The sequence below is a fragment of the Elaeis guineensis genome, chromosome 5 (genome assembly GCF_000442705.2).
Source record: "Elaeis guineensis isolate ETL-2024a chromosome 5, EG11, whole genome shotgun sequence".
NCBI lineage: Eukaryota > Viridiplantae > Streptophyta > Magnoliopsida > Arecales > Arecaceae > Elaeis > Elaeis guineensis.
In genome coordinates, this window is record NC_025997.2 from 110,613,208 (window position 1) to 110,737,478 (window position 124,271).

Below are 124,271 nucleotides of genomic sequence, written 5' to 3' on the forward strand. Positions count from 1 at the left end.
TACATACTGATGTATGTGGGCCCATGAGCACAAGTGCTAGAGGTGGATATTTCTACTTCATAACTTTCACGGATGATCTATCCAGATATGAATATGTCTATCTGATAAAACATAAGTCGGATTCATTTGAAATGTTCAAACGATTCTGAAGTGAAGTAGAAAAATAAACTAAAAGAGTATTAAAACTCTTCGATCTGACCGAGGAGGAAAATATTTTTCTAGTGAGTTTCTCACATATCTAGGAGAATGGGATTCTCTCCTAATGGACTCCTCCAGGAATACCACAGCATAATGGTGTGTCTGAAAGAAGAAATCGAACTCTGTTAGACATAGTCCGATCCATGATGGATTTTGCCAGCTTGCCGATATCCTTCTGGGGATATGCTCTCGAATCGACCTGTTATCTGTTAAATAGGGTTTCAAGTAAGTCTGTAATTAAGACTCCATATGAGATATGGACAGGGCGTAAGCCAGCATCTTCACACCTTAGGGTCTGGGGGTGCCCGACCTATGTCAAACGATTAGTCACAGACAAACTTGGACCTAGGTCTGACAAATGCACATTCATAGGATGCCCCAAAGAGATCAAAGAATATTTTTCTACCATGCTGATGAACAAAAAGAGTTCGTCAGTCTTAAGGCAATCTTTTTAGAAAAGGAGTTCCTTGGTGAAGGAATCGTTGCCTCTAAGGTTAAACTTGATGAAGTCCAACAGGTAGAAGGATCGACACCAATAGCTGAACCTGAGTCGGATTTGATTAGATCAAATCCGGAGCCTAATGTACCTATACCATTAAGACGATCTGATAGAGTACCGCATCAGCCAGACAGATACTATGATTTTTGGTTCGAAATGGTGATCCCATCGAACTCGATGAGAACGATGAGGATCTGATCACCTATATGGATGCAATGTAGAGATCTGATTCCAAGAAATGGCTTGAAGCCATGAAATCCGAAATGGAGTCCATGAAGGTCAATGATGCATGAACATTGGTTGACCCACCTGAAGGTGTTAAACCCATTGGGTGTAAATGGGTGTTCAAAAGAAAAAGGAGTGCAGACGGAAAGGTGGTGACCTATAAAGCCCGCTTGGTTGCTAAGGGGTATCGTCAACGTTATGGTATTGACTATGACGAGATATTTTTTCTGTGGCAATGCTCAAATCCATTTGGATATACTTGCAATAGCTGCCCATCTGGATTATGAGATCTGACAAATGGATGTAAAGATAGCTTTCCTGAATGGAGAGCTGACCGAAGAGGTGTATATGATACAACCTGAGGGGTTTACATCCACAGATGAGTCCAAAGTGTGCAAGCTTCAGAGATCCATTTATGAATTAAAGCAAGCTTCTCGGAGTTGGAACATGCATTTTGATAAGGTGATCAAAACGTATGGCTTCGTTAAGAATGGAGAAGAGTCCTGTATCTATAAATGGGCAAATGATCTAGTTGTGGTATTCCTTGTCTTGTACATGGATGATATTTTCTTAATCAAAAATGACATCCCCGCACTACAGGGAATAAAAGTTTGGTTGTCATCGCAGTTCTCCATGAAAGACTTGGGTGAAGCATCCTACATCCTAGGAATGAAGATCTATAGGGATAGATCTAAAAAGATGCTTGGGTTATCCCAGTCCATGTACATAGATACTGTGCTGAAGAGGTTCAGCATGAAGAATTTCAAGAAGGACTATCTACCGATAGGTTATGAAATTTTTCTCTCTAAGAAGGATTGTCCGACACCTCCTGAAGAGAGAGAGCATATGAGTAGAGTCCCATATGCTTCGACCGTGGGATCTATCATGTACGCCATGATATGTATAAGATCAGATGTGGCATACTCAATAGGAGTAGTGAGTAAATACCAATCTGATCCTGGAGAAAATCACTGGAAAGTTGTTAAAGCCATCCTTAAGTATTTGAGAAATACTAAGGACCAATGGTTGGATTATGGCGAGTCAAATTTGAAACTTATGGGGTTTACTGAGTCCATCTTTCAATTTGATCATGATGACAGCAGAAGCGTGTCGGGTTATATCTTTACTCTGAATGGTGGAGCTATCTGCTGGAAGAGTTTCAAGCAGCATACTGTGGCAGACTCTGTTTGTGAAGTAGAGTACATCGTAGCATCGGATGCCGTGAAAGAAGCTGTGTAGCTGAAAAAATTTATCACCGAGCTTGGAGTAGCACCCTCCTTCGATGATCTGATCCTGCTTTATTGTGACAGCACTGGTGCCATAGCTCAGGCGAAGGAACCCAAAGCACACCAGTGGACGAAGCACATTTTGCACTGCTTCTACCTGATCTGGGAGATCGTGGATCGAGGTAACATCGATCTTCAGAGGATCGATGGAAAGGAGAACCTGACCGACTCCTTCACTAAAGCCCTGGCGATAAAGGAGTTCGACAACCACAAGTCGAAGATGGGTATTAGATACTGTGCCGAGTGGCTTTAGGACAAGTGGATTGTTGGAAAATGTGTCTCAAAAACTAATTGTCAGCTTGTTGATGGTTGAGCAATTTTGTATGGTAATTAATTTGTTAATAAATAAAATATATTTGGTATTTTCATCATAAGCTTTCATCTTCTAATGAACTCCGTTGTTATGATGAAATCCTTAGGACTATTTAGATTTGATAAAGAGAGGATTTATCGATTAGTCCTTAAAACTATTCACGACCAAATGATAGGCTGTTAATAAGGATGATAGTTTCTATCGAGCATAGGTTGCTGTAGGCCATATGGGTTGGTTGTCCTCTTAACCAAGGAGTGTGGAGATACTGGTATGGCATACAGATGAGATGTAAGGATACATCATCATCGAACGTTACTAACTTCAGAGTATTCTACTATCGAGAATGTCTCTGATGGGATATAGGTATAAGTGTCCCTTAGATCTGAGATCACCTCAGTGACTTGCAAGCAACTCACTGTGCTTTGGTACTGGACTAACTGAATTTCTAATTCAGTGACGAAAGGCTTCTGGGCATAGTCAAGTACTTACGAAGTCAGAGTGTGATCGAGATGGGATTGATCACTCCAAGAGTTGGAGAAGAATGAGTCACTGTATTACAATTTAGCAAAATCTTGGCCAGGATAATCAATCAAATGGATTTGATATTTTGAAATACAATGTGGACAACCTAATCAGAGTTGACAGTTGAACTCTGAGGTGTCCTATGATCATTTTGGTCAAGGAGATGAATTATATGAAAACTATATCCGTATGGGTTCTAAGGATATTGTTCTACACATTCGACCTATCCGATCGTCGGGTACCATTGCTAGATGATCACTTCGATTGGTACAAAAATTTATTTCTATGCTATCGACTTAGGTTCGGACCTATGAGGTCACACACATTAGAGTTCTGATCCGATCGGATAGTTGATCAATGATTGAGAATCGTTCTAGGGTTAAATGATCGATACGATTGACATTTAACCTAGTGCAAGTATTGCAGGAGGATCGATTAGCAATTCGATTATTAATTGACTTAATTTGATTAAGCCAATGGATTGAGATTAAGTCTAATTGAATATGATTTAATAAGATTTAGTTTGGGCTTGATTGGATCAAGTCCAATTGGTTTATTGGATAAGCCAGGTACAAGAAAAAAATTAGTCCTAGTTCAATTAGGACTTGGGTCAACCTAATTTCTAATTTGATTAAAAAATTAAATCAGATTTAAATCTAATTTAATCTGATTAAATTAAATTTTTAATTGGGTTAAGATCTATTTTAATTGGATTGATCTAATTTTGATTTGATTTGATTTGAGAAATCAAATTAAAACAAGTCATAAAAAAGAATCCTGGTAAGACTAGGATTTCACTTTACGCCACATAAGCCCCCCCACGCCCTCTCTCTTATTCCACGCCAATCTCCTCTTATTTTGTGCAATAAAAGCTCTCTCCCAGATTTTTTCTATGTCCAAAAGATTTTCTCTCTTTTTTCATACATGGAAAGTGGTTGTGAATCAAATCAAAGTAGGAATAAGTTTGGATTTCAAATTCTATGAGATAGAGTTTTAGAAATCCAAAACTCTTTCTTTTTTGCACCGAATTTATTCAGATTTTTTTTAAAATTTTTGTGGCTTTTAGGACACACATTGTGCATCCTTCGCTGATGGTCCATGCATGAAAATAAGGAGGAGGCACCCAAGAGTTGGGCGCCCATTATCTTGCCATGTTTGGATAAGCCTTGACTAGGTATTTGACCTAGACAAGGACTCTATCATATCTCTCTCTATAAAATGAGTTTCTTAATTAAATTTTTGATGAACATAGAGATTTGAGAGACCTTTGGGGCATCCAAAAATTAGAGAGAAAGACCTTTGGGTCATGGAGATATAATAGACACAAGATAGGGTGTCTAGGAGAGAGTAAAGAGAATAAGAAGAGGGTCTTCTTCTAGGGTTATTAGTTTCATCTCTTTCCTTCCTCCATCTTGAGTTTTTCTGAGAGTGTCTCAGATTTAAAACTCCTCCTACTTTTCATCTTTATAAGAGCCCAAATCAAAAAGAAGGAGGCACCTGATCAATCATCAAAGAAGGATCAGCGCAGTACTAGCATACTGTACTGATTTTCTGAAGCAGGACTTCTGGTCGAGATTCGTGGACTCGTGTGGATGACTCCTAGAGACTGGATGCATGTGCGGTTTACAACATCATCTTCAAGCCCGGATCAGTAAGGTTAGAATGTCTAACTTGCAAGATAATATATTTGATCTATTGTTTAATACATACATTAGATGTAGTATAGAAACATGTTGATATGATCAACATGTAGCGCATGCTCTATATATTTTAATTTTTGATTTAATGCTATATAATAATCATATAATAAGATCTTAGATCTAAATATTTTTTAATTTTAAAAAATAAATTTTGATTTATTTTAGTCTTCCGCTGCCTGATCTTGAAAAAGTTTCAAGATCTAACCCTGAAACCCTAGATCTGGTTCCTTCACTATTACCTTGCAAGTTAGACGTTCTAACTTTGCTGATCTGAGCTTGAGGATGATGTTGCAAGCTGCACATACATCCGGCCTCTAGGAGTCATCCACACGAGCCCACGAATCATGATCAGAAGTCTTAGTCCAGGAAATCAGCATAGTATGCTAGTACTGTGCCGATCCTTCTTCGATGGTCGATCAGATGCCTCCTTCTTCTTGATTTGGACTCTTTCAAAGATAAAAAATAGGAGAAAGAGTTTTAGATATGAGATACTCTCAGTAAACTCACAGATGAAGGAAGGAAAGAGGTGAACACAGCAACCCTAGAAGAAGACCCTCTTCTTCTTCTCTTTGCTCTTTTTCAGATATTTAGTTTTGTGTCTATTATATCTCCACACCTTTACACTCTTTCTCCTTGATTTTCACACGCTCCAAAGGTCTCTCAATGCTTTATAATCCACAAAAATTTCAAGAAAAAATTCATATTAAATAAAGAGATATGAAGAATCCTTGTCTAGGTCAAATACTTAGTCAAGGAAAATCCAAACAGGGCAAGACAAGGGGTTCCCAACTCATAGGTGCCCCCTCCTTTTTCTGCCATGGACCACCAGAAAAGAGCACACAATATGTTTCATAAAAGTCACAAAAATTTTAAAAAAAATATGGATAAAATCAGTGCCATAAGGAAAGAGTTTTGGTTTCCTAAAATTCTATCTCATAGAATTTGAAATCCAAACAAATTCCTACTTTGACTTGGTCCACAACCACATTCCATGTAAGAGAAAAAGAGTGAAAAGCTTTGGACATACGTGAAGACCTAGGAGAGAAGGTTTTGTTGTATAAAATAAGAGAGAGTGGGCATGGGGGACTAAGGTGGCGCAAGGTGGAATCCTAGTCTTACTAGGATTCAATCTATGACTTGTTCAAATTTGGTTTCTCAAACCAAATCAAACCAAAACCAAATCAATCCAATTAAAATAGATCTTAACCCAATTAAGAATCTAATTTAATCAGATTAAATTAAATTTAAATCTAATTTAATTTTTTAATCAAATTAGAAATTAGGTTAACCTAAGTCCTAATTGGACTAGGACTAGTTTTTTCTTGCACTTTGCTTATCCAATAAATCAATTGGACTTAATCCAATCAAACTCAAACCAAATCTAATTAAATCATATTCAATTAGACTTAATCTCAATCCATTGCTTAATCAAATTAAGTCAATTAACAATCGAATTGCTAATCGATCCTCCTACAATACTTGCACTAGGTTAAATGTTAATCGTATTGATCGTTTAACCCTAGAACAATTCTTAATCGTTGATCAACCATCCGATCGGATCGTGAACTCTAATATGTGTGACCTCATAGGTTCGAACCTAAGCTAGTAGTACAGAAATAAATTTCTGTACCAATCGAAGTGACCATCTAGCAATGGTACCCGACGGCCGAATAGGTCGAATGTGTTGAACAACATCCTTAGAACCCATGCGGATATAGTTTCCATATAATTCATCTCTTTGACCAAAATGCTCATAGGATACCTCAGAGTTCAACTGTCAATTCTGATTAGGTTGTCCACTTTGTATTTCAAAATATCAAATCCATCTGATGGATTATCTTGATCAAGATTTTGTTAAATTGAAATACAGCGACTCATTCTTCTCCAACTGTTGGAGTGATCAATCCCATCTTGATCACACTCTGACTTCATAAGTACTTGACTATGCCCAAAAGCCTTCCATCACTGAATTAAAAATTCAGCTAGTCTAGTACCAAAACACAGTGAGTTGCTTGCAAGTCACTGAGGCGATCTCAGGTTTAAGGAATACTTATACCTATATCCCATCAGAGATATTCTCAACAGTAGAATACATTGGAGTTGGTCACGTTCAATGATGATGTACCCTTACATCTTACCTATATGCCATACCAATGTCTCCACACTTCTTGGTTAAGAGGACAACCAACTCATATGGCCTACAGCGACCTATGCTCGATAGAAGCTATCGTTCATATTAACAGCCTATCATTTGGTCGTGAACAGTTTTAAGGACTAATCGATAAATCTTCTCTTTATCGAACCTAAATAGTCCTAAGGACTTCATCACAATAACAGAGTTCATTAGAAGATGAAAACTTATGATGAAGATATCAAAAATATATTTTATTTATTAACAATCAATTACAATCAAGATTGCTCAACCGTCAACAGGCTGATGATTGATTTTTGAGACATATTTTTCAACAACTTCCACTTGTCTTAAAGTCACTCGGCACAGTATCTAATACCCATCTTCGATTTGTGATTGTCGAACTCTTTTTTCGTCAGGGCATTAGTGAAGGGGTCGGTCAGGTTTTTCTTTTCATCGATCTTCTGAAGATCGACATAACCTCGATCCACGATCTCTTGGATCAAATAGAAGTGGTGCAAAATATGCTTTATCTGCTGGTGTGCTTTGAGTTTCTTCGCCTGAGCTATGGCATCAGTGCTGTCACAATAGAGCAGGACCAGACCATCGAGGCAGGGTGCAACTCCGAGCTCGATAATGAATTTTCTCAGCCACACAACTTTCTTCGTAGTATCCGATGCTGCGATATACTCTACCTCACAAACAGAGTCTACCACAGTATGCTGTTTGGAACTCTTCCAGCAGATGGCTCCGCCATTCAGAGTAAAGATATAACCCGACATGCTTCTACTATCATCATAGTCAGATTGAAAGTTAGAGTTTGTAAACCACACAAGTTTCAAATCTGACTCGCCATAAACCAACCATTGGTCCTTAGTATTTCTCAAATACTTAAGGATGGCTTTAACCACTTTCTAGTAATTTTTTCTAGGATCACATTGGTATCTACTCACTACTCCTAGTGAGTATGCCACATCTGGTCTTGTATATATCATGACGTATATGATAGATCCCACGATCGAAGCATATATGACTCTATTCATACACTCTCTCTCTTCAGGAGTTGTCGGACAATCCTTCTTAAAGAGAAAAATTTCATGGCCTATTGGTAGGTAGCACTTCTTGAAATTCTGCATGCTAAACCTCTTCAGCACAGTATCTATGTATGTGGACTGGGATAACCCAAGCATCCTTTTAGATCTATCCCTAAAGATCTTTGTCCCTAGGATGTAGGATGCTTCACCCAAGTCCTTTATGGAGAACTACGATGACAACCAAACTTTTATTCCCTGTATTGTGGGGGGATGTCATTTCTAATTAAGAGAATGTCATCCACGTACAAGACAAAGAATACCACAACTGGACCATTTGCCCATTTATAGATGCAGGACTCTTCTCCGTTCTTAATGAAGCCATATATTTTGATCACCTTATCAAAATACGTGTTTCAACTTTGAAAAGTTTGCTTCAATCCATAAATGGATCTCTGAAGCTTGCATACCTTGGACTCATCTGTGGATGTAAACTCCTCAGGTTGTATCATATATACCTCTTCGGTCAGCTCTCCATTCAGAAAAGCTATCTTTACATCCATCTGTCAGATCTCATAATCCAGATGGGCAGCTATTGAAAATATTATCCGAATGGATTTGAGCATTGTCACAGGGGAGAATGTCTCGTTATAGTCAATACCATAATGTTGACGATATCCTTTGGTAACCAGACGGACTTTATAGGTCTCCACCTTTCCGTCTGCACCCCTCTTCCTTTTGAAGACCCATTTACATCCAATGGGTTTAACTTCTTCAGGTGGGTCAACCAATGTCCATACATCGTTGACCTTCATGGACTCTATTTCGAATTTCATGGCTTCAAGTCATTTCTCAGAATCAGGTCTCTGCATTGCATCCATATAGGTGATCGGATCCTCATCATTCTCATCGAGTTCGATGGGATCACCGTCTCAGACTAAGAAACCGTAGTATCTGTCCGGCTGATGCGGTACTCTATCAGATCGTCTTAATGGTGCAGGTACATTAGGCTTCGGATCTGATCTAATCAAATCCGACTCAGGTTCAGCTATTGGTGTCGGTCCTTCTACCTATTGAACTTCATCAAGTTCAACCTTAGAGGCAACGGTTCCTTCACCAAAGAATTTCTTTTCTAAAATGGCTGCCTTAAGGCTGACGAACACCTTTTGTTCATCAGTATGGTAGAAAAAATATTCTTTGATCTCTTTGGGGTACCCTATGAATGTGCATTTATCAGACCTAGGTCCAAGTTTATCTGTAACTAACCGTTTGACATTGGTTGGGCACCTCCAGACCCTAAGATGTGAAATGCTGGCTTACGTCCTGTCCATATCTCATATGGAGTCTTAATTACAGACTTACTTAAAACTTTATTTAACAGATAACAGGTCGATTCGAGTGCATATCCCCAGAAGGATATCGACAAGCAGACAAAATCCATCATGGATCGGATCATGTCTAATAGAGTCCGATTTCTCCTTTCAGACACACCATTATGCTGTGGTATTCTTGGAGGAGTCCATTGGGAGAGAATCCCATTCTCTCCTAGATCTGTGAGAAACTCACCAGAAAGATATTCCCCTCCTCGGTCAGGTCGAAGAGTTTTAATACTCTTCTCAGTTTATTTTTCTACTTCACTTCGGAATCATTTGAACATTTCAAATGAATCTGACTTATGTTCCATCAAATAGACATATCCATATCTGGATAGATCATCCGTGAAAGTGATGAAGTAGAAATATCCACCTCTAGAGCTTGTGCTCATGGGTCTGCATACATCAGTATGTACTAGGCCCAAGAGCTCAATAGATCTCTCATCTTTTTCAGTAAAAATTGATTTGATCATTTTACCAAGAAGATAGGACTCAGGTTGGAAGTGATTTATAATCACTGACTTCGAAGATTCTCTCTTGAGTCAACTTGTTTATCCTATTCTTGTTTATATGACCTAGCCTATAGTGCCATAAGTAGATATCTGATACACTATCTAATCTAGGATGCTTGCCAGTAGAATAGACTACGTTAACAGGTTATGATAACATATACACATCTTTGTTCAAATGTCTACAAAAAATAGTAACACCACTCATAATGATATTACAAACTTATTTCTTTATTGAAATTTCATAATCATTTTTGGCTAGAAAGCCTACAGAAATAATATTTAAAAAAAATTGAGATAGAAATGATAATCATTAAGAACAATGGTATGGGACTCAAATACAAGTTTTTAGATTTCTAATGCTAGAATTGGAACTGATCTTTCATCTCCAACATTCAGAAACCTCTCGTCTTGCTCGAATCTCCTACTGACCTGCAACCTCTGCAATGAATTGCAAATATGGTAAAGGCTACTGATATCCAGTACCTTGTCAGTTATATCACAAATAGAGAAATTACAAGGAGTTATTATATAAATACCTTATCCAGCAACAGCTTGCTTCTTTCTCTACCTGTTCGGATCCAGGGAGGCAATATACTGAGGATAGTTCCTCTTCCAGTGCCCCCACTTCTTGCAAAAGAAGCATTCAGTTTGACTCTTATCGGGCTTGATCTTTCTGGTCTGGCCCTGCACTGATGTCCTAGCCTGAACTTGCACCTTCTTCACTCTCTTCTTCTTGTTCTTCTTCCCTTTCTTAAAGGGTTAAGAACCAGAAGATGAACCTCCTACTAAATTCACCGACTCCTTGTGGAGTTGGTGATCCTTCTCAAAGTTCTGAAGCAACCCTAGTAACCTGTGGTAGTTTACTTCAGGCTTTGTCATTCTATAATGAGTGAGGAATGGGAGATAAGACTTGAGCAGCGAGTTCAGTATTGCATCTTTCCAAAGTTGCTCATGCAAGGAAAAGCCGAGCTTGCTCAAACACTCCATCAGCTCGATCATGTACAATACATGATCAGTGACAGAGGCACCATCCCATATTTTGGCATTGAAGATAGCACAACTAGTCTTGTGCTTCTCCACATCATCGAATGTGCCTAAGGTATCCTCCAACACTTGAAGCATGTCCTTTAGCTGAACCGTCTCAAATCTGCGACTGAACTCATTGCTCATGACAGCCAGCATGATACAGCACGCTGTGGTTCGATCACTGAGCTACTTCTGATAAGTGTCTCTGACTGTTCCACGTGCATTGGCAGCTGGCTCCTCAGGTGCAGGATCCGTTATCACTTATAGGATCCATTCATGCTTCGGGACTATCTTCAACTTTCGATACCAGCTACTAAAGTTGGGTCCCACCAAAATTTTATTGTCCAATAATGATCGAAACGATTGGAAAGTGGCTATATCTGCACAAAGAAAAATCATAACCTAATTAGTAATTGATTCATTAAATCTAAAAATTTAGACTTTAATCAAAAGATTTCTCCTACTATTTTATTCAAATTGGTAGCCTCTACCTCCAATTCGAGAAATTATCCTAATTCCTTAGTGGGTACTAGAATCCACTTATACTGCACACAAGCCCAACTTTGGTTGGCCAACCCATGTACATCTAAAGGTAGGTTCATAACCAATTATTTCTCTAAATAATTTTTAGTAATTTAAATTTTTCCCTAGTCCCTAATCAGTAGGCTTTGGCCTCCACTGAAAAGGTCTGGTTAGGTCCAACCATTAACATGACCATACTTGGCCCATCTAGCCAATGAATAATTAGGCCCAACTTTGGTTGGCTAACCTAACCATCATTTAGAAAGATGCAGTCAAGAAATCATATTATGAATGACAATTCCATCAGCTGATAAGCACCAGACCTTTGGGCCTCTAATGATTATCCAACTGATGGATCCATTATCATCCACTTAATGGGAGGCTATGATCTAGTTATCATCATAACTATTTTATTTTAAAAAATTAATAATTTTAAAAGATTTAATTGATTTAGAAGAGGAGGTCAGATGAACCAGCTTATCATGATCCTCCCACTGGCTTCACCAAGTCAGCTTAAGGGAGATCATTAAAAGGGCTGGTCTAGAAGCACCTAAATCAGTCACACTGATTTACCTAACTGACATGGGTCAGCTCGAATAGTCAAGTGATCCGATCAAAATATAATTTTACCAAGAGGCCAGGTAAGTTCGATCGGTGGGAGGGTCTGCCAAAGCTTGCCTTAGACACCATCAGAAATGGTCAGATAAGCGGGCTGCCAATTAAAAATCACCAGTCTGATTTACCTTAGACACCAACTGATTTAATTAATTTCAATTAGATCAATCAACAGTTCGTGCTAGACCGCTTAGCCAAGAATCAAGTCCATTTGGTTCTTGTTAAAGACATGGACTTGACCAACTACAACTATTGTAATTGATCTAGAGAATCCTTGACCTAATCTAAGACAATAATTGATTAGATTTAGTCAATTCTCTAATTAAGTCCATCTTTAATCTAACCTTAGGTCTAATCCAATTAATGGACCTAATTCTCACTAACCCATTAACCCAATATGTTATGGTTTGTGTCTTAGGTTCTTCAATTTACAATCCTAGAACCTAATCAAACAACTTCTTAATTCTTAATTAAGTTTTGGGCTGAGGGTTGGGGTTCGGCTTTTCGAAAATAATTTTTATATTTATAAAATATTTTTACAACATGGTTCTGCCAATCAAGTTGTATGTTTGATTCATAATCAAAATACAAGTAAAATAAGTATGAAACTACTTTAGATTTAATCTAAACAGGTTCATGTAATTGAAATAATTTCAATTTTAAACTGCATAAATTTTTCAGACAAATATATGATGATTCTTTGAGCGAAAATTATTAACAAAAATTTTTTATTTTAGATTTAAATATTTTTTAAATTTAATAAATTATAAATTTAATCTAAATCACATCTAACAAATTTATGATTAAAGATAGATCTACACGAACTAGGACAACCTTTGCATTGTAAGGGATAAACTTTACAGCAGGATAACCTACAGTTCGTGATTGATCTAAAAATTTTAATTTTAGATTTAACAATCAGATTATAAATTAGATCTAATCTAAAAAATTATCTAAGCATATATTAATAATCATATAATAAACAATCTAGGCTCTGATACCAATTGAAGCAACCAGATTTAGAGTTTCAGGGTTAGATCTTAAAAATTTTAAGATCAGACAGCGGAAGATTAAAATAAATTAAAATTTATCTTATAAAATTAGAGAATCCCTAGATCTAAGATCCTATTACATAATTATTATATGACATTAAATTAAAAATTAAAATATAAAGAGCAAGAACTACATGTTGATCATATCAACATGTTTTTATGCTACATCTAATGTATGTAAAATATAGTAGATCAGATCTATTATCTTGCAAGTTAGACGTTCTAACTTTGCTGACCTGGGCTTGAGAATGATGTTGCAAGCTGTACATATGTCCGACCTCTAGGAGTCATCTACATGAGCCCACAAATCACGATAAGAAGTTCTAGTCCAGAAAATCAGCACAGTATGCTAGTACTGTGCTGATCCTTCTTCGATGGTCGATCAGATACCTCCTTCTTCTTGATTTGGACTTTTCTAAAGATAAAAAATAGGAGAAAGAGTTTTAGATGTGAGACACTCTCAGAAAACTTACAAATGGAGGAAGGAAAGAGGTGAACACAGCAACCCTAGAAGAAGACCCTCTTCTTCTTCTCTTTCCCCTTTTCCAGACACTTAGTTTTGTATCTATTATATCTCCATGCCCCTACACTCTTTCTCTTTGATTTTTACACGCCCCAAAGGTCTCTCAATGCTCTATAATTCACAAAAAATTTCAGGAATAAATTCATCTTAAATAAAGAGATATGAAAAATTCTTATCTAGATCAAATACCTAGTCAAAGAAAATCCAAACAGAACAAGACAAGAGGTGCCCAACTCATGGACGCCCCCTCCTTCTTTTTCTACCATGGATCACCAGCAAAGGGTACAAAATATGTGCCATAAAATCCATAAAAATCTCAAAAAAAATCTGGGTAAAATCAGTGCCATAAGGAAAGAGTTTTGATTTCCTAAAATTCTATCTCATAGAATTTGAAATCCAAACAAATTCCTACTTTGACTTGGTCCACAACCACATTCCATGTAAGAGAGAAAGAGTGAAAGCTTTGGATATGCATGAAGATCTGAGAGAGAAGATTTTATCGCACAAAATAAGAGAGAGTGGGCGTAGGGGCCTAAAGTGGCGCAAGGTGGAATCCTAGTCTTACTAGGATTCAATCTATGACTTGTTCAAATTTGGTTTCTCAAATCAAATCAAATCAAAATCAAATCAACTCAATTATAATAGATCTTAACTTAATTTAAAATTTAATTTAATCAAATTAAATTATATTTAAATCTGATTTAATTTTTTAATCGAATTAAAAATTAGGTTGACCCAAGTCCTAATTGGATTAGGACTAGTTTTTTCTTGCACTTGGCTTATCCAATAAATCAATTGAACTTAATCCAATCAAGTTTAAACTAAATTTAATTAAATAATATTTAATTAGACTTAATCTCAGCCCATTGGCTTAATCAAATTAAGTCAATTAGCAATTGAATTGCTAATCGATCTTTCTGTAACACTTGCACTAGGTTAAATGTCAATCATATTGATCGTTTAACCCTAGAACGATTCTTAATCGTTGATCAACCATCCGACCAGATCATAAACTCTAATGTATGTGACCTCATAGATCCGAACCTAAGTCGGTAGTATAGAAATAAATTTCTGTACCAATCAAAGTGACCATCTAGCAATGGTACCTGACGGCCGGATAGGTCGAATATGTAGAACAACATCTTTAGAATCCATGCGGATATAGTTTTCATATAATTTATTTTTTTGACCAAAATGCTCATAGGACACCTCAGCATTCAATTGTCAACTCTGATCAGATTATCCATATTGTATTTCAAAATATCAAATCCATCTGATGGATTATTCTGATCAAGATTTTGCTAAATTGAAATACAACGACTCATTTTTTTCTAACTCTTGGATTGGTCAATCCCATCTTGATCACACTCTGACTTCGTAAGTACTTGACTGTACCCAAAAGTCTTTCATCTTGAATTAGAAATTCAGTTAGTCCAGTACCAAAGCACAGTGAGTTGCTGGCAAGTCACTGAGGCGATCTCAGGTCTAAGGAACACTTATACCTATATCCCATCAGAGACATTCTTGATAGTAAAATGCTCTGAAGTTGGTCACGTTCAATGACGATGTATCCTTACATCTCACCTGTATGCCATACTAATATCTCCATACTCTTTGATTAAGAGGACAATCAATCTATATGGCCTACAGCGACCTATGCTCGATAGAAGCTGTCGTCCTTATTAACAGCCTATCATTTGGTCATGAATAGTTTTAAGGACTAATCGATAAATTCTCTCTTTATCGAACCTAAATAGTCCTAAGGACTTCATCACAACAACGGAGTTCATTAGAAGATGAAAACTTATGATGAAGATGCCAAAAATATATTTTATTTATTAACAAATCAATTACAATACAAGGTTGCTTAACCATCAACAGGCTGACGATTGACTTTTAGGATATATTTTTCAACAGATTCTTTAACTATATAGATTACGTCACCTTGTGTCTAGCTTGTATATTGATATTTTGCTCTTTGATTTTGTAGCAATGAGATCGACATTGGAGTCAATCAAGTTAGACTTGAAGAAGAGGTTGGATTCGTCTGGAGGAGAATCTGCATAAAAAAAAATAGAAGTCTAGGCTGACGACTTCTACTCCAACTCCTCCAGTCTTGTTAACTCCTCTAGCCCGATCAGCTCCTACTCAGTCAATTGGGACCTTAACCACTATCCCCATAGAGATTGACGATGCACCTCAGGTCATCATCATGCTTCCATTGAGGGCTGCTCTCAGAGTGACTCTAGAGTAGGTTCGAGCTCCAATTTCATGGCCTCTTCGATGAACCCCATCCCATCTCGATTGACATCGCTGCCACTTTCCACACTGATGCTGATCTCATCAACAAGATTTGAAGTAGGGCCCTCTTCACCTAGGATTGAAGAGGACTTCATCATGCTGGCGAAGAAGGTGCAAAGAGGTGACTCCGCTCTTCATGATCATCGGCTCACTCGAGAGCTATTATAAATGTCTCTGCTATTGTCCAATTGGACAAAGAAGAAATCTCATCCTTTGGATGAGGTCTTAAATGACTCGTACAGTGGTCTTCTTAGGGTAAGCTTCTGCCTTTGTCAGTTTTCTTATTCCTTTCACATCTAAGGTTGCTAACTTGTTTTTAATTGCAGCTGGTTTATGACATCACTATCCTTTTGATGGACTCGTCAGGTTCAATTGGATGAAGCAAAAGCTCAAAGGAAAGCTTCATGCTATCGAGGCCTAGATGAAAGCTATTGAGAAGGCTGAAAAGATAGCCAAGGAGGCCGAAAAGATAGTTGAGGAGGAGGCATCCTAAGCAAAATCCGAACTCCTGGTGGCTTAGGACAAGATCGAGACATTTGAAGGCTTCATTGCTGTGGAGCATGGTGTCATTGAGATGCGGTAGCCTAAGATTACCAAGCTCGAGAAAGCACGCCTTGGAGCTTGGGGAGGTAGTGATCAAAGCTACAAAGATAAGGTGAACCTTGTCGAGGCCCAAGTGAAGACTAAGAAGTCAAAAGCTATAGCTGAAGCCAAGTTGAAGGCCATAGATGACTTTAGAGCTTCACCAAATTTTGAGGCCAAGTTCGCAAAGGGGTCCACGATCATATATGTTGGGTTTTGACACCTCAAATTTGACCTACAGCAGCCCAAGAATGAGAAGCCCACAGCGGAGAACAGCACACATGGTCTGGAGGCACGACGTGTAGACCCGCAAGCCCGGCCTACGGGCGCCCAAGCCTGCTGGCACCTATAGCACATAGGCCTGTAGCATGTGCGGCCCAAATGTGTGGCACATACAGACCACCGTGTGGTCCACCATGCGCCTGTGGGAAAAATCGTAGTCCACGCATCATGCATGGGTCACCACAGTCCAGGGGACATTTCTCGCAGCTCACGCGCACACGAATGAGTGCATGACATGCGGTGCATGCGAAGAGGGTTTGATCCATAGCATGCACGGTCTAGTGCGGTCCATAGAGCTCTTTTATGCGATCAGACGGATAGGAAGGCTTGCAGGTGTGATCGAATGGCCATGGGAGCTTGCAGGGATTTTTTGAGTCCCATGAAGATCCTGATTTCAATCTGAACTAGTTTTGGATCCTATAAAAGCAAACCTATGGAATGGAGCATGGCTGAGGATCTGTGAGTGGGTAGGAGTGGCTTGGCATGAGCAGAGAGCTAGCAGCGGCAGAGAGGGTCTTCCTTGGGGTTCTTTGAGAGCTTTGTAAGAGGTTTTTTTTGTGTGCTTCTTGTTGAGAGAGAGATTGATGTATGAGAGTTGAAAGGGTGTGATCTTCTCTTGTATTTATTCTTTCTTTCATAGTGAAGCTTGCATATCCCATAAATTTAAGCCTTGGGCTGATCCACGTATTTGATTATATCTTTCTTTTTATATCTCTTCTTTCTTTCTGTTGCAGTATCAACATTATTACCTAGGTTGGCAATCTTGGATGAGAGATCCATATTTTATACTCATGAGGATCCTTCCAAACAAGTAGTATCAGAGCATGTGGTTGTCCAGATTATGATGATATTGATCGAAGTTGAAGAAGATAGAGAAGACAGTCTCAATTAAGGTGGAGATCAATCGGTATGATGGAAAGAGCAATTTCTCTCTATGATAAGCGAGGGTGAAAGATGTGCTCATCCAGCAAGAGTTGATTAATATCCTTTTATGCGAAGAGAACCATGGAGGAGAAAGATTGAAGGTGACTCTAGATATAGATGGTGAGTACGATTTGCTTATACTTGACGGATGATGTAGTGATCCATATACTTAATGAGACTTCTCCGATGGTGATGTGGATGAAGTGTGAGGAGATGTATATGATAAAGTCACTCACCAACACTCTTTTCCTCTGGAAGCAGTTCTACCAACTGTGGATGAGCGAGGTACAAAGTGTGCAGGAGCATCTCAGTTACTTTCAAAAGATCCTCACTAGTATCCTCAACATTGACGAGAAGATTGAGGAAAAGACCAGGATGTTAGTCTTGTTTTCATCACTTTTCTCTTTTTTTGAGTCTTTGGTGACTGCTCTTCTTGTGGGGAAGAGCATCATTAAGATGGACGAAGTTACTTCTACACTTCTCCAAAATGAGGTTCTCAAATAGAAGAACCAAGCTTCAAGTTCAGGTAGTGACTCATTATGATGGTGACTGGAGATATTGGTGGTAGAAGACAAAGAGGTAGAGGATCACAAGATGGAAGGTCCAGATCCAAATCAAGGGACTACAACAAGATCCGATGTTACAGGTCTTACTCCAAGCCTGGACTAAGAGCTGCCACAATTCAACCTAGAAAGCTTATGTAGTTCAATAAGAGATGCTACTACATTCTCAGTGGAGCCATGAGAAGGGAGATGGAACTTCAATAACAAGCCCCATGAGGATGTTGTATAGATCTTAGCAACTTCCTCAGGTCGATGGCGATCATAGTTCCATAGTCAGTGCGGTGATGATTTCAATACATCCCACACTAAGATAATGTGCCTGCAGGTATGCCCCTTCAGGGCACCGACAACCAGCCAGAGGATACAAGAGAACTCCTTCATGGTATAGTGGATGCCAGTGACCATCATGCCCTCGGTGGAAGACTATAGTGATGACATCATCTTCTCCAGCACTTTCACAAGCATGAAAATTGGAGGGAGTGGGCTCGACTACAAGTGATAGCCCCTTCCATTTATAAAGGACCTGGGTAGGGAAGTGCCCCTTTATCTCCTAGGTTGTGCATGAGGTGTCACAACCCCAATAACTCTAAAGAATACACCATCTAGGAAAGGTGCCCCTTTCAATGAAATACCATTTTGAGACTGCAGCATTAAAGGTCATACAATCTTCCAGAGAGGAAGTTGTGCTAATTGGCAGAGCAATAAATGCTTCTGGAGATTGCCAGACAATGTTAGCTTTAAATTTGTAGGAGGTGAAACCAACAGTTAGAGTAGTGCAAGGCACAACATCCCATGTTATTGGGGGTAGACTGCCTTGGCACGAATTCTAAACCAACATAGGGTGGGTGCTGAAGAGTCATTCGTCCTATGCTATCGAAGGATCAGAATAGAAGATCATGCAAAGAAATGAAATAAAGAAAACTTTTTTTTATTTCCAAAAGAAAGGTGCATTTGCTCAAGGTACAAAAGAAGTGGCCAGGTCATGAATCCTCTTCTTTCTGTCCTTCCGAATCTTTACCATTACTCGGGAGAAGCCAACTGAGAGATGATAGAGTTCAGTGCAAACTCCAATGCTGAGAGGTGGCTACAGAGGATCACCTGCCAGTACTCAAAGCCTCACTTGGAGGAACTTTGCTATTTCTCTATCTCCTCTAGTCCAAGGAACCTATTTGTTATGGCACCTTCGGAGATTGGGGTAGTCTCGATCCCTGATTCTAAAGGCCTCCTTTTAATAATAGCAAGGTTGGAGCTGGGTCGATGATAGGCTTTGTCTTTAGAACCTACCTGACTGATCAGATCTGAGAGTTCTCCAGAAGGCCAACCACCTTTACTTCTAGATGGTCGATCTTCCTCTTGGCATTGATTAGCTCTGCCTTTGTCCCCGCAACTTGGCAAAGGGTGCGAACTCTATTGACTCGAGTGGTAGAGGCTTCAACGCTAGCCATCCGAAGCTCCTCTTTAAGATCGGTGATCTCATGCCAAAGATCGATCTTTCCATGGATGGCCCATTTAGCTTCACAAAGGCGATCACCTTCCTCACCAAGCTCATCCATACCAGCCTAAATTCCTTATCCACAAGAAGCAAGATGAGAAGTTCCAGATGACTAAAAATCCCTCATCTTCAGTTTGCTGAATTTTCATTGAGAAGCTTCCAAGGTGCTCTTCAGTCTCTCATTTTAGATAAAAGAGATATCGAGCTATCTTTGAAGGTTCTCTCAGGCTTTTTTGGTGGTGCTCCACCCCAACTCTGCCAAGGCTCGACCATACTCAATGATCCTGTTGCCCAGCTATGCAACCCAAGAGGGGGGGTGAATTGGGTTTCTAAAAATTTTAGACTTAATTAATTACTTATGATGAATAAGAGAAAGATTTTAATTCAATATTAATTACCTAAAGCAGTATTGCAAGGATATAATAAAGAAATAAGATAAAGCGATAAAGCACACCACAAACACAAGGATTTATAGTGGTTCGGTGCCAACCTTGCACCTACATCCACTCCCCAAGCTCCTACTTGGGAATTTCAATCCACTATACTTGTATTCAACCTGAATACAAAATATCGAAAACTCCGACACTAGCTATCCCAAGCTAGATCACTTATTTTCCGGGTATAAGTAAACCCAAAATACTCCGATTTCAGGTTCGGATCAACCTTTCCTTGTTTTGAAAATCCTCCAAAAACAAGAACAAAAACTCACAAAGAGTTAGAAAATTTTGAACACAGATTAATACAATAACAGCTCCTTTAAATGAACGAATATAACAATAAAAACTTTACTCAAATGAAGAACCCCTTTTTCGGATTTTCTCAAAGTGGATGAACGCTTGAACGAATGCTTGAGAAGAGGTTGATTGTTGATTGAAGATCTCTTGAAAGCTTTGGAAGATCTCTAGATCAAGGTTGAACAATAGGTTTGAAAGATCCTCTCTTTGAAAGCTCTTGAATCTCTTTCACAATCTCTCGTGTAGATTTTGGATCCTCTTTTCTTTTTCTCTCAAATTATCTCGTGGATCCTCTCAATGAATTTTATCTCTCTTTTGATCTGCCGATTGATCTTCTGTTTTCTCTCCAATTTGATCTGCTATTTAATCTACAATTTCTTTCACCATTTCAAGCATTTTATAGCATTAAAAGCAAGAGAAAATAATTTAGGCAGATAAAGAGCCGTTAGAGCAATTTTAGGAAGCATAAAAGACAATTAAAACGGGCAAAAAAAAATAGTCGTTGCGGATGATTTTCATCGCAGGAGTCGACTCATGAGTCGACTCATGCTACAGGAGTCGACTCATGAGTCGACTTCTGTTGCACAGATCAGACAGTCTTGATTTCTAGATTTTTCGGCTCAAATCAGCAGAGGTCGACTCATGAGTCGACTCATGCCTTGTGGGTCGACTCATGAGTCGACTCACAGGTCGTGCCAAGCCAAAAATCCAGCGTGCCATGGGAATTTTTTTTTTTTTTGTGTGCCAATCAGCTCATAGTGCCATGAGTTGACTCATGAGTCGACTCATGCACTTCAAACCTTCATAACTTCAAAAATATAAGTCCAAAAATAATGAAATTTTCATCAATAGTTTACAAATCATTTGTTCTATCAAATGATACTATCAAATCAGGATTTTAGTGAAATTACGATTTTGTCCTTGAAGAGCATAAGGACTTTTTCAATTTAAAATTGTTTGTATCCCTTCAATCTGCTTTGTAATCATCAAAATCAATCTAGGAGCAACAATCTCCCCCTTTTTGATGATGACAAAATATTTGAACAAAAATATTTATGTGAATGCATTAATTTCAAAAGAATACATTATAGGTGTATATGCTTGAAAAGAGTATGATTCTTTTGGCATGTAATATAAATAGTCATATGCAAAAATAATTTGTCCATTTGCTTAAGGGTTTGAAGATATGCTCATTTGATTATGTGATTTTGGTATTAGAGCAGAAAACTTATTTTTATTATCAGATTGAGCTCTATTTTGAAAATTCCATTCTCATTTGATTTTAGTTTTAGCATCAGAGCAAAAAAATACTTATGTGCTTAAAAAAAATTATGTGTGCCAAAGTATGTTTAAAAGTTGATTTTGAGCTTAAGTGTATTAACTCATTTTGAGCTTAAGATATATCAGAGCAAGAGAAAAGAAATAAATTTTGCAATGTATCAGAGCAAGAACAATAATTTTTACAATGTTATCAGAAAAGATTTTACAATGTATCAGAGTAAATGTTATAATATATCAGAGAAAATTTCACACTGTATCAGAGCAAATGTTATAATATATCAGAGAAACTTTCACACTGTATCAGATTAAATTTTATCATGTATCAGAGCAAGTTAAAAGAAATTTTAGGGTGTATCAGAGTAAATCAAATTTCTTAAGATGTATCAAGGTAAATTTCAAAAGATATATCAGAGTAAGTTTGAATTTTGAAATATATCAGAGCATATAAAAAATTACTTATTTGCATTGTACTTATGATTTTGCTTTTGATGGATGGCTTTTTGTTTAATTTCTGTCTGATATCAAATTTCTCAAATTTTTTGCTTAATTTCTCAAAATACCATTTTTATTTAATTTCTCAAATTTTTGTTTAATTTCTTCAAATATTTAATTTCTCAAATTTTTGTTTAATTTCTCCAATTTTTGTTTAATATCTCCAATTTTTGTTTAATATCTCCAATTTTTGTTTAATATCTCCAATTTTGTTTAATATCTCCAATTTTGTTTTGTTTAATTTCTCCTCCTTTTTGATATCATCAAATATGGTTAACTCTTCCTTCTTTTTTTTTAATTTCTCCCCTTTTAGAGTTTATCATAGAAGTTTGCTCCCCCTTAATATAGCAATTATCAACAGCAAACAACAACAAAGAGAAGACAATTTTTTCACAAGAAGAATATATATAACCAAAATATGATCAATATCATTACAAAAGATAGAAATATAAGTGAAAAATGATTCCATTAAAAATATAATTATTTCAATACATAGTTTTTAAAAATAAAATTCAACCAGCTAATTGTCAATACATGGCCCCAAGGTATAGATCCTAGAACAAGACATTAATACCTAGGATCTAGTAAAGATCAAGATAAGTCAATGATCGGAGTCATCAGATATAGGGTGAGGAGATGATGGATCAGAAGTGCGTCCTCTACCCCGTCTGCCTCTGCCACGAGTGGAGGTGCTGGCACGAGCAGGAGAGCGAGATGAACTGGGTGGCTGAGAACGCTGAGAGGCCAAAGACTGAACAGAAAGGGTGAGTCTGATAGAATCAAGTACGTTCAGTGCTATGGAAACAGATTGAAGTAGAGCAGTGAACTGAGTGGTAGCATGCTCACTCGATCCTTGGATTTCTTTCCTCAGCAATTCATATCCACCTTCTAGTGCTCCTCTGAGCCTACCAGCCTCTGCAGTGAGGTCTGTAACCTCAATGGTTGACTCCTGTGGCTTGGGATGGGCCAAAGCAAGGACTTGCCCCTGCAAGTCAAGAACTCTGCCAGTAAGTCTCCAGACTGTGTCCTCAAGCTGCTAGATCCTGATGGACTGATCTGATATCATTTGAAACACAGTGGAGATGTGGGGAGTAATGGTCTGATCAGAAGAGGTGGCTCCAGGTGCAAAAGAAGTACTACCCCACTGACTAGAGAGCAAAGAAGCCACACGCTGTGAAATATGCTCGATCTGATCGTCAGCCAGTCTGAACTCTGAATGAGGTGCTCTACTCTCTGGCTGATACACTGGTGTGGGCATCTTAGTAAACTCTGAAGGGCCAGCCTCAGTATCAGGAATGAACTGGATATGTGGTGATGCTGCCCTGAAGTCATGGACAGGAGATGATGGATCTTCTTCTTCTACTCTGCCTTCAGTTCTGACTTCAGCTCTCTCTTCAGTTCTCTCTTCAGTTCTTTCCTCAACTCTCTCCTCAGATCCCTTGATCCAACCACCATCAGTCTTTGCAAATCCCATTCGGTGCAGGGTGTGTTGGTTGAAAGTGTCCACATGAGAGAGCTTAGTAGCAGCCTCCCCCTCACAACTAACTCCAAACCTCCTGAATACTCTAGTAAGGGCCATACCATAAGGCAAGTGTGCCTTGGATCTATTCAAAGTTTCTCTCATGGCCTCTATCATAAGTGCAGGGAGGTTCAGGGGGGTCTGAGTGATGACATGAAACATGACACATACATCTCTGCTGGAAAGTAAGTCATGTCTACCACTCCTAGGAAAGAAGAGCTTTGTTACTATCTGATGCAGGACCCTCATCTCAATGGACAAAATCTTTGCTTCCAATTTGTTTAAATTTTCTGAATAAGTTTCTCCTAAAATAATTCTGATCCCCTCTTCTTTAATTGGGAGTTCCATATATGAATATCCTTCACTAGGCAACTGAAGTATTTCTCCCAATATCCTAGAATCCAGGCAGATATCAATTCCCTTTACAGTTGAAGTCACTGACCCACTTCCATAAAGTAGGTTTTGGTAGAATTCTCTAACAAGGTCAACATAGGTGACTTCCTTAAGAGAGCAATAGAGTTCCCATCCTTGGTTTTTAATTTTGGTAGCAAAAGTAAATCCTTCTTCCTCAAAGAACCGAAAATCTATATTTTTTCCAGTTTCTACTTTTCTATCGGAAAGAGGATTCTTACTGGGGCTTAGGAGGGATTGAGAGGGACCTTGAGTAGGTACTGAAACTGGAGTGGGAGCAGTTGAAGATTGAGCAGCTTGCCTTTTCTTTCTGACAATTTCTTCAGGCTCACGGATTGATTTTCTTCTTTGGGGAAGTTTCATCTTTGGAGCCATATCCACTATAATAGCAGGCAAGGGGACTTGAATTGAGTGGAGGAGAAATCAAAATCACAAGAGAGTAAAGAAGGATTTTGGTGGAGAAAAGAAGCGGATTTTGGAAGTTCGGTAAAGTGCTAGGGCACGTTCCAACCGCGCCAAGCAAAGCGAGAAAGCACAAAAAAAATCCTTATCAAGGTGGCGATTTTTGGTGGAGAGGAGGAGGGAGAATTGCCTCGAAATTAATCCTTGGATTTGGAGCAAAAAGAGTTGGAGAAGATGGTTTTTGGAAGAAGAACGATGGGAAGATGAGTCATCTCACGAACAGGGTTTCAGTATAAAAACAATGAACCCGTTGAAAGTTGGTGGGATTTACAAGTTTGCCATTGAGTCGACTCATGGGGGTCGACTCATGAAGTTCAGAAAATCAGAAAAAATATGAATAAATTCCAAAAAAATTTGAAATTTTGAGTGAAGGAATTTTGCTCAATGATAAGTTTTTAGAATGATAAATTTGAGCTTTTGGGACCAGGATAGATGTTAAAAATTGAGCTCTAATCAATTCTTTGGAAATTGAGAAATTTTAGGCAAATGGATCTAGAATTCCTAGATTTCTCCTAATTTCACAGAATCTATCCTCACTAAGGGCCTTTGTAAAGATATCAGCTAATTGATTTTCAGTGCAAACATATTCAAGAATTACATTTTTGTTTTAAACATGTTCTCTTATAAAATGATGTCTTATTTCAATATGTTTAGATCTTGAGTGTTGAATTGGATTTTTAGATAGATTTATGGCACTTGTGTTGTCACATCTTATTGGTGTTTCATTAAGTTTGATTTCAAAATCTTTGAGTTGTTGCTTAATCCATAAGATTTGAGCACAACAACTTCCGGCTGCAATGTATTCGGCCTCAGCCGTAGACAGTGCCATCGAATTTTATTTCTTGCTAAACCATGAGATTAGGTTAACTCCAAAAAATTGGCAAGTTCCACTTATGCTTTTTCTATCTAATTTACATCCAGCAAAATCAGCATCTGAATATCCTAATAAATTAATTTGTGAGTCCTTAGAGTACCATAACCCTAGAGTTTGAGTACCATTTAAGTATCTAAGGATTCTTTTAACAGCATTCAAATGAGATTCTTTAGGATTAGTTTGATATCTAGCACATAAGCAAACACTAAACATGATATCAGGCCTACTTGCAGTTAAATATAATAATGAGCCAATCATACCTCTATAGTATTTTAAGTCTACACATTTACCTTCATCATCCTTGTCAAGCTTACATGAGGGACTCATTGGTGTGCCAATTGGTTTGCAGTTCTCCATTCCAAATCTTTTGAGTAGTTCCTTGGTGTACTTGCTTTAGGTGATGGAGATTCCCTCTTTTGATTGTTTGATTTAGAGTCCGAGGAAGAAGGTGAGTTCTCCCATCATGCTCATCTCGAACTCCCCCTGCATAAGCTTAGCAAAGTCTTGACAAAGGGATTCATTAGTAGACCCAAAAATTATGTCATCAACATAAATTTGTATAATTAGCATATCATTTTGATTTCTTTTAATAAATAGGGTTGTATCTATATTACCTCTTGAAAAACCATTATTCATTAGAAATTTGCTTAGCCTTTCATACCATGCTCTAGGTGCTTGTTTTAATCCATATAAAGCTTTATTTAATCTAAAGACATGATTAGGAAAAGCATGATTTTCAAATCCGGGTGGTTGTTCTACATATACTTCTTCAGAGATATATCCATTTAAAAATGCACTTTTAACATCCATTTGAAATAATTTGAATTTCATAAAGCAAGCATATGCAAGTAGAAGTCTAATAGCTTCTAATCTAGCAACAGGTGCAAAGGTTTCATCAAAATCAATTCCTTCTTCTTGATTATATCCCTTAGCAATCAGTCTTGCTTTATTTCTAATTACATTTCCATGCTCATCTAATTTATTTCTAAAGACTCATTTTGTGCCAATTATTGAATAATCTTTAGGTCTTGATACTAAGGTCCAAACATTATTTCTTTCAAATTGATTAAGTTCCTCTTGCATAGCATTAATCCAATTATGATCATTTTCAGCTTCTTCAAAAGTTTTAGGTTCAAGATGAGATACAAAAGCACAATGATTAACTGCATCTCTTAGTGAAGAACGAGTTTTTACCCTATGCATAGGGTCACCAATAATTAACTCCTTAGGGTGGTTGTGAACATACCTCCATTCCTTGGGTAGGTCATTTGTACCTTGAGGTTGTTCTTGAATTTCTTCACCTCTTTCATTTTGTTCGTCTTCTTGATCCTTGTCTTTTGGAGTTGCTGAATCTTTCAGAGTGATCTCCTTCATACCTTCTATTAGTGGATCTGCATCATCAACATCCTCATTCTTCCTTGAAGGAAGATCGTTAGATTCATCAAAAACAACATGTATGGACTCCTTAACTACTAAAGTTCTTTTGTTGAAAACTCTAAATGCTTTACTAGTAGAGGAGTAACCTAGAAAGATTGCTTCATCTGATTTTGCATCAAATTTATCAAGTTTTTCTTTGCCATTATTTAATATAAAACATCGGCAACCAAAAACATGAAAATATGCAATATTTGATTTTCTTCCTTTCCAAAGTTCATAGGGGGTTTTCTTCAAAAATTGTCTAATTAAAGCATGATTTAAAATGTAACATGTTGTGTTAATTGCTTCCGCCCAAAAATATCTTGGAAGGTTGCTTTCACACAACATGGTACGGGCCATTTCTTCTAAGGTTCTGTTTTTCCTTTCAACTACCCCATTTTGTTGGGGTGTCCTAGGAGCAGAGAAGTTATGGCCAATTCCATTTTCATCACAAAAATTTTCAAAATCTTGATTTTCAAATTCAGTTCCATGATCACTTCTAATATTTTGAATTGAAAAACCTTTTTCATTAGAGACTTTTCAATGAAATTTAGTGAAAATATGAAAAGTTTCATTTTTGTGAGCCAAAAAGAAAATCCAAGTAAAACGAGAGTAATCATCTATAATTACAAAGCCATATCATTTTCCTCCTAGACTGGTGGTTCTTGTTGGTCCAAATAAGTCCATATGTAAGAGCTCTAATGGTCTAGAAGTTGAAACAGTATTTTTGGATTTAAATGATACTCTAGTTTGTTTACCTAATTGGCATGCATCACAAATTCTATCCTTTTCAAAATTTAGTTTTGGCAAATCGAGAACTAAATCTTTCTTAATTAATTTTGAAAGAGAATGCATGCTGATATGTGCAAGTCTACGATGCCACAGCCAACTAGTCTCATTGATTTTAGCATTCAAGGATACTAGGCATTGCATGTCTAATTTGGCTAAGTCATTCAAATCTATCATATAAACATTGCCATGGCTATGTCCTATAAATTTAATGCCATCGTTAATAGGACTAGTCACAATGCAAACAGATGATTCAAAAACTACTTTATACCCTTTATCACAGAATTGACTAATGCTAAGTAAGTTATGCTTTAAACCTTTAACTAGTAAAACATTCTCAATGTATTTGGAGGGAGTGATACCAATGTTACCTATCCCGATGATCTTTCCTTTGCCATTATCTCCAAAGGTGACCATCCCTCCATCCTTAGCATCAAGCGTGATGAATTGTGATTCATCATCAGTCATGTGTCTCGAGCATCCGCTGTCAAGATACCATTTCCTGTTTCCTTCTTGGGATGCTAGACACACCTGCAAGCAAAGGTCAAGTTTCTGTCTTAGGTACCCAAGCTTTCTTGGGTCCTTTCAGGTTAGTCAGAATGGTTCCTTTTGGAACCCATATTTTCTTTGTGTTTGCATATTTGTTAATAAGACATGTGTATGATTTATGTCCTATCCTACCACAGTTGAAACAAGTAATATTTATAGACTTGTTACTTGAATAGTTTACATAAATATCCTTCAGAAATTTTTGTTTCTTCAGGGGTTTATAGCCAAGTCCAGCCTTATCATATATAGCTTTCTGATTATCAAGAATCATATTTAGTTTGTTTGAACTTAAGGTGAACTTATCTACTATAGATTTCAGCTTGTTAATTTCATCCTTTAAGTTTTGATTTTCTTGAATCAAGGTGAATTTTTCAATTGACAGGTTTTTAGCTTGTTTCACTAAGGACTGATTTTCCAATTTCAGTTCTTTATTTTTCTTCCCTAGTTTCTTTAATTCATCAATTGAATCATAGAATGCTTCATGCAATTCTTCAAATGTAAATTCACTAGTGGATTCAGAAGTTACCTCATTTTTGTGTGCCATCAGGCACAGGTTGGCTTATTCTGTTGAGGTTTCCTCGTCGGAGCTTGAATCATCACTCGCACTCCAAGTCGCCATCATTGCCTTCTTTTTGAACTTTTTGGGACCTTTCTTCAGTTGTGGACATTCGGATCTGAAATGTCCCGGCTTCTTGCACTCGTAGCATGTAAGGGGTTGATCTTTCTCTTTTTCTTTACTTTGTTCTCCTTTTGTGAATTTCTTTCTCATCCCCTGTTTCCTTTTTCTTAGAAACTTCTTAAATTTTCGGGTGATGAGTGCCATCTCTTCATCCTGTTCTTCATCTTCAGTGTCATTCGTTTCATAATCAGGCGAAGTTGTGGATTTGAGGGTAATGGTTCTTTTATTTTTGACTTCATCCTCTTGATGTTGCTTCATGCTAAGTTCATGAGTCATCAAGGATCCAAGAAGCTCTTCCAGAGGTAGAGTGTTCAAGTCCTTTGCTTCTTGGATGGCAGTCACCTTGGCTTCCCAAGTTCTTGGCAGTGACCTGAGAATCTTCCTTACAAGTTCACTGTTAGTATAAGATTTGCCAAGACTCTTCAAACCATTAATTATATCAGTAAAACGAGTAAACATAGCAGTTATGGACTCATCATGTTCTATTTTGAACAATTCATATTTATGTACAAGCATGTTTATTTTAGATTCTTTTACTTGATTTGTTCCCTCATGGGTTACTTCTAACCTATCCCATATTTCTTTAGCAGATGCACAAGTAGAAATGTGATTGAATTCACTTGCATCTAGTGCACAATAAAGAATATTCATGGCTTTGGCATTTAATTGTGCCAATTTCTTGTCAACCTCATCCCATTCTTTCTCGGGTTTGGTTGACTCCTCACCATTTATAATCTTGGTGGGTGTGTGAGGACCGTTCACTATGATACTCCACATATCATAGTCGAGTGCTTGTATGAAAATCTTCATCCGAGCTTTCCAATAGGTGTAATTAGACCCATTGAAAAGTGGAGGTCGGTTTGTTGATTGCCCCTCGGCTAGAGAAGTACCAACATGGGTTGCCATAGATCTTTGGCTCTTTGATTGTTAGATCAAAAAAGGGCTGGAGCACCGGGCTCTGATACCACTTGTTGCCCAGCTATGCAACCCAAGAGGGGGGGTGAATTGGGTTTCTAAAAATTTTAGACTTAATTAATTACTTATGATGAATAAGAGAAAGATTTTAATTCAATATTAATTACCTAAAGCAGTATTGCAAGGATATAATAAAGAAATAAGATAAAGCGATAAAGCACACCATAAACACAAGGATTTATAGTGGTTCGGTGCCAACCTTGCACCTACATCCACTCCCCAAGCTCCTACTTGGGAATTTCAATCCACTATACTTGTATTCAACCTGAATACAAAACGTCAGAAACTCCGACACTAGCTATCCCAAGCTAGATCACTTATTTTCCGGGTACAAGTAAACCCAAAACACTCCGATTTCAGGTTCGGATCAACCTTTCCTTGTTTTGGAAATCCTCCAAAAATAAGAACAAAAACTCACAAAGAGTTAGAAAATTTTGAACACAGATTAATACAATAACAGCTCCTTTAAATGAGCGAATATAACAATAAAAACTTTACTCAAATGAAGAACCCCTTTTTCGAATTTTCTCAAAGTGGATGAACGCTTGAACGAATGCTTGAGAAGAGGTTGATTGTTGATTGAAGATCTCTTGAAAGCTTTGGAAGATCTCTAGATCAAGGTTAAACAATAGGCTTGAAAGATCCTCTCTTTGAAAGCTCTTGAATCTCTTTCACAATCTCTCGTGTGGATTTTGGATCCTCTTTTCTTTTTCTCTCAAATTATCTCGTGGATCCTCTCAATGAATTTTATCTCTCTTTTGATCTGCCGATTGATCTTCTGTTTTCTCTCCAATTTGATCTGCTATTTAATCTGCAATTTCTTTCACCATTTCAAGCATTTTATAGCATTAAAAGCAAGAGAAAACAATTTAGGCAGATAAAGAGCCGTTAGAGCAATTTTAGGAAGCATAAAAGGCAATTAAAACGGGCAAAAAAAATAGTCGTTGCAGACGATTTCCGTCGCAGGAGTCGACTCATGAGTCGACTCATGCTACAGGAGTCGACTCATGAGTCGACTTCTGTTGCACAGATCAGACAGTCTTGATTTCTGGATTTTTCGGCTCAAATCAGCAGAGGTCGACTCATGAGTCGACTCATGCCTTGTGGGTCGACTCATGAGTCGACTCACAGGTCGTGCCAAGCCAAAAATCCAGCGTGCCATGGGAATTTTTTTTTTTTTTGTGCCAATCAGCTCATAGTGCCATGAGTTGACTCATGAGTCAACTCATGCACTTCAAACCTTCGTAACTTCAAAAATATAAGTCCAAAAATAATGAAATTTTCATCAATAGTTTACAAATTATTTGTTCTATCAAATGATACTATCAAATTAGGATTTTAGTGAAATTATGATTTTGCCCTTGAAGAGCATAAGAACTTTTTCAATTTAAAATTGTTTGTATCCCTCAATCTGCTTTGTAATCATCAAAATCAATCTAGGAGCAACAGATCCTTTTCCAGCACTCAATATGAGATATCTTTTTCTCGACTGTCCTTGCATGATCACGCAATGATACTAGCCTAGCCTCTAGAGCTCGAACGTCGAAGCCCACCTATAAAGTTGGTCGATTAGTCAATAGAAGGTGCACGAGCAAGCATCGAATAAGGAGGAAAAGACTTACCATCAAAGCGCAATGATACAAACTCATGAGCACCTCCTCAATTTTCATACCTAGAAGATACTCTTCATCCCTGGGAAGTATCATCCCTTTGATCATCTCCAAGCTTGTGTATACTCGAAGATCACAATCTTGTCCTCCAAGATCATCCATATAGGAGCGAAGGGATGAGGAGCCTGCTCTGAAGGAGTGGATAAGGAAGGCTCAGCTGGTGGATGAGAAGACATTGCCTCAATTGTGCATGGGGGGGAGCCCGTGATCTTCCCTACAGTCCCAATTGCTGCGATGACTGCTTCTTCCTCGACCCCCTCTTCTTTGACTTTGACTAGATCTACTGCCCTTGCTAGAGTCATTGCCGAGGGTAGACCTTTAGCCCCTACACAAGTCACTCGAGGTGCCCCAAGTGCCACGTCCAAGCCCTTGATGATGGCATCAGACAAAGCCTCGATCTTAATATCTTGGCTTACAGTCCCACCGCATCTAAGGGGGTCACCCTAGGGTTAGACACATCCGACCTCGGCTCGACAAGTTATCCTGCTGCCTTAGCCCAGATATCAACACTAACAGATGAAGCCCCTGATGCATTTAGAAGTGGCTTTGTGTTGACCCTATGATTGATTTTGATGATTTTAAAATTTTGAGTAATTATATTACTAATCATGTGTTCATAAATAAATATAGGATTTTTCAAGTGCTGAAAATAAAAAAATTATCCATGGAAAAAATCTCCTCAAAAGAAGCTAAATCAAGGAAAAGAATAAATCCAAATATCTAAATAAAATACAAATGAGAAGTTTTTGAAATCCTACATGCTGTGAAAGACTATAAAAATCAAGGTGAAAGAAGTCCACAAAAGTTAAAGTTAAAAAGCCACTTATGTAGAAATTTATTTAGAATTTTTTAATTAGCTATCATCCAAGTCGACTCAAATTTCATCTGAATCGACTCAAGCTGAAAAATAGAAGAAAAAAAATTTTGGTATTTCAAAATTTCAGCTGACATATACTCGAATCGACTCGAGTATCATCCAAGTCGACTCAAAAAAAAAAAAGATAAAAAATCTGAGTAGACTCGTAGAAATTCAAATGGATTCACAGAAATTTGAATAGCAGCTCAAGTCGACTCAAATTAATCAAGTAAAAATTATAAAAAAAGATAGAGAGGAGTATTTTCAGGAAGACAGACTTGAAGGTCATTCGAGTCAACTCAAAGATAATTCGACTCGATTCAAGTTCCAACAACTAGTTCTGCAGAATTTTCAGAAGTGTGTAGAATTATTTTTAATAACTAGTTTTTTACTTCAATGGCTAGTTCAAGCCTCCCAATAGCTAAAACTCATTCTCCAGCTAATATCAAGTCTATTAAAAGCTAGAGAATCAATTTGAAAAGTAAGATTAATAGGATTGAAGGGTGAAACATTCATTTTTGTGAGGTTCATTAAATTCCATTGAAAGAGAAGAAAAAAGAAAATCAAGTGCACTATTTTGAAAGCTTTCAAAAAGTGATCTTTTCCAACCTCATCTACATCCTCTCAAGCATCAATTGAAGAGATGTGAAGCTTTAAAAGAGCTATTTCACAGCTACTTCTTCGAGCTTCAAAGAATTCTTTTTTTATGTTATTTTACTTGTGCTGAAAATTATATCTTATATTTTATTTTTTTTACAAATTTATTTGGAAGAAAAAAATTTAGAGATTAGGCCTATCTAATTTTAGAATTGAATTTATTAGATTTTGATTGGTATGCCCATAAAACCAACTAGGTTGATTGTGCATTCGAAAAATAATCGATGTATAGATTATGATTGGTGATCCTGAAAACCTAACTAAGTTTCTTTGTGATTTCGGATAAAACAACCGCACTATAATCAGATTAATTATAGTGAAACTCTCAAGAAGAGTTTGGAGAGTGGATGTAGGTGCGGGATTGCATTGAACCACTATAAAATTTATATATTTGAGTTGTGTTCTCTTATTTTGCATGCCTTATATCATTTTTATTCATGCATAGTTTTACTTATTTCACTGGTACACATTATTTACTCTTCACAAATACTCAAATAAGTTTAAATTGAAGCATATACTTATACTTATTTAGATTGTTAATTTAGTTAACATTTTTCAAACAATCCAATTCGCCCCCCCTCCCTCTTAAGTTGCTATCTTTCTGGACAATAAGTAGTATCAGAGTAGATACTCTAATATTATTTATTAATTCAGTAGTCTTGAGCGAAAAATCATGGCAACCCTGATTGATTTCTCATTTGTAGAAGATTAATCCACATTTAGACTATCATTCTTTAATGGCACGAACTATGCCTATTGAAAAGCATGCATATGTATTTATATTCGAGCACTAGATTATCAACTTTGGAGAGTTATAATCAATGGCTTACACACTCCAATAATTAAAGTAGATAGTGTTAATGTCCCCAAATCCAAAGTAGATTGGGATGTATATGATATAAAAATGATTGAGATAAATGTTAAGGCCATAAATATTTTATATTGTGTACTTGATGCTAATGAATTTAATAGAATATCCACTTGTATCTCGATAAAAAAAATTTAGGATAAATTAAAAATAACTCATAAAGGAATAAGTTAAGTCAAAGAGTCTAAAATTAATTTACTTATTCATAAGCATGAAATGTTTAAAATGGAACGACATGAGTCAATTTTTGATATGTTTATCAGATTTACTAATATAATTAATACTTTAAATAGTCTTAGCAAAATCTATACTAATCATGAACTTATTTTTAAGATTTTGAGGTATTTGTCAAAAGAATAGGAAGCAAAAGTGACAACCATACAAGAAACAAGAGATCTTATTAAGCTGTCAATAGAGGAACTCATTGGTTCACTTATGACTCATAAGTTGAACATAGCCCAAATGGTGGAGGAAGAAGAGATAATTAAAGAAAGAATCATTGCCTTCAAGTCAATGACAAATATAGAAGAAAATGATGAGTCAGAGGAAGATGATGAAGAAAAATAGAGTGAAGATGAAGACGACGACATGATGCTACTTACAAAAAAATTCAAAAAAAATTTCATGAAGAAAGGATTGAAGAAGAAAAAAATCAAGAAAAAATCAAGAAAAAATATCACTTGCTACAAGTATAATAAGAAGGGACACTACAAGTTGGATTGTCTCCTACTCAAGAAAAATCCCAAAAGGAGCAAAAGGAGTATAATGTTAGGCATCTGGAGAGATAGTGACATCTTTAGTTCGGATGAGGAAGAGGATGTAGCCAATTTATGTCTTATAATTATTGATGATGAGGTATATTATAAAATCTCATTCAAATTTATATTTGATGAGTAATTTGAATTTTTTAATGATTTAATGGATGAATATAAAAAGATAGGACTGAAAAATAAAGAACTCAAAAAGTCTAATATATTTTTGGTTGAAAAAAAAAACAAAATATTGATGGAGAAAGAAGAACTTTTGAAGAAAAAGAAAGTATTAGTTGAAGAAAAAAAAATTCTTTTGACATCTAAAAAATCTCTTATGCAAGAAAATAATAATCTTAGAAAGGAGATTGAAATATTAAAGTCTATGCTTGAAAAATTCATAAATGATTCACAAAAGTTTCAATTAATTTTGAATTATAATTAAAAAACTATTTTTGATAAAGCCAGAATTGGTTATAATTCATGAAAAAATAAAAATTTATTAAAAATATGTTTACAAGGGTTTTACCTAAAAATAACTCTATAGTTTATTTCAATGTAATAAAGTAGAACATAAAATTTTTGAATGCAATATTAAAAAAGTTGACCATACTTTGATCAAACAAATTTGGATTCCAAAAGGAACCATGTGCTCTAACTCAATTGAACCCAAGATGGCTTGGATACCAAAATTAAGAAGTAACTTTGTAGGTATACCAAACATCGAAGGGTGTGAAAGAGTTAATTCTTGAAAATGGATGCTTTGGACTTGAAATAGATTGGTGATAATGTTTGATCAAAGCAAAAAAAAATTTTACACCATACCATCATTGTTTGCTGAATTTATTTTGCATTATTGATTGATTTTGATGATTTTTCAGTATTTGCCATAATTTCATTCCTTGACTTAAGTGTTTAATATATTGATCTTTATGGTCTCATAAGTCCTTGTGTCATTTGATTGCTATAAGCATAAGTTTTACCCTAAACTCAGCCATTCTTTTGATCCCTCATATTTTGCTAAATACTTGAAGAATCTAATTAAATTAAGCTAGTTTACATCTAAAAATAGTTGAATGAAAATCTCATTAATCAACCTTTGGCATTTTCATAAGACATGTAACTATTGGAATATGTCAAGAATAGCATGATTCAAAGAACATCGAGATAAAATATTCATTCATAAAAGATTGTACACTTGATGTTAATTGATTTGCATTGCATCCTAACTTGAACCCTCAAGGATTTGAAAATTTTCTAATAGAACCTAATTTTTAGAGCCTTCATCTAGTTTTCTCTTGATTTGATCCTATTTGAATTGGTTGGTTATAAATCCCCAATTGATTTATTCTTAATCTTCTACTTAATTCATTTATTCTAATTTAAATATCATTTTTGATCATTGATTTGATTTGCCTTTGATCTCTATTCTTTTTGAGTTATTTCTTCTTAGATCAAAACTCTTTGAACTACTTTTTGCTTTGAGGAATCGACTCTTGGACCTGGAGAGTTGACTTATAATTTTTAGGAGAAGAAAAAATTCTATGAGGAGCCAACTCCCAGTGTTACCAAAGTCGACCTTTCCTCAGGAGCCAACTCTTAATTTAGCAGAAGTTGACCTATGTGACTAGAATAGGTTTGTTAATTGAAAATGTCTAAGGCTCTGTCATTTTTCTTTTTCGACTTTTTCAAGCCGTAATTCTTTTCAAACTATTCTCGCACTAAATTTGAAATTTTTTCTCACCTTCTCAGCCTAGACCTTCTACTTAGAGATCTATTGACTACTATCTTAGGATGCTAGGGTTCATTTCATAGAGCATTAGTGCCCTTAGCAATCCACTTTTGATAGATATAGCTCTGCATATATTTTAGAAGTATTGATATTTTCTATCTTTGTAATTATCTTTTTGTAATCACTTTTTAACGATGAATGAAATTTGATCCTTTATAAAAAATTCAATATGTTTAATGCTTGTACTTATGTATTTGATTGTGCTTATTTGCTTAATTAAATATCCACTTTATTTATAAAAGTAAGGGAAAGAATTACGAAAACTAAATTTTCAAGCTTTTATTATGAAATATAGGGGGAGAGAAATGCATATTCTTGCCAAGCTTATTTTTTTTTAAATGAATGTACATGATTTGAAAGAAAAAGAGCAAGAATTAAAGAAAATAAATTTTTTGACATTTATTATTAAAAGTAGGGGGAGAAATCAAAATTAAAAGAAGAAATATTTCTTGAACTTAATCTTATTTTGATTGAAAATTTTGGTTGATTTTTGAACTTAAATCCTTGAACAATTGCATCATACTTTTCTTAATTTGAGCATTCATAAGTCTTTGATCATTTAATTTGATTTACATGATTTGACTGCATCATTATTTTTGATGATTAATTGATATCAAACTAAATTTGAAACATATTTTTATATTTTATCGAGCTTGATCATTTTTAAGAAATGAATTTAAAACTTGCTTTTCTTTAATTCTTTAGTGGTATCAAAGTTTCAAGAAAATTATTAATTGGTCTGAATTTCAGTTCAATTAGTATCAAAAAAAAATTTAAAAAAAATATTATTTGATTTAATTTTTAAAATAATTGATATAAAATTGATTATTTTCATAATTGATATCAAGAAGATTCTTTTTAAGAAAATTTTTCTTCTTGATATCAAACAACTCTTTCTTGCCTTGCATTATATTATTTCATCTTTGAAAAAAGAAAAGAATATCTTAGTCATGAATCAGTTTAGCATTGGTATATTCTTAATATGACTTCATTTGAGATAAATTTAAAAAACTGATACATTTTCTAAACTTAATGAATTGATATCTCTTAAAAAAAAGAAAGAGATGTCTTTTAAAAAGGAGAAGAAATCTTATTAAAAAGACATATATATATATATATATATATATATATATATATATCTTAATTTGAAAGTCAAATTCAAGTTAAATTTAAAAAGAAAGAAAATATTATCATTGACCTAATAAGAGAAATTATTTTGTCATATGGATTTATTTAAGCACTCATGTTATTTTTGTTTAATTTATTTTAGAAAAATATTCATTGAGTATTATAATAAAAATTATTATTGATCTTAAAAGTTAAATTATTGATGAACATTCATATTTTGCAAGCTTTCATTATCATCTATAATTTTGAGAATCATCACTTCTATTGTTCTTACTCTGATTGATTATTTTTGAGAAATAAATTTGATAAATATTCTTCTTAAATCCTTTGAAATTAGTATCAAATTGAACTTTTCAAGTAAGTTATCATTTATTTTAAAAACTAGATATAATTAGTATCAGATATCTTACTACTTTTTGTATTTTATTGATCTATCTTTTGATAAAAAGAGAAGAATATTCTATCTTAAATCTGATTTTTCATAGCTATATTTTTTATATAATTTGAGATAAATTAAAGAATTTCATATCTTTTTGGGACTTAATTGAGTGATATTTCTTAAGAAAAGAAAGATCTAAATTTGAACAGAAAATCTCTTCATGATTTATTTTGTATAATTTATTAGTATCAATTCAAAATAATTTATCAAAATAATTTGATCTAAATGTAATTGATTCATTTTTTTATCAAAAAAAACTTAAATAATTGATATCAAATAGATTGTTATTGCATTGTATTCTTTTGCTTCATCTTTGGCAAAAGAAAAGATGCATTAATTGTCTCAAATCTATTTTGTATGAATATATCATTGACATTATACCTTGAGACAAATTCTAAAGTTGATATCTTTATGCTTCAAATTGATTGATGCCTCTTAAGATGAGTAAAAAATGATTTTGATAGATTTACTTAGATACATTCATAATATCATTTCTGAATTTAATTGATTGCTACTTATTATGAAAAGAAAGTGATAAATTTTGAAATATATCTTATGCTTGACTTTAATACTCAAATATCTTTATTTTGAAAAGCTATATCATTCTTGAATTCTTGAAGCTCAAAATAATTTTATCTTTGAATTTAAAAATTAAATTAATATAGCAACTTTATTCAAAAAGGGGGAGATATATATTTTTTTTAACATATATTGATAAAAACTAAGAAGAATTCAATCTCAATTTGCTATCAAATTTCAAAAAGGAGAGTAGTTATGGTATCAAAAGCTAGAAAATCTAAATTTAAATATTGAATGTGTGTATATTTGAACTTGAATTGATTTTGATGATTTTTTTTATCCCTCTTTGCACTTTTTGATGATGTCAAAAAGGAACAGAGTATATTGAGTTGAGTATATGCTTGAATTGAATTGATTCACTATATTTGAGATACCCATTTGTTTGCTTAAGAACATCATATGAAATGAATATATGTTGAATATAATATTGATATTTAAATTTAAGATCAATTTAAGTATTCATGAAGTTGATATTTGCAAGCTTTTACTTTTTAACTTCATGACTATATTTGTAAATCAATTGAAACACATTATGTTTTTACTATGCATATATCTAAAATTTTGTCATCATCAAATGGAGAGAGATTTTTAATTCTATGATTAATTTTGATAATTTTAAAATATTGAGTGATTATGTTACTAATCATGTATTTATAAGTAAATATAGAATTTCTTAAGTACTGAAAATGAAAAAATTATCCATAAAAAAAATTTTCTTAAAAATAGCTGAATCAAGAAAAAGAATGGATCCAAATATCTAAATAAAATATAAATGAGAAGTTTTTGGAAGCTTATATGCTATGAAAGATCATAAAAATCAAGATTAAAGAAGTTCTCAAAAGCTGAAGTCAAAAAGTCACTCATGCAGAAATTTATTCAGAATTTTTTAATTGACTGTCATTCGAGTCGACTCAAATTTTATCCGAATTGACTCAAGCTAAAAATAAAAAAAATTGATATGCCAAAGTTTTAGTCGGTATGTATTCGAGTCGACTCGAGTGTCATCTAAGTCAACTCAAAGAAGAAAGGACAGAAAATCCAAATAGACTCACAAAAATTCAAGTGGACTCATAGAAATTTGAGCAGCAGCTTGAGTTGACTTGAATTATTCGAGTGAAAGTTGCAGAAAAAATAGAGAGGAGTATTTTCAAGAAGATAGACTTGAGCCAAAATTGAATCGGTCGAGTCCAATCCAAGTCGACTCGAGTTCCAATGGCTAGTTCTATAAAATTTTTAGAAGCATACAAAATTATTTCTAATGGCTAGTTTTTCACTCCAACGAGTAGTCTAAGCCTCTCAATGGCCAAAATTCATTCTTAGCCAATATCAAGCCTATTAAAAGCTAAAGAATCAATTTGAAAAGTAAGATTAGTGGGATTGAAGGGTGAAATATTCATTTTGTGAGCTTCATTGAATATCATTAAAAGAGAAGAAAAGAGAGGATGAAGTACACTATTTTGAGAACTTTTAAAGAGTGATCTTCTCCAACCTCATCTATATCCTCTCAAGTATCAATTAAAGAAAAATGAACCTTCAAAAGAGCCATTTCACAGCCATTTTTTTGAGTTTCAAAGAGTTTTTTTTCTGTTTTATTTTACTTATGCTGAAAATTATATCTTGTATTTTGTTTTCTTTATAAGTTTTTTTTAGAAAAAGAAACTTGAGGATTAGATCCGTTCAAACTCAAAATTAGACTTGTTAGATTTTGATTTGTGAGCTTGTAAAACCAACTGAGTTGATTATAAGTCCAGAAAATAATCGGTATATAGGTTGTGTTGGTGATCCCAAAAAATTAACTAGATTTATTTATGATTTCGGATAAAATAAATACACTATAATCGAATTTATTATAGTAAAATTTTTAAGAAGAGCTTAGGGAGTGGACATAGGTGCGGAATTGCACCGAATCATTATAAAATTTATATGTTTGAGTTGTGTTCTCTTACTTTGCATATCTTATATCATTTTTATTCTTACATAGTTTTACTTATTCTGCTGCTATACATTATTTATTCTTCACAAATACTCAAATAAGTTTAAATTGAAGCATATACTTGTTTAGATTATTAATTTAGTTAAAATTTTTCAAACAATCCAATTCATCCCTCTTCTTAGGTTGCTACCTTTCTGGGCAACACTTTGCATCTAAAAGGACTCCCTTGGTCCCCGATAGGCTTGGTCTGACCATCTAGATGGGTTCATTTTCAATCTCTACTCTGATTTGAGATGCATCCCTAACCATGCTTGGAGAAGGCCCGACTAGAGAGATCTCGCAAGAACCTCATGAGCGGCAGAACCTAGCTCTTCCTTTCCTCGACTCAACCCAGCTCTAGGAGTGATGCTACACAACTAGGGCTGGAACTGGGCTCGGGCCGGGACGACTTCGGATCGAACTTTGGGCTTAGCCTGAAGAAATTTAGATCAGGCTTGGGCTTAAATTTAGAGCCCGTTTATATTTCAAACAGGGCTCGGGTATACCTTTGGCCCGACCCGAGCCCGAGCTCAAATGTTAGTCTGAAATTCAGTTCGATAATTTTTCTATGAGGCCTGTACCTAGTTCTTCCTCTCTTAACTCTTAAGTCCATTTAGCTTGTCTACCCAAGCTAAATAAATTGGGTTTTACTATTCCGTCTTCCTGTTCCCTTCTCAACTTTCCTCATTTGATGCCCTAGCTCATGGGGCCATAGTCCGTCACCCGTCGGCCATCTGTTGGCTAGCCATCACCATCTCCATCACCGTCCGTGGTCCATGTTCGTCCGTCAGCCATCACTCGACAAGCCCCTCGCGCTTCTCCCTGGATGCGCAGATACTCTCCTCTCCTCCCACCCACTCTCAAGGCACCAGGGTCCGATTCAAGGCTGCCTTCACCCCTTCTCCCAGAGTCTCTGTGAGGGCATCCTCTCTTAGTAGCACCTTTATCGCTCCTTTCATCGAAGGAGGCATTTTAGGTGACTTCTCCAGTCAGAAGTTGAGGATCCCCTTGCTAAGCCCGTCTCCATCCGGCCGTCGAGGCAAGAGGGGCATCATTACCATGGTAATCTATGCATGATGGCCTTCTGCGTTCTTTTTTTAATTTTTTTTCCCATCCACCATTCTTGTCTTCAAACAATCCCATCACAGAGGAAGCACCGAATCAGGCGGCAGGCTACCTTAGAGGAACTACCATCAAGACCATACTACGAAGGACGACGACAGCGACGACACAATCGGTGCCGCAGTAAGAGCATGCGATGGAGGTGGAGTAGATGAAGGGGCCGGGAAGGATGGGAGCTATTTGCCTTTGATGGTGGATGAAGCGTCGACATCTTTGGCTCCAGTCCATGGAGGAGTCGGAGGTTAGAGGTTAGGATTTTTTTTTCTTTTGTTTTTTCTTTTAAGAGGGGAAAAGAACTGTGAAAAATCGGATTGGACTCAGGCCGACCCGATTGGGCTTGGGCCTTGCTCGGGCTCGAGCTGGGCTCAGGCCTGTATTTTTTCAAAAAAATCAGGCTTAAGCCCAGCCTAAAGCCCAAAAAATTATTTCAGGCCGGGCTCGGGCAGAGGCAGGACTCGGTCCGACCCGACCTATTTCCAGCCCTATGCACAACTGGTCTTTCTCTTCTTCTTTGGTAGGTCCACCAAGGGTTCCTCTATACTAAATCTTATCCCTGCTTCTCAAACAATCAAAGCATGAAGATACACACAAGAAGAAAAAGAGAGAGAGAAAGGAAATCGAAAAGGACTCATTCATTTTGATGGCTTCTTTTGGGTTACAAAAATTCTACCACTAAATTACAAAAAGAAAAAAAAATCATTAGGGGCGTGACTCGGTGTCACCCTCCACATCTCCATCTCCCTCTACATCGATTGAATCGCTACTTGAGGAGGATAGAGTCAAGATAGATACATGGCTAAGGTCAATCCTTGGGAAGTGCGCTCCCAACTTCTTGCACTTATGGAAGCCCATAAAGAAGGCTTCCTGGCATGACCCTAGTAACTCTTGGCAAAATTTGTCATATTATTTGAAGGCCTCCACGCCCTCTACAACAGCTTCTACAAGGTGGTGCTCACTAGCAATAGCTTTCTCTGCCAGTTGAGAATGGATCTCTATTGTTTGGACCCCTCCTCTCTAGCCTGACAATCACTCCTCTCGATCTTCACCAGCTAGTCTCATAGATGCACAACCTTAGCTCCGCTCCCCAAGAGTTGAGCGACCTTTATTTTAAGAGAATCCTTGACTTCTCACAGAATGATCTCTATAGCATTGGCCCAGGACTTCTTGATGGTGAGTTGCTCTCCCGACTATGACATGATGGTATGCAACTCCTTTACTACTTCATCCTGCTCCTCCTCAGCCTCCTGGAGAAGGTGCCAGGATCGGCAAACTTCTTTCTCTAGATGCTGGTGTTAGAAAATAGGTAGGTTGCATGTATATATTTCAAAATAATTTTGAACACAGCAGAAATGATATAGGTTAAACCCTTTTAACCTCTCATGCAATAGATCAGATATGTAATCTATTGGTGCCCAGATCTATGAAATGCATATAATCTGAAAATAAAATATAAATATTTGAGATCAGATCTTAATATCTTGCACGGGTCAAAATACACCATAGCTGATGATCTGTGGATTTGAATGATTTTTTTAGCCGCGCACGTGCCCGACCTCTACAAGTATTCACATAAGGATTTGTTTCAATCAAAAGTAGGTGATCTCCCTAGGGTGCTAGCTCTCTTACAGAGATCTCCTCTTTGATGAATGATATAGCTTCTTCTTCAAATCTCATAGACACTCTGTGGGATGAAGAAAAACAAGAGGAAGAATAAAGAGAAAGAAGGCTTGGCACATGAAAACAATTTTCACTCCACTTTTTTTCTTTTTTTTTCAGGCATCCAATGTTTGGACCCTTTTTATAGGGAGAAAGGGATATTAGGGTTTAGGAAGTGCCACACTTTCTTGCATGCCAAAAAGTGGGGCATGCAATATTTTATTGCCAAAATATGAGGTGTGGCATGAGAAAGAAATCAAATCTAATTTTTTTCTCACACTCATTTTTTTCTCAACGCACAAAGGGATAGGTTGGTGCTGCCAAACTTTCCTAATTTTTGTTGATATATTTCCTTCTTATCCTCTTATTCAATTTGAATCAAATTCAAATTAAGAATTGGATAAGGATATAAGTCATCACAATACCGCCTCCCCATTCTTGCGTCCTCCTCTCTTTCATGCAGAAATAATTAATGCCAAATTCTTTAGCTTGAGTTTTTTTCTCATGGATATTAGGGCATGTGCAAGGAAGAGAGAGTCCCAGTCACTTGGGACTCTGGGTGTTTCAATTTTAGTTCAATCTAAATCTGATTTGGTTGGACCCAAAGAGAGGAGAGAATATAATCTAATTAAGAACCCAATCTCCTCAATTAAATCTTAATCTAATTAGAAATTAAATGAACCTAAATCTTGATCAAATCAAAAATTTATCTCCCTTGTATTCAGGCTTGATCTAATCAAATCCAATCCAAGTCAAACTGAATCCAATTTAATTATTGATCTGAACCTCAATACTCAATCAAATTAATTAATTATAATTTTTGCATAAAATTAATCATCGATCATATTGATAATTATACCTTTCAATGATTCATAATCATTGTCAACCATCTGATCAGATAAAAATCTCTTTTGTTGGTGACCCCATAGGTTTCATTCTATCTGGTAGTGAGATATATTATGATCTCCATCATAATATCATCAAAATTTCTTACGATGGATTGAAATAATTCCAACTCTATCCTTCGAGAGTCATCAATCGTCAAGACGATGCTCGATGAGTTTCACAATCCATCAGTGACACCTAGAAATATATAGTGGTAACTTAGCAGAATGAAAGTAATGAACTTTTAGATATAGTTACCATATGATTCAATTCTTCTATTGTGAGATCTGATTTGATGGAGGTCATGGAGAACTCGTCAAACTCCAACGTCAATCATATGCCAGGTTGGCTCGACTCGAGTTCATTCATGAATCCAGTAAAAATTTCTTTTCAATATTTATACTTACTTTGATCAAAGACTTTCTGAACTCAGTCTCACGAATTACATAGGACTTCTCTTTTCCTATCAAGATTGATAGATTCCATCTAGGTGCATCTTACTCCTAATAGCGAGTCTGAACCCACTATAGTCAACATACATAGTAAGGATCCGAATGCTAGGGACCAAGTGAACATATAGTCAAACTACAGTAATCTCTCTATGAATGGTCAATACACTACAGGTCAAAAGATCACTCACACCACTGTAGGATCGAGAAGACTGCTGATGAGTGAGTAGATATTTAAGTGATTTCTCATGTTGGTCATGTTCAGTGCAAGTTATTCTCTAACAACTACCTACACTCTCATCCTAGTATCCTCATACTTCAGACTCGAGATTCATCTGTTCGAAAGAAAAGTGATCTATGTACTGATCTAATTAGATCGATCACTATTTTCCATGATGATCTTTCGATCGGGAGTATTTAAAAATTGATCACTAATAATGTATATCTCAAATTCTCAACATCTTGAGAATATATAAAATCAACTATTAATTTTTAAGACAAATCATGAACACATAAAATATGATTGAAAATAAAAATATTATTTATTAATAATAAATATTTTATAAGTATAAAGTTATATTCTGAAATTATAAAATATGTTAGCCAATACTTGACTTTTAGGGCACACATCTAACAGCTGGACCTATTGAAGTAAACCCCATATCTTAAGAGCTCTCTGAAGATCACCATCAGATTAGGTCAGAAATAGATGTGCTGCAAACAATTAAAGTCAAAGCCTTACCTTGGAGACCTTGCAAGAGAAATCTCAGAGGCAATCCTTGAAGGATCGTACCAATAGCTTCTCCCTGTCAGTTGAAAATATCAATTCTTCTAATAGCTTCGTGTAAGCCTCAGCAACTGGCACCGAACTACTAGTAGGAGGTTGAGAAGCATTTAGAAGGGTAGGAGTGCTCTCTCTTACGACCTTAAGAGGACCGCACCTAGTAAGAGCTACATCAGCCACAATGACCTCTGCAGCTTCCAAAGGAGAGGCGTCGTGCTTCTTTTTCGACCATTTCTCTTTCTGCTCCACAGCCTTAGTAATGGCAGCCTCGACTGCAATAGCCTTAGGAGAAGATGATCGTATGACCCTCCTCCTCTTCTTCTCCTTCCTTTTCTTCTCTTTGGGGTCAGCATCGATCATCCCCTCCACTCCTCCCCAGAGAATGCCAGACTTGCATACACATAGAAAAGTCATCATATTTTGCTCTACTACTTTAAGGTTAAATGAATGGATGCCTACACTCACCTTTAGGAGGTGGACCTTCGAAGTATAGCTTTCTGAGGAGATCTTTGTGCAAAAGCTCAAAGTATGATGGCACTTTAAGCTAGTTCAACTCTTGAACCATCAACTCTTTTGCCTTGGACAACTCTGATCCAGTAATGTAGATTTCTCCGATGACCTCCACTAGGTCAGAAACACCCACAGATTGAGGAGGATGCAAAAAAGAACTGACTCTTCCACTCATGAATAAAGGAGGGGTCAGAAGAAAAGTTGGTGATGCTTTTACTAGAAGAAACATACCACCAACCTCTGCTCTGATGATGCATCTTTATCTGAAAGAATGCTCCAAACATCCTTGCATGGAGATGTATTCCTTGGAGCAAAAGGAATCAAAAGAACCCAATTATCATCTGTCGGGTATTGGAGATAAGTTGTGCAGGATAGAGCCGATACCACCCAGCAGTTCAGCGAGAACCTTAGGACTAGAAAGTCTCAAATCAGCCCTCAAAGTCTCCTCATAGAAGGCTACCCTATTTCCCTATGAAGAAGTTACCTTGCTGGAGAGGCTGGGAGCTTCAAGGACTATGCTATTGCGGATCCCATTCTCCCTTCGAATCTATCCAAGATCATCTTCCTCTAGGACAGATTTGATAGTGTCCTAACTTTGATGAATCCCACATGCATCCATGGCAGAACCGTCAGATGCCTGAGCAGGAGACCCCTGATCAATGGATTCCTATCATACATGTTTTATCTAAGGGAGAAGCCATGAAGATGAATGAGAAGAGAAGAACCAAGAAGAAGAAATAGGACAAAAGGGATAGACGCACCAGAAATCCTAGACCAAGAAAGGAAGAAGATGATGATGGCTATGACGGTGCTCCTTTACTTAGCATAAGCAACTCTATGTTAGTAAGTGGAAGCCGAGGTGAGTGGCGTGCACTCCTCCTGTGCCATTTATAGCACCACTCGATAGAGGTGGCAATTCAAGTGAGTGGTTCGATTGGCCTACGTATGTTAGTACCCCACTAGATATCGAAATGTTATCTAGATCATCACTATCGAAACATCCACTCATCGCATCAGGAGGCCCACATGTCATGATGTCCTCTCAGAAGATGAGGGTGAATATATGTCTCCCACAAATGTGCACATCTTCGTCCCTTCGAGGTATGACCTAAGCGGCGCATGACATTAAGACTCCTCTCATCTGGCACTCTAATCGAAGCATCGAATCTGAGCCAGCGGTAGTCAAAGAATATGCCTTGGTGCTGCCTCATTCGGGAGATCCTTATTAGGGTCAGTCTCGAAAGAGTCAAAGCACAAAGCCTCAGCACCCATCCTGATCGCCAATGCCATGGCAAATGCAGGAGTTTTCTCTACTTTCTTTATCCGAGCCTAAAAGAATACCTCGACCTCAAAAATGGGGGCCAAGTGATGCACCCTAAGACAGACCATCCATCGTGGTGCCGACAATCCAGTAATAGTCTAACGCATGTCCTCAATAGAGGATAATGGAGTGATTGTCTAACCTATGCCATCTGATATTTTACGATCGTATTAGGGGAGCTTCAGAGCCTTCTATCCGTAAAATGATAAGCTATTTGCTCTACTTCCTCCTCCACTAGGTGAGATCCATGATCTCAACAACCTCAAGATGTGTGTGCCTTTATTTTTTGATAGCCAGAGCACATCTCTAAAGCCAGTACTCTCCGACAGACAGCATACATCTCCGAAGGTGACAGGTATCCACCTTCATCTATAAAATCTTTTCTCCATGACCCTCCAAGTAAGTGAACACCTATCTCGCATGCCTTCTCCCAGAGATAGAATCTATATGCACTGAAATCTGGCTCTTCTGTAGAGCTTTGAGTTCTCCATTCCTCATCTTCTACATGCCATCCTCCATCTTCTATTCTCCATTCTCCATTATTGACCTTCTGCTCTTCATACTCGATACAACCTCTGATCTCCACCTACTGCTCATACCTCTTTTGTTTGTCTCCACAAGAGACTGAGTATCAGAGGATCCACCACTGGAAAAGCTCCTTCAATGTGAGAATTTTTCTATGTTTGATGATTTTGTAGGATCGATCCAAGGGATGGATCGAGGACTTGGCACCAGTGCCTAGCTTTAAAGATCTCGATCGGTTGTCTTGCGATCGTCATCCTTCTCTGACTCCAACTTGATAGCCTAAGCCAGTTTGACTCCCCGATAGCAACATCGATCATTCCTCTTAATTTGATCATTCCTTGTGATCCTTTTTTTTTTATAGTGGTTTGCAGTTGTGAAGTTTATACATCTTTCTCTAATATGTGGTGATTTCTATTTGTAGCTAATTAATAAAGATAAATTGTTCATCTTTATCTAATCCTATTTTACTATCTTATTGTCTAGGTAAGTATTATTCTTCTTATAATAATTTTTCTTTGGTTTATGATTTTTTGAAGTCCTCAATGGTGAGGCAATTTAAGAACTCATAATTGCATTTCTAGTTAGCTAGAGAATCCTATTGATTGCCCTTAGTCACTTTGGTTTCCTTATGTTTATTTTTCTTTTGTGTGGGAGGTCACTTTTTAATTGTTAGTCACTTGGAAATTGAAATTAAGATCAACAAAAGTGATCAAAATAACAAAAAAAAGTGAACAGCTCCACCCCATTGAGAAAAGGGGGAAAAAATAGAACGGAAACTATAAAGATATATGCAGTATTGTCATGTTCTTGCCCCATGATTATCAGCTTAACCTAAACGCACATACATATTTTTTCGAGAAAAATTGCATAGGATGTTTTTACCTGTATGCCGGAATGGTCGCATATATTTATGTATGTGTGTATAAACAACTCTACATCTTAGAGGAAGCCATGAGCTCGAATGTAATTATATGCGTCAAGAAAGGATGATTAAGGACTTCGCAGTCACGTGGAAAAATAAAGGAGCCATCAAAAACAGGGCCAGGACCGGTTGAGTGGACCTCTTCCATTTGGATAGCACGTTTCATGACGGCACACTACCTCTTACCCAACTCTACAACCAATAACTTCACCTCTTTCTTTATCTAATTTGCTACGTCACCTTACTCTTCCCCTAAAATTTTACAAAAATCTTTTAAAATAATCAATATATATATCCATATAAATCAAAAATTTCATCGACGTGGCAGAATTTTATTTCCATGATACCAAAAACATGCTGCTTGGCAAATAATACTGGATTCGAGTACATACCAGATGCACCGTCTACGACCCTCACGACATCCACGCATAATCGACCGTCGTTCTCAAATAGAATCTTCTAGATAAAAATATAACATATAAAAATTATAAACATAAATAAATAAAAAAATGATGATATTATAAATCATAATTTTATTCTATAAATATGGTCAAGACCATATGTGGTAACATTTCAGAACTACCGTAGGCTAAGGGAACATGGATAGAGATTCCTTACTGCTTATGACTTGTGTAACTGGATTTTATTAATGTCCATCACTGAAGCATTTTGTCGTCATTTATGTATTATATGACGAGAAGCAAAGGGAAAAGGAGAGAATACGAGAGAGAGAGAGGGGGGGGGGGGGGTGGGGGGGGAGGGAAAGAGATTAGGAGTGGTGGGTCCAAAATAGCTATCAAGCTCAGCTATATAACGCCAAATACCCCCCTGGTTCCCCTCCACCTCTCCATTTGCATAGATCCTGGTATTCGTTTCTGGGTTTGGTGGTGTGTGTCGTTTGTGGGGAGAGAGGTAGAGAGAGATGTTGGGGGTGTTCAGCGGCGAGGTAGTGGAGGTGCCGGCGGAGCTGGTGGCGGCGGGGAGCAGGACGCCGTCGCCGAAGACGCGGGGGTCGGAGCTCGTGAGCCGATTCATCGGGAGCTCCGTGCCGGCCGTGTCGATCCAGATCGGCGCCGTCGGCCACCTCGCCTACTCCCACGCCAACCAGTCCCCCTTCCGCCCGAGGTGCCTTCCCAATTCCTCCAACCTGTAGTCCTCTTAATTAGTTTCTTTTCTTCTCTCTTTTCTTTTGATTATATATAGCTTCTGGTGTTTTTGATTTCCAACACTCGATCTTAGGGGTGGTGGTGAAAGCTATGTGCATGCCTTTCCGAGACTCCCACATCCTCTCTCTTTGCTATATATTCTACTTACTTTTTTTTTTCTTTTTTCTTTTCGTTTGACATTATTAATTGTTTTTTTATCTAGAATTTTCTTTTTTGATGAAATTTTATCAGTAATTTTTCTATTGTGCGAAGCGTGGAGATTTGGATTACTTGGATCTAGGATGATTTGTCTTGAAGATTATAAAAACCAAAGCTTTTATTTATTTTGCTTTTTTCTTGGATAGCAATGATTTTTCCTCTCTATTCTATATAGATTTTTTTTTTCTTTTTTTCGAATGTAAAATGCTTTCTTCTAAAATGAGGAAGAAGAATGCCAATATGCTGGAAATATATTGATATTTGTATGGTGATTGGGAGGCGTGCCACTGAGCCACCTTCTTTCCTGTGCAACGCGGGTTGGTGCGATACACGGGTGGGTAATTTTATATAATGATGTGTCATTGCTGGGAAAAAAAATGTTATAAATAATAAAATTAAATGTTATAAATAATAAAATTAAGTGTATTAATTCTTTTCTTTTCCTTTTCTAATAATAAAATATTATTTTTTGGGGTTTTTTTTTTGGGGGGTGGTTTAGAAGGGTTTGGAAGCTTGTGAGTGAGAAAACCGCCCACAGTTTAGACTTCAGAAAGAGAGGAAAGCAAGAGAGAGAGAGAAACCAAGCTTTGGAAAATTTTACTTGGAAGCTGATCAGGGGACAAATTGTTCACATGGGACCCATGCCTCTGGAACAAAAACAAAGCGGTCCTCTCGTTCTTATCCACGAGGCAACCCGGGAGAACTGTGACCCTCTGGATGAGGCTGGTCCAGAGATCAAGAGATGGGCAGCACCTGTCTTTGCTTCTGGCCTGGTATTAATTATTACTTGGGACAGCATTTTTTTCGTGCATCCTGTTGGCCCAAGGCTCTGCACCACAATGTTTCCATGGCTGGATTGGTGCCTTGTTAATTTGAACTTTTTTTTTTTTCTGAGAATAGAATGTATCTAATAAATCCTTTCACAAAAAAAAAAAGTATCTAATAAATATATATGAGAATAGCCATTTGAGATAAGGATATTATCAAGTAATGCTTGAAAGGTAGACCATAGCCAGTCCAAGTTAAAGATGCTGACACTAGGAATGGCTTAGGTGTGGCCAGAAAAACTTGGTTTGTTATTGAACATGTGGAAGGGGATGGAAGCAAGTTGAGTGCATCTAAATAATCGAGTCAAATTTAATCGAGTTCATCTATTTTCTTTTTTAAAAAAAAAAATTACTCAAACTGCACACGTAGGATTGCTTAAGAGATCCAATGAGAGTATGGAGGATTGCTTTGAGTTAATTTTTTTACCATTATATATTAATGCTATAATTAAAATATAATGTTTTCCCAGAATGATTAAAACATATTTATATTTATTCATGATTATTTATATATAATAAATAAATCATATTATTAATTATTAATGATTATATATTGCTTAATTATTTAATAATTATAATCATAATTATACTTTTGTAATTTATTAGTTAATCAGTAATTGATTATTACTATTTTAATATTAATAGTTGATTAATAATTAATAATTATATACAAATATCATTTATAATAAATTATAATAAAATAATTAGTTTATTGATTATTTCTATTATGAGCTGAGCTTGACCTAGCCAGGTCTATTTCTAGATGATCGTATGATCAAACGAGTTGAATTCAAGCAAAGTTTCTAGCCAGGCATGAGCTAATGAGGAGTTTGTTCTTTCGATAATCCTAATACTTGCCGACTTTGTGGTGAAAATTAGTTAGACCACCAGATGTTAGATTTTTGCTTACTTTGTGATGGACCAGCCTTACTTAGACCTACCTATATGGAATTTTGGAATCATGACACATAGGGTCCCACAGAGGAATACCTAACTTTTCCTCCAAAGAGATAGATGGCAAGCTCTATTTTTGTGAGAGTGCAGGTCTACCATGTATCTATCTAGGACTACTTTTCCTCCTCTTGGAGGCAACAAGTCCAAAAGTGGAAGCCACGTGGTAGACTCTGGATAAGATTTCTGGCGCACATCAACATCTAGAATTTGAATATATTCTTGATGCAACCCAGCTTTAAGAGATTCACTTAGCCTGGTAGTACATGGAGTTTGTTCATTGCATAGATTCTGAAGTGCAATTCCCAATGATAATCCGCAGACAAAGGGTTTTAGTTATTCAGGGTAAGAAAAAGAAAAGTTCATGTTGCCAAGGTTAGTTGGGTCAGGTTGGTGCAACCAACGTACAATATGTCTTATTCTAATCTACTTTGACTAGTTGCCCAGCATCAAGACACTTGTGCTAATTTAAAGTATATAGATTTCCAGCTCTCTCATGTTGACTAAGAAAATTTTTATGTTCAAACTGTTGGAGATGTTTCTCCAACTTCTTTTAATATGAACAATTCTTCTTATTCTTCTATCATTTTTATCAAATAATTGACAGCCCTCCTACCGTTGGTTGTAACCCCTAAGTTTGAACCTTAAGGATATGTTTTGTTTTCTGTTGATCAAGAGATTCTTTATGTTCAAATGTTAGGAGGTATTTTTCCAAATATTTATCATAAAAAATTTTTGCATGAACAGCCCTTCTATGGGAAATTACTGTGCTCTGATCGATAAGCTATATTGTTTGATGGATTGCAAATGTCCAATACCTGATCCATCCTATGATATAGTTTAATTTTTAGGGGGAAATGAGGGGTGTTCAGATGTGGAAGTTGGATTTGGATGAATCCATTCAATTGCTTAGCTGATTGAAGCATGGTTCTCAAGACTTCAAAATAGTTTTGTACCACCATCCACTTTTAAGCCAAAGTTTGCATTACATCAGATCTTTTCCAAAATATATAAAATCTTCTCTATGTGTGGACTACCAATGGTGAGAATTTGTTGCAGGTCGTTTGCAGCAAAGGATGACATATTCTGCTTGTTTGAAGGAGTCCTGGATAACCTTGGAAGATTAAAGCAGCAGTATGGCCTTTCCAAGACTGCCAACGAGGTGGTGCTTGTCATTGAGGCCTACAAGGCTCTCCGTGACCGGGCTCCATATCCACCCAGCTTCATGCTTGCCCACCTCACAGGCAATTTCGCCTTTGTGCTCTTCGACAAAACCACTTCTTCGATCCTTGTTGCTTCTGTGAGTCATCATCCCCACCCTTGGCACTTATTAACTACTGGGCATGCAGCTCCAGTGGTTAATGATGCTCTTTTATACTTGTAATCTAACAGGATCCAGATGGAAAGGTTCCTTTGTTCTGGGGAATTACTGCAGATGGGTGCGTGGCGTTTGGTGACAATCTGGACCTGCTTAAAGGATCATGTGGCAAGTCTCTCGCACCGTTCCCTCAAGGTAATTGATCTATTGATCGATAACTTTTAGCATTTGTTCGATCATCATATATTTAATTATTATAATGGGGTTGATTCTCCGAGTTGGTATAACAACACAGTGGTCTATGATTCAGTCGAAAATAGAGAAAGATGATTGACTAGAGTTTATACATAATAATATTACCCTTGCATGGTAACTAAGAAGAGTTAAACATGTGGCACAAATAGCTATTCCATTTGGACCACATAGGAAGAAAGTAGAAAGGAAGATTATATAATTTTGTAAAATAATTTTTAGACTCAAACAATCGGTTTGTGCATAGCCATTTCAAAATCGTAAATCAAGAAATGATCTCTAACCTTTTCTTAAGGGAAGAAAAGTTATCTAGACCTCCAATCTTGTCAAAGACTTTGAAACCAATTATTATTAGAAATAACTCTCAACTAAACCTAATTATATAATACTAGAATAGAAACTCAATTTAACTTGACTTGTTTTGGCAAAGTTGAGGGAATGCAACTTCAACTTAACTATAGGGGTTTATTCTGTGTCATGTCAGGCAACTTCTTAACCCGTAGATGTCAGAAACTAGCTACGTAACCTTTCTCACATTCTGGCTTTCATCAACAATCATTCTGGTTGCACTAATTAATCTCTTGTTTCATCCATAATTTATTCTGGTTACACAAGTATCTTATTTCATTTCCCATAACCTTTCCCTCCTGTACGGCCTTACTGGATATTGTTTCACATACAAATCTATGATTTTAAAATGAAAGTTCCAATATCTCTAGGAAAATAAACATTATGTTCATTGTCATTAATCTTCTTAAACATACCCACCTTTTTACTATGTATAGGCTAGTATCTTTAGTTAACTTTTCATTCACAAACACAAAGCCAGCCATGGCACAATCGTTAAACCTCTTGAGTTGCCTTTGCCAATCAATGATTATATATTTTTCAGAGGCCTAATTATATTAGTAATTAATTACTTCATGTGACTCTTTCCATCATTCATGGAATCCATTTAATATCATGATCTTCTCAAAGACTCATGTAACTCAATCTTCTGTAATAAATTATCACATCACTTTTTGCATCTTCTGTCAAGGCAAACCCCACTTATTGTATGGTAGATCCTAGACTTTGTTTTCATAAATAAGCTCACAAAGACTACTGAACTCATAGTCAAGAAATTACAATACTTACTGATCAACAGAAAAATAAGATCTGAATCTATTAGTTTTGTTCCATGTAACTTTCAAAGATCACTTACTAGATGGACTCCAAATTCCTTTCAGATGTGATGGGCAACTTTCTTATAGTTGGTATTAGAATGATATGAGCGTTATATGATGTTACCATACAAGGAATCAATTCAACTTAAGAATATCTAGTATGGAACTATCTCTTTATCTCTGAAATAAATAATCCATACGAACTTCACTATCAGTTACTTTGTGCCTTTGCAATTTGAAATATTTGTTTTTTTCCCTATGACCATGCAAGGCTATTAAAATCTTTCCTTAAACTTATGTAATAATGCTCTTCCTAACATTGGTACGTTTCTACTTTAATAATTTTCTATATAACCCTAAATGAAGTCCAACAAGGTAAACATACAAGGTTCAGAACTACTAGCAAGCAATCCCAACTTGTTTATATTCATGACTCAGTGATTCCACAATTTTAATGCTTATCTTTAACTACTAGAATTCACGAGCCTATTTGTATATGGTCTTAATGCATTTGAGATTGTTATAAGTGTTTTGTCTTTGATGAATTTCTCATATTCTTCCACGTGTTAACTTGCCTTTTACCATTTTGATCTCGAAAGGATTCAACTTGTAACACTATGACGGAGCACTGCAGTTGATCTTGGTCTCTCCTGCTATGTACAGGAGATTACTTGCAACTCCCTTCAATGCTTATTTAACCAATCATGGACCTTCTTGTAAACAAATAGAATAACTTTAATCCCTTTTTGAGTTACTAAAGCATACAACCCATAATATTCATCTTTATATAATTGTTGGCGGTTGGACTGCAGGATGTTTCTATTCAAACACTCTGGGAGGCTTGAAAAGCTTTGAGAACCCAAAGAACAAGGTCACTGCTACTTTAGCAAATGAAGAAGAGATATGTGGTGCCACTTTCACGGTAACTGTTCATTCTCTTCTATGAAAGTCTGAAAGTTTACTGTTTTCCAATATTTTGAGGAAAACATTTTTCTTACATCGATTGTAGATTATGTCAGATTGCTGATACCCTTTTTTCCTTGGTAGAGGATATGAGAACCGCATTACATGAGGACTGCAATAATGCCACGCATACTAAACTAAATAAAATTTCTGCATCAGGCTTTTGTTCTTGAATATCTTGACTGTCTATTGGATTTGGAGGTCAATTAATAGAGATCATTACATTGATACACGGGAATTCTTAATGAGACTAAAAGCTTACAGTGATAGAGCTGAAGATATTTTTTTGGGTAAATGGCAAGCATGAGAATAGCATAATCCAATATCAGGTCTGGATCCAATTGGCAACTGCAAAGGAGAAATGGAAGGAAAAAAAATGTGATGGTTTGATGTCTCCCACACCAAGAACCAGACATGCACTCATAGTGGTGTTAGCAGGGACTGTAGATCTGGCCTTCTTTGAGCTTTTTACTAATTACAGGATGATCTTGATGGACTTTCAATTTAGCAGGAAGCTTTGATGTGCCTCTTGCGATAACTTTAATGGATTATTCATCTCAATCTGCTTTGTAGCCAGTTCCTTACCGGCTATATAATACCTTAAAAAGGATTCTTTCAAAAGAAACATAGACTCTGCCATCTAATTCCATTACTCATACTAAGAAAAATAACTTGTATTATTTTTGAGAAAGGATAAATAACTTGTATTATCGTTCATCTTCCTCACAAAGTATAAAATTTTAATTTCTGCTATTATATATTACAGGTTGAAGGATCTACAGTCCTCACGGCAACCCATTAGAAGCGAGCTGCAAGTTAGTAGTGGGGCAGAGGATAGCATGTTGTTGTGAAGGGATGCAGCAGGCATGAAGTTACCATGTATATAATGTTGGAATGCCATGAGTTTAGCTAGTCCTTTGCTTTGTGCTTGTGTCTAGCGGTTGTTCTTCATATTGAAAAAAATCTTGTTCAGTTCTCTCTATCAATCTGGAATAATCTTGTAGGTATAATCTTCATAAGTGCATTGTAGCCAGACCTAATGTATGTAAATTTTGTTATGTTCAAGAGAATGTTGGAAGCAACTTTTTCGTAGCTATAGAATTTACTTTTAGCATATTATCTTGTTGTCCTTAGCACTTGTTGCACGACCCGAGGCGGAGTTTCTTTAAAAAATGTAAAAAAATAAAATACAATTTCATGGTGGAGTTTCTCTCCATTATTTTTCCAGTGCATATGATGGGAAGGTCTGAAAACAAATTTCTTTTGAATCCAACCATTCCATAGGGATATACGTATGTGTGCAAAGCAAAAGGAATGACTTATTTATAAGTTCCAAAATGTTTTGCATATAAAATATTTGAAAGACTCATGTGAAAACAGTACTTTATTTAAAAAAATGAAAAAAACTATACAAAGTGAAGGGGGTAAACGATAAAGAACATTTGGAAAGAAATAAAGAATTACATAGTTTGGTGTTTTCTATGTGTTTATTAGGCTTATAGACTGTTATATCACATCAGAGAGAATAAAAGTCTTTTCAGATGGGGGCCATCCTAAAATGATTTAGGTATTTATATATGGTTGCCATCTCCAAGTGATCCTTCCAAGCTCCCATCAAAACAGATCAGGAGAAACAGTCATCCAGTTTTCATGCTCCTCTATGATCTGAAAATAGTTTAAATGATATTGGCACCTAGTTTTCTACGTATTTTGATATAAGTAGATGGCAAAGAGTATGAAGTGTTGAACAAGGTGGTTAGCATATAATTAAAGAATCTAACCACCTTGAGTTGGTTATGGATAACTTTGAGAGTATGAAGGTTTAAGGAATCCTAGAGTCATCATTTGTTGAATGGAAGGCCAAGGAAGTTATTTTTTTTTAGTTATTAAAAAAACTTGTTTAGGTTTTTCTTGTATTTATGTGTTATCCATTGCCTAGTGGCCTCTTTCTAAAAATAAAATAAAGTTAATTTAAAAAGAGAAAAGCAGCAGATAGGAATTCTATGGATTTATTTGTAAATCTGAAGATAGAAGGAGACAGCATAAGGATGAACATTGGGCTCAGACGAGCTACGAGCTGCATGACCTAACCCATATATAATTTATTTAGCCTTATTTAAACTAATCCTATATTTAGCTTTAGTGATCCTAAAGTTTAATTGCTTAAGCTTTCTACAATTACTCTAAGACAAATCTTCTTTTCTCTTTTTTGGGAGATAACAAGAAGTAAGGTACTTCCCAGAAGAGATTTTAAGTCTATCACAAATCTTAGTGATTGTAAATCTAAGCCCTCATGCTAGTTGTCACGCCCCAAACCCGGGACATAACACGGCCATGCTACCGAGGGATGGACCCACGATAACACGAAGCCAAAATTCATCTTCTTAAATATAATAACAAGTGTATCTCAAATAAATATAATAATAAAGTTCAATTCAATTATTTAATTAAACCAAAACTGGTTCAGAGCATCTAAATCCAGAGATAAAATAATCCAAATCTTAAAATTCATAATGACTACAATCCATAAACATAAACTGAATTCCTAGAGCAAAATTTCTAAACTTGCTTTGCTGATCTCCAAGCCTGGATTCTCTTTCCTTCGATCCTAGCCTTATTTCTCTGTACATGAAAGAGAAAACAAAAAGAATATGAGCTACACTAGCTCAGTAAGTAGACTTCCGCTTCTTTACCGGATCAAGCATAAGTTTTCTATGATAATGCATCATTTAGCAAATAACAATTATTGCAAAAATAAATATTTCATAGAGCATATAATAAAACAAGTTATAAGCTCATCATGCATGCATAAATCATGTATATTTCACAATTATGAATCGTAAATCATTTTCATCATGTATTCATGTTATGTTTCAAAACATTGCTCACAGATATTCGTGCTAAGGTCACTATTATATCCGTGACAGGACCATGTTTCTTAATCGACAGAGTTCTTAATTCATGTGCCAACTTTATACCCACTGGCAGGGCCATGTTTCGTGTGGATGCTAGCTCCGGATGTTGACCTTCCCGAAGGGATTCATTCATAGCCATCTGAGAGCCTTTGAAATCTTCATATCTTTTTCTTAAAGCATACATATACATAGATGAAAAAAAATAATGAAATTCATGCTTCATAATCATGCTATTTTCATAAGACATATTCATGAAATCAATGCTCATAATAAAACATGCTTTTTCATATCACATATGCTGATCCTTATTTTATAAAAAAAAATTATGATTTCATCAATAGCAATTCTTTGCATAAAAACATGATCATTTAAAAAAATAAATAAGGAGCATAAGATCTACTTACCTCGATCGTCCGAGACCTTTTAATCTTTCTTAAAAGAATCAGACAGTCCTATTTAAAATATTAAATCATTAATAAATTTTATATTTTTTATAAAATTACATAATATAAAGAAATGACCGATTTAATGATCAGTCCAATAAATCTCTCCCTTCGGCTCTAATCCGATTTAAGGTCATAGGTTCTCTAGAAGTGAAGAAGATAGCCTAATAAGGGATTTATAGGATTTCTTGGAGAGAAAAAAAAAAATTTTTAGAGAGAGAAAGTAGAGAGAGAACGAATCCAATTCTAGAGAGAGAAAGACTTTAGAGAGGGATGAGAGAAACTTTCTCTCTTTTTTTTTATTTTTATTTTTATTATTTTATATATTTTTCTTTTCTTTTCTTTTTTCTTCTTTTCTTTTCTTTATTATTATTATTATTATTATTATTATTATTATTATTATTATTTGACTATATATTTTTCTTTTTCTTTTCTTTTTCTTTTTCTTTTCCTTTTTCTTTTCTTTTTCTTTTTCTTTTCCCTCCCGTGGCCTTCTTTGGCCGGAACAGGGGACCTAGAGGTCCCCGTTCCCCACATCGGCCGTTCACGGCCACCCTTTGCCCGACGGTGGCCGGCGGCAAGGGAGGCCTTCCCCCGAGTTCGGAGGGTCTGTATCGGCGGTTGGGGATTACCGTTGGTGCCGGAAAATCGGAGAAAAGAGGAAACGAAAACAGGAGTTTTCTTTTCCAGCAAAATCCGGCGACCCCGTCGCCGGCAATCGTGCCCACAAGCACGGGAAAGAAGGGAGAGAAGAGAGGGAGAGGAGGGAGACCTTACCATAACCTCCGGTGACCCCCCCCTCTCCTCTATTGGTAGACCCTCCAGTCACCGACGATTGCCGGAGATTTTTCTCCGATTTTCTCGTTTGAAGCCGCGGCCCCTCGACCTGTGCTCGCCACGATTTCACGTCGGTGGGGATCACCGGAGGTTGTGGTAAGGTCTCCCTCCTCTCCCTCTCTTCTCTCTCTTCTTTTCCGTGCCTGTGGGCACGATTGCCGGCGACGGGGTCGCCGGATTTTGCTGGAAAAGAAAACTCCTGTTTTTGTTTCCTCTTTTCTCCGATTTTTCGGCACCGACGGTCATCCCCGACCGTCGGTACAGGCCCTCCGAATTTGAGGGAAGGCCTTCCTTGCCGCCGACCACCATCGGGCAAGGGGTGGCCGTGAACGGCTGATGTGGGGAACGGGGACCTCTAGGTCCCCTATTCCGGCCAAAGAAGGCCACAAGAGGGAAAAGAAAAAGAAAAAGAAAAGAAAAAGGAAAAGAAAAAGAAAAAGAAAAGAAAAAGAAAAATATATAGTCAAATAATAATAATTATAATAATAATAATAATAATAACAAAGAAAAGAAAAGAAGAAAAAAAGAAAAGAAAAGAAAAATATATAAAATAATAAGAATAAAAATAAAAAAAAAGAGAGAAAGTTTCTCTCATCCCTCTCTAAAGTCTTTCTCTCTCTAGAATTGAATTCGTTCTCTCTCTACTTTCTCTCTCTACTTTCTCTCTTTAAAAAAAATTCTCTCTCCAAGAAATCCTATGAATCCCTTATTAGGCTATCTTCCTCACTTCTAGAGAACCTATGACCTTAAATCAGGTTAGAGCCGAAGGGAGAGATTTATTGGACTGATCATCAAATCGGTCATTTCTTTATATTATGTAATTTTATAAAAAATATGAAATTTATTAATGATTTAATATTTTAAATAGGACTGTCTGATTCTTTTAAGAAAGATTAAAAGGTCCCGGACGATCGAGGTAAGTAGATCTTATGCTCCTTATTTATTTTTTTAAATGATCATATTTTTATGCAAAGAATTGCTATTGATGAAATCATAATTTTTTTTATAAAATAAGGATTAGCATATGTGATATGAAAAAGTATATTTTATTATGAGCATTGATTTCATGAATATGTCTTATGAAAATAGCATGATTATGAAGCATGGATTTCATTATTTTTTTTTCATCTATGTATATGTTGCTTTAAGAAAAAGATATAAAGATTTCAAAGGCTCTCAGATGGCTATGAATGAATCCCTTCGGGAAGGTCGACATCCGGAGCTAGCATCCACACGAAATATGGCCCTGCCAGTAGGTATAAAGTTGGCACATGAATTAAGAACTCTATCGATTAAGAAACATGGCCCTGTCATGGGTATAATAGTGACCTTAGCACAAATATCTGTGAGCAATGTTTTGAAATATGACATGAATACATGATGAAAATGATTTATGATTCATAATTATGAAATATACATGATTTATGCATGCATGATGAGCTTATAACTTATTTTATTATATGCTCTGTGAAATATTTATTTTTGTAATAATTATTATTTGCTAAATGATGCATTATCATAGAAAACTTATGCTTGATCCGGTAAGGAAGCGGAAGTCTACTTACTGAGCAAGTGTAGCTCATATTCTTTTTGTTTTCTCTTTCATGTACAGAGAAATAAGGCTAGGATCGAAGGAAAGAGAATCCAGGCTTGGAGATCAGCAAAGCAAGTTTAGAAATTTTGCTCTAGGAATTCAGTTTATGGATTGTAGTCATTATGAATTTTAAGACTTGAATTATTTTATCTCTGGATTTAGATACTCTAAACCAGTTTTGATTTAATTAAATAATTGAATTGAACTTTATTATTACATTTATTTGAGATACACCTGTTATTATATTTTAAGAAGATGAATTTTGGCTTCGTGTTATCGTGGGTCCATCCCTCGGTAGCATGGCCGTGTTATGTCCCGGGTTTGGGGCATGACACTAGTAAGCACCGCTAATATAAGAACCGCTACAAACATGGGTGTACTTTAAGATCTCATCCAAAAATTTCTAATCAAGAATGTATCATTTGGATCCTAGTACTACAGATGATATCTACCTAATTCCCTTAGTGCACTAGAATCTTCAATTCAATGTTAGTCCAAATAAAATCCAAATCATCCAGCACCATCTGTTTAGGCATTCAATTTGGTTATAGTCAACTTTGACAATTATTTATAGCTCTTGTCATTAGTAAATGCAAGAAAAGCTAAAGCCAACAAAAATATCAAATGGGTATTATTCTCTTGTAGTGAAATTTATGACTTTCTATTTGGTCTCCATTACATTGCTAATTATCCAACAAACATGCAATGTTTGATTCTAATGGTCTGCCGGGCTGAGCCGTCTTGGGTTCTCCTATTTATTCATTTCCCCCTTTTTTTGATGATTTCGCTTTTAGCACTAATTTTTTTGAAAAAAAAGTGATGCTTGTTGCGGCCAATCGCCTCGTCGCCCGATCGCCGAGGAGCGTGCACCTGCAAAAACGAGAAGTCTGCACTGACCGAAGGCGGCTCCGGCGGGGACCCTCCGACGGTCAAGTCAGAGAGGTGACTGGGCAACAGTGAAATGAAGACAGAGAGCTCGATCGAGAGGGAGAGAGGGGGAGAGAGGAGCGAGCCTGTGGTTTCGAAGTCGAGAAGTGGGAGCGATGGAGCGGATCCCTTGCACTGTTGCCTTCCCCGGTTTATATAGTGGAGTGCGGTATGGCGCCGTCATTAATGGCGCAGACAAGTGAGGAACTGTCAACTCACTGTAGACTGTCAGAGTCACCGTGAAAGTGTCATGTCGTCGTGTGGCCGTCAAATCACCAGGGTTGACAATGCCCTCGGTGGGACAATGCCCCTAGATAGCCGTGCCGCATGTCGCTGTCAGAGCTGACAAGGTCTGACGGCTGTACGACGATTGGAGGAGCCGACCGACCCTAAGTCGGTGGCCAGCTGAGTGACGTCGGGCCCCTCCAATGGTCGGGGAGTCTTACATGAGTCGGCAATCAGACCTCTGAGCTCAGTCGGTCGGAAAAGGTGCGTCCGACATATCCTCAGTCGGTCGTGAGCCGATAATTAGCCGGTGATGGCATCCGTCAGTCGGTCGCTCCGACCGCCAATCGGTCGGTCCGGCCGTCGGTCGGTCGGGCCGTCAATCGGTCGGGCCGTCAGTCGGTCGGTCGGTCCTTCCGGCAGTCGGTCGGTCGGTCGGTGGGTATCCCCCAACAGTTGCCCCCCTCCACTCCTAAGTCGGATGGTGAGCTGGCCGATGCTCTTACTCGGGCAGCAATCCTAGGCGACTAGGAGTGGGGTTGTCGTATGCACAGATCTGACCGAATCGCCGGCTGATCCGATGTCAGACGCCTCATGAATGCCAAGCGATCTGGACGTCTAGTCGGTGTCAGAAGTCACGTCGGCGTCAGGTGTCAGACATCGCGTCTTGTCGTCGTCAGACGTTACGTCGGTGTCAGAAGATCGGGCGCCGGACGATACGGCGTCAGACGATGGGATATCCGACGCCGATCGTGGGAGTGTGGGGTGCTGTCAGGCGTCCCATCGGGAACGCGAATCGGCGCGGGCGCATAAATGCGGAACCACGTCCGCGCGTGCCGCGTGTCGAAGGTGGTTGGCCGGTGCCCCCCGCATTTAATATGGGCGGTGCGGCCGTCCCGGGATGGGGCGCACCGAATCCTCAGCCACTCGGAGGTCGCCACGTGTCGCGCATCCATGGAGCTTCGGTCGGCGCAGAGTCATCTTGGCCGTCGGTCGGGCCTATATATATAGGACCCCTCGGACCCAAGACCCCACCATTGCCATTTTGCTGCCGAAACTCTGTTCGGGCGATTTCTCAGTCGTCGCGGGCAGAGCTTTCTTGCTTCCAGAAGAGCTCCTCCGGTTCGTGGTCTCCTCTTCGTCCTCCTCACCTTCTTCTCCTCCGTTTCTTCTTCTTCTCTGTTTCTTCCTCATTCGGTTCCGGTGCAATGGCCAGGAATCCGACTCAGGGAGCTCGGTCGGAGAACCCGACTGACGACTCCCACTCGACTCCGGAAGATGAGGCTTCCTCGCTTTCGGGGCCGAATGTTGATCGGCTTCGGGAGCAATATTGCATCCCGGAGCAGTTTCAACTGTCCGCCCCAGGGGCCGGCGGTCGGGTTAACAGCCCTCCGCCCGGTCAGCTGGCGCTTTATGTCGAGGACCTCCGCGCAGGTCTTCGGCTCCCGATTCCGGAGTTCGTCCGGAATCTTCTGAACTATTACGGACTCTGTCCGGCGCAGCTAGCGCCGAACTCTGTCCGGCTCATAATTAGTTTTGCGTTGTTGTGTCAGCTCTTGCCGACCAACCCTCGCATTTCTCTCTTTCGGGCCTTCTTTGTGCTCCGACCCCACCCTAAAGCCCGAGGGTGGTGGCTCTTCAACTCCCGGAAGGATCTTTCCTTCATCATCGATCTTCCATCATCCATTCATGGGTGGAAGAACCAATTCTTCTTTGTTTCTTCTCCGTCTTCTTGGGGCTTTCCTTCTCACTGGGGCGTGCCCCGAACCGAAGCTAATGACAACAGTCAGGTGGAAGCGGACGACCGGGAGGACTTCCACCGACTAAAAGATATGTCGGTCCCGAAGCAGAGGAAGCTTGTTACCGAACAAGCTCTCTATGACGCCGGCTTAAGCTTGGTCCCCCGACTAGGTATCGTCCGATTTCCCGGTCTCCTTTTCATCCGACCCTTAGTCCGGTCCTTTAGCTAACACCTTTGTCGGTATTGCAGGGACACCTCCAAGAATGCGGCCGACAGACGCGGAGATACGGCAGTTCGCGACGAGGAAGAGGCCAGCGTCGGGGGCCGGACCTTCGTGCCCCCCGAAGAAGCCTGCTCCAGCGGCGTCGGTCATCGAAACGTCGGTGACCGATCAATCCGAGCCCGTCATCGCGCTCGCGGCTCCGACGATGCGTTCGGAGGAAAGGCCGATGGGTGAAGCGGTCGAAGGAACGTCGGCGGCATCACCGGAGGCGGTGGAGCCGGATGTAGTTCGGGAAACCGAACATCATCCGGCGGCGTCTGTGGCCGCAGCGGGGGGTGCTGGTTCTACTTCGAGCATCCCCTCACTGTCGGTTCCGTCGGTCGGGGCGGCCGATCGAGGGAAAGCCCCGATGGACCCTGCAGACGAGACAAGGTCGGGGAGCCGATCCGTGCCGCCCAGCGCACAGTTCTCCGAAGGCGCGTCGGCGTTGGCCGACCACAACCTGGCGAGGAGGTTGTGCCAGGGGATTCTTCTTCCAGCCGACGTTGAGTCGCTGAGATCTCGGCAAGTAACCGAGATGCTGTCCAGGTTCTATCCGACTATGGTCGAGGTAAGCTTCGCATCATCTTCTCTTTTCCTTAGAAATTTTTCTTGTTATGTGATCCTGACGAAGCATTTGCAATCGGCAGCTGATCTATACAATGTCGGAACTGGAGGCCGGGTACCGGAGGTTCGGCAATGTCCGGGCCGCTTATAAGGAGAGGTCGGCGGCGGCCGAAGCCGAGAGGGCGATGTTGGCCGACCACCTTCAGCAATCGACCGATCGGGAGGCCAAGTTAGTAGACGAGGTCTCCCGGCTTGGGTCCGAACTTAGGTCGGCCAAGAAGGAGGCCAGACATAAGGGTCGGGCCGTGCGTCGTCTTCGGCACGAACGGGACGGCGCCACCGCCGAACTCCAAGGGGAGCGCGAGCAGCTTCGGGTGAGCCTGGAGAAGCTCGCCAAGGCTGAGGAGGAACTCTCGATCGCCCAAGCCGACGCCGACATAGCAAAGGCGGAGGCGGAGTCGGCGAAGGAGTCGCTCGGCCGGGCGGAGGAAGAGGCAAGGTCGGCGAGGGAGGCGGCCGATCGGGCGGTTGAAGACTTCAGGATCTCCGACCAATATCGGGAGGAGATGCTTGAGTCGGGTTTCGCCTCGTACCGGGTGGGGTACGAGGACGGTCGGGAGGCAGTCCGGGCCTTGTATCCGGAGCTTGACCTTAGCAGCATCATCCCACCGGGGGCCGAGGAGGAAGCCACCGAGGAGATGGCCGACCAGCCGTCGGGAGGCGTAGTTGCTGCGGAGGAAGTCATCCCGGAGGAAGCGGCGCCGACTGCCAGTCCCCCGCTGATCGAAGGACCGGCTTCAACTGTCGACCCGGCTCCGCTTGTGGCCGATACGCCAGTCATCCCCAATCTCCCGTCGGTCGAGGAGATCGACTCAGATGGGTGATCGGGCCATACCGACTTTCCTTTACTTTTCTATTTTTTTTTAAATACATGTAATCGGGCTTCGACCCGACTTTGTACTTTGTGAATGAAAATTTTGAATGAAAATTTCTTCTGTTTTTCCTTTGTCTCCTTCTTCCAGTTGAATGCCTTAGTGAGTCATTAACTTGTGTAAGTCGCTAACTCACATAAGTCGGTAGGACGTTCGGCAACTCGTGCCGCTAGAAGGAAGGGTAAGTCCCGACTTTGGGTCGGCTTCTGATAGTCGAGCTCATCAGTCGGGCGCGTCTTGTTGAGTCGGGAGCCGACCGAACCTGGTAAAGGTTCAGTAGTCGGGCTTCCATAGATGCGTTCAGTCGAATGTCGTCCGGCGCAGTGTCAGGGGAACGACAATAAGTCGGATCCCCATGCTCTTGCGTCGGGTATTCGTTCTGTATCTTTCGACATACGGTAGCAAGCCGAATGTCGTCCAGCCGGCCGTAGGTCGGTCGGCAAGTCGTGGATGCGACTAAGGTCGCGTTGTGCGATAGACGGTGGTAAGCCGAATATCCCTCGACCGGCCGTAGCCTGGTCGGAAGTCGCGACGTCAGTCACGTAGGCTTTTCGCCTCTCTTTGGTCGGGGCCCGATCGGCTTGTCGGCCGATGGTTTGGCCCGAAAGTTCGACCGTAGAAGGAGTATTAACTCCCGTCCATAAGGGTTCATCGGTCCTTGTAAGGGTCCGATGCATCGTCGATCGTCGAAGGAGTGTCAACTCCCGTCAATAAGAGTTCATCGGTCCTTGTAAGGGTCCGATGGATCACCGGCGATAAGCCGTTGGTTCCAAGAGGATACTAAGTCCACATCGTCACATCGGGGCTTGACCTTGATGAGCACCGATCATTAGTCGAAGAGTTAAAACTCCAAACTTTCAAACTGAATTTGTATTCCGACTATTGAATTACAAAGTTCACTGGTAATACAGCTTCAAGTTGTCGGCGTTCCAAGTTCGGGGAATGGGTTTCCCCTCAAGGGTCTCTAGTCGGTAGGCTCTCGGACCATAGGTGTCTGCTACCTTGTAGGGTCCTTCCCAATTGGGGGCCAGCTTTCCTTGGTCCAAGGGCTTCGACACTTCTGTCTTCCTCAAGACCAAGTCGCCAGGCCTGAAAAGCTTCGGTCTGACCTTGGCGTTGTAATACCGAGCGACCCTCTGTCGGTACGAAGCCATGCGAATTTGGGCCTCGTCCCGCAGTTCGGGGAGGAGGTCTAGGTCGGCCCTCCGACCCTCGGAGTTGTCCGGCTCTTGGTATCGCTCGACTCTTGAAGATGGCAGGCCAATCTCGAGCGGGATCATGGCCTCCGTTCCATAGGCCAAACTGAAAGGCGATTCCCCGGTCGGAATGCGGGGTGTCATTCGGTAAGCCCACAGAACGGAGCCCAGCTCGTCGACCCAGAGACCTTTGGCTTCATTTAGTCGGATCTTGAGTCCGTGGAGCAAGGTTCGGTTGGTCTCCTCGACCTCGCCGTTGGACTGGGGGTGCCCGACCGAAGTCAGTCGGTGCCTGATGTGGAACCTGGCGCAGAAGTCTCTGAAGTCCTGGTTGTCGAATTGCCGTCCGTTGTCGGTGATGATGGTGTGCGGCAATCCGAACCTGAAAATGATGGATTTCTGGATAAAGTCCTCCATCTTCTGCTCGGTGATCTGCGCCAATGGTTCGGCCTCCACCCACTTGGTGAAGTAGTCGATGGCGACAATGATGAACTTCCTCTGGCCCGACGCTGGAGAAAAAGGATCGAGAATGTCGACCCCCCACTGGGTGAAGGGCCACGGAGCGACAATAGGGGCAATTTGGCTGGCCGGTTGGTGTTGAATGTTGGCATACTTTTGACATGGCTCGCACCTCCGGACCAACTCGGCCGCATCCTTCTTCATGGTAGGCCAGTAGTAGCCCTGTCGCAAGACCTTGTAGGCCAGGGACTTGCCCCCCAAGTGGTTCCCGCAAATTCCTTCGTGAACCTCTCGGAGAGCATAGTCGGCGTCGGTCGGTCCCAAACACCTAAGCAGGGGAAGGGAGAACGACCTCTTGTAGAGTCGGCCGTCCATGATGACATATTGCGAGGCCGTCCATCGGAGTCGCTTGGCCTCCGTGGGATCTTCGGGACTGATCCCGTCGGTCAGATACCGGACGATCGGGTCCATCCAACTTGGTTCGGATATCAGCTGCAGTACCTCGTCGACCCGATCGATGCTCGGGTGCTCGAGGTTCTCCACGAACGTCCGACCCAAGGAGTCGAAGGCCGAAGTCGCCAGTCTGGAGAGTGCGTCGGCACGGGCGTTCTCCGACCTTGGGATGTGGGAAATTTTGAAATACTTGAGGCGCGCCACGAGGTCCTTCACTTTCTGAAGGTACCTGACCATGGTCGGATCTCGCACCTCGAATTCGCCCTTGACCTGCCCCACGATTAGCTGAGAGTCGGAGAAAGCCCGGAGGCTATCGATGCCCAGCTCCTTCGCCATCCTCAAGCCAGCGAGGAGTGCCTCATATTCGGCTTGGTTGTTGGAGGCCTTGAAGTCGAACCGGAGGGCATACTCGGTGACCACCCCATCCGAATTCGTGAGCAGGAGCCCGACCCCGCTTTCCTGAGCGTTTGAGGCTCCGTCGATGTGGAGTACCCAGGTGGAGATCGGGTTTGGCTCAGAGACCGCATCTCGTCCTGGGTCTTCAGCTCCCGACCCTTGGTCGGTTGTCGGGCATTCGGCGATGAAGTCGGCCAAGACCTGAGCTTTCAGGGCAGGCCTTGGTCGGTACTGAATGTCGAACTCGCTAAGCTTCATCGCCCACTTCGCGAGTCGTCCAGATGTGTCGGGTCGGCACAGTATCGCCCTCAGGGGCTGGTCGGTGAGCACCACTATGGCATGGGCCTGGAAGTATGGATGGAGTCGTTGCGCGGAGACGGTCAGGGCGAAAATCATCTTTTCCATCTCCGAATACCTTGCTTCGGCACCGTGGAGCACCTTGCTGGTGTAGTAGATAGGCTGATGGGTTCGGCACTCATTTTCTCGGACGAGCACCGAACTGATCGCCTCAGAAGATGTGGCCAAATAGAGATACAGGGTTTCCCCGACCTGCGGCTTTACGAGCAGCGGTGGGGAAGCCAAGTACCTCTTCAGGTCTTCGAAGGCCTGTTGGCACTCATCCGACCAAGAAAACCCATTTGCGTAACGCAAAGTTTTGAAGAACGGGAGGCACCTTTCAGCTGATCGAGAAATGAATCGGCTAAGAGCGACAATTTTTTTGTTCAGCTGTTGGACCTCCTTCTTGGTGTTCGGATGATGCATATCGAGGATTGCCTTTATCTTCTCAGGATTGGCCTCAATCCCTCTCTGAGAAACGAGGAATCCGAGGAACTTCCCTGAGGTCACCCCAAAAGCACACTTGGTCGGGTTGAGCTTCATTCGGTGTCGTCGAAGGGTGCGGAAGGTCTCCTCGAGATCCTGAACATGGTCCAGGATCTGCATGCTTTTCACCAGCATGTCATCCACGTACACCTCCATGTTGCGCCCGATCTGGTCTTTGAAGACCTTATTGACGAGTCGCTGGTAGGTGGCGCCGGCGTTCTTCAGTCCGAAGGGCATCACCCGATAACAGTAGAGGCCCTTGGGAGTCACGAACGCGGTGTGCTCCTCATCTTCCGGTGCCATCCGGATCTGGTTGTATCCGGCGAAGGCATCCATGAAGCTGAGCAGTCAAAATCCGGACGTCGCATCCACCAGCTGGTCGATCTTGGGAAGCGAGAAGCTATCTTTTGGGCAGACTCGGTTGAGGTCGGTGTAGTCGATGCAGATCCTCCACTTCCCGTTGGCTTTTTTGACCATGACGACGTTGGCGAGCCAATCGGGATACGTGGATTCTCGGATGAAGCCCGCTTCGAGTAGCTTGTCCACTTCTTCGTCGATGGCCCTCTGCCTTTCTGGAGCGAAGGACCTTTTCTTCTGCCTCACCGGTTTCATCGTCGGGTCGATGTTGAGTCGGTGGGTTATTGTTTCTGGGGGGATGCCCGACATATATGCTGCCGACCAAGCAAATATGTCAGCATTGGCCGTCAGCAGCTCCGTCAGTCGGCGTCGTTCGGTGTCGGGCAATTGAGACCCGACCCAAACTTTTCTGTCGGGATTTTCTCCTATCGGGATCGCCTCGAGCTGCTCGGCCGGCGAACCTCGTTCTTCCTCCTCCCGTTGGTCCAGCTTGTCGATTGTCAGAGAACCCCTCGACTCGTCGCTTTGAGCGGAGATTTGGAAGCATCGTCGGGCGAGCTGTTGATCTCCGCGCATCTCCCCGATTCCATTTTTGGTCGAAAACCGAACAAGGAGATGGTACGTCGAGACGACCGCCTTGAGGGCGTTCAATCCGGGTCGTCCAAGTATGGCGTTGTAAGCCGAAGGGACTTGGACGACCGCGAAAGTTAGTGGACCGTGCTTTGCCGTGGTTCGGTGCCGACCGTCACGGGCAGAGTAATTTCTCCCTCTGTCGTGACAGCGTCTCCGGCAAAGCCGATCAGGGGCACGGAGACCCTCTTAAGTCGGTCAGTTGACAGTTGCATTTGGGAGAAGGTCGAGTAAAACAAAACATTCGTTGAACTTCCATTATCAACAAAAATTCATTTTACATCATAATTGGCTATTGTTGCCGACACAACAACAGCGTCATCGTGGGGAGTTTGGATGCCCCGAACGTCGTCCTTCGTAAAGGTGATTACGTCGTCCGGGCGCAGTTTTTTCATCGGCTCCCCTCCCGCAGACGTTCTCGGGCCCAGCCGCTTGGAGATCATGTTGATGACTCCGACCGTCGGCTGATTGTTCGCCGCTTCTTCAGTCGGCTGGGGTCGTCGATCGGCAACTGGTTGGGTCGGCGGACCCTTCCAAAATTTGCCGAGATACCTCCGGCGGATGAGAGCTTCGATCTCATCCTTCAGCTGAATGCACCGCTCGATGTCATGGCCGTGGCTTCGGTGAAATCGGCAGTACTTCCGACGGTCGAGGCCTTTTGCCTTCAGAGGCGGAGGCCGTCGCAGGTATTCTTCCCCCTCGATCTCCATCAGGATCTGAGCACGGGGAGCGGAGAGAGGAGTGTAGGAGTCATACCTGGGGCGTGCCGGCCTCGGAGTCTGTTGCCGGGGTGATTTTTGGATCCGTCGGGGTGGCGAGACCCGACTATCGATCGGGGGCCTGCTGGGTTCGGCGGACTCCCGACCTTTCCTCCGCTTCTCTTTCGGGCCTCTGGGCTCGACCAAGCGTCGGTCGGACGCTCCTTCGTCCGCGCGCATATACTTGTATGCGCGCTCCAGTAGCTCGGCATATGTCCGGGGGAGGGTCTTGTCCAGAGAATAGGTGAATCGGGATGCCCTCAGGCCCCGCTTCATGGCCGAGACAGCCATGCCTTCGTTGAGGTCCCGGACCTCAAGCGTGGCCGCGTTGAATCGCACCACGAAGTATCGGAGCGTCTCATTTTCCCCTTGCTTGAGGGAGAAAAGGCTGTCCGACGTTCGCGGCGGCTTTCGGCTGGTGCTGAAATGGGCCACGAACGAGTGCTCGAGCTGTCCGAAGGAGTGGATACTTTCCGATCGGAGACCGGAGTACCAGGCCCTGGCAGTCTTGCGGAGCGTAGCGGGGAAGCCGATGCAAAAAAGAGCATCGGTTGCCCCTTGAATCGTCATGAGAGCTTTATAGCTCTCGAGGTGGTCGACTGGGTCGGTGGAGCCGTCGTATGGCTCTACGTGCGGCATTTTGAACCGACTGGGAATCGGCTCGTCGAGGACCAGTCGGGAGAGAGGTTGGGCGGTCTGGAAGTCGACGTCGTTCGAAGACTTCTGGCCATCCATCTGCAACTGGGCGAGTCGGCGGTCGATCTCCTCGAACCGGCGCTCGTAGTCGTCCGCTCGTCGATGCTGGGAGACCCCGGGAGTGGAGTCTCCGGAAGATTCTGAGAGGGAGGCCGACGGTGTGCGCGGTCGTTTCTCCTTCCTTGCCCGTTCCAACGAGGAAGGAGAGGGCCGCTGGGACCGTCGGTCGTCGCGCCATGGTCGTCCCTCCTCTTCTTCGTGGGAGCGCTGTTGGGGGCGCTCGCATGGAGGCGACGGGGATCGACGCGATCGTCGGCGGCTGCTGCTGGAGGGCATCGGACGGGCCGCCGGTTGCTGCTGGAGGCTTTTGACTGCGTCCGTCAGTACGGTCATCTGCCATACGATGGCCGCAATCTGCGCCTCCGTGGTCACTGCAGGGCGCGGAGAGCTGGGCTCCGCCGCCGGTGGTGGCAGGGAGGCCTCTTCCCGGCGGGAAGAGCGCCTTGCCGATCCAGTGATTCTCGATCGTTGAGCTCTTGTCTTTGTCATGCTGCCCCCTACCTGGCGCGCCAATCTGTTGCGGCCAATCGCCTCATCGTCCGATTGCCGGGGAGCGTGCACCTGCAAAAACGAGAAGTCCGCACTGACCGGAGGCGGCTCCGACGGGGACCCTCCGACGGTCAAGTCAGAGAGGTGACTGGGCAACAGTGAAATGAAGACAGAGAGCTCGATCGAGAGGGAGAGAGGGGGAGAGAGGAGCGAGCCTGTGGTTTCGAAGTCGAGAAGTGGGAGCGATGGAGCGGATCCCTTGCACTGTTGCCTTCCCCGGTTTATATAGTGGAGCGCGGTATGGCGCCGTCATTAATGGCACAGACAAGTGAGGAACTGTCAACTCACTGTAGACTGTCAGAGTCGCCGTGAAAGTATCATATCGCCGTGTGGCTGTCAAATCACCAGAGTTGACAATGCCCTCGGCGGGACAATGCCCCTAGATAGCCGTGCCGCATGTCGCTGTCAGAGCTGACAAGGTCTGGCGGCTGTACGGCGATTGGAGGAGCCGACCGACCCTAAGTCGGTGGCCAGCTGAGTGGCGTCGGACCCCTCCGATGGTCGGGGAGTCTTACATGAGTCGGCAATCAGACCTCTGGGCTCAGTCGGTCGGAAAAGGTGCGTCCGACATATCCTCAGTCGGTCGTGAGCCGATAATTAGCCGGTGATGGCATCCGTCAGTCGGTCGCTCCGACCGCCAATCGGTCGGTCCGGCCGTCGGTCGGTCGGGCCGTCAATCGGTCGAGCCGTCAGTCGGTCGGTCGGGCCTTCCGGCAGTCGGTCGGTCCTTCCGGCAGTCGGTCGGTCGGTCGGTGGGTATCCCCCAATAATGCTTATTTCATAAAATTTTCAGATGTGTTCATCTTGACCTTGGGAGAGCTAACAAGCAATCATTGTGACTGAAGATGTAATTGTACGAATGTGTAAGCATATATGCAGCATTTTTTTTGTTGCTTGAAGAGGACAGCAAAATGTTAATTTAGAAGAAGAAGAAGAAGAAGAAGAAGGTGGAGGAAAAGGAGGGTAACGCACCCACCCAACAACGAATATATTGAAACAAAACTAGAGTTGCAAGATTAACGGAGAGAGAAACAAAAAGGAACTGAAAATTCCTAGAAGAATGCAGAGGCAAAGTAAAAGAAAAGCTAAGTATATATGTTAAATGTTAATTTATAATTGTTTATCTCTGTTGCTGTTTTCTTCGCACCTCTTCCACAGTTCTGCTTTTCAACTACGCCACTCTCTTTGACAAATTTTTAACTGTTCCACTTGCTGCTTGTTTTGTTGCTTCTACTGTGCCATGATCTCGTAAGATCGTCAACCCTAGACAGTAGCACAATAAATAATCTGTTATTATGAATTATTAGATTTGGTGGACGGTTTTTGTGATAAATTTGATTTGATATATTTAACAGTGAATATGATGCATATGACAGAATGTTTGTTTTTTAAACAAATTACTAGCCCCAAATTAGCCAGGACTCGATGCTTTATATATGCAATGGCCCGCAACAAAAAATTCCTAGATCCATGAGAAATTTTATGGCAAGGGCTGCAAATAGGCTGGACCACACTCCTGCCCAAGTGTAGCCCAAAATTGTTTCTGATTTTTGGCCCAGCTTAAATCTGAAAATTTGGAAAAATCTAAGTGCAGCCCAGATCTAACAAGAACCCAGCCGGACGAGCCGGATTTGTGAAGGGGACTGCGATCATTGAATCACAAATGGCTTTCTCATTGATAATTCAGAATTCTTATCATTTAAGATGTCTTGAATTGAATCCAACTATTGTATCTTCAGAAGATTTTACAAAAGCTTGAAAATACTAATATTCAACATTTATGAGCCTAAAGATTTAAAGAAAGATGATAAAGGGTTTGAAACTTGTCCAAGCATGAATTTGGATTAGACCTCAAGTGGGCCTCTTGTCAGGCGACTGATATTTCCAAAAAAATAAATAGGCCTTATATTTAAATTCAAGCCTGATTTAAATTTTTTAGAGAAATTCTTTGTACACCGGGTGATACAGAACACACGTAGTACCATAGTGATTGGCTCATGCACAGGGCCGGAGTATGGCATGCGAAAAAAAAAAAAAATCTTTCTATCCCATATACGAGCCAATCACGGTTCTGCAGCGTCCGCGGCACAAAGAATTTCTCAAATTTTTATAGCTTAGCTCATGGTCCGTCCCAATATTGGCCCGGCCCAATGGGCTTTGAGTGCAAGCCCATTTTCAACCCTAAATATGGCTTATATAAAGTTAAAAAATATTTTTTTAAGAGAAATAATGTATATATGAGTTTTGTAATTTGAGTCCATTCATGAGCTAATTTTGGATTGGTCCAAAGAAACAAATGTGGCAGAGGGAGCAACTTTCCAGCAAATTGCTTAACCGGACATGAAAAAAAGGAGGTGGTACAACTTTGTGTGTGAAGTATCCAAACTTAGACATAACTTACACACCTTAAAATTTTATCTTCCAAGAAATATATCAGATTTAATTTTTTAATGATTGAGGAATGTGATGGAAGACTTTGTCAAGTCACTCAAAACCAAAGATTAGAAAGAGTAGAAGGAAACAAAAGGATGAGAAAAGAATATGGTGCTTCACAGAATATGCCTTAAAGGTATCGTCTTATAAAATAAGCAGAACATCCTAGTAGAGCAACGAAATGGATCCTATGCCTCAACAAATTAAAAAATAAAAAATAAAAAATAAAAAGTGAAATGTTAGAACAATGGCCAAGCAAAAAGGTATCCCAGTGTTAGGAAAAGCACAAAGTCTTCTTTTTTTTTTTTCTTTTTTCTTTTTACAAAAGCACAAAGTTGGTCCAAGGAAAGTGCACCCTTTTGCTAGGCTTGGCTTCGGTGGATGGATAAAGATGAGGTCGCCCTCCTGAGGCCCACCCGAAATTCCCTACGTACAGGTTGTGCGGCTAAAATGAAGCCCATCTTTATAGAACCGGGGCTCCCTCGAATCCATCCACGTTTTGAGCTCTTATCCATATCATCAGCTTCTTTTGACCCTACCCGTTATTGTATACCCTCCCATATAAAGCCCCCACCACCACCTCCACCAACTTATTGCTAAACACAACACAATGGCACCCACCAACATCTCCCCCTCCTCCTCCTCCACCTCTGACAAAGAATTGGAAGGCATCAATATCTTCGACATGGGGTCTCTAAGGTCTCATCTCCCCCAAAAGTAAGAGCTCAATATCCAATCTCATGCATTCTAGTTTCATATATATCTTCAGTAGAAAATAAAAATAATATATTCTTTCTATGTCCTTTTGATGCAAATTTCTGAAAAAAAAAAAATGGTTGCATCAAAAACACAAAAATGATATTATCTCTTCATCAGCATCTTTACATCCTCTAATCATACCTAAATCATGTATGGAGTTTGAAAAAAGAGATTTTGCTATAATGAATTTTATTTTGAGCAAAAAGAGGAAGAAGATGATGGTGAATATTTGAAATTTAAGTAGGTTATTGAAGAATAAGAGCAATCAAAAGACTGCACCATCGAAAATACTGACAAAATCAATCTCAGAACATAAAACATCTCATCCAATTTTTCATTGCAGCATTTACTAGCTTCATATTTTTGCCACTACTTTAGCATTAGAATTTATATAACACATCAGTTTGATGCTCAGTTTGCCATTAAATTGCACTTGGCTCATGTTTGCTCTGTCATTGTTTTGCAGGAGGAAAGGATTGTCGAACTATTTCTCAGGCAAATCGAGGTCTTTCACATGCCTTGCTGATGCAAAGTGCGTCAATGATCTTAAGAAGGAAGAGATACCAGAGGCAAAGAGGAGGAAGTATTTGGACCGAAGGGAGGCCATCTGCCATTCTCCTCTCTCCTGTAGGACAGAGACAAGTAGTGGCTCCTATAGCAGGTCTTGTGTGGGAGTCTAATGTTTGAAGACTATATTTCTTTTCGCATTTGTACAGAAATCAAAATTGTTTTCTTTTCTCTTTGCTACAAATTAAGGGAGCGATAGTCTTGCTCATCATTCACGGCTTTTTAATTATACAATGTATAAGATGATTAGTCTCTTATTATGCAAATATTCTTGATATGTGTTCCTTAAATATGGAGCTAGAGTTGTCACCTTACCTTGCTGGATCACAGAAATGTGTTTAATAGATGTTGGAGCTCCTGCTAGCCAGTATGTTTGTGAGACACAGTATTGCCGTAGTTTTATACTGCCATTGTTTTTCCTTTTTTCAAAGAAAATCCATCAGTTCCATAGATACATTACTTTTTTTCCCTACTTTGAGAAATCTTAGTGACATTATGTTTAAAAAAATTCTTATAAATTGGTCCGAGATGTCCCGGGATATCCATTGTCATTTTTTTTGCCCCTTTTCGAATCTTTCAGTTCACACTATTGTTTATAATTAGTTATTTGAAGATGTTTATACCCATAACCTGTAGAACCTCAACACTTGCACCTCTTCATGCCAGCATCATTTTGCCAGTCTCCTGCCTTCTAAGATCTACTCGTATATTGGTTTTAGTCGTAGACTAGGCTAGATTATATATTTGTATATGTAGAAACTTGCACTTAGTAATATGATTGAAAATCAGAATACATCCATGGTTAGCAAAACAAACATTAATTGACGAGATTTTGAACATTTTTAGTTATTAATAATTGAACCCACTTCGCACTTTGGAAATATTGAATATGATTACCTATTTGTTTATAAATATTGATTGGTGGCAGACCAATTGTTATATATTGGATTCATCTTCTTGTAATACCATCAGTAGGTGCCAACTAATTCAATTGGAAAAGTCATTTGATGCTGGTAGTAATTTAGTTTGAAATCCTGCTCTCACTTTAATTTCGGCAAGTCTTCCTCCCATAACAGTTCTTAAAAAAATATATCATTGTTAAATTGATAGCTCCTTTATGTTTCTATACTCTCCTGTTAATATCTTTTTAATTCTATCCAAGAGAAGGAATTTTAGACTCCAATCTGCTCTAATCGGATACTCAACAAGGGAAGGGAGAAAGGTCTATTTAAACCTAGATGAGCGGTTTTCCAACTGTTGGTGCAACATTTAGCCATCCAGAGATTATTGCCTATTTGTCTTAGATAATCTTGTAATATCTTAGATCACCAACCAGTGATTGAATTTTGTCTCAGCTTAATGGAGTTTCTTAGTGGTCTTTCCAGTTGGTAAGATCATGAATTGCCAATCATGCTGAAGCAAAATCCAACCCATCAATCATGAAACAGAGACATTCAAAAAGAGCATGTACTTACCTGATTCAGTTCAAAAAATGCAGATCCAGGAATAGTGTAGCTAGTGTCTTATTTGTCAAGCCTACAGGTTCTCATAACTGCTAAAGCTTGCCTCAAAAAAATAACTGCTAAAGCATAACCAAAAATAAATGCTTGTGTTTGGTGAACCAAACCATCTTTAGAAAGTAATATGTATCTATTCCAATCATTACTTAATCATTAAGCTACGGGCATACAAACATGTTTGCTGATAACGAAAAACTTTTCAAACAGAAACCTGTCTGATTGATCCTCTAAAACCATGCAAACGGGCAAGTACAAATATGATCAGCAGGCAGGGAGTTGTAGTTAGGAATCCAAAGATTAATGGGCATCCATCACTGGCATTTTTCTTTGATAGCAATGTAGTGCAAGCATTGCAAGTGAACAAAAAACATGGATATTGGGCAGGCTGAACCAGACGCCACTATGCGTTGGCAAACACCAACCCGTTAGTTCTGCCAACGTATAACACATTGTCATTAAGCAAGCTTCAAAGTCCCACTCTTATTTACACGCATCCTATCAACCGAGAAGCAATAATATCAAAAGAATGCCTTTCGAAGTCAGTATCTTAAAATTTGAAGCGCCTATATTACATCTCATATCATAAAATTTTTGAAGACTCCATTTCTGCTAGGCTGTCAGGCTAGCTCGTTGTTTGATTTGTTTAAAATATTCGAATCATTTTCGAGTCGTATTCGACTCGCTCATTAAACTGTAGAACCAAATACACATAAAATTTTTAAAATCAATACCTTAATGATCCAAACTAGAATAAATCTTTGTTCGACCGTATTCGGATCAATAAAAGCTCAATAAAATAAATAAATATATTATATATTTTATATATATTTATATACATATTATACTAATATATTTATTTTTTTATGATTTATTAGTATATTTTTTTAGTATATATAATGTATATTGTATATTATGATATTATACACATAAGCCTCAATAATCACTGTCGGATCATTGATCCAGCGACTGAAGAAGGCCTTATTTTTCACCTGGGATCAATGATCCGACGATGGTGATCAATTAATCAATTAATCCTAACCTATGTATACTCTCTTGCACTCAAACCCTAACCCTCAAACAGCCTCATTTCATTTCATTTCATCCTTCGATCTCTCTGCCTCTCTTTGCGGTGGAAGGTGCAGAGGACCTCCAATCACTCGATCTGAATCTTTGTGAGTACGATCCGACTATCCTCCCGCACAACGCGCATGAACCAACTCCGCCATCCATCCCGTCCCACCAGCCACGATAGCAGAAACTTCACCTCTGCCCTCCACTACCGTGGCCTCCTCCTCCCCCTCCCCCACGACCACGCCTCCAATCTTCGATCATCCTCCTCCGACATCCGCCCCCTGATCTCTTTGATCCCAATCCCGCCGTTGTCGCAACTCTCAGAGCCGAAATTTTCGATGCAGAGGCGGAGGTTGCCGTGGTCAAGGTCATGGAGACCGTAAGCATCGAGGTCAATCCGATGCGATGGCTTCCCTGCAGGACCAATAACGGAGAACTCGACGATGTTCGACGGCTTGAAGATGTCTCCAACGAGGAGGCGTAAGCCGTCTACATCAAGGGAGGAGATATTCCGACAACAGTAGAAAAGATTCCAATGTTCCATGGAATGATCAAAAAAGCCCAACAAGATATGAACAATCGTCTTGCACAAAATCAACATGATTTCTTTTTTTTTTTGTTTCCTCTATTTTTTTTGAATATTTATTTTCTATATTATTCTAAACGAACGAAACTCGAGCTTAATAACGAGCTTAACGAAATCAATCTCAAACAGAATTCTCTCGAATACATTCGAACTCGAACCGAACATGAACTAAACAATAGTTCGAAACAGTCGATCCCGAACAGTGATGTGTTCGATCGTGTCCGATTCATTAACAACCTAATCTCTGCATTTCTGGAATAGCACAAAGATCATTAGATATCCAACTGACACGGCACTAATTGATAAAGACCTCCAATTAAGTACGTTTTTAAGTTCTCCCAAAATCCATACATTGTTTTAGGAACATGACACATAAGAGAATCCAAAGGAAAAGGGCAACAACTATAACTACCAGCGGGTGAGGAATACAGATTTCAATCAAACCAAGTAATATATGTCAAACTTTCTCTGCTAGTATCAAACAAACCACGAAAATGACTGATCTCTGAATCCCAAATCTGAACACACTAAAATCTCATGTCAGGTGGACAGATTAATACATTTCAATATCTCCTCCTAGGTGGGCTCCTTGAACGGTGCGCACGTGGTGATCTGCAGAGGATTGAGAAAAAGAATGTCACATTACAAAGGATGGTGCTGCATTTTACTAGAAAATATTTGGAATTATATTAGCCTTCAGCAAGGAAAAGCAATAACAACTTGGATTGATAAAATATTGAAAGAAAGAAAGCGAATGTGCTATTGCTATCTAAGTACGAGAAAGAAATGGCTTTGAACAAAATGTGGAACCGTTGGGGAGATCCTAATAACCATAAAACAAGGTCCGCCAGCATCAATGATAATAGCAAACCTTTGGGCAAATACTAAGTCAATAAGATTAGCAAGGAAATCTAGTGTACTCAGACAACTGCCATGCATATATAATGTATACAGTATACTTGATACAATTAGAGTCTATAGAAATGATGGCTAACATCTCATGTACCTTTCACCTAAAGTACGATCAACAACTTAGGAGCACTGAGGAACGCAAGATGATTCTAGAATAATGCATACAACAAAACAGGAACTAAACATGAAAGGGTAGGGGCAGAGTTGTTTCTCCTTTCCCTTTTTTTTTTTTTGGTATGGTTTTGTGGTTTTGGGGTGGTGGGGGGCTTGAAGGGGACCAGTAGATGTCCGAGAATATTGAGACCCTGTAGATGGCTGAGAATCAATCACCACATGATCAGATTAACTCAACAAGCATAAGCAGTACAAAACACTGTCAATACATCAATGCAGAAATAAAATACTCCAAAGACACCACTCGGCTTATAATAAGGATTGGTCAAGTATATAGAAGAATTCTACCTCCTCCTTGCATTTCTGCGCTTGTATGGACCATTGCTAAATGCCCAGTCAACATAAATAGTTTGTGTAAGAAGCTCAGTTCCATTCAGTGCTTTGATTGCATCTAGTGCTTCCTTGAATGTCTCGTACTCAATTAGTGCATATCCCTATCGCATAAAAGGTTCAAAGACAAAACTGTAAGTCACAACTAGGGGGAAAAAATACAGAAATTACCAATTCATAAATTGAATTTACTTAATTAAGAGGTAGAATAGAGTATATGCCTTCAATATCATGCTTCTCAATTTTTTTTAATTAGTTATATCATGAAGGCAAAATATAAGAAGTACTGAGCTCTTTATATTTTTTTTCCTCAAACAAGTGTATAGACTGGGGAACCACAAAAATGGAAAACTCTGTGAAGACTTTTAGTGAGAGATAAACTTGCTCTGACAACTGTAGAATTGCTTGTTAATGCCAATACAACAACCCATCACTATATTAACATACAAGCTATCATGAACTGCGCCTCATCAACAATATCTTGTGCATGAGTTTGTATGGTTAACAATTAGATTAAGTGCTTCTGGAGAGTATTGTGGAAGTTAGTTAACCAAGAGTGAGTTATCCTTTCAGGTATTTGGCTCAATAAAAGTAGGATTGCAGAACTGTTGAACAAATTTAGTCAAACACAGTGAATAATGGTCATACAAATGTGAAAACATATACATGAGTACTGTAAATATTGTTCTTAAAAAATACTGTAAATACAATGTTCATTTATTGTTATTTCACAGCATGCAGCAATATAGTTTTGCTTCACAATGAAAGGTCAATACCAACAAATCTAGAAACTGAAATAAACAAAATCCTTGTCCCTCATCTATGAAGGTGTCTACCAAATATCCTGAATGTATCTAAGAAGTATCCAGGAGATATGAAATGCAACTTGCAGTATGTCCTTCCTACCAACTCAGATAACTTTGATAGTTAATGCTGTATTCTTTTGAGTGTCATTCAAACAAGTTCTGAAAAAGCAGCCATAGCATGCGGGCAGTCAAGGTATCACAGTGCTTACACAGTATGCAGCTGCTTAGGCAGGTACCTATATGGTTTTTTTGTTTAAAATATTAAAAAATAATTAGATTCATAATAAAAGATAAAAGAATAGAAACATTAGGAATAACTAAACAAAAAAACAGAGAAATGAGAAAAATTATAGATGCAGAGAGCTACACAACCAGGTCTTCAGCTTATGCAAGTCAACTGGGCACCCATGACATGGCCTGCAGCCCATCTACATACACCTTGGACCCTATGCTCAGCAGTTAGAGCGCTGCATATGCATATGCAACCACATAAACACTTTTTAAAACAGTGATTTTAAATCCATAAAAGATGGCAATGACCAATCAAGACGAACTTTTTAAGGCTGAGGAATGGAAATTGAGCATGTGTTTGATCCAAAGACCAGTGCAAGCTATATAATAAAACACAAAATGTTGAAATGTTGAGTCAATAAGACTTTTCTTAAGTATGAGAGGATCCTGGATTCATGCCAACTCTCACTTCTGAACCTAAACCAAATTCTCTAAAAAAAGCAATGAGACCTGCTAAAAAGATTACAAAGTAACAAAACTATATCATGGATACACATTGTGAGTAGGAATATTAACACAAAATAATTTTCACTTTTCAAGATTTTCACAAAGTTGCTAACTCTTGAGACATCCTACAACTTCATCTCTCATCAGGTCACTTCTTGATGACTTTGTCCTCCCCTTTGGAGGGGCAAAAGGCATTATTTGCAGGTGTCCTTCATCAATGCCTACTTTATAATTACCATCATGCCATCAAGGGATTGGCAGAGGCCATCAACTCCACATTCTAATGATCTTCCCCCTTTATATTTTTAAACCCCAGAACACTAAAGAAAGCACAAATAGATAAGCGATGGTCATTGCCTCTCCATCACTTACTATGTGTACATCCACACAAGATGAATGAACACACATTTAACAGAAAAAGTGATTCCATATTTTTCTAAGATTGATCAAGAAATTACTAGTCACATTAAAACTGAAATGCCACCAAAATATAAATAAATGAATATATACATATATATTCATGTGTGTATATCTATATCTGACATTACTATGTTAAAAAGAATGAGTTACAGCCTTTAGGTATGTCATATTTGCCCATAGATGGACAACTAATTTGTTGACATTGGAAAATTCATTACGAGATGATTAAAGGCACGGGCAGTTCTGGAAAAGTATGAGGCCATTTGGCACTGCTGCTGTTTTCAGTTTCTGTTTTCAAAAACCCAAGGAGAAAAATGAACCAGACTGAACAACATCTATGATGAAACCCTTCTGCTTGCTAAATTATTGTGTAAAATCTTTAGAACTTTTGGTGGCAAAGATTTATTGCTTTCAGAATGAATGAAAATGGAAGCAAGGAAGAGTAGAAGTTTTCTGCAAATGCTGTCTCCAATATCAATCTCCATGTGGGTATTTCACTAATCTTTAAAGGAACAAAAACAAGAAAACAGCAGCAACAATAAACAGGCCATACATACATATGCAAACATTCGTATACATATATATTACATATACATGCATCTCAAACAGCATGCATACTAGTTTATACAAAATTCCATCTCCAGTACAAAATCAGCCTGAATAAATCAAAGCAAGGTCCGCGGAACTGGAACCGGGATCCATGCCGGCCAGCCGGTAGTACAAGTCAGTACGGATCCATACCTTACCATACCGGACCGGACCGGTGCGAACCGATGCAAAAGAGAAGAAGTGACCTGGAGAGGAGGGAAAGAGAAAAAGAGGGGAGGGCGAGGGAGGGGAAGGAAGAAAGGGGGAGGGAGGGAGAGGGTGGCTGGAGAAGACGCCGGAGATGGGCATAGACAGGCTGTGGGTGCACTTGGAGGGCCGCCAAGACCTTCGCTTCCCCCGCTAAATCTCGATCGAGAGAGAGAGATAGAGATAGGGGGGAGAAAAAGAAAAGAAGGAAGGAAAAACCAGTGAAGAGGTTGCCAGAGGACCTCCGACTGGCCGTCAGACGGTGAAATCGCTGCCTGCGGTGGCTTGCGGTGCTACAGACATAAAATAGGGATGATCACCCCTGTTTGATGGATTGTTTTTTAAAAAATCCCGACCATAGTGAAGCCAACAATGGATTTGTCAGCTTCACTTAAGTAAAACAAGCACACCCATTGCCAGCTTTATCGTTTCTTCATTTTTTTAAAAAAATCTTGAAATAGTGAAACCGATAATGAATTTGCCAGCTTCACTTAAGTGAAGCCTGTAAATCCATTGCCCACTTCATTATTCATCGTCGTTTTTAAAATAATATGATGAACAGGGATGGTCGGCCTTGTTGCGCGATCGCGGCTCTATCCGCACATTTTTCGCCATCCAAGGGCCACGGCAGCCACCCGATGACATCCAGCGGCCTCTCCACCGACTGTGCTTTCCTTCGGTACCATCGCTCCCCCTCTCTCTCGATTAAATGTCCTATTGGGGGACACCGAGCCACGAAGATCTCCGAGGCCCTCCAACGTCCGATGGCATCCTCCCCTCTTTCCCTCCCCTTCTCTCTCTCTCTCTTCCTCTCTTTCCCTCTCCCTCATCCAGTGTTCCGATTTGGCTGGCCGAACTGTTCCAGTTTGCAACTGGTATAGCTCGATATGCCCTGAACCGCCCGATTCAAGACGGTTCAGCAAACACTGAATCAAAGCTTCCAACATTTCCATCTTGATAACTTAAAAATGTTTGAAATTAAATTCTCAGTATACTCCACTATAACATTTGAATCATTGCAGATGCCAATTAATAAGAGACGGTACTAGCCAAAGTGCAATCCCCTCTTCATCTTCAGACAAAAAAATGGCCCCAACACTATAATTAGATTAAATGTCAACCTCGTAAAGCACTTCCCATAACTATGTTGGTTTAACATAGAATGGTAGTCCTCTCCACTAATTTCTTTAATGGTAGGTAGGTCATCAAACTCTTAAGATATATTTGGGGAAAGTCAGTTAAATTCAAATATAAAATAATGGTTATTAGAACTTGGCAAGACATAAAATTGAAACAGAGTTAGGTTGAGACATAAAGGTCCAAATTGGCAGAGTGTATATTCGAACCTAATGATGAGATATTATAGAAAACCTTGATTTTCATTACATGAAGTGTAGTATCTTACACAATATACAATAAACAGCATGGTTGTAGGTTTATTTGCTAACATGCAAGATGGATATTTTCAAACCAAGCCTATGGTGAGCTTCTTTTTTATTTTTTTCCTTTTAAATTTTCTGTCCTAAATCATGACAGAAAGGCAACTATTTGAGTGGTCCAACCCACTACTGAATCCACATTAGTCAGTTGAGGCAACTTCATGCCGTAACTAATCAAACACAAAACAGCACTGAAAACATGATTGATAACGTGTGTAGGGTCTGATTTGAACAAGTGGTCAGGACATATGAGCAAATCCAACAAAATGATAAAATAAGGCTGCATTATGAAGATTTTAAAGAAATATGATCTACATCACACATAACAATCAGTGATAATTTGATGATTCTTCAAATTGATTGTTTTTGCTTTGACTAGTTCACACAAATTAGTAAAATTCAAAAATAGTTCTTCAAGGGTGGCTTAAATAACTTCATGGTAAAAATAGATACGTGTTAAAAGTATTCATGGTGCTCTAAAATGCAGCACATGCTGCAGCATAGCATCTGCATATACATATACGGGCCCTTTACCACACCACATTGCCTATATGCAGTACATATGTGGTCATACCATATATGGACCAAAAAGGTGATCTATTTAGTATTGCACGGCCGCAAGTATGGCCTACTTAGCATTGTACAGATTTATATGTGAGCCTACTCAGTGTACTGAAGCTACATACACAGCCCACTCTTATATGGACCCATATAGGTGAAGCAGGTTCAAGCTGATGGTTACGTTTGATATAGGTTCCAGATGGGCCTAAAGGCTGAAAAAAGTATTAATAGTGCTAAAATGTTGACCATGTTACAATTTTTGCTATTGGCTATTATGGACTAAGCAATAAGCACTAACTATTAATTATTACTGTTATTAATCTTGCTATTATCCATCCATAAAAAAATATTGTCATTATTGTTGTTTTATTATCCTTAAGATAATATAACTATTTATAAACAGTCAAAAAATAGTTACTGCATGTGCACCCATAAAATGTGAGCTGCGTGCTGCATATGCACTATGCTACTATTGACCACCCACATACCACAGCCACTTTTTAAAACCAAGCATTTGTTTGCGGAAAAAAGCATTTAAATACCCAACATCCCCTTCCCCTCATTAACTGGCAATGATCTTTGCATCACCCTACCAAATTCCAAAGAAAAGTCTCTCTGTTATGACAACTGAGACTTTATTGAATATTTCTATCCTCATCCTTCAGAAAGACTTATTGAATGAAGTTCTGTTCTATTACGATGGGTACAGACATGATTCTATGGATTATGCTTAAACATGATTGCTAAGGACAAATGGGTCAATATTCATCATCGTCAATGATTAATATTGTTGTCCTTGACCTTACAGAAATGAGAATTTTAAGGTGGATGAGTGGAAAACTATGAAGGACAGAGAGAGAACCAAATATATAGAGAGAACGTAGGGGTCACACAAATTGAGAAACTAGTGAACCAATCAAGATAGTATGAGGTGGCCCTAGATAAGAGGGGTACTAGAATATATAAAAAGTTCTTGGTAACAGAGAGCATAGTCCTAAGCTAATATGGATGACAAGCTTTTCCCAAAACAGAATATAGCCCTGAGTAGGAATAATTTGTGAATGATGAATCAGAAAATAACCTCAAATTGTTGGGGCAATAAATAAAAATATTTTTGCAATAATACAACAACCAATTGCTGAACTGAGAAGGGTCGCCAAGTTCAGAATGGAAGGAGATGTCACCAACTTGCCACATGAGACCATTATGATCTTTTAAATCTATTAAAATGGAAGTAGCTAATTTACCTTGACAAATCCAGTACGACGGTCTAGATTTAGATGCAAATTCTTGACCTGCCCAAATTCCCGAAAAGCATTATGGAGATCATCTTCTTGAGCCTCCTCATGAACTCCAGTGACCAGTATAATCCATCCCTCAATGGCTGTACAAATTACATAACAAAAATGACAAACATAAGAATTACAAGTTAAAAAAACTAATGCTTTTGATGTCTCAGTTAGTGGACAAAGTATACGCAACCCTAATGTATGAAGAACAAGATATGCTTTCCATTAGAAAAGCTATTAAAATATTTGAATGAGCTAATGATATACCATATCGAAATTTAGTAAAATCCACAGATATGAGTGGAACATAGACAAAAAATATGAGCTCATATAGAAATCTCATGTTGTGAAACTAAGAGAAGGATGGCACAAGAGAAATCATTCATATGATAATGTAAATTACAATTATAGACCTCAATGAATAAGAGTGCCAGGAGTGCTATGGGAAAATTATAGAATTCTATGTAAAAAGCAGGAAAGGATGAACAGGACAATACAAATTAGTATCTCTTTTGCTTTCTCTGCTCCTTTTCTGGACAATTAGTTTCTGTTTTGCTTTATTTTTTCCTTCTCTGGATATGCAACTGCATGACAAGAGTGCAAGAATGAAGCTCATGATGCAAGGTCTGTAATGTCAAGTAACTAATCATATGGAACATGAAACTGGACAACCCATGATCATACAAGTTAATTTCCGGGCAACAAAGCGAACATATAGACCTAACATATCGCTGGTTAAGAAATGAAACTGCAACTTCTGTATATTTTTTCTAAGCAAAGCTTAGAAACAAATTACAAAATACAAACTTCGTCAGATTGAAGCACATCAACAAAAAATTGTGACGTCTTAAAAAATGTCCATTTGCCTTTGCACTACTTTATTCTTTTCATTTAGTCCATTAAAACCTGATAAACTTAATTGATATAGTAAGGCCTTATTTTAAACTTGCCACCTCAAGGGAGAATCAGAGAGAGTTCCTCACATGGAGAAGCATAGTCAACAGATTAGACCACAGCAAAATGCAGTAATCAAACTTGGCAGTGATATTTTGCAACAGCACTGTATCACCTCACTATTTTTTCTCAGAACTGTAATAAATAAAGTACATCTTACATTATTTCAACATTCCATGCGATCAATATCTCACAACAAGATGTTTTCACAATGTTTTATCTTTCCTCTAAAATGTCAACCGCTCATTTTTTTTTCTAGCATTGTTCCTACTATGAAAAATGGGATTCTAAAATCTCAATCACTCATCTTCTATACATTAAGTATACCAGAAAAGAATAAATAAAAAATTATAACATTTAATAAGCATATGACTTCACTATTTTTTCTAAAATTTATCTTACATTATTTCAACCAAAGTTCGTCGTCTTGGTATGAGACCTCATAATGCGGGATGGGTATGCAGATGAAGAAGCAACTAACTTCTTCTTCCTTTTCAGTAATTAAATAATAAACAGTAGCAAATCTAACAAGATTTAAACTTTCAAGGAAGAAAAGCATTGATTAAAGTAGGTGGGTCTTCCTAGCATGTATAGCTGTCCTTTTAATTTTAAGAATCTAAGATCGAAGGCGATTGAGAAATCCCCTTTTTGATTAAGCTTCACAATTCAGATTCAGATCTAAAAAAATTCAAGAAGATGAATTTTACTTACCAACAATAACGATCTCCTCAATAGATCTATGAAGATTCAGCTCAATGATCGCTCAATTCGACCTTAGAGAAGTTAGGTTGCTGCAGGCGGTTGAGATCCCAATCCATGGTAGAACTTTGCGAATCCAAAATTAAAACACCTTCAAGCGTTACTTCGGATCAGTAGATGGCATGTGGAGAGGTGGTGGTTTTTTTTTTTTTTATCTTGGCACAAGGAAGGGATGAGTTGAGGCACTGAGAGAAAAACTCAGAAGAAGAGAGAAAAAAACCAAGAGGGGGAAGAGGATCTCTAGATTGGAGAAGAAAGCAATAGCTCTAATTTTTTTTTCATTCCATCCTTTTTTTAGTCTAAAGCCTTGTGTGCTTTTATAAACTGAATAAATCCTATCCAACAGTTTAATTTCAAACCTAGATAAGATAATAAATTTCAAACCTGGATTTGAGAAGTTAAAGGAAAATTATTCTGACTGCCCTGACTTTAAAAAGATTTATGCTACCCTATAACAAGGACCATCTAGAAACCTAAGTGAGTATATTTTTCAGGATCGATTTTTGTTTTAAAATAATAGACTGTGTATCCCGCAGACATCCGTAAGAGAATATTTAGTGTGGGAATTACATGCGAGAGGATTGACTAGACATTTAGGACGGAATAAGATGATTGAAGCTGTGGAAAATCAGTTCTACTGGCCCAGATTGAAGAGAGATATCGCGAGAATCATAGCCCAGTGTTGTACGTATGCCATAGCAAAACATCCTAAACAAAACACAAGCCTATACACGCCATTGCCTGTCCCCGACCGTCCGTGGCAAGATGTTAGCATCGACTTTGCTCTAGGCTTGCCCTGAACCATTCGTAAGAATGACTCTATTTGTATTATAGTAGACAGATTTTCGAAAATGGCCCACTTTTTACCATGTCCTAAAGCTTCAAATGCATCTAAAGTAGCTCGCTTATACTTTGATGAGGTTGTGAGATTGCATGGTCTACCTAAGTCTATTGTTTCAGACTGTGACATCAGATTCTTGAGTTATTTTCGAAAAACTTTATGACATTTGCTAGGAACGAAACTCAATTTCTCATCTGCATATCACCCATAGGCTGATGGCCAAACTGAAGTCGTTAATAGAAGTTTAGGCAACTTTCTTAGGAGTCTAGTAGGAGAACACGTCAGTAATTGGGATTTAATCTTATCCCAAGCCGAGTTTGCTTACAATGATTCTATCAATAGATCCATTGGTAAGACGTCATTTGAAGTTGTACATGGTTATCATCCCCATAAACTAGTAGACTTAATCCCATTACCATGGCATGCTAGGTCATTAGAAGACGCAGAATCGTTTGCACAGCATCTTAAGGATCTGCATGAACACATTAAAAATAAAATTAATGTCAGCAATCAAATGTATAAGCAGCTTGCAAATTCACATCGTAGATCTTATAACTTTACTGAGGGAGACTGTTATGATTCGAGTAAGACTAAAGCGGTTTCCATCAGGAACTATCAAGAAACTCCATGCATGTGGAGCTGGACCTTTTAAGATCTTGAAGAAACTATGATCGAATTCCTATATTGTAGATTTACCATCTAATTATAGCATAAGCTCAACATTCAATGTATCAGATCTAATAAAATACAAGTAGCCAATAACGATACCTAGTGTCCACCGCCCACTATTCCAAGAAAACATGATCGCATCGATAAAATTTTAGATGAGCAGCTTGTGTCAACTAGAAGGTGTGGATATCAGCTATATTTAGTCCGATGGCAAGGCCGATCTAAATCCGAGAATACATGGATCACCTGAGAAGAGTTGCAATGGATTGATCCAGATCAGCTTGAACAGTTCCAAAGCCACAATGGACCATACTCGTCGAAGTCGAGTTTTTCCCACCCCAGGAGAATTGGTGCGAACACCAATTCGCAAGCCACCATCTGGCTTGACTAAACCAGGCCTAACTACATCAATAAAAATTCTCATACTTTAATAAGTTATTATTTTTAGTATTTAGCAGCTACTATTTCAGACTGCCATATGTGCTACATGGATGCCATCTCTGCACTGCGTCACCATCCGAGTTGGAGCCTTGATGGACCCCTGATGCCGCCCAAAGGAGAGTCCCAATTCCCTAGCCTGCGCCATGAAAAAGACCAAAAGGAACTGTGTTGGCACCACCCAAATCAAGGAACCGCATCCAAGTCCAAATTCCAGATCTATTAACGAAGATGGCGCAGATCAGCAACCTGAAGCCGACATGTAGATTTGAAGAATTTTTTTATTTTCGAAATTATTTGATGTTATTTTAGTTTATCATATTTCTTTTAGATAAGTCCCTAGATTTGAAGTCAAAAGTTTGTTATCTTATCTAGGCTTTTGAAAATGGCCCACTTTTTACCATGTCCTAAAGCTTCAGATGCATCCAGAGTAGCTCGCTTATACTTTGATGAGGTTGTGAGATTGCATGGTCTACCTAAGTCCATTGTTTTAGACCGTGATGTCAGATTCTTGAGTTATTTTTAGAAAACTTTATGGCATTTACTAAGAACGAAACTCAATTTCTCATCTGCATATCATCCACAAACTGATGGTCAGACTGAAGTCATTAATAGGAGTTTAGGCAACCTTCTTAGGAGTCTAATAGGAAAATATGTCAATACTTAGGATTTAATCTTATCCCGAGCTGAGTTTCCTTACAATGATTCTGTCAATAGGTTCGTTGGTAAGACGCCATTTGAAGTTGTATATGGTTATCGTCCCCATAAACCAGTGGACTTAATCCCATGACCATGGCATGCTAGGTCATCAGAAGATGCAGAATCATTTGTACAGCATCTTAAGGATAGGCATGAACATATTAAAAACAAAATTAATGTCAGCAATCAAATGTATAAACAGCTTGCAGATTCACACCGTAGATCTTATAACTTTATTAAGGGAGACTGTTATGATTCGAGTAAGGCCAGAGCGATTTCCACCAAGAACCATTAAGAAACTCCATGCACGTGGAGCTGGACCTTTTAAGATCTTGAAGAAACTAGGATCGAATGCCTACATTATAGATTTACCATCTGATTATGGCATAAGCTCAACATTCAATGTATCAGATCTACATTGTAGACTGAATAAATCTTATCCAACAGTTTAATTTTAAACCTGGATAAGATAACAAATTTCAAACCTAAATAAAATAACAAATTTCAAACCTAGATAAGATAACAAACTTTTGACTTCAAATCTAAGGACTTATCTAAAAGAAACATGATAAACTAAAATAACATAAAATAATTTCAAAAATAAATAAAAAATTCTTTAAATCCATATGTCGGCTTCAAGTTGCTGATCTGCACCATCTTCGTTGATAGACCTGGAATTTTGACTTGGATGTAGTTCTTTGATTTAAATGGCGCCAACACAGTTCCTCCTTCTTTTGGTCTTCTTCATGGCACAGGCTACGGAATTGGGACTCTCCTTTAAGCGGCATTAGGGATCCATCAAAGTTCCAACTCGGATGGTGACGCAGTGCAAAGATGGCATCCAAGTAGCACATATGGCAATCTAAAATAGTGCTGCTAACCTACTAAAAATAACAACTTATTAAACAACTTATTAAAGTATGAGAACTCTTTTGATGTAGTTAGGCCTGGCTTAGTCAAGCCAGATGGTGGCTTGCGAACTGGTGTCCGCACCACCTCGTACCAGTACCATCCTATGATAGTGTTAATATGGGGTTCAGTATGTACGAGATGACATACCAAGTATGGGTATGGTATGAGATCCATACCGATAAGAGACCCATATGGTATGGTACAGTATAGGGTGTACTAGACGGTTCGATCCGATACGGCATTCCATGATTTTAACACTTAAAGCAATCAATACCTCACAACACAATGTTTGATCTTTCCTCTAAAATGTCAATCACTCATCGTTTCCTAAAATCGTTATCACCATGCCAAATGGAACTCTAATATGCCAATCATCCATCTTCCGTCCACTTACTATAGTTGAAAAGAATAAATAAAAAATTAGGTCATTTAATCTTGTATCATTTTTTGCCTTCTTATGGCAACTATTTAACAAACATATATAAAATTTCCATAGTAGTATTAACTCAGCAGTCACTGGCAAATGCACCAAATTCTCCCTAAAGAAAAGCCGTTGTCATCACAATATTATGAAGCTATGTGATGCCTCCTCTTTTAGGCACCAGGCATGAATGTTTACTGGCTTCAGACAGAAAGAGATTCCACATCACAAGCACATCAGTCAGCATAATAGAATTCATAAAGAACTTCTTTGCTCCCATTGACTATATGTTTTGAAAACTAGGATGGTGGAAGGGCAGCCCAAAATCCAGCTTAGCAGGATCAGACAGCTCACATTAGCTATAGTAACGAAGTAAACAAAAGGAGAAGTAAAAACCCAAAAAAAAAGTGGGAAGAGGGGTTTTACAGAACCTTCAGTCATAATACTTGCAGAACACTAAAAGTTACAATAGGAAGAGAAGCAATCAGCTTTCAAATTCCCCTTCATGGCTTCTGAGAGCAAATTATGACACCAACAAAAAATTCTCTTGCAAAACTGTTGCTCCATCATGAATATCTACCCACTCAATGCATGATATTATCTACCAATAATTCAATTACTGAACAGACTCATGTAAACAGAACAAGGTTCAGTTAAAAAGCAAATATCTGCTGAATAGCATAACTTACAAGACTCCAAGAATCCAACTTCTTCAATGCAAAATACATGCACACATAAGCACGCACGCATACGCACACATATACACATACAGCCAAACTTTCTCTAGTGCATGTCAGCACAACAACCAGGCTACCCTCTTAAGTAACCTCCCTGCTTTGATATCTGACTACATATTTATGTATGTATACGTGTATATATATGTATGCGTATATGTATATGTATATGTATATATATATGTATGGGTATATGTATGCATGAATGCACGCGCGTGTATGTATATATACGTATGCGTACATGTATATGTATATGTGTATATATATATATATGTATGCGTATATGTGTGAGTATATGTATGCGTGCGTGCGTGTGTGTGCACGTATATATATGTATGCGTATATGTATATGTGTGTGTGTGTGTATATATATATATATATATATATATATATGTATATATATATATATATATATGTATATATATATATATGTATATGTATATATATATATATGTATATGTATATATATATATATGTATATGTATATATATGTATATGTATATATATATATATGTATATGTATATATATATATATGTATATGTATATATATATATATGTATATGTATATATATATATATATATATGTATATATATATATATGTATGCGTGCATGCGTGCACACATCTACCCTCTTAAGTAACCTCCCTCCCTTGATATCTGACACCCTTTCTAGTTAACAAAATAAATAATTCGGGAACAAAAGTAAACTACAATATCTGAGAGAGGGAAAAAGGTTAAGCTCTGTATCTCAATAAAGAAATCTAATCCAAAATGGCCACAGCTAACTAACATCAACAAGAAGATGTTCAAGGCAAATTTCATTATTCACATCTCCTTGAGGTCTAGGCATCGTTCAGAAACACCCGAGCATGACAAACAACAATGTTTTGCGGCAAAACACACCCCAACATTATCAACTAAAATAAGTTCGCATTAATTCTTGAGGGCACAGTTAAATTGTTTCTTATTTGTTGCTCCAAGGCACCAAAACAACAAGCTTTAACATTTCAATTCCTGAATAAATCATACTGAAACCTCACCCAAGTACCAGTGGCTTAAAAAATAAATACTTGTTAGCTACTTTTACGTTCCAGGATCAGTCCAAGCTTACCCTCATAAAACTGGGAAACAAAGGTCAAGGGAATGCATACTCCCAGTTAGTTCCTCTTTACTCAGGTCGTACAGTTACCATAGCTCAAGATCTATAATAAAAGGTCATGTAGAAACCAGAAAACCTAATCATTCTAACATAAAGGCGCCTAAATTCAAAGAGGAAAATAGCATACAAACATAGCAACAAGATTTTCAAACCTAGAACCATTCCTCCTAGAAAACCCAAGAAATCAGAGAGGGGAGAGGAGGACTAACATCGTTGGGGGCCGGGGCCGCCGTCGGAGTCGAGCGACTCGAAGTCCCGGGAGGCGAAGCGGTTGTTGCGCTCCGCGGCGGTGGTGGTAGCCTCCTCCCGGAAGCCGCGGCCCTTGGTCTTCTTGGGGCCGGCAGAGAGATCACCGCCGGTGATGGTGGAGCGGAGCTTGAGGTGGGAAGGGGCGGCGGGGGTGGCCTCGACGTCGGCGGCGCCGTCTTCGTCCATGAGATCGTCGTCGTCCGGCTCGAAGTCCACCACTTCCACGTCCGCCGCGCTCGCCGCCATCGCCACCACCCTTCTCTCGCTGTACCTCTGTGCAGGTGGGGGAATATACTATACTTTCTCCACGGAAGAAAATCGAGCAACAAAATAGAACCGGGCGAAATGTAAAGAGTGGGAATTTTATGGACAGAGAAATTAGCGTTGCAGAGAATCTGAGGCGTTTCCACTGGACCACATAGTTATTATTTTTTAATATATATTTAATATTTAAAATTTTATTTTATCAATTAAAATTTTAAATAATAAAAATATTTTTTAAAAAAATAGAATATCCTGATATTATAATATTTTGTATTGAAATTATTACTTTCTATATAAAATATCATAATTTACTTTCTATATAAAATATCATAATTTTTTCACAGGATGTCATAAAGGGAAAAGAGCATTTTCATCGTTGAATAATTGATAGTAATTTTTCAATGATAAAAATATCTTTCCTTCTTCACGACATCTTGTAAAAAAATTATGGCACCATCAATTTTTTAATAACGAAAATATCCTTCTCGTTTTATGGCAACCTATAAAAAAATTATGACATCCTGTGTAGAAAGTCATAATTTCAATACAGGATGTCATAATATTAACACAGAATGTCATAATTTTTTCGAAAAAAAAATGATATTTTTATCATTCAAAATTTCAAATGAAAAAGTAGAACTGTGGACGTTAAATGGACATTAAATGCACGTTGAAAAATGATAATCACGTGGTCCAATAGGACGAAGCGGTGCGCTCCATATCAGATTTTCTATACTATGGGCAGTGCACAAATAATTTCGCTATGGACAGAAATCTTCTCCGCAAACCTATTTTTTGGCTTTTGTAAGTTTTATAACTAGAGCGGGGCATTCACCATGTAAGGCTGTAAATGGGTTGGGTTGACCAATGACCCGACCCGAACCGACCCATTAAGATCTGACCTGAACCATTTTAAAGGACCCGCAGGGTCGGATTGGATTCTAAAATTAGATCCATTTTATATTTCGGGTCGGGTCTAGATTTACTGGTTTCAGACTCGACCCGACCCATTTAATTTTTTGGGTCAATTTGGATCTTGTACTCAATAACCCGATCCGAATCCAGCACAAGACTCGAATGGGCATACCCAGGCTCTCAAGCCTGAGTCCAACTTGTCACCCAAATGGCCCAAATCCATTGGCCATCAGTCCATCACTGGTTTTCTTCTCTTGAGTCTTGACCGACTCTCCCAATTACCAATCCCAAATTGAAATCCCTCTCTGGCTGTCTCCCTCATTTGGTCATCCCTACTCCTTCCTAATCAATCTCCCTTCTCCTTCTCCCCTACAAAATCTTAGATTTGGTGGTGGCCAGGGACTCATTCTCTTCGACGACTAACGACTTTGGCATCCAGCGAGGCTGTGACATTGGCATGCTCAGTGCTTTATCTAGAGGTATTCCCTTCTTCGAAACCCTAGATAATAAATCTTATCTTCATCATTCACGTAGCTCCAGTCGAAGGTGATGGAGCAGTCGGAGCTCTGAAAGAGGCACCGTATCCTCGTATCCCAGATCGCTAGGCCCTGCCGCCATGGTGGTGGATTTCGGTACAACCCCCTTAGCTCCACCCTCAACTTTGATGAGGACGATGATGACTGCGAAGATTCCATGACGTTCTGGCACTGAAAATCCCCTTCATAGCACCTAGCATCGTCGGCTTCGGTGTCCAGGATGAGATAAGTTTTTTTTTTATTATTCTTAAATTATTTAGTCGTCTAGCTCGCCATGATTCTATTTATAAGCCTTTTCTTTTTTTTTTTGGTCTCCTCGATTTGTCGATGGAATCACTGCACACAATTTCATGGAACCATTGATCGAATGATTCAACTGAGATCAAGGGATGAAGGTTGGATGATACCATCCACAAAATTGAAGTATAAAATTTTCATTTTTTATTTGAGTATATTAACTGCTTAGTCTAATTGAATTAGGCAGTTAGAGTCAGATGAGAAATTTAAAAATCCTGGAGTTTTATCGTGTTGAGTTTCCAGACCCGACCCGACCTAAATTAGACCAGCATTTTCATGGATTGGGGTCGGGTTAGCCATGGACCCAACCCGACCCAAATGACCCGATGGGTCCAGAAATTTAGCAATGGATCCGACCCGACCTTCTATTGGGCTGGATCGGGGTTCAATACCAAGATCCGATCAAGAAATCGGATCGGACCGAGGTCACTCATGATCTAGTCTAACCGGACCCATGTACACCCCTCCCGCTATGTGCATAATTTCTAAAATAAAGTATTCTATCTGATATTATAAGAGGCTAATTTCCATCTTTTCAATTGTACAAGTAAAATGCCCTCACAAAAAAAATGTAAAAAAAAATAATTATAAAATATTTAAAAATATGATGTAAATTTTATATAAAAATAATATATATTATATGGTGTGCAATCAAATTGATAAAATAGCAAAATTAGTCCAAATCACTAATTTTGATTCAGTTTGGTTGGGATCTTTTTTAGATTCGATTCGATTTCAATTTAAAAATTTAGAAATCAAAAAAATTGATTTGATTTTAATTTAAATTTAAAAAAATCTGATTATAATCAAACCATCCTATATGTATGTGTGTGTATATATATAGAGAGAGAAAGAGACTGGACTTAGATCAACCGAATATGTGTCCAAATCCAGTCAACTCCCCAACCCTTCGATCGGCAAAGATCTTGATGTGGATAATTTTAACAAACGGAGGGGCTCCCACGGTCGTTTAGTTAATGTGACCTTTGAAAAAAAAATCCTATATTGATGGAGATGGGACTGTCTTCCACATGTACATAAAAGGCTATCATTTCAAACGGCAGCCTCCCATCCTTCTTCTCTCTTCTTTTCCTTCATCTTTCTTATATCAAAACCTTCTCCTTTCTTCCATCAAAAAGGTCTTCCTCCTCAACCCCGAGCCATCACCCCCACAATCCCCTCTCCTCTCTTTTCTCTCTTGGTTTGGAGGAGAACCTCACCCACGCACCCCCTAATCCCCTCTCCTCTCTCTCTCTCTCTATTTACAGGAGAACCCCCACTAGCCGGCCCCCCAATCCTTTCTATTTTCCTCTCTGTCTCTGTTTAGCATAGATTTGCTTATACCAACGCTTATCAAAACCATGGTAATAGTTTATAGTGACACTATCTGTTGCTACGGTTTACCAACCGTTGATATAGATTTTACTAATAATTTTCTATATTTTTTATGATTGTTTTGATTGCTACTGTAGGCCTTTTTGATTGTGGTGAATCTCCTCTTATCTCCTCTCTCTCTCCATTTAGATGAAAACCCCAATCTGTCATCCCCCCAATCTGCTCTGCTATCCTCTCTCTATCTTCGTTTAGAGGAAAACTCCCACTCATCGCCGCCCCACCCCACAATCCCCTCTCCTCTCCTCTCTCTCTTTGTTTAGGGCCGTCGGCCCTCTTCCTCTCCTCCCAAACCCCTCCATCAGCCGCCGACCCTCTATTCTCATCCCCAACCCCCATCTGCCGGTCTGTGTTCTCCTCTCTTCTCCAAATCCTACCACTGCTGGCCCTTCTTCTCATCTCTTCCCCAAATCCCACCCGCCGTTGGCGTGGATGTAATGCTTCAAGAATTTAGAGTGAAGGATGGGAAAGAGTTGCCTTTATCTAAAGGTATTCATCTCGTTCATCCAAAGGTTTTACTCATGATTAAAGTTTCCATCATTCTAGATTAGATGATTGTGCAACGTTTGCTTGCTTGAGTATGTCTCAGTGGACTTCTTTCATTGCTCCATGGTTTGGTATTTTGTGGGATTGGTTGGTTGCGCATAAATTGTAGATGCTTTTTATAATATAAAAATGAATAACAACTTAATTGCATTTGTTAATAGTCTAATGTCTTGATTTCAACATTACCATCTAAAATTTTAAGATATCCCAAGCATGCTTATAAGTTATTGAATTCTTTACAGAATTTGTTGCATGTGATAAGTTGGTGTCTAGGTAAACATATTAATCACGGAAGAGGAGAGGCAATTGTTTTAGTAAGTTCCCAATGGGAACCATGTACAACTTATATTTTCGCCTACCTATAATATAATTTTACTTCTAGATGCAAATATATGGATAAGAAATACTAGCAATAGTTGTTATACATTTCTCTTGTGCATGCATCATTAGTCATGCGTCTTCATTCTTTGCTTTAAAATAGAGAATATCCTCCATTACGACTAGCTTCCTTATTTGCTTCTCACCATTTAACTTAAATGCCTTGCTGGACTCTCCGGACCCTTCAAGTAATGCCTTCCATATTGAATATAACCAAACTTTATCGGTTTTTCATCTATTAATGCTTTGAGCTTCTCGCTCATGCATGCAATATGTATTGCTTCAGGCATTCCAATTTGGACAAGTCTCAGATTCTCTTGGTGATCATAACCTTGGTAAATAGACTCCAAAAGGGATATGACTCGGAACCGAGTCTCGGCCCCCTCGGAGGAGTTCACCTATTTCTTGAAACCAGGAATTGTTTGGAAAGCATAGATGATAACTCATCCCATCACAAACCATACTAATCAGAATCAAAGCCAACCAAGCCAAATGTGTACCTCTACGAGGTTGGTTAATTTTGTTCCTACGCTCAAGAACTGAGTGGGATTTGGATGAGCCTTGAGTATCGATCCGGTCGAGTTAGGTTCAAGTCGGGCCAAGATGGAGTATGAAAACCAAACCATCAAGTCTGAACCTGGCGAGGGAGAGCGATTTAGCGCTTCTCCATCCTCCTTTCTTTCCTTCTTTTTCACTTTAAATTTTAAAAATAATACCATATAATATAATATTAGAATATTATATATTATATAAGTTGTGCTGGGTTGGGTTTAAAAGTGCCGAGACCAATCCCTTTTGGATTTGAAATTGAGCCAATTATAAAAATATAGTGGATTTAAGCAAAACTTATTGGTGGTGTGCATTGATAGACTGTCTTTAAAAGTTTTTAAATTTATGAATTTTGGATCAAAGCAACATATTTGCTGTACAACTATTATGTCCAACAATTATATAGATAGAATCAAAGGAACAGAATATTTATTGTCACGCCTCCGGTCCGAGATCGCGAGCAGGAGGTCGCAGCAACCGCCGCATATTTATGAAGAATTCTCTCCATAAGCATGCAAGGCATCTCATCACGATATCAATGCATCACAGCGGAATAAATTCAAATAATTATTATTCAACTTTAATTCAAGTAATTAAATCAAATATCTTACATCCAATAAAATTTTACTAAAAATAAAATAATAGATCTAAGTTCAATGAAGTTGACAATGCTAAATCTCGCCTCTAAAAGCTCTGTCCCAATATATCTTCCCACGCTCGTAATTAATTATCTGAATCTGAAAAATAGGAAAAAAGGTAATAAACTAGACAGCCCAGTAAGTAACAATTATCTCAACTAGATATTTCAGATATTATATAATTTTCAAGAACAATGCTGTAAATAAACATAAAAGTATATTTCATACTGATTTTATACAAATCCAATCTTTTCAAATATTCACATATAATATAATAATAAATCCGATTCGATTTAAAACACTCGTAACTCAACAGCCTCGACTATGACCAACGTTTAACCCCTATTGGCGGGGTCCACTGAATACCAGCGCACAACCCCCACTGGCAGAGTCCACAAACACCAGCGCACAACCCCCACTGGTAGGGTCCACAAACACCAGCGCACAACCCCCACTGATAGGGTCCACTGAGTACCAACGTATAATCCCCATTGGCGGGGCCCACTGAAACATAGTTAGGCTGAGAGCATAAATCCGATCTGTATCAAAACACTTTTGTATCATAATATATCATAATTTTTCACTGAACATGTGCATAATCGACGTACCATAATATTTCAAAAGTACTTTTCTTTCAAAACATAATTTCATAAATCATGCATAATTTCAGAGAATAATTATTTATTTTCAGAATAAATATGAAATATCTCGAGAAGATGGTTCATTACTTACCTTTCACAGAGCACTGGATGAATAGATCGACTAACTTCTAGGAGATTCTTCAGTGCCTATTATCCAAAATTATATTTTTATATTAATTTTAATTCAAAATTAAATCTAAACAAATTCCAAATCAAAACCTCACTTAGAATCAGACTCTTCCCTAAACTCGATCAAAATCATCAAAATGAAGCCTTTCACTATGCTAATCTTAGAAGGATAACTTTGGAGAGAGAAATCCATCAAGAGAGAGAAACAATCTAGAGAGAGAAAATTCTAAAGAGAGAAAGTAGAGAGAGAGTCCAATTTTAGAGAGAGAAAGTAAGGGTTCAGACTGAAAGAAGAGAGAGAAACTCTCTCTCATTTTTATTTTATTATTTATTTATTTATTATTTTTCTTTTCTTTTCTTTTTTCTTTTTTTTTTCCTTTTTCTTTTTTTCTTCTTTTCTTTTTCCTTTTTCCTTTTATTTTTCTTCCTTCTTCTACTTCTTCCCGTGGCCTCCCCTGGGTGAAAAAAAATGAAACAGGGGACCGAATGGTCCCCTCATATAGTTGGCCGACCGGCGATCGATCGACACAGAAATGGCTGGTAGCTGGAGGAGAGCGCACCGCCATCCCAAGGGTCCCAAATCGGTGGCCGGCAACGACCACCGGCATCCGAAAATAAAAAAAAATCAAAATCTCTCCCACGACAAAATTCGGCGACTCCGATCATCGACGAGCGTGCACATCGGTACGGGAAGGAAGGGAGAGAAAAGAGGAAGAGAACCACATGCTTACCTCGAGCTCCGGCGACCTCTCTGATGAGGAATTTCGGCGGGCACAGTGACGATTTCTGCGAGCGATTTCCGGCGATCTTCGCCGTTTCGCTCTAGGATTCTTTGGTAGGAAGAAGGGAGAAGGGTCTCCCCTTTAAATAGAACCGGAGGAGAGGAGTTTGCCTCCTCTCCGATGAGGTTTCCGACTCCGATTAGGAGCCGGTCGGGAGAAGAAGACTTCCTGCGGGAGTCTTCTTCATTTTTTTTTTGGGACTGGGTTTAAGGCCCAATGGGCCGGATGTTACATTTACATTTTCAGAAATTTGATGCCGTTATGTTGTAATTACTGCATGCAATTATTACATAGGGAGATAACTAGGATGATGCCTTTAATTTTTGGAAATTTATCATCTTGATTGATTATCTTAATAATTTAAAAATGCATGATGAATTTTTTTTCTTTGGTTGGAAGGATATCCCAGTGAAATTCAAAGTCAAATGGGATTCTGAGAAATTCTTAAAATGTACCTTTCTAGCTGTATTACTTCTAAATCGGATATGTTAGCATAGCATGATTAAGTTTGATATTTATCATATGAGATGAAGTTTTGCTTCACATCTTATTTGAACTAATGATCATGTCTTTTTATATATCTATATTTGCAGCAACTATTGAACATCAATGAGGGTGTCTATGCACATATATAGGCATTTGCATATGTGCACATTGATTAGTCTGTATATCTATATAGGCATGGATCCAATCATAATATATATGTTTGTTTTCAATCGTAATATATATGTATGTTTATATGCATGCATGTATGTAACAATGATAGTGCCATGTTTAGACCTTGCATTATATGTAAATTTTAGTTAGTAAGCTTATGTGAAGATAGGACACTAAGATCATATATCGTTATTAGGAGCCATAGTAAGTGTAAAATGAAGTATCCTCTCTCTTGTAGTAAGATGCTTAATTCATTAACTTATTTGTTTATGTTCTTCTATAGTAAGATGTAAGTAACTTATAACTAACCTCCATTGTTTCTGATAGATGGCTCATGCAAAATCCTTGAGGAGGCGAGAGAAGAGCTCTAGAGTCTCAAGAAATCAAAAGAGAGCTCTTCCCCAGTTGATCAATTGTTGTCGCTATCTGAAGCGATATGTCGAGTTCATTAGGGGCATCCAGGAGTAGTTAATGAATGCCCATGAGGCATTGATAGGGCTGACGCTCTTTCATTATATACTCAACATCCTATTGATCTCATAGGAGCGGATAGTTGTAGACCAACTCCTCCATTGCTAGGATGAGAGCAGGAGGGGCTTCTACTTGGGAGGGTAGACATTGATCTTCCGTACTGAGGATGTCACTCTCATGTGATTGGGACCATATATTTTTTGGAGTTGATAGTTAGAAGGGATGCATTGGAAGATAGGATTAAGGTATTATTATCTGATTCATTTTCCAATGCCATCTGATCCACAATATAGTTATTTATTGCATACCTTCTACATACGATTTTCTTTCCTTTATTGAATCTTAGCATTGCACCATGGATCTCCTCTATGGACCTCATAGGGAAGGTTGGATGGTATGCATGAGCCAGAGTAGTTCATGAGCATCTGATGTAATTCATTCTGGGGGCTACTAGAAAGGTAAAGAGAAGGGAGAGAGATGCGAAGAAAAGCACTAGTTATATTAATGGTTGCATTACAATTTTGATGATAAGAGAGATATTAAGTTATTTATTTATCTACTTATTGCCTGAGGTTTATTATTTTAAATTTATATAAGTAATTATTGATTATGTTATCTAATAATTGATTACTTTTTTTTCATGTTTGACTTTTGAGAGAATGGATATGTTAAACCAAATACTGATGGTCGGCTTCCTAGAATCCTGAATTGAGAGAAATCTTAGTTCAGGAAATGAGCCCACTATGAAGAGATTTTGAAGGGCCTGAAACAAGATGTATAATTATTTTTGATGTTTAGTATTCTTTATTTCTTTTGTAAGATTAGGAGACTAACTATTTTGTCTTCATTTTCATATTAGAGATCCACTACAAGCAACATAGGATGAGCTATTGCTTCTTAAGTAGGACCTTGAAAGAAACATAATAAATTGGCTAAAAAACCTGTTTGATTTCTTAGGATTTCTTTGAGTATGTATTGAATATATATAGCATGTCCATGTAAAAATAAGAAAAATATTTCAACAATAATTGAAATTTAAAATTTAAATTTGAATTTACATGTGAAAATTAGAAAAATATTTTGACAAAAATTTCAGCAATAATTCAAATTCAAAATTTGAATGGAGAAAAAGTAGGAGAAAAATAAGAAATGGATTACAACAACAATTTCAATTCAAAATTTAAAAAATTAAATTTTGAATTTAGATAATTTATGGTATGTTATTTTTTTCTCAAGTTAAGCATTCGATTGAGTGTGAAGCTTTGATTGCAAATATCGAACATAGTTGGAGTGAAGACCTTGGATGAAGACATCAGTGACTTGATCTGCAAAAGAAATAAATTTGATATCCAAAAGCTTATGATCTATCAATTCTCGAACATGGTGATAGTCGATCTCGATATATTTGGTTCTTATATGGAATATTTGATTGAAGGTAAGAGAGATGGGAAAAATATTATCACATCAAATTAAAGGAACTAAATGGAAAGGAATATGCAATTCACATAATAAAGAGCATAACCATTGTAGTTCAATAGCAGTTTGGGCAAGACATCGATACTCCACTTCAGTAAATAATCGAGCGACTATTGTTTGCTTTTTAGCACTCAAAAAATGGGATTAGGTTCGAGAAAAATACAAAAACTACTTATGGAGCATCTATCAATGGGACTATCGGCCTAATCTGCATCTGAGTATGGAACCAAATTTAATGGGTCCAATCGTGGATAAAGTCCAAAAGTGATGGTACCTTTGAGAAATTGAAGTATGCATTTGACTACTACCATAGGGCCTCCGTTGAATTTTATAAAAATTGACAAACTTGATTGACTAAGAAAGTTTGTATTGGGCTATGTCAAGGTCACATATTGAAGGGCTCCAATAATACTCCAATAAAATGAAAAATCATTAAGAGGAGGGCTATCCATTTGATTCAGCTTTTTGGTAGAGTAAGGACTTGAATATGGTTTGCATCCACGCATGTTGATGTTGTAACTAGTCTAAAATGTATTTAGATTGATGTAAGAAAATTTTCTTATTTGTTCAATCCACTTGGATGCCAAGAAAGTATGATAGTAAGCCCATATTCTTCATCTTAAATGAATCAGCAAGTTTCATAATAAGCTTACGGAGAGCCATATTATTATTGCCAATGAGAATAATATCATCAACATAAAAAAGAAGATATAATGTAATATTTTCATAATGATATATAAATAGTAAAGGATCAGATTGTGAAATAATGAACTCCAACTCCATAAGTTTTGAGCTGAACTTCTCATACCAAGTATGAGGAGCTTGATGGAGTTCGTAAATTAATTTACACATCAGACAGATATGAGTAGGTTTTAATGGATCAATGTAGCCAGAATGTTGAGACATAAATATCGTTTCTTGAAGATCATCATATAAAAAAGCACACTCAACATCAAGTTGATAGAGTAGCCAGTTGTGAGTTATAGCTGTTGTAAGAATAGTTTTGATTGTAGTATGTCTAACCATAAGATTGAATGTCTCAATAAAATCAACTATGGATTGTTGGTGAAAGTCTTTGGCAACTAAGTGAGCTTATATTTGTTAATGGATCCATCCAAATTGTTTAATTCAAAACACCCACTTGCAACTGACAATATTCATATTTGGCTGAATTGGGATCAGAGTCCAAGTTTGCTGATTTTGAAGAAATGTAAATTCAAGATTCATGGCACGTCTCTACTTTGGACTTTTTGAGGCTTGTGTATAACATGTTGATTCAATAGGATAGGACATAGTAAGGACATTTGGGGGAGGATAGTGCATATGGTATAGTGTACATTTTATGTTTGGAGATATCGGATTGAGATCGAGTGGTCTTGGTGTTGGATTTATATAGTTTCATGCACGTATGATTTTATAAAACTAGTACACAGTAGAATTTAAAATTTTTCAGATTAAATCTAATTTAATCTAAGCATGCATAAGATTAAATTTTCAAACCATAAACAGGATCATCATATGTGAGATAAGATTTAGATACAAAAATTAAATAGAAAAAAATAAATATAAAATATATCTGGATATGGATCAATCTTCAATACGAATGGATGATCATGGATGTCTTCCGAAGGTCCCTTGTAGCCACACAAGCGTCCGGCCTCTACGGGTATCCACACGAGATTCTGATCTGATCAGAAATCTTTTGATCTCATCGGGGTGCTAGTTCTCTTGCAGAAATCACATCTTGACGGTTGAAAATCTTATTTTCTCTCTAAACACTCTTGGAGAACAAAAAGATGGAGGAGGATCTTGATCTCTACGCTAGAGATCATGAGAAGAACTCTTTCTTCTTTTTTCTTCCTAAAATTCATGCACCAAATCTCTACAATAAAGATGTAGAAATTTTATCCAACTTTTGGATAAAAGAAAGAGGAGACATCTATATCTAAACATGGACAAGAGGGAGGAGATAAGATGTCCTAACAACCAACCCTTGGTTGTTGCAAGAAAGAAGAGATCCAAACAACCTCACCTTGCGCCATACCCATGCACGCCGACCTCTCTTCTCCTCTTGGTTTTTCTCCATGCATAACCTCTGATTTTTGGGCGTCATAATCTGATGAAAATCTCTCTCTTAAACATCCCAAGTGCTGGTGTTTAAATAGGCTATAGATGAATACTAGTTTAGTAAGAGATAGAGTCCACAAGTCCTAGGACTCTACCTAACTTGGATGCCGCCCATACACCATGCGTTATGCCCAGCTTTTACACGGGAATTAGGGGGAATAAAACTTCTTTCTTACACGCTAAATAAGGAGAAAAAAGTGGCATCAAACAAGTTGGATTTTGTGGCGCATGGAATCAAGTGGCGTGGGGCTTGTTTAAGAAGAGTTTAATCCAATTAGGACTCTTCCTTTAAGAGGCTGGTTTAAACCAATTTAAACCTCAATGAATCCTAATCAAATTAGAATCAGATTAGACTCAAATAAATAGAAATCTAAATCTAATTTGAAGCCCAATTAATTTAGATTAGATGTCTCCTAATTGGAGGAGAAGTTCTAGTCCTATTGGATTCTTTCTTGGTACTTGAGTCAAACTTAATTTTTAATCCTAATCCAATTAGGATTTGGTGTACCCAAGAAATGAGGATTTCTAATCCAATTAGAAATACATACATCCTAGTCTAATTAGGATTTGGATCAAACCCAAATCCTAATTCAACTGGGGCTAATCATCCGATCCTTTTGGGGTTATCCTATAACCCAATTGGGGTTGATCAAATCAAACCTATAATGAGTCAAATTAAATCCAATCAAATTGGACTTGATGCAAGCCCCATTGCTCAATCAAATTGAGCCAATTAGCAATCCTATTGCTAATTAATCCTCCTATAACTCACTAACTTTTTAGTAAGTTACATAATGCAACATTTGCATTGGATCAATTATCAATCAATTGATAATCAAATCCTATTACGATTCATAATCGTAATTCAACCATCTGACTAGTCAAAAATCTCTTTTGTGTGTGACCCTATAGGTTATATTCTGTCTAGTAGTGAGATATATTATGATCTCTATCATAATATCATTGAAACTCTTTTCAATGAGTTGAAACAATTCCAACTCTGCCCACCAAGGATCATTGATCATCAAGATGATCTTCATGAATTTCACAATCCACCAATGACACCTAGCAGTATGTAGTGGCAACCCAGCAGAATAAAAAATGATGAATCTCTAGGTACAGTTAGCATATGATACAGTCCCTCTATCGTGAATTCCAACTAGATGGCAAGTCATGGATAATCATCAAATCTCAACATCGATCATATGATAGATTCAATCAGCTTAAGTCCATATGTGATTCTATGAAAACTCTTTTCCATCAATCACACTGCTATGACCATAGACTTAAAGACTTAGCCTCTTAAATCTCATAGGACTACTCTCTTCTGCTAGGGTCGATAGATTCTATCTTGATGTACACCCCACTCCTACAGTGGACCAACTGTCACCAACATCCACTACAAGAGCTCATTGAGACCCATGTTGATATGTCAGTCAAACTCCAACAGCCACACTGTGAACAGTAGTGCCATCTCAGGTCAAAGGATTAGTCATACAACTACAGTATCGAGAAAGTCACTAACGAGTGAGCAGACATCTATGTGATTTCTCGTGTTGGTCACGATCAGTGCTAGTTATTCTCTAACAACCACCTACACTCTTACTCTAGTGTCTCTACACTACAGACTCGAGACCTATCTGTTCGAAGGAAGCGATCCGTATACTGGTCTATCCGGATCAATCATCATTCTCATGATGATCCTATGACCAGGAGCAATTTAAGAATTAACTATCAATGACACATGTCTCAAATTATCAACTCTTTAAGAATATGTGTCATTAGCTTGTTAATCCCTTGGATGATTCATGGACACATAAACATGAATGGTAATATAACTATCCAATAAGTATAAAATCATGTCCTAGAGATATGAAATATATCAGTCAAAATTGGCTTCTAGGATATACATCCAACAATCTCCCACTTGCACTAAAGTCAATCTGCCATATACCAAGCCCTATCTTCATAAGACAAGCTTTTAGTCTTAGGCTTGCTTAGTGACTTACCAGTGGGTCATCCACATCACATGTGAAGTTTGCTCTCTGCACCTCTATGTATTTCTACTTGAGGTAGTCTTAGGCTAGCTTTGTGACTTACCAGTGGGTCATCCACATCACGTGTGAAGTTTGCTCTCTGCACCTCTATGTATTTCTACTTGAGGTAGTCGCATGTTCTGCTATTCTATATGCTTGGATATCTGGTGAGACCTAGGCTCCTTAGCAAGGGCTATGGTGCCATTATCTTTGCAGTATAGTGTCACGATGTTTGATGGTATGATAATTAATTCTGCAATTAACATTAGAATCAGATGTATCCTACATATCTACAGTGTACTCAGCTTGCATTGATCGATTATTTGAAATATTTCTAAAATATCGACATAGGAACACACCCTATGACGTAGATATTCTACCATCAATGTCTGACATAAAATCTGAAATGGTGTATCCTCCCACTCCTAGCTTTGATCCTTCTCCAAAATAAGAGCATATCCTTAGTTCTTCTTAAGAGCTTAAGGATATTTTTACAGCAATCCGGCACTCTCAGTCTGGATACAATTGATATCTACTTGTGACATTATGATTATGCCCAAGAGAGTAATAGACCCCTCTCCGAGATTTTTATGCTGAATCCTTTCAGCATCCAGTCTCTGTACTTTTATCTGTGAAAATACAAGCATCCAATTGTATCTATCTTTATAGATCTTTAGGACGCTCGCCTTTTGTCTTTCATGAAAAAATCTATATTCAATTATATTTTAACCGACGTCAGTTTTGGACACTCTTACTGACCCTTTTGAAAAATACATAATTCCTCCTTTCTGATCAAATAATTTGGTCATATGAATGTTTCAACTCCAAGATTTTTATAAACTTTGTGATCTCCTATCACCAAAAGTGAAATTCATGGGCTACTCCATGTAGAAATCTTCAAAAGATCTCTTTTTAGGAAAGCTATTTCACATCCCTTTCATAGAGTCGATGTCTCACATCATCTCGTTGTAGATTATGGGATCATCTCTATACTCCTCATCTTCATGAGAAATGACTTTCTCTACCTCCTCTGTTAGGCATATCTGAGTACCTTTTGAGAGGATTGGATATCCTACTATGTATACGAGGTGAAAGAAGAATATATGTCTACTAACTCATGATGATAAATAGGTTCTTAAAGTCTCAAGGCTCCCTACTCTTCAGAGGTATTCTCTTTGAGCATAACTTTCCTCCCACTGCTTCATCTTGGTCAAACAATTTTTCAAGAAGATAGCATGTCGGATCACAATCATATTGTAATCCCATCAAAAAGTAGTATCCCAAACTCTTTTAGGATGAGCTTTATAAGCCTATCCTCTAACATATCCACCTGCTGTCCTAGAATAGGCTGGACATCTTTGAATCTCAAAATAATTAAGATTCAGTTCTCACTATACCATATCTCATACGGTGTGGTAGGAATAGATTTAGAGAGAACCTAATTTCATAAAAATAAAGTATGTCCCTAAAGAAATATAAATAAATCAGTGAATTCTATTATGGACCAGACCATATCTCATATAGTCCCTTGACTCTTCTTATCTCATTGAGTTGAGATATACTAAGAGCAATCCAATATGAAACAATACCATTTTATGGGATAACCAAGAAATTTCTTTTATTGGTATTGCATCCTCGATCCATTCAAAGTACCTTTAGAAATTTTCGATTTATTTCTCTTCTTACATCTGAATTTTTTGAACCTTTCAAAAATTTTAAATTTATATTTCATATACAAAGTAGAGATAATTTCTTGATTAGCACATCACATGGGCTATACACATCAAATGTGTATAAGGATAAGTATCTCAGTGGTCTTTTTTCTCTTATCCTACAAGAGTAGCTAGATCATATTTTCTCAAAGAGATGATACACAAACTAGATTTGACTCAACAGTCAATGAGTCCAAACCTATATTTTTTCAGTTTGTTAATCATTTCTTCTCCAATATGACTTAGCCATAAGGGTCCACATATACTTTAAATTTTATCTCAATTTTGGATGTATCAGATCCAATGGCCTTCATTGCTTGCTCAATTAAGTTCATATATGCATCACCATGCAAATGATAGAGACCGTCTCCAAGAACTAAATCCAAATGATGATAGCGAAGGATAGATACCCATGGCCATAGTAGCAATTATTGCTCTATAGCTAATTTAAGGATCACTTCCTCAGCCCTCTACCTTCCCATCGACTCTACACTAGAGTCTATAGCTCAACTGAAAGAAGAAAAAATCGTAAGGATAGCATGGAGTAATCTTGACATATCTACTTTAGGCGTGTCTTTATTTCTTCATGCTCTCTAGGTATTTACCTCTAAACTCTTTCAAAGTTCCTTTGTTATCAATACTTTGATCAATTCAGATAAAGTGCTATGATGGTCTTTCATATAATAGTTTACCATAAACTATCCATATAAACTAATTAGAGATCGCAGGACTAAATTCATAAGCAATTCCTTATGCATGGTCATGTCGAGCCTTTCAAGCTCCTTAATGTCCTTGATCATTACCAAATAATGATCATAGACTGACTGCCCATCACGCATTATATGCGCTGTGTGACTCTGATCATCTCACAATACTTGTAGATGAATCAATATGTCGTTGGCATTGAACATGTACTCATGCATAGCATCTATCTTTATTATCATTGTTCATCCATTCATCAAGTATAGCTCGTTGATTATAGGTTGGACGAGTTGTTAATATTGGAATAATCTGGCAGAGAACATAGCTTAATTTTTTAAAATTAAGAATAATTCTTAAGTTTGTGAGCCAGTCTATGTAATCAATTTTGGTTAATCGATTGATATTTAGGATTTAAGCTAGAGAGTTGGAAGCTGACACAATGAACAACAGAGAATAAAGATTCTAATTGGATGTTTGTACTTATTTTGTAATTTACTTTAGAGATTTTTAGATGTAAAAAGAGACTTTCACTATTTTATCAGATCTCCCACACTCTTCGAGTGAAGAAACGAAAATCCTAACGCGACAATTGAATTTCTAGTGGGTGCTGCGGTCCCACCAGTGCCGTATATCTCACCTAACAGTTATTGGTAATATGAATAAAAATACTAATGCATGGATAACTCTTTGCCCAGATGCTTCTCTAAGCATGTTGCAGCCACTTGGTCTCTAAGTCATGTGGGCTCACCTAACAGTTATTGTCCGTACTTCTTAGTTAAGCCAGATCCATCGTTCACAAGCAGGTGCAAAGCCGTCATTAGGTCCCTCACCTAACAGTTATTGGGCCCAGCCCCATCTTTACCCCACAGCAACTCTTTGTTAATAAAATGGTTGCGTGTTCCCAATACAACTGAACCACTGTGACCAGCTGAGAACAATCAACGTCGGTAGCATGCCCGCACATCTACAATAGTGAAAGACCTTGGACTTAATATTTGATGGAGAGATTTAGATTTAGATCTCATCTAATCAGTCATCACATGACTAATATAATTGGTATGGACTAAATCAAACCATCAAGCAACCATATTTGAGACTCAATCTTCCAAATTAGTCAGGTAAGTAGAGATTGGTGGGGGTCCCCCCGTTGCTTTCCTTAGGCACCAATAAATTGATCAGGTAAGCAAATAGAACTAATTAAATAACCATCTTTCAATTATTTATCTTAGACATCAATTGGACAATTGATCCAAATAGGTTAGCTTAGGTGAATCAAACTCGAGCCACAGAGCCGAATTAGGTCCTTAGATTAATTGATTCTACATATGGATGTTAATCAATTCGATCAACAATAATTATATGATCTTAGGCTCTATTGACCTTACCTTAATCAATACTTGACTCAGTTTAATCAGCTGCTAAATCGATCTGGACCCAACACGATCAAATCAGAAACCCTTTAATGTAATCAGATTGCAGGACCTAACTTGATCTACCCATGACCAATCTCTCATGCACAAACACTAATTTCAGATTTTAAATTAAAATTTTTAGATCTATATTCTTTACATGAAGAGCAAATTTTGATCTCAAAATAATTTCAGATCATGCATACAAATATGTATCATATACATAAATAGGTTTAGATCATAAAAATAAATTTCAGCCCTAAACATACTATCATATATTATATATATAAATGAAAATAGATCTTGAAACTCATTTCAAATCTTAATAACAAAATATATATTACATATATGCTAGAAAAATCAGATCTAAAAATTTAATCTAATTAAAAATTTTAACATCATTCTAGGACAACCATACACCATAACAAATTATACCAGGGCAACCTTATGTTAGAACGACATCAAAATCTTTCAGATCTAAAATTTTTCTCTACAGATTTTAAATCTAAATCTTAATCTTATGTATATGATGTGGCTCTGATACCATTATTGGATTTATATGATTTCATGCACGTATAATTTTATAAAACTAGTACGCAGTGAAATTTAAAATTTTTCAGATTAAATTTAATTTAATCTAGACACGCATAAGATCATATCTTCAAACCATAAACAGGATTATCATATGTGAGATAAGATTCAGATACAAAAATCAAATAGAAAAAAATAAATATAAAATATACTCAGATATGGATCAATCTTCAATACGAACTGATGATCATGGATATCTTCTGAAGGTCTCTTGTAGCCGCATAAGCATCCGACCTCTACGAATATCCACACAAGACTCTGATCTGATCAGAAATCTTTTGATCTCATCGGGATGCTAGTTCCTTTGCAGAGATCACATCTTGATGGTTGATTTTTTTTTTCTCTCAAGATACTCTTGGAGAATAAGAAGATGTATGAGGATCTTGATCTCTACACTAGAGATCATAAGAAGAACCATTTCTTCTCTTTTCTTTCTAAAATTCATGCACCAAATCTCTACAATAGAGATGTAAAAATTTTATTCAATTTTTGGATATAAGAAAGAAGAGACATCCATGTCTAAATATGGACAAGAGGGAGGAGATAAGATGTCCTAACAACCAACCCTTGGTTGTTTCAAGAAAGAAGAGATCAAAACAACCTCACCTTGTGCCATACCCATGCACACCAACCTCTCTTCTCCTCTTGGTTTTTCTCCATGCATAACCTTTGATTTTTGGGCCTCATAATCTGATGGAAATCTCTCTCTTAAACGTCCCAAGTGCTGGTGTTTAAATAGGCTATGGGTGAATACTAGTTTAAGTAGAAGATAGAGTCCATAAGTCCTAGGACTCTACCTAACTTGGACGCCGCCCAAACACCATGTCTTATGCCCAGCTTTTACACGAGAATTAGGGGGAATAAAGCTTCTTTCTTACACACTAAATAGGGAGAAAAAAGTGGCATCAAACAAGTTGTGATGTGGGATTTTATGGTGCATGGAATCAAGGTGGCGTGGGGCTTGTTTAAGAAGAGTTTAATCCAATTAGGACTCTTCCTTTAAGAGGTTGGTTTAAACTAATTTAAATCTCAATAAATCTTAATCAAATTAGGATCAGATTAGACTTAAATAAATAGAAATTCAAATCTGATTTGGAGCTCAATTAATTTAGATTAGATGTCTCCTAATTGAAGGAGGAGTTCTAGTCCTATTGGATTTTTTCTTGGTGCTTGAGTCAAACTCAATTTTTAATCTTAATCTAATTAGAATTTTGTGCATCCAAAAAATAAAGATTTCTAGTCCAATTAGGAATGCATACATCCTAGTCTAATTAAAAATTAGATCAAATCCAAATCCTAATTCAACTGGGACTAATCATCCGATTCTTTTGGGGTTATCCTATAACCCAATTGGGGTTGATCAAATCAAATCCATAATGAGTCAAATTAAATTCAATCAAATTAAACTTGATGCAAGCCCCATTGCTCAATCAAATTGAGCCAATTAGCAATCCTATTGCTAATTAATTCTCCTATAACTCATAATTTTTTAGTAAGTTACATAATGCAATATTTATATTGAATCAATTATCAATCAAATTGATAATCAAATTCTGTTACGATTCATAATCGTAATTCAACCATTTGATCAGTCAAAAGTCTCTTTTGTGTTGACCCCATAGGTTCTATTCTATCTAGTAGTGAGATATATTGTGATTCTATCATAATATCATTGAAACTCTTTTTAATGGGTTAAAACAATTCCAACTCTGCCCACCAAGGGTCATTGATCAGCAAGATGATCCTCATGAGTCTCACAATCCACCAGTGACACCTAGCAGTATATAGTGGCAATCCAGTAAAATAAAAAATGATGAACCTCTAGGTGCAGTTAGCATATGATACAGTCTCTCTATCATGAGTCTCAACTAGATGGCAGGTTGTAGATGAATCATCAAACCTCAACATCGGTCATATGATAGATTCAATCAGCTTAAGTCCATATGTGATTTTATGAAAACTCTTTTCCATCAATCACACTGCTATAGCCATAGACTTAAGGATCCAGCCTCTTAAATCCCATAGGACTACTTCCTTCTGCTAGGATCGATAGATTCCATCTTGATGCACACCCCATTCCTACAGTGGACCAACTATCACCAACATCCACTACAAGGACTCATTAAGATCCATGTTGATGTGTCAGTCAAACTCCAGCAGCCATACTGTGAGCAGTAGTGCCATCTCAAGTCAAAAGACTAGTCATACAACTGCAGCATCGAGAAAGTCACTAATGAGTGAGTAGACATCCATGTGACTTCTCGTGTTGGTCATGCTCAGTGCTAGTTATTCTCTAACAACCACCTATACTTTCGCTCCAGTGTCTCTACACTACAAACTCAAGATCCATCTGTCCGAAGAAAGCGATCCGTGCACTGATCTATCCAGATTAATCATCATTCCCATGATGATCCTATGACCAGGAGTAATTTAGGAATTAACCATCAATGACACATGTCTCAAATTCTCAACTCTTTGAGAATATGTGTCATCATCTTGTAAATCCCTTGGATGATTTATGGACATATAAACATAAATGATAATATAACTATCCAATAAGTACAAAATCATGTCCTAGAGATATGAAATGTGTCAGCCAAGATTGGCTTCTAGGGCATACATCCAACACTTGGTATGGGTGCACCATAGGTGGTTGGTTGGTCTGGGAGGAGAGTTTGGTGATATGTGGTGGTAGTGGTGGTAAAGAAGATTCAAGGAAAGGAAGGTAAGAAGTGATTTTGTATTGAGATGGTAGGATGGATTCAATTGGGATATTTGTATTGTCATATGGTGTAGCGGTTAAATTGGATGTTGTTGCCATACAAGAATGTTAAGGTTGACATGTTGTACCTATAGAATGATCTAGGAATGTATAGTTATGGGTAGTCCAAATAGTATCGGTAGGTTCAGAGAGTTGAGGTAACCATATAGAATGGGAGTCAGAAATAGAAGTGGGGTTGTGGGAAATTGATTGAGGTGATGATGTGGTCAAAAAGGGAAAAACATGTTCATCAAAAATAATATGACATGATATATAATTTTTTTTTCACTAAATCAAAGTATCTATACCCTTTGTGAATAGTACTATATCCTAAGAAACAATATTTCATAGATCGAAATTCTAGTTTATTGGACCTATATGGTTGAAGCCAAAAAAAACATATGCAACCGAAAGCTCGTAAGTCGGAATAATTGGGAAATTTTACAAAAGCTTCTCATATAGTGAAATTTTAAAATGAGAAATAGTAGACATTTGATTTATTAAATATCCTATAGTATAAAAAGATTCTAACTAGAATTTTGAAGGAAGATATGCATGAGCAAGAAGTGTAAGTCCGATTTCAATTATATCATAGTGTTTTCTTTTGACAATACCATTTTGTTCCAAAGTATGGGGGTAAGAAATTTGGTGCGTTAAGCCATATAAAGATAGAAAATGCTTAAGAGTATTGTTCTTGAATTTTACCACCCCCATCAGAATGGAAGATTTTAATTTTAGTATTAAATAAGTTTTCAACTTATGCTTTAAAAGAGATAAAAATATCAAAGAAATCAGATTTATAATGTATAAAAAATAACCATAAATAACATGAAAAATCATCAATCAATAACACATAATAAGAGAACTTTGAGTATGAAAGAGTAGGGGATGGCCCCCAAACATCACAATGTATTATTTCATTGAGAAGCTAAAAAACATAAACAAAATGATAATTTCTGCTTTTTCCTAATTGGCAAGATGAACAAAGTGTTTGTCTTGATTTATTTGAAATTAAAAAAGAAGACAAAATAGAGGATTGGATATTAGGAGATGGATGTCTGAGATGACGATGCCAAAGATCAGTAGAAATGCAATGGCTAATATGGGCTATAGGTGAGTGAACTTTTGCATCTTTTATAAAGAAATGGAAGGGATAAAGTCCACTCTTAATCATTCCATGGTATAACGTCATTTTTGATTCTTGTCCTTGATAAAAAAGTCAAATTCATCAAACAAGAAATAGTAGTTATTATCATGAGAAAAATAGTTTATAGATTAGAGATTTGTAGAAGCTTGAGGATAATGAAGAATATTAGATAAATAAAATTTATTTTTATGATTAGTGATGAAAGATGAACTAACATGAGATATAGACAAACCTTGTCTGTTGCCAACTTGGATACTATCAAAATCGCTATATTTGGATAAAATAGACAAATTGTTTAGATCAGCGATGACATGGTGAGTGGCACCATTGTCAAAATATCAAGTATTATCATCAGTGAGTGAGGGAATGACAGCTATAGCTGCAAATTTCTCTGGAGGATGATGATCTTGATATGCATAATTCATATGATGACAGTAATCGATGGCAATATGTCTAATCTTATTGTAGATTTGATAGGTTGGTTGAGTAGACTGTGAAGAGCAACCATATGAGGAAAAGAAATGAACATGCTCATTAGGATATGGTAGGATGCCATCACTTGAGGGATAATTGGGTCGTCGGCCATTGTTATGATGCCGACTATTCCCACGGTAAGTAGAACCATGGCCTCGATTGAATGCTTTAGTAGGTCATGAGGCAATAAATATGGTTGTAGATTGCATGGAAGCATCTTTCGTGAGACTAATTTTCTCACAGATTAATAAAGTATGGAGTTCTTCAAGAGAAAGAGGATAGGTGCGAGCACGAACCTAAATTGAAGAAAAGAATAAGCGATAAGATGGAGGAAGTCCATTTAGGATGTAGATAAGCAAATCATCATCACTTACTAATGATCCATATATAGCTAACTTATTGGTAAGAACTTTGAATTGCTAGAGATAATCTTGTATAGAGGATGATCCCTTCATAATATTATGAAGCTATCATTTCATAGTCATGATATGAGAAGGAGTAAGAGATGCAAAATGACGAGACGAGAGACAGCATCCCAAGCTTGCTTGGTTAAGGTGATTCCAATTATATAAGGAAGAGCTGATTCTAATAATGTAGCACTGATCCAAGAAAGGAGCATATGATCATGTTCATATCATGAAGCATAGGTTGGTTGCATTGGAGAAGGTGGTGGAAGTGAGCCATCAATGAAGGGCATAAGTTTATGTCCCTGTAGAATTGGTTCAAAGAGAGACTTCCAAAGAAGATAGTTACTATCATCAAGCTTAATTGGGATTAGGTTTGACATATTGGAGATGACAAGGAAGGTAGTAGGAGAGGATTCGAGTTCGGATGAAGAATGTAATGTTTTTGACATTGTTGGGATAGAAATTTTTGATATGAGAAAAAAAATTAGGTTTGAACAAGGAAGACAATGATGTCATGTTATAGCTTTAATACCATGAAAGAAATACAATAAAATGGCTAAAAATCTCACTTGATTTCTCGAGATTTTTTTGAGTATGTATTAAATATATATATAGCATGTACATGTGAAAATAAGAAAAATATTTTAGCAATAATTGCAGCAATAATTCAAATTCAAAATTTGAATAGAGAAAAAGTAAAAGAAAAACAAGGAAAGAATTGCAACAATAATTTAAATTAAAAAATTCAAAAAATTAAATTTTGAATTGAGATAATTTATGGTATGTTATTCGACCTTCCAACTACTAGATAGAGAGGGATGAAGGTGGAATGAGTACGGCAGCTAGGAAGAGGAGTAGATTTGATAGTACATGCAACATTATCATAGTATTGACCTATGCTTTATTTATTTTTTATAATTTATCTCTAACTCATCTATTTATTGTCTATTTATCCTCAGTTGCAGCTCCTGTATAGGTACTGGCATGTGTTTACAGAGGCCAAAAAGAGGACGACTCAAGAGGATGTCAATAAGATAGAGCTTCAGAGGATTGTCACTGACAAGCATAGGTTGATTACTGAACTGCAGGGGGTATTGAAGAGAAGGAGGGGGGAAGGATGCAGAGGGGTGCACTTATGAGGCGGATGTAGATATGCCGTCTATTGAGTTTGAGAGTGTCAGCAGCCTGACAGTACCTTAGGAGCATGTGGATGCATAGCCTACTGAGATAGTTATGGGCTCTCATCTCCCATACAGTCCTTTATCTCACTACTTTCAAGTACTCCTACTTCCACAAGAAAGCCTAAAAAGAAGTCAATCTGTAGAAGGGATGATGTGCTGGTAAGTGGAGTTGTAATTTACTTGAATATTCATACTTCATTCACATCTAACAAGCTCATGCGACATGCAAGAATTTTTTAAGGCCAGTTATGACTTCCCCGACTTGTAGCTTTAAGATAACGGGGAACATAGGCATATCCTAAATTTTCTAAGATAAAAAATCAATCGGTATGTAGTCATTAATTATAAAATTTTTGTATCTTTAAAATTGATTCTCCTTAGTTTTGGCACTAATTCCTCCATCTAGGTCATTGATTTGGAGTGATGGCATCATTGTCATCAATCGACTATAGGTTTATGACATCATGTCTGATAATTTGATTAATGATGATGTAAAGATTATATACTAATAAGTCAAAAATAAAGATAAATGCAAGTTAATTCCTATTTTTTTGCAATAGATTGTGCATGTCATAGGTATTTTTTGGTCTCTCTTGCAGTAGCATATATTAACCGATCCATCAATGCATTTAGAATCATGCTTTATATAACGACTCTTCTTTACAATAATTATTTTGTATTCTTCATGCAACATTGTGCTTTGGTCTAGTTCTGTATCCTCTAACATATGTTTTATTTTTTTCTCTTTTAGAGTATGCTATTGGACATATGGAAGGTTTCTAATAAAGCTACACGAGACTTCATACCTCATTCGTTAGTTGAAGTCAAGTAGATATTTGTGCCTATATACTCATCAGTACACTGGTACTTGCTTATTATGAAGGGTGCAGAGGGCTCGTTTCCCATCCTTAGTCAAGTAGATATTTGTGGCCCATAATTACGGATGCTCTGTGCTGGAGTTGCATGTCAGATATGCTGCATAAATGATCATGAAGGGTCATGAAGGGGAATCATCATCCTAGTTTGTTCCATTATACTCTATATTCAGTTTTGTGAGTAGATGTATATTTGCTCCACTCTTTATTTATGTACATTTATAAATATTTGTATTCTATCAAAATATTTGAGTTGTATGGTGAATAATCTTATATAAACTTTTTTTGTTGCAATGAAATTTTATGACAGCTAAAATGGAACTATTATTGTTGTATAAACATATTTTATAATAGATGAATCGATTGTCTCATCTTATGATCGTTGCAATGGATTTGGTGACATCTAAGTTTGTTCTTTATGGTACTTTGAACTTGTTGATAGGTCTACATGACTATATTTATTGATAGGTCATCTGATTTTCTGTTCTGTAGTTGGTGCGATCATGTTTATTGAATTCGACTATCACTTCCTAGGTGAATTTATGTTTAAAGTTACGATAGATGAATTTGTACTTATTTCTAAGGGGTGATTTTTGTTGTGTATTTAGGATTTTGAAATGATTGGCATGTCAGTTGTCATACTCTTCTCATTTGTGATTGTTCCTGAGTTTGTGCTTATTCATAAATTTGTATTTATTCTACTAGGTAAATTTATTTCCCTCTATGATAAACAATAAGAGAGGAGAAAAAATACTAACTTTCGAGTGGATAAATAGAAACCCCATGGAAATATACATAAACTCTCCAGAGTAAATACAAATAGGCTTAGGATAAACATAAATCCCCTAGAATAGATAGAGTTGCTCTCTATCTTACATGAGATTATGCTAAGATAAACACAAACTATCCTAGAATAAATACAAACTTCATATAATAAACACAATCTCTCTAAAATAAACACAAACTCTATGATAATAAATAGAAATTCTCTAGAATAAATACAAATTTAGTCCCTAAAACTTGGGTCATCCAAGGGCCCTCCATGATAAATAATAATAGAGATAAATAAATACTAACTTATGATGGAACGAATATAAACCCCATGAAAATAAACATGAACTCTCCAAAGTAAACACAAATAGTCCTAAGATAGATACAAATCTAGAGAGTCGCTCTCTATCTTGCATGGAACCACATTAGGATAAATACAAACTATCCCAGAATAAACTCAAACTTTATATAACAAATATGAACTCTCTAAAATAAACATAAACTTTGTGGCAATAAATAAAAATCACGTAGAATAAATACAAACTCGACCTCTAAAACTTGGGTCATCCAAGGGCTTTTCGATGATACATAATAAGAGAGGAGGATAAACACTAATTACTTCTGATAGAATAAATATAAAATATATAGAAACAAATATAAACTTTCTAAAATAAACATAAACAACCCAAGAATAAATACAGATTTAGGAAGTTGCTCTTTATTTTGTATGGGACCATGCTAAGATAAACACAAACCATCCAAGATTAGTAAATACAAACTCAATATAATAAGCACAAACTCTCTAAAATAAATACAAATAGAAATCATCCAAAATAAACATAAATTAGGTTTCCAAAACTTGGGTAATCCAAGGGTCCTCCCATGATAAACAGTAAAAAAGAAGGATAAATATTAACTTCTGACGGAAAAAATATAAAATGTATAGAAATAAACATAAACTCTCCAGAGTAAATACAAACAGCCTAAGGATAAATATAAATTTATAGAGTTGTTCTTTATCTTACATAGGACCATACTAGGATAAACACAAACTATCTCATAACAAACACAAAGTCCATATAATAAACTCAAACTATCTAAAATAAATACAAATTTTATAGTGATAAACAGAAACCATCCAAAATAAATACAAACTTGGCCCCAAAACTTGGATCACCAAAGGGTCTTCCATGATAAACAATAAGAGACGAGGGTAAGTACTAATTTATAGTGGAATAAGCATAGAGTATGTAGAAATAAACACACTCTCTAGGGTAAACATAAATAGACCTAAGATATACACAAACTTAGGGAGTTGTTCTTATCCTTGTATGGGACCATGCTAGGATAAATATAAACTATCTTAAAATAAACATAAACTCTATATAATAAGCACAAACTTCCTAAAATAAACATAAACTCTGTAAAGATAAACAAAAACCATTCAGAGTAAATACAAACTCGGTCTCCAAAATGTTAGAAAATATATCTCGAGATTCAATTCACAAGAAGCCTAGAACGAGATACAGGACAACGAATGGAGTCCAACGAGTCCAAAAACAGTCCAAATGGAGTTCAGATAGAGAAGATACATATGCACGAAAGAAGATGAGGAGGTGGGCTGGTAGGGCCCACAGATGGTAGATGGGCCCAGGCATGTGGGCCAAGCCCAGGCCCAACATGCAGGCGCACAGCCCAGGACAGGCACATGCAGGCTCGGCCTAGTGGATGCATGGGCATAGCTCAACACCTTCACATGGTCCACGCCCCATGCGTGGACCAACAACATTTCACACCACATTTCATGTGGTGTATGGTGGACCGACAGGCATTTTAGGCTGGTTTCTCATGGCTTACGGTGGCTCTCATGGACCAAGATGCTATCGGATGGCCTGCAGGGTTTGTAGTCATGATCCAACGGCTGTGAGCCATTCTAGGTGATCAAAGGATGTGCAGGATCACGATGGGTATGATCCAATGGTCAGTTTCTGATTTGAGATGCGATCAGATGGTCAAGAAACTACAGAAGTCTAGTCCAGAGTCTGATTCCGATCTGAGTTGGATTTTAGGGCCTTTAAGAGACCCTGTGGGAGAATAGAATCGAGAACACGCAGAAAGAGTGGCAAAGAGCCGTTAGCGAAGGCATCAATGTATGGGAGGCTCGAGCAGCCATCGAAAGGAGTTTGATAAAGCGTCGAGTATGCATAACGGATAGAGCATACATTGCAGAGTACCGACAAGAGATCGGGGCAGAGCAGAGCGTCAAGCAGAACAGCTATGGAGAGGCACGATATAGTGGTTTGCTCCATAGAAAGTATCCAGGGACGTCAAGGATCTTGGTATTGGTAGGCCTATGAGAGAGTTTTCTTAGGAGATTTTAAGAGAGCTTTTGTGAGGACAACTTTTAGTTGAGAGAATTATATACAGAGAGTTGAGAGTGGATATTCTCCTCTTATACTTATGTTCTCTTTCCTAATGAACCTTGCATGCCTCGTGGAGGCAGCGCTTGGATTGTTCCACATACCTAATTGTGTCTGTATTATTTTTTCTTTCTTCCTACTGCGATGCGAGTGATATTGAAAAGATCTTGTGGTGGTGGTATCCTGACCAGATATTTTCAACAATTGGTATCAGAGCAAGTGATATCCCAACACAAAAATCATAGAGTTTATATTTATTTTGGACTATTTCTATTTATCACTATAGAGTTTAAGTTTATTTTAGGGAGTTTATGTTTATTCTAAGCTAGTTTGTATTTGTCCTAGCATGGTCCCATGCAAGATAGAGAGAGTTTCTAGGTTTGTCTTTATCCTATAGTTATTTGTATTTACTCTAGAGAGTTTGTGTTTATTTTCATAGGATTTCTATTTATTCCATTAGAAGTTAGTATTTATTCTTCTATCTTATTATTATCATAGGGGACCCTTGGATGATCTAAGTTTTTGGGGTCGAGTTTGTATTTATTCTAGATAGTTTCTATTTATCACCATAGAAAATTAGAGTTTGTTTATTTTTGGATAGTTTATATTTATCCTAGCATGGTTCCATACAAAATAGAGAGCAACTTCCTAGATTTGTATTTGTCTTGGGCCTATTTGTATTTAATCTGAAGTGCTTATATTTATTTTAGAGATTTTATGTTTATTATATGAAATTTGTATTTATGGTGAGATAGTTTGTATTTATCCTAGCATAGTCCCATGCAAGACAGAGAGCAACTTCCTAAGTTTATGTTTATCGTGAACTTGTTTATGTTTACTCTAGAGAATTTATGTTTATTTTCATGAGATTTTTATTTGTTCTATAGGAAGTTAGTGTTTATCTGCTTCTTTTATTGTTTGTCATGGGGGGATCCTTAGATGACTCAATTCTTCAAAAGTTAATTTTATATTTATTATCTAGTGCTTCTATTTATTCTAGAAAATAGAGTTTAACATGGGTCAGTTTTGCATCATCTATTATAGAGACTAACTATCTGAAGTTCACAAGTGTTAACATAATATCAAATATACAAACCAAATAGAATAAATTAGATCATTATGTAGGAGTAATACATTCATTCATAACTATGTACGACCATATATCTGTACATCGTAACTACTGAACATATCATGTGCTTCACTTACATATAACATCTATCCAAATCAAAATAGTACCCATCATAATAGAATTATAAGTATATGATCTAAAACATTAGTGAGCCTATACGATCATTGAATGGCTCTTTCTTAGATAAATCACCATTGATGTAGGGTTCGAAATCATCTCTTTGCA

General features: G+C 38.1%; 3 protein-coding genes, 1 long non-coding RNA gene and 1 pseudogene across 4 annotated transcripts; 3 read left to right on the forward strand and 2 right to left on the reverse strand.

Moving 5' to 3' along the window:
• The first annotated feature begins 49,545 nt into the window (after positions 1-49,545).
• Positions 49,546-56,670, forward strand: LOC105034097 (stem-specific protein TSJT1). Its single transcript, XM_010909124.3, has 5 exons — positions 49,546-49,862; positions 52,939-53,179; positions 53,272-53,392; positions 55,428-55,537; positions 56,345-56,670. The coding sequence occupies exons 1-5, from the start codon at positions 49,660-49,662 to the stop codon at positions 56,378-56,380; spliced, it is 711 nt and encodes a 236-aa protein (XP_010907426.1). The 5' UTR covers positions 49,546-49,659; the 3' UTR covers positions 56,381-56,670.
• An 18,720-nt stretch (positions 56,671-75,390) lies between these two features.
• Positions 75,391-76,446, forward strand: LOC105034087 (protein OXIDATIVE STRESS 3 LIKE 4). Its single transcript, XM_010909114.4, has 2 exons — positions 75,391-75,547; positions 76,056-76,446. Exons 1-2 carry the CDS (start codon positions 75,441-75,443, stop codon positions 76,267-76,269), a joined length of 321 nt encoding a protein of 106 aa, XP_010907416.1. The 5' UTR covers positions 75,391-75,440; the 3' UTR covers positions 76,270-76,446.
• A 2,106-nt stretch (positions 76,447-78,552) lies between these two features.
• Positions 78,553-79,350, reverse strand: LOC114913867 (uncharacterized; annotated as a pseudogene).
• Positions 79,351-79,632: 282 nt separating this feature from the next.
• LOC105034078 (RNA-binding protein Y14A) lies at positions 79,633-94,974 on the reverse strand. Its single transcript, XM_010909104.3, has 4 exons — positions 94,594-94,974; positions 86,756-86,892; positions 80,708-80,853; positions 79,633-79,945 (listed from the first exon to the last, which is right to left on the reverse strand). The coding sequence occupies exons 1-4, from the start codon at positions 94,877-94,879 to the stop codon at positions 79,897-79,899; spliced, it is 618 nt and encodes a 205-aa protein (XP_010907406.1). The 5' UTR covers positions 94,880-94,974; the 3' UTR covers positions 79,633-79,896.
• A 2,753-nt stretch (positions 94,975-97,727) lies between these two features.
• On the forward strand, positions 97,728-120,079 carry LOC114913882 (uncharacterized). The gene is made up of 3 exons (XR_003799800.2): positions 97,728-98,526; positions 118,630-119,010; positions 119,603-120,079. It is a non-coding gene; the product is annotated as an uncharacterized lncRNA (long non-coding RNA).
• The last annotated feature ends 4,192 nt before the right edge of the window (positions 120,080-124,271 follow it).

What these genes read in the sequence shown, in the direction of transcription:
- LOC105034087 (XM_010909114.4), top strand. Translation starts at nt 75,441, where the DNA reads ATGGCACCCACCAACATCTCCCCCTCCTCCTCCTCCACCTCTGACAAA. An exon ending in AGGTCTCATCTCCCCCAAAA is followed by an intron (nt 75,548 to 76,055) that starts GTAAGAGCTCAA and finishes ATTGTTTTGCAG; the next exon opens with GAGGAAAGGATTGTCGAACT.
- LOC105034078 (XM_010909104.3), bottom strand. Translation starts at nt 94,879, where the DNA reads ATGGCGGCGAGCGCGGCGGACGTGGAAGTGGTGGACTTCGAGCCGGAC. An exon ending in CGGCCCCGGCCCCCAACGAT is followed by an intron (nt 86,893 to 94,593) that starts GTTAGTCCTCCT and finishes TAATTTGTACAG; the next exon opens with CCATTGAGGGATGGATTATA. An exon ending in CGCAGAAATGCAAGGAGGAG is followed by an intron (nt 79,946 to 80,707) that starts GTAGAATTCTTC and finishes AATCCTCTGCAG; the next exon opens with ATCACCACGTGCGCACCGTT.
- LOC105034097 (XM_010909124.3), top strand. Translation starts at nt 49,660, where the DNA reads ATGTTGGGGGTGTTCAGCGGCGAGGTAGTGGAGGTGCCGGCGGAGCTG. An exon ending in TCTCGCACCGTTCCCTCAAG is followed by an intron (nt 53,393 to 55,427) that starts GTAATTGATCTA and finishes GTTGGACTGCAG; the next exon opens with GATGTTTCTATTCAAACACT. An exon ending in TATGTGGTGCCACTTTCACG is followed by an intron (nt 55,538 to 56,344) that starts GTAACTGTTCAT and finishes TATATATTACAG; the next exon opens with GTTGAAGGATCTACAGTCCT.